Here is a 144,179-nt window from a genome sequence, read left to right as displayed (position 1 = left end):
AATTTGCAAAACCTGTCAATGTCTCCTCTGAGGTATCTCTGCCATCTCTATCCTCTTTTCTGTCCCTCTCTTCTATAGACTATGTCAACAGCCTCCTAAGTGCCCTTTAGGCTCTTCTGCACGCAAACAACTTTATGTGTTGCTGCCAGAAAAATCTGTTTAAAATACAGTTTTGTTCACGTTTATATGCATTTTCATACCTAACTGCATTTGCTTTGCCAATACTTTTCTTTTCTTATGGAAGAAATGCCTTTTGCTGTCACCATTTTCTTTTCCTCTCCTTGGTGACTCTATGTCTTGAAGTATTCGTATCTAACAGGGCTTTCACACTAGGATGAATTCCTTAAGTGAAAGGCCTGATGTGTTCCTCCTCAAATCCCCCACATACACCGCAGCACCTGACAGAAAGTAGATCATTGGCTTTGAATTAGGTTAGTATCATTCTTTTGTTTAAAAATCCACATACCCTATTTCGTATATGCTACAAACTCTTTCACCTGGTCCACAGGACCCCTAGATTTGGGATCTGGGAAAGGTGGGGAGGAGGATAGCAGGGAAAGAGGACCAGAGAAAAAGGAAATTGAAAGAAGTAGCAAATGGCAGGCTGGAAGCATTCTGAGACAGTTTTTGTCTTGATCCTTTGCCTACTGACTACTGCCTGACCCCTGGGGGCCCAGACATCCATATACCACAACCACCACTCTCTCCAGGAACATCCTAAGGCTCAGTGCCCCTGTTCTACCACGCCCGGGCCTGCCGCTCCCAGGGGATGCCCTGTGTTACTGGCAGCCACTTACAGACTGATGTGCTGTGCTCCTATCTCCAGGCAGGGAAACTGGAATAGCCAGCTAAGCCTAAGATGCACCTATTCTAAAATGGTAATGGTAATTCCAGACATATTAAGCAGAGAGTCAGACCTTTGGGGATGTCTCTCTTTGCCAAGTAATACGCAGGTACTATATTTAACAGTGGTTTTCAGGAGATGGCTGCCCTGAATTTGGTGTCTCACCCAGGCAGAATGAGCCAACAGGAATCTATATCATGTAACAGGGAAGTACCATGATGAAGGAGACCTAGGTGTCTTCATACAGGCTTTTCTCCTGCAGTTAATATATATACTGTCACCACCAAGGCCAGAAGTGAGCAAGGGAAAGGGGTAGCCCCCAAATGATGATAGGTTTTTCCTTGAAGACTAAGCTCTTCTATGCGTTATCTGTCTCCTTTCCTTCATGTGTGGATATCGTCCCCTCAGTTCTTTCCTCAGTGTAGAATACAAAGTGCTAAACTATTAAAAAAAAAAAAAAAGCTTTAGGTGTACTGATACTGGAACATGTAAACTTATAATGTTAGGTAATTACAAGTCCAGTCTCATTACTCACTTCACTTGGCACAGGTTAATGTCTAAATGAAGATTTTACAATAACCAGTTTTCATTTCTTCATTCTCTCTGATTTTTCTCCCAATTTTATTGCAAATTGTTTAAAATTAGTTAGTGCTACCTTTTCTTCGGTAAGAAAGTAAAGTCATTTTAATCTCTGTGTCATGCCCACCCTTTCCTTTGCTCTCCCGGGAAATGATCTCACCAACATCCCCACTAGGTCAAAGGCATCTGGCACATAGGCTCACAACTTTCCTCCCCTCCACCTCCGATTTTCTCTGTCACGACCTTCTCTTCCTTTCTCTCATGGAGTAGGATAAAAACAACAATAACAGCACCACAACAAAACTCTCTGTGGATATCATGGCTACCCACACTCTGCCCAACACCTGCCCCATCAATGGTAACATTTCCCCTTATAACTCCAATTGCTCCTGCCCCCCCCAATTCTTTTCTCTTCTACAAACATGGTAAAATCTCCCCCCTTCCTAAAACATCTGTTTGCTTCACGTCTTCCCCTTCACTTTCTGAATAGAGATTCCTCACATTTGTTATCTTCAATTATTCTCACCTTCATTCCTCTTGTGCCCGTGAAATGTGGGTTCTTCCCATGAATCTATGGCAACAGTCCTTGTTGGCCTAATCACTGCTGACTCACAGCTGCTTTCGGTGCTTTCCCTCTGTAACAATTGGCGCAGTTGATCATCCTGCACTGCCCTGGTGTGTTGCGCTTCTGCCCTGGGTGACAGGCTTTCTTCATCTCTGTGGCGAGAACTTCCTCAGGTTTCCCGAACACTTTCCAGAATAAATTTTCTTTTTTCTTTTCTACAAATTTATTCTCTTCCTTATCTACCTCTTAATTACTTCTTAAAATTACTTGCATCATCCATGAATATGGCTCCTTTCATATATTTCCACAACTCCACTAAAATTTATTTCCTACAGGAAAAATCCCCTAATATATATTTTTTTAACTCTCCTTGGTAAAGATGCCCACATACCCACATAACAAATGTCTTTTAATATTTTGGTCCCAGTCAGGTGCAATTTTCTTAAAGTGTACATATTTGGGGAATAGTTTCAGTGTGTTTATTTTGGGTTTTGTTTTCTGATCATGGTTATCTCTCTGATCATGATAGAGCTATTAGGAAAAGCTGTTTGAGCTCAGGGTACTTGGAATTCATAGTTAGCCCCGGAAAACCACTGTTTCCAAATTACTGTGCTGTACATCATGAGGATACCCTTGAGTTCTTTCACTATCTTGGATCATCCTCTTCCTTCTTGCATGTTTTTGATAGGTAGCATGAGAGAGTTATGACTACACTGAAAGTGAAGTGAGAGCCTAGGTGGTACATATGTGTGTTTTTACCTTCCATCTCTGTACATATACATATACCATATCTATAGGAAGTCCCCGGAAGATTTTTTAGAAAGGAAGGGCCATGCTTTTTATCCAGCGTTCCTCAGCTTGTCATATTGAGAACACTTAGGTAGATGCCTGCCTACTTTGGGTCAGGCCAATTGGTGCGAACTACCCCATACCCATCTACATGTTGTTTCCACTTTTTTTTTTCCCTTGAGAAATGACTATTCTTACAGATGTTGGCTTTCAGAGAAAGGGTATGACAGCCTTCCTCTTCAATCTATTCTTATAAAACTTTTGGGCTTGCCTGATAGACTGTTTCACATATCCTTTAAATTTCCTCTCAGCCCTGGGGACAGAAGCAGCTCCCTTCATCTTCCACAAGAATAGGGTTGAAGAAATATCAGAGAGCAAGTTAGTCTCCCAGAAGGGCCATGAGAACTGTGTTTATGGATGGCCATAGATTCAAGTTTCTGTAATGTGGGCTTTCCCCAAGGTAATAACTGCTAATAGCATGTATTTCCTAGGGAAACTGAGTTAGGTTCCTTCTGGAGACAATTCCTGAGAGAAAAGAGATAGCCAACGCAGAGACTGTGTCCTACCTTGCTTACCTTACTATGGTATATTCTCTGCTTTGCAGTGTGTGACAAAAACAGGCGCTCCACAAATATTTGTAGAATTCTAGTGCATTGAAATGTTGGCAAGAAAACTGACAGCATTGGTAGTGCTACCAGATTTGGGGGATGTGGGCAAATTCTTTATTTTCTTATACCATTTTCTGAAGAAAGTGTCAGATATTCCTAGGATTTTTATTTAGGAAGATTTTTTTTCCCCCTGGGGTGTTGTCAAGGTAGTTAGGAATTTGGTTCAAGCTGATCTCTACTAAAAAATTCAGAGGTCGGAATGAGAAATCTCATTGCAGGACATTTTAGGCTTAGGTACTTCCACAAAGAAATCAATCCTTGTCCTGGAGCCTCTGAACCTAGCGGAGGTGATGCTGGGTGCAAGAGACTAGATTCGACAGACAAGTAGGCAATTCAACTGCGACCATCGCACTGTTCCTTCTCGGATTTAATCATAAATTTACCTTGTTTGAATATAGTTTTACCAATTATGAAATATGACCAGTTTGGATAATTACACGAAATGTCCAATAGAAATATCTTAGTACTGGTATAAATATTACTGACATCAAATAGTTATAAATCAGTGTTATAGTAATGTTTATTGTACCTCAACAATTTTTTAAAAACCCAAAACATTTCATTTTAATCAAGAAGAAAACAAGGTATGTCACAGATGAAAATGACATACATATTTTTGTGCGTATTATTTAAAGAAAGGAGAAACATCTGAAATGTGTTTGCTAACTACAGTACAATACAAATTAGCCTGCAGGCACCGTGTGTGCTGTACCCTGTCTGCTCGCCAGCCCCGCTTAGTCTCAACGTATTAATGAGCAAGTGCAAGTATTTGAACAATCAGCATTTCCGCATTTGCATGCAAACTCTCATGCTGTGTAATTATACACAGAGCTGGCACTCAAATTAATTAAAGCTGATTTTTCTGTGACTGCAAACTGGTCATATTCTCAGCTTTGCCCTCCTATGAAGTCATCACTCTACATTCAACATGACACTCTGTCCCAGGCATTCTTAGTAATGCTAAATGTGCAACAATTGTGAATCCGGCAGCATTTTAGAGAGCAGCTGACAATGGCTGGGTGTTCTTATGCTTTTTCTCTCCTATTTTCCCCTTTTCTGGTATAAAGATAAAGAACAGCTTTTGAACACTTGCTTTGTAATTATCTCAAATAATAGCACAAACAAATTACACGTATTGTTTCCGTGGGTTCCCTCCCCTCTTTTTGACTCCACCCACTTGATTAGAGCTTACAAACAGTTCATCAAACTTAAAAAATTTGTTTATTCAGTGCCAACAAACAATTAGTTTTGATGGTTTTAGTCTTAATTTTGAAAAGGCTTTAACAAATGGTGTTTTATTTTAAGAGATAAGGATCTCATAATTCAAGATCAGGGAGATTAGGAGAGAAAGAAGCAGCAATGACTGCTAGATTTGATTAAGACTTTTTGAATCCTCACCAAACAGAATGGAATTGAAACAGAGACTATTATTTGCCAAAGAGATCCATAAACGTTAACTTCTAGGATAGAAGGCTTTCCTCAACTCTTGCACAAGAAAGCCGTCTCCTTTGGTTTCTTATTCCTCTGAAGGAACTGCTTTTGTGACAATTCTTTTGAAAAGAAATCCTCAGAGCAATTAAGGTATCATTACGATTCTCTTTTCATAAATTTAAATCTCTCTATATAGGTGGCTACTAAAACTTCATCGTGTAGGGCCTCGGGAGATGAGTGAGCTGCCTCGACACATTCCTCTGAAATCACTCCTTATCCCTCCAGCACGGCTCACCATCTTGCTCGTTTCTCTGCATCCCATTAGCCAGAAACTGTACAGACAGCTATTGCAGGAGCTAGATGTCTCTTTTTAGAGTAGACACCAGACAGTTCTATCCCTCAAGTTCAAGATCCTGAAATACACTGCCAAGATTGCCCTAGTAATCTACATTTGAAAGGGAAGATGAGTAGGAAAAGTCTTCATAATCTGTCTTTAATGATCAAACAAACATAATATAATTGCCCTTACCTTATCAGTTGTGATGCTGGGTCCACACAGAACATCAGTTATCAAGCTCCCTTCAAATTCCAATTGCCAGACAAGTAAGAAAGGAGGATTGAGCCTTTCCCAGAGGCTCCTGAGGAGATCACAGTCACAACACTATTATGATCCCAAGACTGCCCTTCTGTCTTGTCATGAATTTCCTAAGCAGACAGGTGTCATATTGGCATGAATTTCGTTGCCAAGTACATTTTAAAAGGTAGGCGTGGCTGTGATCATGTAGCCAGTTCCACCTGTCTCTAAACCCTCATAACCTCCATTACTTTCAATATTTTGCTACCCAGTGACTTCATGAGTTACCCACGCACCGGCCCGACTGACTGAGGTGTGGGAACAGTATCGAGTTAAGCAGCACCGTCATTGTAGTACACAATGCTCATTGCTACTGGCAAATACCTATTTGCTGAATCAGGATTGGGCTGCAGTGAGCAAGACTGGGCAGTTCTACTGCTTTCTGTTTGTTTCCTTTTTAGAACCTATTCTAATTAACCATTTAGCAAAAATAGATTCTTTTTGATGCTCATTCCTTAAAAATATAGCGTTCTTTAAGCATAGAGAATTACTGTATCTTAATTTTTTTCTAAAGCAAGTGTTTGCAAAACAAAAAGCAAAGAAAAAATGAAATCAGAGTTCCCCAAACAATTAAAATGAACACCACTGCATATGTTATACATTTTGTCCTTAAGTTTCCTGAGAGCAAATCAAATACATCTTTTAGCTATGATTCTTTTACTTCTAAGGAGAAACAGACAGTAGGAGAAGTGTTCTATAAACTTCTTAAGCAAAAGGAATCTTTTTTGCTCCCTAAGGAGTAGTAGACAGTTGACACTCAGTAATTTTTTTTTAATTGTTGATTGTGATATTTAAAAAAAAAAAGTTGGTTGGCTACATATTTCTTTATGGCATATGTGTAAATGGAATTCAGGTATTGAAGAAGCAAGACAAGATTTTAGAAACATGCCAGAAGTATATGTATTATTTGCCATGTAAGTATAACACGATCAGAACAAAGTCTACAAAATATGGGGCTCAATAGATGTAAAGGGTGTGCATCTGACTTTTAATTTCAACCCACTTTGTCAATGTACTGTACTCTAGAGGTGGAATTTTAATTTTCTTAGACCCCTGGATTCCTTAGTGACATTTAAATCCAGCAAACTGTGCTTTTTTTAGATTGATTTAATCTCAAATATCAAAGTTTCATCTAATATCCCACTCAAGCAAGAATTTCCTATATAATATTGCCTTGCTTCAACTTGCCAGCCATCTAGCAGAAAATTGACATGTAATTATTTTCAATAAGTATTTGCTAAGTAAATGTTTAGAGATATATTTATATACTTCTAAATGTATATATGTGGAAATTATACATGATATAAATCAACTAACCTGAATACTCTTGAAAGCTCCCTTTGTGTTTAGGATTTATACATGGTATGCACATAAATGGGAACAGTAATCATTTGCTAAATAAATTAAAATTAAATAACTTTTAAAAGAATATATTACTACCTCTAGGACAATCTATTCTCCTGTTAAATTGAGATATTCTTTATTTTTGACCACTACCTTCCTGAATTGTCTATTCTTTGGTATGAGTTTTTTTCTGAAGCTTCTGAGGATAAATTTGATCCCTGTTCCACATGAAAGTTATTCAACTATTTGAAAAATGGCTATCATTTTTCTCTATGTCTACTCTTTTTTCAGACTGAACATTCCTTTAATCATTATAATATGATATGGCTTTTAGGGCCTATCTCCATATTGGATAGATTCCAGTTTGTCCATGTCTTTCTGAAATGTAGCAGTCAGAACTGAATGCATTATTTGAAATGTGGTCTAATTATGCAAAATACATGGGTACTGATGCCTGCCTTGTTCTGGACTCCATTTCTAATAATTTAGAATTTTATGGAGGCAGGAAATGCACTCTGAGAAGGGGTTGGCATCATTATCATACTCTTAGTTCTTTACCTTTTACAAAACTAAAATGTGTAAATCTTTTTCATACAAATTTCTTACAACTTGTTTAATCAAATCTCTTACCACTTGTCTTTCCTGCAAGTGGTGTTTTGAATGGAAACAGTGGACTTTATATCCATCCATTCTAGATTTCATCTTTGGTACTGTCCCATTGTTCTAATCTGTAACATTTTTTAATCCTGATTTTGCTATCTAATGTCTTGGTTACCATATTTCATTTTGTGTCATTCTTTTTTTTTTTTTTTTTTTGTGAGACAGAGTCTCTCTTTGTTGCCCGGGCTAGAGTGAGTGCCGTGGCGTCAGCCTAGCTCACAGCAACCTCAAACTCCTGGACTTAAGTGATCCTACTGCCTCAGCCTCCTGAGTAGCTGGGACTACAGGCATGTGCCACCATGCCCGGCTAATTTTTTCCATATATATTTTAGTTGGCCAGATAATTTCTTTCTATTTTTAGTAGAGACGGGGTCTTGGTCTTGCTCAGGCTGGTCTCAAACTCCTGACCTTGAGCGATCCACCTGCCTCGGCCTCCCAGAGTGCTTAGGATTACAGGCGTGAGCCACCGCACCTGGCCAAATTTTGTGTCATTCTTTGAAAGACATCTGAGTGGGCTCCTATGAGTGAGTCACTATGTCAGGTACTGAGGACACCAAGAACACATGGTCCCTTTCCTGAAAGAGTGCATAGCATAGTGAGGAGCCTGCCAGTGTACCTGTTGTGCCCTCCATGTTTTCTTTCAAATCACTGGCAAAAAAGTACTATTGCATATCTCAAAGACCTCTTTTAGATTGACAACAATCAGCCGTAGGTAATGAGAATAAAACACAGAACCTATCATTTTTATTGAGCATTTATTTAATAATGGGTAAAAAGCAATTATGTACATTATGTCATTTAATAAGTATCCTTATGACATAGATAGTTTTAATCCCTCATTACAGCTGAGGGAATTAAGGTTCAGGAAGTTTATGTAGCTTTTACAAATTTACATGGCTGATAGAGATAAATTGCAGGGCCTCAATTTGAATCCCTAAGGCTCTTTGACTCCAAAGTTCATTCTTAATCACTTTTAAAGAGGTAATTCTGCCATTTTGGAAACTTCCTAACCATACTATAAACTAGCTTTAACTTATCTTCTAGGAACATTTGGGAATTTTGATTAAAAGACTTGCCAAAATCTAGTTATATTCTCTTTTGAAGAGTGAAAGTAAATTACTTTACATGGGGATGCTTTGCTCTTAGTGAACCTATATAATTCTTAATAGTCACTGCCATCTTTTCAAAAGGCTCACTTTTACATTAATAATTCGGCCTAAATTTTGCTAGGGACTGATGTCAAACTCATTGCTTAAAAGTTCTCAGAATCTACTTTTCATTTCTAGTAAAATCAGGTTAGTATCAATTCATCTCTAGTCTTCTTGCCTCTGCCCCATTCTTCATGACACTTCAAAACTAATTGGTAGAAGTTCCATGAGCACATCTGAAGTTCTCTCTTGAAGACACTAGAACTTATTTATATAGCTATCTGTTTCACCTTGTTGGGTTCACTTCCTGTAATGGGAGTTATCAAAAGCAAAGTGAAGATTGAATTGTTCTGCACAAAGCCTTACATATACAACACACTCTAAAAATATCTGTTGGGAAAAAAATATATACATAGTGGAGAGGGAAAAAAAAAAAAACCCTCAATGCTGCTTCATAAAAAACCAACAACAAAAAAGATAACTATTTTTGTCTTCTTGGGAGTAGCTTATACCATACATGAATGGTTCTTTTGTTGAGGAAAACAACTAGATAAATCCGGAGGAGACACTCAAATTGAGAAAGTCAAGGTCCTTCTGGCATGGCCTGATGAGCAGTACTGGATAAAGAGGGGGCTACATTTCTCTATAATAAATTACATACAATTTGTCAGTCTGGGAAAGAAGACCTGGAAATGGGAAGAATGGAAGACATATGAAAAGTGTGGTGGTGTGAGATGTCCAAGAACATGGCAGAGAGCCCAGAAAACAACAGAGGACTATAGCCAGGGAGAAATCCTCAAGCAGCTCACACTCAAATCTCAAAACATAGCTGCCTCAGCCCTGTGATTACCCATGGGGAGACACAGAATTAGTAAGATAAGGCAAGGTCCCTTCCTTCAAGATGGAAATATAGTGAATGATCCCAATTTTGTAAAATGAAAAATATCTTTAGAAGAGAAAATAGCTTCTATTTGGTAATTTTTATTATTCCAGTTTGAATGGGTATTAGAAAATAATAAAGTCCTTATCATCATATAATATTCTACTGATATGACTTTTCCCTAATTTTACTTTTATTATACTATATTTTTAAGAGCCATATTAATTCTTTTATAGAATAGTGTATCTTTTTATTACATAGAAAGGTTTAAGATTATTTCTGGTAGGTAAGCACAGAATGAAAGGATGGTATATTAGCAAGAGCCTGTCAAGTACCCAGATGTGAAAGATTTTTTTTTTTTTTTGGTGAAAAATTTTTAAAAAGGTTATTTTGGCCCATCTAGAAGGAACTAATTCATCAGTTTCATGTGAATTTTATGGGAATAATCAAAGGATTAGTAGGAAATAAAGGCTTTTTGAGACAAATTTTTCAAGAAGAATATTGTATATACACACATTTGTACTATTTTCAATATTCCCAAAATGTTCTTAATAAAAGGAATATGTTTAACAATCAAAAGAACCAATTCTGATGGAGGGCATAAAATAACGCATATATTATTAAGAGATGTATGTATGTACGTCTGTATATATGTGTGTGTATTTAAGATACACAATTTAAGAAAATTTAAGATTCACAATTTTAATCAATGTTTGAAAGTAAAATTTATAGCTGAGAATGGTTCTCATTGGTAATATGCAGTACTGGAAGCCTCAGCACAGTAGTATTATGCTAATTCATTACGGCTAGAAGATGAACCTCACTGAAAAATTCAAGAAACTGAATACTGAACAGTTAGTTGCAGAAGGGCAATTATGGGACCTGGTCTGGTTTCATTATCTAAGATGAGTGAGAATAAAATGCAAAACTGAAACATAAATGATGCAAAGCATATTAGGTTTGAGATTTCTTTTTTGTTTTAATTATCTGAGTTTTTATTAATAAGTGCTTTGAAATGTATGATCCTTTTTTGATGCCAACTATTTCAAAGAAAAATAGTATATGGGCTTATACTACATTATATTATAATAATGCTAATTGCTAACTTTTTAATTCTATGTGCCAGGTATTGTGCTAACCATTTACATACATTATCTTATTTATTACTAACCACAACCCTAGAAAGTAGATAATTTTATCATCTACTTTTAATAGAGGAGGAAATTGAGGCACAAAGAAGTTAAGAAACTTTTCCAAGATCACACTGCTATTAAATAATTGAGCCAGAATTGAAATTCAGGTAGAATCTGTAGACTGTGTATCTCTGTTCCTTTATTTTTCGTCTACATAGTGGGTGCTTTTTTATGCACCCACTATGTCCTCAAGCGTTTTTCTTATGATCTCTATACCCTTATGAAGGAGATATCTATTTTCCAAATTTATTTTGTAATGCTAAATAGTCCTTAATGTCCTATCCAGAGTGAGTACAAAATATACTTATATCCATTAGGACTCAGCTCAAGGGTCAACTTACGGAACTTTCATTGATTTCACTGGGCAGAACTGACTGCTGTCTCCTTTGTATCCCCAGTACCCTGGACACATGTCCACAGATATCCCCATAATATCCATTGCACCTATTTATTTGCTTATCTACTTACCTCCAGGGCCTAGCTTGGTGTCTGGAACACAGTAAATGTTAAAAAATGTTTGCGGGATGAATCAATAACTGGGGCCACTCCTTATCTTTTCTGCATCATTTTTCTACATATAATTTTCCCTACCAGGGACCAAATTGTCTCCTTCTGGGGTAGGCTGCCTTCTCTAGAGTTTGAATTAATGTTTTTCCAATTTACTAAACTAAAGTGTTAAAGAAACACGAGTTTCTCTGCTCAAAGAAGGAACATTTCTGATAAATAGATGATTTAAAAATGCTGAATCCACAAGCCCACAAGCCATGTGTTAGACTACCTCAAAGAGACATTGCCCAAACTTCGTCCACATTGCCTGTGATAGATGTGGTTCAATGCCATTCTTCCCCAAATCTTTATTATTAAATAATCTGACCCATAATTTAAACAGATAGGAAGCCATAATGGGTCACCCCAATATAGACCTGGGGAGAAAAGTAAGTCAAGTATAGACTAATGTATTAGCATAATACTATTTCCTTTCTTCATTCACTCATCTGACATTTATTGAACCAATGGTGAGATTGAATAAATGATGGCATGGGGAGAGGTAGGAATCTGTAGACGGGCTCTCAGATGGCTGCAGAGAGTAGGGTACCTTTGAGTGGAGCACTAGGACTAAGGTTGAGTCAGGAGAGGGGAGAGAGGCAGGCAGACAGTATGAAAAGCATGAGGAACAGCACCAAACGTATGCAGACGTGGGCTCCTGGACAACTATGACAAGCTCACTGGAGCAGAAGGGTCTTGGAGGAGAGGAAAGAAGGATGCGCTAGCCACATACTGTCTAATGTGAACATTTTAGGGTGAAAGAATGCAGCCAGTAGACCTGCACTCTAGGCCTATCTCTGCCATGAACTCAGGGCATGACCTTATGAAAATCCTTTTACACCAGGGGTTCAAAAGTGAAATGCCTTAAAAGACCAAGCAAGTGAAGATTAATGAGTGAGGAGCCTGGGCATAAGGCAATAGGAAGGAGTGGTACTGTGTTGCCCTGCGGGGTATGGGCCCAGTGTTGTCCAGTGGTACCAGAACTTTCAACTTTCTAGGTAAGTCAGATATCCAGGTTTTTATGTGACATCTACAATTTTTTAAATATTGACATCTAATTTAATGTTTTATTAAATATTCTACCGGAGAAAAAAATGCCATCTGTTCTACACCTGATTTAACTTTCTATTTTATAAAATGACTTGATAATACTTGCTCAATCTTCCTCAAAGATGATTAGAAAGATCAACTCATCTTGTAGGTAAATACTTAGAAAATAACAATGTGCTACAGCAATTGAAGTATCATCATTATTATTATTAATGTCACCAATCTCATTTTTCCAACAAGACTATTTATGTCTTGCTCGCTCTTCCTTGCCTTTATTTTTGTCAAACAGGAATTCAAAAAAGAGCACAGCATACGATGGCTGGATATCAAAGGAAATGGTCCAGCACTGCTGGGTGAAGATTGGTTGACACCTCTGTTATCCCACATAATTCAATCTACTTGAGTAATTGGATCTTCCGTTGGCAGTAGGAGAGGTATAAACACTTTCAAAATACAGTATGTAATTTGGTTTTTTACATATATATGTAGGCTGAGGCAAAATGGCTTTCATATATATACATACAATGAAATGGCATTATGTGTATATATATGAAAGCCATTTTGCCTCAGCCTACGTAACTCTTAATAATCCAAAGTCCTAAAAAGAAAATTAAGAGTAGACATTACCCAAGCATATTGGTATGTGCAGTCAAAATACTCTTTATTCTTACTATTTCTTTTCTACAAAGTAGAGATTCTCATGTACTTACAGAGTTCTTGTCTAATGCTTTGTTTATCTTTACCGAATTAATAGACTAAAAAAACCCAAGCAGAGCTGATACCAATGAATACTAAAGATGGGTGCTAGAACTAAAGACAACAATTAGATATTGGCAGGGCTCCGCAATCGAAGTTGCAGAATCTCTTTCTATCACTTTAAGCCTTCAGATGGGATTTATCTCACTGATGATTTTAGTGTGGTCCTGCTAAATAGTGACCTCTCAAGTTTTCTGCACATGTGCTTGCACTGGTTGACAGGACTGTACAATTTTCATGGAATGCATTCAGATTCTCTGTGGCATGTGTACTCTTTTAAGAAACCAAAAATCTCATAAGAATCTCATAAATTTCACCCTGCTGCTGATTGGAACTTCTTCAGAAGCAGTACCAGAACAACCAGGTCTTCTTTAAGTGCTTCTGTAAAGGCTTTATTTTAGCAGCTGTGGTTCAGGCTTCCACTGCAGGCAGCCCAATAAGGTTTAGATTAAAAACGGGAAATAAACCTCTTGAAGTAGTATTCTGAATGTACCTACCAGCAAGAGTGAAATGAATCACATGTTTCCTGTCGGTGACATTTTACTCTATGACTTTAGGAATCTCAGCAGGGACAGTGTAGGTTTACCTAGAAAGAAGAGTAGGAAAAATTTACAAAGAAATGAATAACCTAGAAAAGAGGAAAGCATGTTGCCAATTCTGTGATTTTTTTTTTAACTAGGAATATTAAAAAACTGAGCTCTCTGTTTAAATAGCCAAAACAACTTTTTTACATTCTAGAAATAGGGCTGCAACTCCATTTCATCTTCCCCAAAATAGTCCTGCATTTCATGATCAATAGAAGTTGGACACTGAATTTTACATTCTGAGCGAGGCTAAAAACAATATTGGAAAGATCAAATCGATTGATCTGCTATTGACAGTGTGGGTTACAGTGAGAAAGAATTAGAAGTGCTCCATTCCTGCTTTGTGTAAAATTATTTCCCTTTCTCTTTGTCTTCCTATTCCTGCAAGTAAATTGGGGTCAAAGGAATATTTGGGACTGAGTGAGAAAAGCCTCCGATGGTGGGGATTGGAAGAAATAGTAACAAAGTCTGAGTTCCAGGCTAAGAAGAGATAGATCTCATCCAAAGATTGGGTCTTATCAGGAAAAAGGAAAAGGGCATTTGTGAAAAGCCCAGTAGGACTATTCTCAAGAGAGTTGCGAAATCACAATCTGATGAAGCTTCAGGGAATCTGCAAGATGAAATCAGTCAAAAATGCTTATTTAGCCTCAGTCTCAAATACACTGGTTCCTCTTGTCTTTTGATGACCTTTCCCTGCATTCCACTCAGAGGAGCCACTTTTAGAGTTCCATTCTGTCACTCCCCCCGGCCCCCACTACAGCCACGTCTGCAGGTGGGTGGAATGGGACGACAGAACAAACAGGTTTGGGTGTGGTGTGGTTCTTGTCACATTGCCAAAGGGTCACAGTCATTTTTTTTAATCTTTTTATTTACATCTCAAAATGGGAATGTGCAATATGTTTTGAAAATCTGGGACCTCAACGTCTTCCCTCTTTACAAACAGATCAATTGGTTGAATTTATTTTCCTAGTTGAATGTCTTTGGGACAGGCTTGCGTACTTCTTAAGGAAGTATATAAGACTGTGTCATATATTTCTGCAATCAAAAAGTACTTCAATTATAACAAGTGCTTAACAAATCTAGTTTTACTAAAGGAACAAATCTTTAGAAAATCTAATATTCTCTTAGGTGCTCTTTTAGCATGGTTGCAGATCAGAGATAGGAAAAGATTCATGATATCCTAGGGAAAGAATCTAGGCAGATTTAAAGTGCAAACTTTCCTAAGTCACTATAAGAGGAAGGCTGATAAGTACTGTATTTTAGTTATAATCATTAGCCAAAGTAAACTACTGTATCTTCATTACATTAAAGGTAGTATTTGAAAACATTCTGTATAAGGCAATAGTTTTTAACATTTTGTGGTTTACAAATCCTTCTGGAAATCCAAGGAAAGCCATAGACTCTCTTCTGAGAAAAATGCACATTCATGTCTCTTCAGAAAAAAAAAAAAAAGAAAGAAAGAAAGAAAGAAAACCTTTTCCACGAACACTCTGAAGCACATTCATGGACAAACCTTTATACCAGGTTAAGAACTTTCATAAAGGCAAAAACTCTGAATGGTGACCTTCGAGGTCCAGAAGAGGGCTTTTAAGAAAAGGTTTATTTTAAGGTTCAGAACAATAGACTTCTATATAGCATAATCACAAATTCCATCCATTCCAAGAGACTGAATTGAAAGAAACAAATATGCACATGGAGCTGCCCCCTCTCTGAGGAGGTAATGGAATTTTCATGCACACCCCACAGGGTAGAAGAATTCAAAGGCATTTGTTTAAGCCAGATGACATGCAGCAGCACTACGGCCATACCACACGGTCCTCACATCCAAAGAGACACACACAGTAGGTTCGCTGCAGTGAAACACACTAAACATAGCCAAGCTATGGGGTTTGTGCCCTTGAAGCTTAATGCAAAGCTTAAGGTACTTCCCAAACAAAAAAAGAGAAATTACTGTCTTTAATTACCCTCATGATTCTTTTAAAAGTTTTTTTCGTCTGACCTAAAATTTAAGCAGATTACCAGCCATTCCCTGAGATTCAAAGGCCAGGGAAGAACTTGCAAGAGAAAACAATCTGCATCTCAGTTGTCCTTCCTGACCTCTCACCTCCTCTCTTCCCAGGAACAGCTTCCTTCCCCTAATAGCTTCCTTCTTGCAACGGCAGGAAAAAAAAAAAATACACTGAACTTTTTAACTGAGCCAACTGCAAATTGCCAAACTAGAAACGAGAAGGTTGCTTTTTAAAATGCTTTGGTAGCCAAACAGATGTATTTCTAAATTTTACTTCATTCACTGGCTTCTCCTCCACTATATTTAGGAATCATTGCTCATTTTCTTATCATTTTCCATTTCATTGCTTTTGTTTCACATTCGAGTAACTGTAGGTCAAATGTACTCCAGACTATTCTGTTAAAGACATGTTAAAATCAAATAGAAACTGTATGATTAACGATATGAATCATCTGTTTTTTAAAAAAACAAGAAAGTAAACAAGTGCCTGGCAAAGCCCCACCTGCTCTGCTGTTGTGGTGCTCTGCATATCGTGAGGAAAACAATTCCCCCTTCTCAAGGCTGAACTAAAATTAGGCTCCACCTGCAAGATGTTAATGAAAACTTACACAGCTGCATTCCAGAAACAAGTTACCCAGATTGCTTTTGGAAAGCTCTGTGTAAAAGCAAACTTGTTAGCTCTTTGCCTAATTCCCAAAAATGTAGTATTAATTTTAATGGCAATTATTAGCACAATAACCAACTGATAAGTAGTCTCAAAATAGATCCAATACTATCAAATTGGAAATATACTGTGATTTTATCCACATATACTGCTGAATTTAACCCTCTACTCACAAATGCCTTCTTCCTGTCTCTTTTTTGGTGCTTGCTTTCAAACAGAAGACAAGAGAACATGTGAAGTCTCTGGAATGGGTCCCGAATAGTTCCAGTTCACATGGGGGCTCCCCTTATCCACATGCTGCTTAATGGAAGAAAAATGGGAAGCACATGCTTCCTTTGCCCTCCATCCCATTTGCAGATTCTCAAGCTTTCTTTGGTAGAGAAGACTCAAATAGAAACCCAATCACATCAGACTCACTTCCACCTTTTCCTCGCAGAGGCAGCTTGTGAATTCTCGCTAGAGAAGGCAGTCTCCTCCATTCATTTCCAGGTCGAGTCTTCCCAGCTCCATTCTACAGGCCAAAGGGCTCATTCTTGATCCCTGTTATTAATCCTTTTCCAGATCATACTATGGTGCTTATCCTCTGAGGGAAGATGTAATGTAGTTTAATTATTTACTAAACTATGTGTGTCGAAAAATTCAAGAAACTGCCATTAGGGTTGAAGAATCTCTGCCTTTTAAAAACCTCAGCGCGGAAAAAAGAAATTCCTCTTAATCATATCCTTTACTTGCAATTTCTTTAGTCTTAATCAACGAAACAGGAAATGCCTGCAGTTGTCCTGATTTGATCTGTGTTCCCAATGTTGCATGTGTCATTGTACAGACTCTTAATATTTTCACACTTGCCCCTTTTTAAAGGCACTGATACAATTTTTTTTAATTGTAAAAAAAAAAGTCAAATAGGCTCAATTAGATCTTGAGCGGCACATTCAGTTTCTGTTAGAGATTAAATAATGGAGAAAATAGCGATGCTAACACGTAGAAGGCAGTCTTTCATTACCCTATCTATCTGATTTCATTAGCCTAATTCACATTTATTAATTATTGGTCTGATGAGATCATCAATGTAAGTATGCCAGCCTCATGATGGTTGCATTTGGGAAATATTCAGTCTTTTTCAAGACTTCTGCATAGCCCTGAGATGATATTCCCATTTCATTTCCATTTCAGGATACCGCCCTACTCAGTAAATGTATCTGAGCCACCTATGAAACCAACATTGCCAGGGTAAACATTTTGTTTACTACCCAGTCCTGCTTTACAACTGTCAAAAAGAAATGTAAAAAGAGATTTAAGTTTTCATTCCTAGATAGTGAACTCCTGTGTGTTTCTACAATGCAGGTCATTACAGACCCGGCTGCCCCCTGAGATCGAGCAATTCTCATGCACGTTGTAACAAAGGGCTGCGGATCTGGCAGTGTGGGAGTGGACTGGGCCACTTAGATAAGTTTCATTCACTGTAGGAGCTCAAGGGAACCGTGCATCAAGGCAGCTGCACTGCCTCGGTTCATGGTGTAACTTTACACTATTTTCCCTTTAAGTCGCTACTAATCCCTTGGGTTTACATGTTTTTGGGGGCTGCATCAGAGAAAAGCAGTGTGAAATTGCCTGAAAGCCTCCTTATAAATAAGACTTACGATATAGACCAGCTCAGCTGATGAAAAGACTGACAGAAATGCTCTTGAGAGTCCCAAGAACCATTTTACAAGGCTCCCACTGTGATTTTTTTTTAGTCTCCATCTAATGATTGCTTAAAAGATTACTAACTAGATTAAAATCTCACAGGCCCCCGATTCAGTTGTAAACAGATCCTTAGCATGATATAGTTCCTGTCTACATATTTATTAACAAATAACGCTTGTTTAAACTCCATCTTCTCTGTCTAGAAAATCTCTTATTCCTTTTGACACACAGAAGGAGAAAGCAAGAAACCTGGGATATCAAAGGTTGGAACACTAGACTAAGATTTCAGGGTCCCCTGGATTTGCTTCCTAAACTATGTACGAGGCATCGGTGTGGGCCATGTACTCCGTTCATCACCTTTAATTCTCAGATCAACCTTTGAGGCGTTACCGTTCCATTTCAAAGATTAGGAAACGGAGGCCAGTAAATGGCAGAACTACTCATTTAGCATGGGAGTGTCTTACTTTAAAAGAATCACGCTTTTTCTCTTACTGCCAACCAGGGAGGCTGGAGGACATGTCCTCATTAGCCAAGAGGACAGGGAGACAAAAGAAAAACACTCTTCCCCTTTTATTCCCTTGAGTTCTTCATTATCACCAGTGGATCTCTCATTTCAACTCCTAAGATTGTGGAAATTAGCCTGACCTCCTACCCTATTCCTTTTATGAAAACACTAACTCCTTTTACACCTCCCATTTCCTTACACTCCATCCTGTCCACCCAGGCCACCCCCCCTTTTAGTTTTCCTACTCTCTAAATCCTCCTACAAACAGCCATTTGGAAACAATTTTGAGGTCCACCTACTTTCCTGTGCATCTGTCTTTTGCAATTTAGAGGAGGGACTGTGTGTTTTCTACTTGTCATGTTTATGTCTCAGATTCTGTGGGTACCTAATAAATGCTGAATAATAGCAGCTTTATGACAGTGCAGAACCAGAAACACAGGTTCTTATATTTAGTATTTCATCACCAACAAGGAATATTTATCCACTGTCAGCACTATGCTAGGCACTAACTGAAGTTAATTACTAAAGCCTGGCTCTTACCTTTGCGCACTAAGATATTTTAGTTTTCTTTCTTACTTTCTTGACAAAAGAAAAAAAAAAATGGGACCACCACTGAACCTTCTCATTAAATTCACGACATCCTAAAGATAGAGGCCAGTACTGTTTAATTGAAGGGGAAACCAAGCTACCAAGTGTGCTGAATGAGAACTCTTTGAGAATGAATGACAAAGCCATTTACAAAAGTCAGCTTGCTGTTGTACACATCCCTGGCTTTCCTTTGTGCTAGCATGCGAAGGGGAAGAATGGATTATCTAAAATTTGTATTTTCTAGGAATAACACAAATACTCTGTGTTCATGATGTGCCTAAACAAGCAGAGTAAATTGAGACTGTTAAACTTGAAAATCTAATCCAAAGACACATTTGTTTGTAATATCAATATAATTGACTCAAAAAAGTTGTTGTTTTGTAGACTTCTCTAAATAATTATCTCAATTCTGGCTTTTTTTGTTTGCTTGTGTAGACAGAGGCTACAAATATACTATAAAAATAAAAGTCCACTTGCAAATTTGGAATATATTAATTCATGAACTGACTCATATCATCAATTTTTTTATTGTTCTAAATTGTTAATTCGGTAAATATTTATCAAATACTACCACAGTTTTGGCTCTATCCTATGCACTGGAGCTCTCAATTCAGTGTAGGGATAGACATGTAAACAAGTAATTAAAGAAATATGGTGTGGTATAATTGATATAATTATAAGTCCCACAGGAATGATAAATTCTTTCTATGTGCTCTGAGAAGGCTACATATGGGAGGTGACATTTCAACTGTGTCTTAGAGATGAATAGTTGTTCGCTGTCAGAGGGTGGGAAATACATCATAGGCAAAGGGAACAGCAAGTTCAAAGATAGAAGTTCAGGGAAAAGAATAGTATGTGTTGTACTTGTCACATAGAGTGTACGATAAGTGGCAGAAGATGACGTCAAACTCCCTAATGATGAAGCCTCTCGAGTATCACTTTAGGGATATTAAATTCTGTTTTATGGGCATCAGGAAGTCATCAAAAGTTTTAAACAGAAGGATAATGTGATTATATTTATTCTCTAGAAAGAGAATTCAGCATAAAGAACGGGTCCGCAGTAGTTGAGTCTGTAGGCAAGGATGAATTGCATGGCCATTATTTTAGTCAAGGCCTGAGGTAATGAGGGGCTCAAATTAGGAAGTGCAAAGGAAGATGGAAAAAAGAAGATACAATTTAAAGGTATTTAGGAGGTAGAAATGACAGGACTTGATAGCCAATAGGATGTGTTGGAGAGAGAGGTCAACTTGAACAGTTTTATAGATGGTGGTGCTCTTAAGAGGAAATGATACTAACATTTTCTTGCACCCCAAATATTTTAAGAACTTTATTGAATTATTTCTTTATGTTAATTTATTCAGATCTCACAATAACAATATGACATAAATAATAGGTAGTTTTATTCCTATTTTATGTGAAGTTCAGAAAAGTTAAGACAGTTGCCGGGTCTCACAATTAGAACACAAGGAGCCAGGATTTGAAACTGAGTGTTCTGTTTAAAAAGCCAATGTGTTCTCTACAAATTTCCACAACCTTCAGATAGCATTAATGAAATCCCTCTCTTAAAACCTAGTTATGGATTTTTAATCAAGGTAAATCATAAACTTGATTAGTGAATGTTAAGACAAATTTAAAACTTTCATTTTGACTGAAATAATTTTCTTAAAACTGTTTTATAAGTTCTGATTAAATGCCTGGACAAATTTGTTTTCTGCTAAAAAAAAAAAAATAGCAAAAACAAAAACCAGAAAATGAATTTAAACTTCTGGTAACTTGTTTGTAATAAAACAGAGTGACATCTCTTTGCTAAGGAAAAATCTACCATGAAGGAGTCTGTTAGAAGCCTCATACATGAGTAAAATAATAGAAGTTTTCAAATAGCAAATCACTTGGGTTTCAGCCCATTGGGAGATTTGACTTTCAATTTTTCAATACTACTGATTCAAAATACTTAGGAAGATATATTATCAAATAAAAATATTACTGAAGTTAGGTGAGCAAATTTTCTTTTCTCTTAACCAGCTCAGTAGGCTTTTATTACATAATAGGTTTCTAGATGGAAAAAAGAGTTGTGCTTTTTTTTTGTGTTGAAGCCACTTAATTTTCCTCAATTATCTCTACTTCTCAGTTATTTCATTTCTGTGTGGTGGAGGCTTTATTTTCCAGTATCTTCTTTTGCCTTTGTAGTGATTTGGGAAGGTATTAGTTTGCATGAGCTACTCAGCACCTGGCCTGAAATCTGTGAAAGAAAATAGGATGAAAAAAAGAAAATGACATGGCCTCCAGCACTTTCTTCTTTTTTTTTTTTATTTCATTTTATTTTTTTATTTTTCATATGAAACATTTTCCTGCAAGGATCTTCTATATACAGTAGAAGATGCTTTTGATATGTAGATCAAGCAAAATGGTAAATACATAGCCCTCTTTTTTCAAACATTCCCTTATTCTACAATGTGCCTGTGGTGCCAGTTTCTTTGATTTCCATGAGGCCTGCCCTTGGGTTTGTATTGTAACTTGTTATCTTACCATTGTCCCTTACCACAAAAATTCCTTTTAAGAAACTACATTCAGAATTTAATCCACCAAGCTCCTCATTCTCCTCCTTCCTTCTGGAAGATTTAGTGACTAAGTCTTTGCTTTGATTTTCTCTCAGACTTTGAGGGTTCTCAGTTTCTTTCCTAATTGCCGCAATCTAGTGTCCCCTTTTGCCTGGGAGTAAACAAAAACAGAAATAATTGGTAAAGAGACACAGGGGCTCACCGGCTCACGTGCCTGACTAGCTGATGGATTGATTGCAAGGGCTGGCTCTCAGGAAAGAGGATGGGCTCTCTGCCAGGCATAGTGGTAAGTGTTCTACACGCATTCTAGTCCTCAAACCAAGCTCTGAGGCAGGCCATGTTATTATTTCCATAGTGTCGACAGAAAGGACATTCAACTACTAAGTCATAGAACTGGTCTGTGGACGTGAGTTGTTCTGACTGCAGTGCCTGAATTTAGATGACTAATTTATATTTTCTCATCTGAAAACACTTTAATGCCACTGTAAAACAGCTCCCTGGATTGGAAATCATCATTATGTCATTTCTTGAGTTCGAATACTCCAGAGAATATATTTCCTCTGATGCCTTTGGACTTGTAAACTATCTTCTAAAAATAGGGAAAATGGAAAAGTTGCCAAAGTCACCATTAAAAGAACAAGAAAGGCAGAAAAGAAAATATGTAAACTTGTATATTTTATTGCAAAAATTGAAAGCTAAAACTTGAATGAGGATGAGCATTGTTTAATATTGGCTCTGATTCTCTACTGACCTGTCTTATTTAGTTTTCCATAATGGTGAGCTGGGTACAGAAATAATCTTTATGTGTATTCTTCATTATATGTTAGTTTGGCTGATACACTGTTTTTCAAAATAAAAATACTATTTTGAATACAAATGGAGATATACTGACATACTAGCAATATGAATCCTGTGAATTAGACATTAAGTATACATAATTTTCAAGGCAAGAAAAGTAAGTCTTACTTGAAATTTTACAAATAAGAAAAACACCATTAAAATTTTTTAAATTTCTGTATTAAAGATTCATTAGACACAAAACATTTTAAAATGTGATTTTATCTTATCCAACTTTGTTTCAAATGTTAAATTTTGAAATATTGCCAGAACTCTAATAATTTATAAAAATTATTGACATAGGTCATTTCTTAAAAGGTCAATATAATGATTTGATGATCTTAATGAATAAAGTAGATCACCCCACAATGCATTCATTGTGGATACAGTCATCATAGGCATTGACATTATAAAGAGCCAATTCAAACATTATAAACACTATACCCCTACTACTAGAAAGCACTGGTTAATCTCTTGTAGGAAAATAAAAATTAAAAAATAAAAGACACAATTTCTGTCCCTCAGGAGCTCACCTAGTAGCACACGTGATTACTCTGCAAAGATTATGTACTGAACATATTATTAGATACACATAAATTCTACTGTCAGAATATAGAAGAATGAGAGAGTGATTCTGACTAGAGGAATACAGCCTCCCTGGAAAAGAGGGGATTTTAGTGGGCCTTGAAAAATGAATAGGATTTTGAGAGGTATGACTGAAGACAAATATTGGTTACTTTAAGATCAAATACTCTGGGAGGCCAAGGTGGGAGGATCGCTTGAGGTCAGAGTTCAAGACCAGCCTGAGCAAGAGCGAAACCCTGTTTCTACAAAAAATAGAAAAATCAGCCGAGTGTGGTGGCACACACCTGTAGTCCCAGCTACTCGGGAGGCTGAGGCAGGAGGATCTCCTGAGCCCAGGAGTTTGAGGAGTTTGAAGTTACAGTGAGCTATGATGACACCACTGCATTCTAGCCCAGGCAACAGAGCAAGATTCCGTCTCAAAAAAAAAAAAAAAAATCAAATAGAATTACTGTGCTTAAATATGTTTTTTGTCTCATGGAAAAGCAAAACAGATACATTTCATGAAAAAAGTAGGTATGTGGGGCTTGAAATGAATTTTTAAGTGATGGATATTCTTTGTTTAAATGCCAGAAATAAGATATTTTTTTCTTTCTCATTATGTGAAATAAATAAGGCTGAAAGCTAGAAAATTATAAAAGTCACTTGATTAAATGAGGCAAGCAAATGCTTTCTAAAGGTCTCAACCCAGTGTACTCTCTCCCTGAGGCCAGTTGGAACTAGTACACAGCCACAGTTGCTCCATCATATGGGTGGCCAGTCAATGTGGTGCCAGCAATAAAATGTGTAATCAACTCTCACATGTTTTTAGACATTCCCAAATCACTTTGATCGTGGCTAACAAGAAAACTACCATATCAGTTATAATCTATAAACTCTCAGAGGGAAGTTTAGTCCAATACTCAGTACAATATTTCACATTTTATTTTAGAAATGTAGAATAACACAATCTAGAAATATATGTATCCTTAAAACATTAGGCAATTTTCCATTATGTAATCTTGGTTCAATGCCAACATTTTTTAATTGTCATTTCCCACAAGTCCATGTTGCTTTTGAAAACACATATACTTTATTTTTCTAAATTTTATTTTATGTTTTAGAGACAGGGTTTTGCTATGTTGCCCAGGCTGGAGTACAGTGGCTATTCATAGGCACGATCATGGTACACTATAGTCTTGAGCTCCTGGAGTCAAGCAACCCTCCCTCCTCAGCCTGCTCAGTAGCTGGGACTACAGGCATATGCCACCGTGGCTGGCTAAAAACACATATACTTTAGATTACATTGCATCTAGGTTAAATGAAAAGCAATAACTTTTATGGCAGCTTTCAAAACTGCTTTTAGCAGGGCAACCTGTGGCATCATTGTCCTTCTTCATGTAATTGAATATTGCTCAATACAAGGAAAAATACTTATTATGGCAGAGAAGATACCAGAGCAAAATTTCTCTAAGACAAGTGCTCTTTTAGTTAGTAAAGATGTTCTTAAATAGGTATCAGTTCCAAACCACAGGATACAGTTAACATGACTAGTTAGAAAGGTACCGGCAGCAGCATCCATCCAAGAAAGTAACATATAAGAGCTTGTTGAAAGCAGAAAATGATTTAGAGAGGGAAATTTCAGAGATGACAGCTTTTTAAATCTAATCAAAACCTCTTTTCTACATCGGGAGACATTTAGTCTTCCATTGGCTCTAATATGTATCTTAGAAATCTGCAGAGTTTTAGAAGGCTACAGAAGGCTGCTAAAGCAACACTTGAGAGCCCAATTCAAAGATAAGACATTGTGACATCACTAATAATGGATTCATATGGAGGAAGGATAGCTATGAAAAGCTGTTGTCTGGGACATCATCTGAGACAAGAGTCTTAAATAATGATAAGTCTAAAAGCTATGTCTTTTTAGCTCATGCTGCCCTGTGATATTTTTATACACACTATTAAAATTTTCCATTCCAAAGCAACAGCCTATACATACACACAAACATACCCACACACAATTGAAACCATCAGTGTTCACATAGGCCTTACTAGTCAAAGTATGGTCTACAGACCGGCCTCACTTGAGGGCTTGCTAGAAATTCAGAATCTCAAGCCCCACTCCAGATCTACAGACTCAGAATCTGTATTTTAACAAAATCCCTGGATGATTCTTGTGCACATTAAATTTGAGAAGCACTGACTTAAAAACAAGCTTTAAAAAATACACACCTCTCTCATCCTTAAAATCTATGCATCTTTGATTTAAAACCATTACTAATTTCTTCATTATCTAAGGAAGTACTGTTTAGTGAGTGGTTAAGAGCAAGTATTTTCAGAAATTCCCTGTCCAGGTGGCCTGGAGCCCACTTCCAGGGCCAGCGTGGTGGGCCTCTTCCCTGGGTCAGTTCTCCTGAATGGTGTGGCTGTCTGGGGTGGAGAACAGCAGAGAGGATGGAGATTAGACCCATACTTGGGAGGCCTCTTCTCCTACAAAATGGAGCAGAGGGTGGGAAGAATTAAGGCTGGTCCTAAGTTGGGGCCTCCATTCGTACTGGGTATGGCTTATTAAAAATCAGGTCAGTGGGGTGCCGTGGCTCATGCCTGTAATCCCAGCACTTTAAGAGGCTGAGACTGGAGGATTGCTTGAGCCCAGGAGTTCAGGACCCCAGGAATTTGCGGTTACACTGAATGAGCTATGATTGGGCTGCTTCACTCCAGCCTGGGTAACACAGTAAGACCCTGTCTCAAAATAAAAAATAAGAAAAGGAAAGGAAAGAAAATCAATCCGTGACTATAATGCTGATAATTTTATGAAATAGTCTCATTTGAAAACAAAAACAAAAAAAACCTTTGTAATTCCTTCCACCTCTCCTACTGCCCCTGGTTGGCAGGATAAAGGTTACTGGTCCAGATGCCATGCCCTTCCTTTCACCTGTTTTCTCTGCCTTCAGCCACACTACTGCTAGTGCGGCACCACTGAGAGTTCTGTTTCCGTAGAGACTCACATCTACGCTCAGGCTTCCAGGATCCACGCCAGAGGACAATGACACAGAGGGCAGGGGACTTTCCTAGATACACAAGCATAGCTCCGACTGTCATCAGTGGGAGTCCTACAATGAGATTGAGAGCAGAGTACAGTCTAGAATTGAAAATTTGTCCTCAAGGTAAGTCAGCGTAAGTGGCCTGGTTACAGAAGAGTCACACTCCACGATGAAACAGCAAATGCATTGAGCATTTAGAGAAAAATTTCTCTACGTTCTGGAAGGAGAAGCAGGTAAAAATAAGTTGAACTATAAACAGCCATCAAAGGAATTTTTTAAAATCCTTTAAAAGAAATTATATAGTAAGCTACCCATTTATTAGGTGGTATTTTAAATTAGCTACTCACCTGGTTAGAAGATTCTGGAAATAAACAAAAAGTCTCTGAATACCACACCCCTTCTTTACATGCTGTTTTCTTTATCTGGCCCCTTAATTCCATCTTTCCTGCAGGTCTCGGTTTAAATGGGAAGGCTTCCTAGATTGGCTTTGTTTAGATGTTGTCTTTTAAATCCTCTTAGAGCATCCTGCATTTCTTCTGCATAGCACCCATCAAATCCAATTAAATATTTGGGTAATCATGTGTTTTATGTTTTTCTCTCCAGGCAGATTATAAGCTTCATGAGGGCAAGGGCCATGCCTTTAATTATGTGACTGAAACACAACAAGTACTTAATAAATGCCTGGTCAGTGGATACACATTTAGTAGCCTGAACATATACTCCAAAAGTCTTTTTTTTTTTTTTTTTTTTTTTAGAAATGGGGTCTTGCTACACTGCCCAGACTGGAGTGCAGTGACTATTAATAGATGTGCTATGATTGCCTCGAACTCCTGTGCTCAAGCCATGCTTCTGTGTCAGCCTCCCCAGTACCTGGGACTATAGGCAAGTGCCACCATGACAGGCTAAATGTCCTATAATAAAAGCACATTCACCTAAATTTACAGGAACTTACTGGATCCTAATCCAGATCTGTTTACTCTTTAGATGTAATTCAGGTGGATTTGTTTTTCTGTTTTCCCAAACTCCAACAGACAAGTAGTAAACCAGAAAGAGAAGGCAGGAAGGAGAAGAAAGTAGGGATAAAAATGGCCAACTTGATTGACATTTTCACAGAGCGAGAAGACAGAACACCACAGATAAAAGAACTAGAAGAACATAACAATGTGCAGATGTTATCAGGAGCAAGATACTGTGGAAGGTGTACTTTATAAAATTGGGGAATCCCACAGTTAATGTTGATCATTGTAAATCTCAGTTAAGACATACAAGTAAAATTATATTCTACATACACTGCTTAAAAAGTGCATATTTTGGAAAGTTATTTTAGAAACAATAGTGAGCTTGTAGCATAATGACCACAACTGTCTCTCTTGTAAAGCATTTTAAGTTTGTAAAGCACTTTTCTATACTTCATCTCATTTGATTTTCATAATATACAGAAGGGGGCAAGCTACAGTTACCAGGAAAATTTGCTTATGTGGAACACCTTATTCCACAGTGAAGCTAGTAATTAGGTACTACTGCAGTTTCTCACTGAATATTATTAAAAATATTTATATTTAATTTTTTAAGATAATTTTTGAAAGAGATTTGATTATGATTTCAAAAAGTTTAAAAATCCAACACTTTTTTCCAATAATGATTTACTGAGAATCAGACATTATATTTAAATTAAGTTACCTAAATCTTCCAACAGAGGTGCATAAATAACCTAGAATATGTCTTATAAATATGCAGTAGATGTAAATTTTATTTACAATATTTTAAAAGATGTGTCCTGGACATTAATTTATAATTTTAACTTAATTATGTCTCTGTATTTTGACAGTGCTCTTTATAGAATGCTGAATTTTACAAAAACCATACACTTATATACACCCTAAAAGTCATGCTTAAAGTATACTAGAAATACAAAAATATATTTTAAATGTTCAAATGTTGTTAGTATCCAGAATTGGACTTAATTTTTTTTCACCGAAATAACTAATGGCAACCAGGTAAAAAGTACAAAGCATGTCAGAGGTGATAAGGAGAACTTGTTGACAGACAGAAGACAGTCCCAGTTATTTAGTCAATAGCAGCTGTTCTGTAGCACTATAAAACTGTCTTTATATAAAATGCTCATTTTGTGGTTTCTTCCATAAGAGATCAAAAATTAAATACATGCAGGAACATAATTAGAGGATTAATGGTCAAACCCAATGAACAAAGGGAGATATTTCCAGAAAAAAAAATGTTATAAGCATTTTTTTAATGACTGTGCTTTAAAAACAAACTTGAATTATAACAATTGTTCTTTTCTTGTGTGGGAAAGGTCACACTAAATAATTCCTCTCTGATTTTATCCACCCAGCAATATCCACCCAACCAAGGACAGGTTTTGCCTCTTTGATTTGTCAGTGCAGTGATTATAGCACACCCTTTCTTTTGTTATAGTTATAAACTCGTCTTGAGCTCAACAGGTAATCAAAGGCAAAACATCCAATCACTTCTTTATAATACGATAAAGAACCAAGTAGGCAATTTTGCATTTTGATTTCAGTGTGTGTGCCATTAAATATAATAGATGTGGCCACTTTCTAGCTCTTTGACTTTGGTTTTCAGACTTCTCTTTCCAGATCTCACCTACTCAGTATTTTCTTTTGTTTTCAAGGATACAATGTATACCTTCTAAAAGCAAACACTCACTTTCTGCCATAATTAGAGGAGCATTGTTCAAATCCAATCCCTAGTATTAGATCTTGTTTAATAAGTTATGGTAGGGTGGTTGACCATAAGGCCAATGGTTAGCCATAGCCCTTGTGGGTTAGTTTGAGCCAAGAATAAGATTTCAGGCTTCTGAAATTCATCATGGTAAAGCTTTCCAGGAGCTTCCAAACATTCTCATGGTAACGAATAGTGAACTGTTCAACTCCAACCTAGTTGTCATATGTTTTATTCATGAGCCATCATAGGAGCCGCCAAACAGATTATCATGTTTACATCAGGTCTCCTTGGAGAGAGAAATTCTTTAATACTTGAACTAGCAGGGTCAGTCAGTACAGAGATGCCTGCAGGTGACCAAATAATAAATAAATAAATAAGAGGAGAAGAAATGAAATCAAACATCGAGAGTTTAATGATGTTCTTCAGCAGTTGCCAATCAATATGTTTTGTCTCTTGCTGAAAAGGTTATATTCAGGTTTCATCCTTTTAGAGACATCCTCCTTTTATTTATTTTCAACAGAAGCGAGGCAATGTAGAGGGGCATGGAAAAGTGCAGAGTCCACAGAAGCTATTTCATTGGAGTTGACAAATCTTTACAAATGTCTGTTTATGGTATTGCATCTTTGTAGCAATTTGGTCTCTTTCAGTAATCTAAGGCCACATGGAGTTGTTCTATTGTTTCTGCTGGAAATAAATGCACTTTAACAGATGTTGTGACATGCAGTAGCATTTCCTTTCCTTGAGAGTCTATTTAAAAATTGATTTAAAAGGACACATTACATTTTGGCAGGTCAGGAACTTTACTAGATTGTGCTTGCTTATTTATTTGTTTGTTTAGGAAGGATTTTCCACAACCTTGCCTTAGTTAGCGCAGCCATTCAGCTTTAGGGAGGAAACTTTATTTTCTGACTGGAAAGAAACACACGACTTTAAATAGGTGAGATCATTCACAGGAACTCTTTTCTTTTCAGTTCAGCTGACTTTGTTATTATGTGTCATAGGGAGAGTTACATGGAACCACCCAGAGTATCAGAGGGTATCCTGGAGGTTATTGACATAAAGCCTGTTCTCCTCAGGTTCGTAAAGGAATTAGTCACAGTCATGGCATCCTAGAATTGGAAGGTACCTGAGTATCTCCATGTGGAGGACTATCTGCATTGTTGTTAATATGGGAGGCTTCTCAATAGAGTCGCTCATTCAGAGATTTATGATTTATAACATCTAGAGGTTCTCAAACAGAGATAAGGTGGCATTTACCCAACATGCTTCACGACAGGAATACCAACCTCCATTTCCTAGACTAAGAGTCATGGTGGTGAGAGACCCAATGTCAACTCAGTCATTCATTCCAATGACAAACATATAATTGTATCATAAATGACATTTTAAGATTGGAGTTGAGATTAGTAATGCCTCCGTGAGAATTTATTGCCTACATTGCTATTAATACGTAAAGAAATGAAGTGCGTCTCAGCTTAGATATTAGTTTATTTAAAGAGAATGGCCAAAAAGGAACACCTTTTCTTGTATACACAGCAACCATATAAGATATCAATTTTTAAAGAAACATTCTACTTATAATAGGACACTTCCTCTGTGATTTCTGGGTACTTATCCTCTTCATACAATGTATCTTTGCATGTCTTCTACCTGGAATAGTTTTCACAAACTATGTTTACTTGGCAAAATCTACTAATTCTTAAAGAATCAGTTTATCCATCCATCTTCGAAAATTTTTTTGACAATCCCATGCAGAGTTCATTATGAATCTCTATCTTCTCTGTGCCATCACTGAGGCTTGATCAACACTTTCCGATTGTCTGAGCCACATAGTATTTATTTTAATTATTTCTTTACATTCCTTCCCTCTCTAACTATGATAGCCTTGTGGGGAGGAACAATGTAGGATTCATTTTTTATTCTATACTCAGGATTAAGTGTGGTAGTTACCATAGTATAGTAAATAAATATGTATAAAATAAATGAATGTGGCCTAAACACCACAAATATTAAATCAGTTTCAGTCTAAAGTTCTACCCATATGTATACATATACACAATCAATAAAGAAGATGAATTTAAGGAAAGACATAATAATATTTACAGACACCCTAGGGCTATAGAGGGACCCAAAGAAGGAAATAATAATGCAATACTTTCACATACTAAATTAAAAGAAGTTTCTGAAATCATCTCAATTATCTGTGCCCTCAGATAGCTTTTCAGATTTTGGAGACTCAGTGTATGTTCTTTCTGAATCACTCTCTGGTAAGCAAGCCAATCACTGAGAAATTTCTTGAATCTATGCCTGGGCAGGGAAACTCTTGAGAATTGAAAGAATTTGATTCACAAAAAGGTTTAGTACCATTCATGGAATGCATATTCTAATCACAACATGCTGGTTTAAAAAAAAAATGCCACTGATTATTTCAGAAGGAAGCACATCAACACTATTATAGTGAAACTAAATTAGAATTATGGGTTTCTGTACTTGGGCTTTTTAAAATTGCTTTTCTGAGTGTGGTGCACATATACATGCAGATCATAACATATCCTTGAATTAGGAGAATGTGGAAAATATTTTTATTATAAATCTGGGATGTAGTTTATCTTACTATGTCATACATTTTTGAAATCTGAGATATATGTAAAGACACAGAAAGTAGTAATCTTTTCATTTGTTCATTTGATAAATATTGCTTTGAGAATTAGTTATAAGGCTTTGTGTGGGGCATTGAGGAAAATACAAAGATTTTCCAGATATGGACAATTTAGAAATACACATTTAAAAAAAAGATTGTAAAGATACACTATTTCCTTTTGAGAGCTGAGATATTTTATAACCTGCAGTAATACTGAAGGGCAGTGAGACAGTGTACCAATAATCCTTCTAGCTTTGTAAATATATGATAACCTAAAGCAAAAATGAACATCCTCCCTTCCCCCTCAAGAATCTGAACCATACTAAATAGCCTTTATTCACTATGTTTATTTACCATACTTGGAAAAAAATCTACAAATCCTGTATGGGAAGTACCATGAGAATAAGGAGCTAATTCTTAAAGGGCATATTATCTTCCATTACCCTCCTTCTAAATGTGACCTTAATGGTCAGTATGGCCAGCAAATGCCTGGAACCTACAAATGGGCGCCTTGATAGCAAGACCAAATGGTCACAGTGGTTGCCACCTGCTTATGCCTTCTTGCAATCAATCAATCAGGCCTAACTGAACAAAAGGGCCAAATTACAGTGATTGGTTAAGAAGAATTGGACCAATGTACCATCACCAAATGACATGGAAGTAATTCTGCCACTGTAGGGGCCAAGGGACAACTTCCTCTTTGCCCTCTGAAGGTTCACTGAAAATCAACTGACAAAAGGCAGATTAATAAGAGAAAAGGCATACAAAATTTATTAACAAGCACACATGCACACAGGAGTCATACAAAATACGAATTCAATGAAGAGCCAGATGATGCTTAGATACTCTCTTCATAGAGGACTGATGCATGGACCCTGAGGAGGGACGCTGAGAAGTGGAGCTGCAAGGAACAAAGGTGATCTTACTATGCAGATAAAGTCCCCCAGGTGACTTGGAGCTGCCCTCTTCATCAGAATAAAAGATGAAAACTCTGTCTGGGTAGGGTAGCATTTCTAGTCCCTTCTCTTCCTGGTGGTTGATCTTTCCTGGTTATCTATTTATTTGAGACTGGGTCTCACTATGTTGCCCAGGCTGAAATGTAATGGCTATTCACAGGTGACATCATAGTGCGCTACAGTCTCAAATTCCTGGGCTCAAGCCATCCTCCAGCCTCAGCCAGCCATGGCTCCAAGCCCTTTCCTGGTTATCTGATGAGATCACCAGCCAGCCAGTTTAAGATAATTGCATTTCTTTTGAAAAGAAGATTTTTTGGCCAGATAAGGAAATTCCAGAAAGAAGTCCCTCCCCATGATTGGGTGGGGAGGGGGGGACAAGGTAAGCTTAGAGGGACCTTGATTCTGAGGCAGCTTCTAAGGCCTCTCAGCACAAAGCTTCAGTCTTCCTGAGCTTCAATGCCACCATTGCTTGAAACCATTTTTAAGCAGACTGTATTCCTGAGCAATTTTCTCTCCTGTACTCTATCATAATTAAGTAATACTTATCTGGTAAGTATTTAAAATTATATATGGACTATGAGAAGATACCAAGTAAGGATGAGGGTATGACAATAGGAAGGATAATTCAGTTGTTTTCAATACATTTGACCAGAATATGGTGAATACATAGAGGACCATATAATTTATTGTCAAAACTTGGTGCTTTTCAAGTGAAAGGAGGTGCTATAATTAATGCCAGACAATTGGTATGAACTGCAACTATCCGAGGCAAAGGGGAATGCATTGTGTAATCAACCTATGAAAAATTACCCATATCTAGACAGTTTTAAATGAGTTAAGAGTACAGATCATGGATGTTAGTTGTTGTATATAGGCTGTGTAGGGTAAAACGTTTAAAAATTTTAACCACATAGTTGATTACCCAGCCTTTGAAAATCATGTCCTTGATCCCAAACAACTGGTTCCGTTGTATCTTCCGTGATTTAAATGACATGTGTTTAGACACTTTTCCAAGGAATAGTTAGAGATCCTCACCTTTATTTTTCTAAAAGCGTTTATCATCTGAAACTGTTACAATAATACAATTTCCTGGGCAACCAAAAACTTGTAATGATTAATAAGCAAGATGCATAGGGCTTGAATCAAGGAACCTGAGATATTGTATTGGCTCCAGTGCTGCTACCAAGATGGACTTCCTTTCACTCTGCTTTAATTTTTTTCATTGCCACAAAGCGACAGTATCACTTGTTAATTTCTTAGGGGCACAATAAGGATAGATAAAAGAATATTTATGGAAATACTTTAAACACCTAGGATGTTTAAGTTTGAATATTTTATTTTCTGAAGCTTTGTGGCATAAAGAAGGCCAAGAAGGAAGTGTAAAGAGTCTTAGAAAGCATAGAATTAAACATAGTGGTTAAAGTAATGCAAAGAGACATATGTAAATAAAGTAGAAGGAAAATTGATCTTTCCAACTAGAAAACTTTCAGCCCTTGACGATTTGCTAACACTTTCAGAAAGCCTTCCCAAATTCCCATAACTTCACCCTGAATTCTCCTCTAATACTTAAATGTTACTGCTTGTTTATCTGTGTTCCCCACTAGACTCTATGCCTTGCAAGAACTGTGTTTTATCAGTTGTTAAAATTGCACAGTGCCTTACCCAAAGTACATACTTAAAAAATACTTTGGATCAAATTTATTAAAGTTGGTCATAAACTTAGAGAAATAGAGTAAGACATTTCTATTTGAATATTAACACTCTCTATGTGGTCTTTGCAGGATTATGTTTCCTTTTCAAAGATCCCTTTTCCACTAAAACCTGGAAAAGGAAGCTTGTAAGAACTACTAAAGGTTCTATAAATTTTCACCAGAGGATGCCTCTCTACTGTGACACAGGAAGAACTGGTTTGGAAATTGAATGTCGATGTGGTTCTGTGCAAATCATCTATTTACTTTTGGAGGTGGTAGGTCAGTTGGTGAAAGGACAGCACTAATAAGGGTACGGTTGCAGGTTTTATTAGCTTTACACAGAGAAAAACTGCCCCAGAGTCACAGACTGTACCTCCAACCTCAGTGAGTTGTCTTGGGTCACAAAGAGAGTGCAGATTACTCAGTACAACCTATTAACAGTTTGGAAAACAAGCAGTTGATGGCAGATCTAATATACAAAAGACAACACATTATTACTTTTTAGAGTGCTAAAACAAATTGAGCCCATCAAACAACTGTAAACTTAAGAAGTGTACTTTTGTCATCTGTCCCCTTAGACCTTTGGGTCTATTTTCCACAGCTTTAAATGGGCGTACTTAAAGACAGAAACTTTAAATCCTAATTCTTAGAATACATCCAGTTCATTACCGGAACCTCTTCCTGAAAGGAAGAAAATATAGCCATGCGATATTGATAATAGATTGTCAAAACAGCAAAAATCAATCTGAAAATCATTGGTAGTGATCATGTTAGGCATTTGGGGTGGGAGATAGATTCAGAAAATATTTGTGTATTGAAATAATGGTTTTCTTTGCAAAAATGTGCTTTGGCACACACAAACAACATTTCATTATATGTAAAGCTCTGTTTTTCCAATAAACATTGATTCATAGCTCACTACTTAATGCCAAATAAAGAAGGTAATTTAGAAATATTTTTGATGCTTTCTATTATCTTAAATTCAGTTATAGAGGATATGATTAGAATGTGTAAAACAGTGGGATGCACTAAAAGAAAATGTGATAAGGAAGGTAATTGTGACATGTTAGCCATGGACAAGTCATTAAGCCATCATGAAATGATACTTATTAAGTGCCCTTGCATGGTATGAGAATGCTCTAGTGTCACAGATGTTGCACATCCTGTGGTCAATACGTTTTTTAAATGGATGTGTTCCTTGGGAAGGCTGATAAAAGCAACCAACTATTTTGACTGGGTTCTCAGATAAGCACAGAACCCGAATCTTAGAAAGGGAAATCTAGACAGGAAAGAAACCTTACACTAAACTTTCTTGCAGAATAGTTCCCTTCTGGATCCATTCTTTCGTTTCCATTGGCATGCTGTTTTTGGGACAGATACAACAAATATCCATGAGTACTTTCTCAAAAATATGACTAGAGGGCATTCAATAAAGACAGTTGCATAGCAATAGCAAGAATTAAAAACAATGTTTATGTACACCAATAAATAGTAAGATATGACTAAACACCAATGAATGGTCTGCATAATATGTGGTGAAATCACATGGCGATGAACCTGTCAACGACATTCCTCCAGGTGCAGCCAGGCCTTTCCACTTGCCATTCTCTCTATTTTTATGCTTTATAAGCAACTTACCTGTTTTTATAACAGTAAAATAAGAAGAAATGTTATATATTAAAGTTCTATGATAGAAAATGATGTGTGGTAATAAGATTATAGAAAATGCAATAGTTATAATAGCTTTAATTTTTAAAAAAATTTTGAAAGTCTTAAATTTGATTTTTGAGCTTTCCTATTGTTTCTGGCTATACTCATAAAACAGCTTTGTCCATTTTCCAAGAACGTACAGAAACAGAAAAATCACATCAGAGTGTCTTAAGAATGCATGCAAGATATTAATGGATGGTTTCCGTAGGTAATGCTTCCCAAAACCACACGCAGGTACACATACCCATCTCACAATGGACTCCGCTCCGCCTGGCAGAAGGGAGAGTTGGGAGCTTAGGGGCTCAGTGGGAAGGAGCCAAAGTGCTACTTCTCTTAGGATATTTTAACTATGAGGGAATTCCTTTAGAAGAACAGATCCACCAGACCTCATTATTACATCCAGTGTGTCTTAGTCCATTCAGGCTGCTATAACAAATTACTTTAGACTGAGTAATTTATGAACAGAAATTTATTTCTCACAGCTCTATAATAGAATCTGGGAAGTCCAAGATCAAGGTGCCAGCAGGTTTGGTTAGTGGTCACATTCTGTTTCATAGATGGCACTATGTGTCCTCACGTGGTTGAAGGGGTGAACAAACTCCCTCAGATCTCTCTTATAAGGTACTAACACCATTCATGAGGGTGCCCCTTTATGGCTTAATCACCTCCCCAAAAGCCCCACCTCTTAATATGATCACATCAGAGATTAGGTTTCACCAAGGCGCATGCTATAAAATACAACTTGTTGTATCGCTGGTTCATATTGGAGCTTTGAATTGCCATCTTTCCCTGATAGAAATTGCATGGCTTTCTGAATATTTTTAAAAGCATGTAGGCCATGTGCCAATATGTCTCAGAATGCTGCTTTTTAATACCTGTTGCTAAAGAGAATTCAGAGGTTAAGATACCTCGAGTTTTCTTGGGAAAACATCGTGGTAGATAGTTGAGAGAAAGTAACATTAGCTAACTTCAGTTGAAAGTCAGATATCTGGCAGACAGCATCAATCCTAGGAATGGTGTTTAGAGAGGTGGCTGTGCCCGTTATAAAGGTGATATTCAAGAAGATTAGATAACTTGCCAGATCACAGAACTAGTTAGAGGTAAATAGAGATTTGAATCTTGGTCCATCCAAATTCAGAATCTGAGCCAGACGAATCTAGGTTTGAATTCTCTTTCTGTCACTCAACTAGCCTTATGAACTTGAACAGATTTCTTAATTTCAAGAGGTAGGCCTCCATTTTTATATCTTTTATTTTATTTTATTTTTTTATTTTTTTGAGACAGAGTCTTGCTCTGTTGCCCTGGCTAGAGTGCTGTGGCGTCAGCGTAGCTCACAGCAACCTCAGACTCCTGGGCTTAAGCAATCCCCCTGCCTCGGCCTCCCAGAGTGCTAGGATTACAGGCATGAGCCACCACGCCCGGCCTCCATTTTTATATCTTTAAAGTGGAGGGAATGCCTACCTCACAGGATTGTTGAAAGGTTAAATATTTGAGACAGGATGTACTAAAGTGCTGAGCACAAAGTATCCTCCTTTTGTGGACCTTCCAGGAATAAGCAGCAACTTTGTCAAGGCCCTGAGCTAACTATTGCTGGAGACATCCTATCTATAAGACTCTCGCCTCCCACAAAGTGTGGGAGATCCAGTGGAAGAGAAGAGACAATAACATATTATGAGAATGTGTTTAGACATTTAGTGCAAGATCTAAAAGAGATAAAAAAGGGATACTCTGTTTGAAGGGGTGTGGGTGTGTGTAAGGTGGACACAGGTCCACCCACTAAGCCTTTCCCAGATGTCTCTGGCAGTCCTGAAGCACCACCTTTAAACCCCGGGGCCCCGAAAACAGTCATTAGGCAAGATGATCTCTGGGAGACTTTCAAACATAATGTCCTGGTTTCTACTTGTGGATGCACAGATATCTGCAATAAAAGCCACACACATGATAAGAACTGTAAAACATATGTCCGTTCAGGCAGAGGAAGATCACAGTTGCTTGTTTCAAGGAAGAGGGAAGAAGGTCATGGATGTTTTCACAAAGTAGATGGCCTTTCACAGGAACGGATAGAATTTCCAGAGTCTGAGATCACCACCGAGGAGGAAGGAGAGGAATGGAATGCATTTGATATGGAAATGTTTTAGGAAGAAAGGTAAAACATGAAAAAGAAAGAAAGGAAAAAAATAAGCATGAAGCACCTTGGAGAACTGTGATTAACCTGCTTTAACTAGAACTTTGAGGATACTTGTGTAGAAAGTTAAGAAGGATGAGTCTGGAAACCAGAACCACTGAAGGGCTGTTTTAAGAGCATGGGCTTTGCATTTGGACATGTGTGGGTTTGAATTCCTGTTCTGACACTCAACTAGTTTTGTGAACAGGGACGATTGACTTACCCTTTCTGAGCTTCAGTGTCCTTTTCTGGAAAATGGGGAAATTAATAGTAATGTTAAAAATAAGAAACAAGCAGAGTAACACTTATTGAGCAATTTTGCAGATAAGAAGACTGAGGCAAGAAAGGTTAACAGACCTGTCCAACAAGTCACTTGTCACACAATTGATAAGACAAGGATTGGAATCTGGGCATTCTGGTTCCAGAACCCCTCTCATAATGAAGTTCAGCCATCTACCTCATAGACTACAGTAAGAATTAAATGATATAACACCTGTAATATGCCTAGCCTAGTGTCAGGCACAGAGTTAGGACTTAATTGAATAAATATTAAACCGGAAAAGGAGGAAGATGATGGAAAAAAGGAAGATTTGGATGGCAAAGCCTAAAGGTTCTCAGATACCATATTTAGGAATAGTTTTGACAATTTTTAGCTGGCAGGTCATAATTATATGTGGGGTTGCAACAGGCTTATGATGTGATCAGAACTGTAATTTAGAAAGATTCATCTTTTAGGATGTCTGGGCTTAAAAAGAGAAAGAATAAGTGGATACCAACTAGACCTTCATTGTAACAGTCATAAAATGGGAATGGGAAAGGGTGGTAGCAGTGGAAGGGCTGAAACACGATGTAGAAGCTCTTGCAAAGACTGACATGGAAAGCGAAACAAACAAGATGACTCAAGGTTTCGGGGCTGGGTGACTGGGAGAACACTGCTGATGTCATTACTGGAAACACAGAAATCAAGGAGAGAAGCAAAACTTTGAAGGAAAAAATTGACGATTGCATTTTTTTACAGGTTGAGTTTGAGATGATGACAAATCATGTAGGTGGAGATTTTCAGCCGGCAATCAACTTCCCAGGAACTATGCTCTGTGTATAACAAATACAGACACAGCAACAGTATCTAAACTTTTTTTTGAGAACATCCTTATCGATTAAATATTGTAAGCATACACACATTTACAAACTGCACATACTTCTGTATGTTATAAAAGATACATATAGAAAATAATAACTAGAAATAGAAATTTTTTTTCTATGTTCCAATGCATGATTTTGACTATCCTCTGGTAGGCGTCTACCCCATTGCTTACTGCTGCTATATCTTAGATTCCTTTTCTGTGTTGGGAAGCAACCTAAATGCATTGCACTGAACAAAATGATCTTCTATTGCTTCTTGTCTTGTGAATGAAATTCTCCCCTTTTCAGGGTCTCTTGACAGTGTACACAGGATAAAAAGGACTAAAGACTTCATTGTCCTACAAAACTCTCACTTGTATGCACAAAGGTTTCTGTATAAAAATGTTCAAAGTACCATTGTTCATAAAGGTGAAAATGACCTAAAGGTCCGTCAGAAGGGGAAAGATATACAGATTGTGGTATGGCATAAAGAATGAAGGTAAACTTAAATGTCCTGAGTAAGAGGGGAGGAATCTCCAGGACATATTAAAAAAAAAAAAAAAATTGCAAGAGAGACAAAGTCTTGATTCATCATTCACAGAAAACCCTACTACCTATGAAGTATTTTGAATATATACATAAAAACATATATTTGACATTGAATCTGAATAAGCCTCTAGATTAACTATCAGTTTATAGGAGTTACACAGACCGGAGAAGTATGTTAGATGACACCAAGGGAAAGCAGTCAATAAAATCTAGACTATGGGATCTGTCCAGGACAAATGATCAAATGATTAAATTTAATTAACAAATTGCAAACAAAAAATGAGAAAGAGCTGGAAGGGGATTATGATTTAAAGAGACTTAAATGTTCAAAACTGAAAAAAATAACTATATTATCCAAGGGTGTTCAATAAGTGATGAGTCACTCCCTTACTCTGGGGAGCGGGAGAGGGATATGACTGGGCTAGGACATCTGGAGACTTATAGGGGGCACTGTGGTGTCAAGAGTATATCATCCTAAAATTCGTTAAGTTGCATATTTGTGTCATATAGTTTTCTTCATTTGTGATATATTAACAATACACAGTTGACATTTTTTAAAAAAGAAAAGAAAGTTGTTACATTAGTCTATTTATGAAACAAAATAAAAGCAATAAAATTATATGCTTTGTGTCTAAAAAATAAAAGGTCTGGAATCATCAACAGATATGTAATGACATGACATTAGCTATATATGAAATGGAGGCACAAATGGGTTTTTATTTTTATTCAATATTCGTCTGTGTTGTTTATTCTTTTTACAGTAATGTGTTCCTGTATTATTTGTGCAAATAAATATAACACTAAAGGTGAAAAAATAGAAACATAGTATATATAGGGTAATTTGGTAGAATGAAAGTTCTAGGTCTATGTTAGAGTGAAAATCCCACTTAGTAACAAAGCTGAGAATGGACTTACGTGTATAAGGATATTGTGTTCAGAGATACAGGTTTATATATTTTCAATTAGGAAACCATAGAAATACAGTTTATTTGGAGAACAATTGAAATGAGTTACCTTTTAAGTCAGTTTTCTCTGAGCTTGCTAAATATTCTTGCTGATTTTCTATTGGATTACCAAACAGCAAAGATAATTTTTTATTATTTGATATCTCTGAGTCTTGGGGCTCTAAGATAGTATAATAAAATGGGCGTTAGCCAGGTACAGGAAAGTTATTAGCTACTGAAATGAAAATCTCCTGGTTAAAGATAGGAGTATTCTGTTATTTGAACTGATACCAAAATATAATAAACCGATGCCAAAGCATAATGAACTTCCAGTTCTGAAGGGTGATTGAGCTCAAGAGTAGTGGAACCCTATAATTACTGGGAAAAAAAAAGTATTGTTTTGGCATTCTTTATTCTCCACATTTGTTTCACTTTTTTTTTTTTCTCCCCAGAATGACATCTTTTTCTGGTTGCTTTGTGTAAGTTTGCAGAAAATCTTGCTTACTGAAACACCATTATAAGCAAGTGCCATTGTTTTATCAAGATTATCAACCAGTGAAGTATTTGATCTGTGAGTAAGAATTTGTTAATCTGCTAGCAAAGCTCTGTCCCAATCCACTTTTCAACATATTCTTGGTTTGATATTTAGATGCTAATAGAGATGATTGGAATCATGCACTTTGATTTTCTTCCCCCAACTCTTAGTAGAAAACTCTAAACTGAAATGAAGAAAGAAAAAACCAGTATGCATCGTTCCTTTTTCTACGACCAACAATTTCCAAGCTATTTTGCAAATATAGGACAGCTGCTTTATTGAGCTAAAAAAACACTACAAAATGTAATGATAGCACTTTGGACTCTATTCTGATCTCCCTTAAACTCCACACAGCTTGGATTTTTCTGTAATTTTAATGAAAATGTGGCATGGCACATCTCTCTCATTTAAATTATGCACTGTCAGTATTTTCCTTCTTTGCAACTGAAGCACTTCTTGGGAAACATGCCAGGTACAAGAGGGAGGGCGAAAACTGAAAATAGAGAATGGAGGTGGGGGCAGGGAACGAAACTGGACTAAACAAATCCCCACAAGGTCATTTTTAAAGACTTGCAAATCCCTAGGAAACGGGGCACAGAAGTTCAAGGAGGAATAAGGTAGCGTTAGCAAGCCTACATGGTGCTAAACACAGGTCAAAACTGGGCTCTAAGTAAAATCTTAAAAACTCTATTGATTTGTTAGAATCTAACACAAGATTTCATTCATTTTAATATGATGTCTGAATGCATCTTATTACTACTTAGCTACTTAGGGCTTGATCATCATGTGTAAAACTCAGTAGTGTTTCTTCATACCAGTTATAATTTCTCAATTAACAAAGCCTTCTTCCTTTACCTCCCATGTTCCTCCTTTGTTTTCCAAGCAAAAATCAATCATTCATTTATTTAACAAATATTTGTTGAGAGCCTGAGTGAAGAACAACACAGAGGGTCCCAGCTTACTAGCATCAGTAACAAGTCCATCTTTTGTAGAATTCGCATATACACAGAAATAAAATTCCCTTTGGGAGAGGTGATTTTTTTTTTTTTTTTTTTTTAAGGAATAGGCACCTTATTTTTATCAGTGAGAAAAATCCATACAAATTTGGTATAGTTTTATAAATCACCTTTACAATTAACTGTCACCTCAGCCTACCACGATAGTATTGTTATCTCCCTATCATACGGGTGAGGAAGGAGTTTTAGAAAGATTAAGACAATTAGTGGTCATCGCTTAGTGGCAGAGCTACAACTCAGATTTGGGCGTCTGACTGGGAATCAGTGTTTTTGCCTATTATGGTGCGGTGGTGGAGAATGTGGGCTCTGGAATTAGAATGACTGGGGTTTGGCTGAAAGCTGTGCTCCTTATCATGACCTCAGGCAAATACTTAACCCTTCTAAGGCTGCTTTCTCTCAAATGGGAATCGTGATAAACCTTACTTCAGGGGGTTGTGGGAAGGAGTAACTAAGACTTGTGTTTAGCACAAAGTCCAGACCCTGAAAGGGTTAACTGTTAGCTTTCTCATAGAACTCTTTAAAAACAAGAAGAAAATCCAGTTGGGTGGAATAGAAGAAACAAGATGTTCCAGGAGAATGGAAATGGAAATTAACCATTTAGTGCAGCCTGGTCAGGACAAGTGTTGGGAGAGCCCGAGAAATCTAGGGCCTCAGCTCAAAAATAACTTTTCCACATATTAAGAGATTTCCTTTGGGATAAGTTAACAGATCTTTTAAAATGTAAATCCTTGGGGGTAGGATAGTGATTCACCCTGTTGTAAATTCTTTTAATCAGATATTTTACTTGAGATCTCATGACTGAAAGAAACAGGAAAGGGCTTTCGGTGTGCTTTGGGAGAAGGTAGATTTGGAGGAGACAGAATTAGGTGGAAGATAAGATGTCTTAGGTGTTTTGGTGAGGAGAGGTCAGGCATTCTAAAAGAAGGAAGAAGAGTCTGGAAAATATGGGAGAGCTCCAAAATAAACTTCCTTCATTTTGGAATTAGTTTGGGATTGTTAACTGCCTGGTGTCAATAAAAATCTCCTGGCTTGCCTTTGGCACTGCTGGCATGGTGCCAGTGCCTGAGCTGGGATACTTGGTCTGGGCAAACCCTGTAATACTGCACAGCACTCTCTGGATCCAAGTGTCGGAGGGATTGTGCAAGCAGACACTTGTTCCGTCCAGCCAGCTGAGTCAAAATCCCTGGAAGTGCAGACCTTATATTCTCCCTGAAACCTGCTTGCATTCATATTTAAATTACACCTTTAAATGTCTTTTCTGAACTATTTCAAAATAGGAAGCTGAGAAATACCTCTTCTCCACTCTTACTAAATGGATCGGTTAGAATGAAACCTGAGGCTTATACAAATGTCACTAAGTAACATGTGTCCTAAGAGCTGTGCACAGCCCCCAGCTAACCCATCCTTTAAGCTGGATCAGAAATTCGATTCTCTTTGGAGCCCCTGAACTCTTCTGTCTTCTCTGCCTGGCTAGTGCATTCAGTTCTCATGGCATTACATTTTAACTGTAATTAACCACGGCATCTGGGCATGATCTTGTGCCCGATGTTCTAGTAAAAGAAAGACGTGTCTTTTCTTTGTTTTGCTACAGTAAACAGAAAGGATTTATAAAGCATTAGGCTCCAACATGTCAATGCACTCAGCGGTGAGGAACCGCAGCCCAGAACCGGGTGGGTGGCAGAAGTCAGAGCGCTGGAGCAGAGACCTCTGAGCCTGGAGTTGTGAGTTTGAATACCAGCTGTGTCCTCTGTCTGGACTTCAGTTTTCAAATCTATAAAACGAGGGAGTCAGATTCATTGCTCTGTGTTTCTAATCCTCTCAGTTGCCATGATGCAGTCATCGCTGATATGAAGGTGATTCTTAGTTCAGCTCTAAATTAGCTGCTGTAGCCCCTTGGTTCTGATCTCATTGCTGGCTCTAGGATATAACAAGCATTTTTAATGAAATCCCTCTCTTTTAGCTTTTATGTAAAAGCAGAAATTGCAAAATGCTAGCTTATCAACTCCTCCTATCATCCCCCACATTTGGCCACCCAGTGACCCACATCTAAATAGGTGGAGGTTGCATGAAAAGGAAAAAGGCAGAAAGGTAAGTCAGAGCTGAACTGTAGATCAATGGCTGCAATTTTATCCCAAAGCAGGGCTGTGCTTCTGGAGGGACTAAGATTTATTGGTTTCAACACATAAAGATGTAAAATGTGCTGTTATCGCATCTCCCCAGAATGTGTACTGGCACCAGCCTGGGGAAACTGCATGGAATAGCAACTTCTGTGTTGTTCAGTCAGTCCTACCATCCATTTTGTAAGTGAAAATTCCAGTGCATTACTCACTGGTAGATGCTGTTTTGTTGCGAACTTTGAATTATTATGCATTGTGACTAATACAGGTTGAATATCTCTTATCCAAAGTGCTTGGGACCAGAAGTGTTTCGTATTTTGTACTTTTTAGAATTTTGAAATATTTGTATGTGCACAATGAGATATCTTAGGGGTGGAACCCAAGTTTAAACGTGAAATTCATTTATATTTTATACGCATTTTATATACATAGCATGAAAGCGATTTAATTTTTCTCTTGGGGACGCTGAATAGACTGTGTGTTGTACCCCTGCAGTTTGACTGTGATCTGTCACACGAGGTCAAGTGTGGAATTTTCCACTTGTGGCATCATGTCAGTGCTCAAAAAGTTTCGGATTTTGGAGCATTTCAGAGTTCAGATATTTAGATTAAGGACGCTCAACCTGTATTAATTATTATGGCTTATATACATGCATATTTAAATGAAATGAAATCTCATGACATTCAAAATTCTGTATTCAAATACAATGTAAACTTTCCTTTTTGCACTCATTTAAGATACAGTTAAGTACCTGTATGCATGGTATAGTGTAAAATGATGAAGGCAGATTATGTCCTGGGAAGAATCTAGATTTTAGATTCAGAGAAATTTTGTATGAATTTTTTTGCCAGTGCTAAGTTTACCTTGAGCACGATACTCAATTTCTTTGAGCTACTACTTTCTCTTGGGAACAACAATATTTATTCTTATAAGATATTCGTGAGCAGAAATCTGAAGTATTCGGCACATAGGTGTGCAAAAATATTCTTTTATTAGTTGATTTACTTAATAATTAAAGTGCCCATTTAAAAGTTGATAAAAGTACATTCTTATATGGCAAAGCATTTTAATTTTAATTCTTACCACCCTGCAAGGCTGGTAAAGACATTTTAGTGTCATTTAAGTATTAGGAAAATGGAGGCCCAGAGAGGTTGGAGTGACACAGCCTGCAGCACACATTTCTTCAGACTGAATCCTGGGCTCAAAGACCTTCCTCAGAGGCAACATATTTGCCACTCAAAAAAATCGGAAGAGCTCTATTAATCCAAGAAAGGACCTGCTGAATAGTTGAAATGTCTGACGCTTCGCATAAGCTTGGAGCAAGACATTTCTGATCTGTAAATATACAACCACACCTCCATGGGGTTCCTGTTAATATAAATGGATTTGATGCAGAATTCTAATATCTCATCTTCCCTCAACAGTCATACCACATTACCTTTCAGAACAGAGATTAGCACATTAGCTACTTGAAGAATCTTCTGATATTGAGATGATCTGAGTAGCAATCAGCATAAACAAGTGTTTTCTAGCCAGAACATCATGATTTTCCACACATCAAGTCATTCCTAGTGGATCATGACCAGGGCTTTTAATACATAGTGTGATTTCTGGAGCTGAGAAAACCTTCTCGTCTAAGAAATAATTCTCCTCTCATATGATCCTTTAAATTGCTGGTACAATCTTTTATTCTGCGATTAGAATTAAGACTTGAAATTCAAATATTCATAAGAATAGTAACTAATTGATTTAAATTTGCATTAAGGCAAGTGATACCAGATTCTTTACAGAGAAAACACGGAAGCTATAGGGAAGGACACTAAAAACAAACAAACAAAAACAATCCCAGAAAGGTCAGCAGACCCCCATAGGCCAAAGTTGGCAGGGATAGAGACCACAAACTGTGCTAAGTAAGACATAAAAGAATGAGTGAAAACAAGGAGCAGAATCACATTTGCTAAAGTTTTTGATAGCATCAAGTATTAACTAGAGTATGGGGAGTCTTTCATACTTTGCTGATGGGAAGAATGAATTGGTATAATGACTTTGGAGGAGAAATTGGCAGTATATTCAAATTAAATTTCATCTCAATATCCAGTGAAAGGAATATCATACCTATGACCAAAGAAACACATGCTAGGATGTCCAATTCATCAGTATTTATTAGAGAGAAAAAAAATATAGAAAAGAAACAGCCTAAACGTCCAGCAAAGGAAGAGTGATTCCATAGGATAGAGTACATTCATATCATGACATACTAGGGTAACAGTTGTACAGAATAAGGACAATCAATATGTCCTAACATGGAAACATAGTTAATACCTATTGTGAAGTAAATAAACAAACAAACCTCTCTTCTTTAAACCCTACTGTGTATTTATATATGTTCATATATTTATGGCAATGCATAGATAAATTCTAGAAGGCATGCTCAGAATGGATAATAATTATGTCCACTATCTCTGGGATTGGAGGTAGTAATTGAAGAAGAATTTTGAACTGTAACGTTAGAATTTTTCATTGGCATGTACTCATGTATTTAAAAGAGAGAACATGCATCATACACGTATTAATACCTAATTGCTAAGAGTTCTGAAAATCAAAAGTGAATCATTGAATATGAGAGCTATAAAGGGCCTAAATGGTTTTTGTTTTTCAGTGGACTTTATTTTTTGGAGCAAGTTTAGATTCACAGCAAAAGTTAATGGAAGTTGCAGAGATTTCCAAAATACCCCCTCTCTGCCAAACAGACCCACACATGCATAGCTTCCTTTGTTTTCAACATCCTGCACCAGTGTGGTACATTTGTTACAACTGATGAACCTGCCTCGATGCATCATTGTCACCAGAGTCCATAGTTTACATTAGGGTTCACTCTTGGTATTGTACGTTCTATGGGTTTGGACAAATATATAATAATGACATACGACCTGGAACATCTTTTTTCATATGCTTACTTGTCATCTGTATATCTTCTTTGGTGAAGAGGCTGTTAAAGTCTTTGGTCCATTTTTTAATTGAGTTGTTTGTGTTTTTATTGTTCAGTTTAAAGTGTTCTTTGTATATTTTGGGTAACACTTGTTTATTTGATATGGCTTTTGTAAATATTTTCTCCCAGTCTGTGACTTGTCTTTTCATTGTCTTGCCAGTGTCTTTTAAAGAGCAGAAATTTTTAATCTTAATCATGTCCATTTTATCAATTCTTTCTTTGATGGATACCTTTGATGTTGCATCTAGAAAGTAATCACCAAACCCAATGTCATCAAATGTCCTCCTGTGTTATCTTCCCGGAGTTTTATAGTATCATGTTTTATGTTTAGGTCTGTGACCAATTTTGAGTTAATTTTTGTGTCGTGAGTTCTGTGCCTAGATTCATGTTTTTGTATGTAGATGTTAGTTGCTCCAGCACCATTGGTTGAAAAGACTATCTTTTCTCCAATGCATCACCTTTGCTCCCTTGTCAAAGATCAGATGATTATATTTACGTGGGTCTATTTCTGGGCTATATTCTGGCCCATTGATCTGTTTGTCTAGAACTGACATCTTGACAATACTAAATCTTCCTATCCATGACCATAGAATCTCTCTCCATTTATTTAGTTCTTTGATTTCATTCATCAGAGTTTTATTGTTTTCCTCATATAGATCACGTACATATTCTGTTAGATTTATACTTAAGTATTTAATTTTTGAGGGTGCTGATACAAATGGTGTTGAGTTTTTAATTTCAAATTCCACTTGTTCATTGCTGTTATATAGAAAAGTGATTGACTTTTGTGCCTTAACCTTATGTCCTGCAAACCTGCTATATAATTGCCTATTAGTTCCAGTAAGTTTGTTGTCTGCCTAGACTATCGTGTCATCTATAAACAAAGACAGTTTTATTTCTTCCTTCCCAATCTGTATATTTTTTATTTCCTTTTCTTACCTTATTGGACTAGCTAAACTTTCAGTATGATATTGAAAAGCAGTGGAGAGAGGAGACACACTTGCCTTATTCCTGATCTTAGTGGGAAAGCTTTGAGTTTCTCACCATGAGGTATGATGTTAGCTGCAGGGTTTGTGTGGGTTTTTTGGGGTAGATATTCTTTATCAAGTTAAAGAAGTTCTCCCGTATTCCTAGTTTACTGAGAATTTTTGTCATGAATGAGTGTTGGATTTTTGTCAAATGCTTTTTATGTATCTGTTGATATGATCATGTGATTTTTCTTCTTTAGCCTGTTGATGTGATAGATCACATTAATTGATTTTCAAATGTTGAATGAGCCTTACCTGCCTAGAATAAATCCTGCTTGGTCCCGGTATATAATTCGTTTTATATATTGTTGGATTTGGTTTGCTGAAAAATTTTGCATCTATGTTCATGTGAGATATTAGAGATATTATTCTTTAGTTTTCTTTTCTTTTCTTTTCTTTTTTTTTTTTTTTTGAGACAGAGTGTCGCTTTGTTGCCCTGGCTAGAGTGAGTGCCGTGGCGTCAGCCTAGCTCACAGCAACCTCAAACTCCTGGACTTAAGCAATCCTACTGCCTCAGCCTCCCGAGTAGCTAGGACTACAGGCATGCACCACCATGCTCGGCTAATTTTTTCTATATATATTTTAGTTGGCCAGATAATTTCTTTCTATTTTTAGTAGAGACGGGGTCTTGCTCTTGCTCAGGCTGGTCTCAAACTCCTGACCTTGAGTGATCCACCCGCCTCGGCCTCCCAAAGTGCTAGGATTACAGGCGTGAGCCACCGCGCCCGGCCTAGTTTTCTTTTCTTTCTTTCTTCTTTTTTTTTTTTTTGAGACAGAATCTTACTTAGTTGCCCTGGGTAGAGTGCAGTGGGTCATCATAGCTCACTGCAACCTCAAACTCTTGGGCTCAAGTGATCCTCCTGGCTCAGCCTCCTGAGTAGCTGGGACTACAGGCATGTGCACAACACTGGGCTAACTTTTCTATTTTTAGTAGAGACAAGGCTGCGCTCTTGCTTAGGCTGGTCTTGAACTCCTGAGCTCAAGCGATCCTCCTACCTTGGCCTCCCAAAGTGCTAGGATTACACTTGTGAGCCACCATTCCCAGCCAGTTTTCTTTTCTTATAATATCATTCCTTAAGTGTTTAGGAGAACTCACCAGTGAACCTACCTGAGCCTGGTGCTTTCTGTTTTGGAATGTTATTAATTATTGATTCATTTTCTTTAACAGATGTAGGCCTATTTTGATTTCTATTTCATTTTGTCTGAGTTTTGGCAGACACAAATTGTGTCTTGGAAGGAATTGGCCCATTTCATCTAAGGTTTCAAATTTGTGAGCATGCACTTGCTCATAGTACTCCTATGTTATCCTTTTAATGTCCATGAGATTTGTAGCGATGTCTCATCTTTTATTTCTGGTATTAGTAATTTGTGTCCTCTTTCTTAATTTCTCTAGTTAGTCTGGCTAGAGGCTTATTAATTTTATTGATATTTTCAAAGAACCAGATTTTGGGTTTTTTTTTATTTTCTCTATTGATTCCCTATTTTTAATTTCATTGATTTGTGTTCTAATTTTTATTATTTTAGTTCTTCTGCTTACTTTGGATTTAATTTGCACTTCTTTTTCTAGTTTCCTAAGGTAGAAGCTTAGGTGATTGATTTTAGATCTTTCTTCTTTTCTAACACATGCATTCCATGGTATAAATTTCCCTTAAGCATTGCTTTGTTGCATCCCACAAATTTTGATATGTTGTGTTTTCATTTTCATTTTGTTCAAAGTATTTTAAAATACCTCTTGAGATTTCTTCTTGGACCTGTGTATTAATTAGAAGTATGTTTGTTTAATCCCCAAGTATTTTGGCATTTTCTAGATCTCTTTCTTTTATTGACTTCTAGTTTAATTCCATTGTGGTCTGAGAGAAGACATTTTATGATTTCTATTCTTATCAACTTCTTAAGGTCTATTTTATGGCCCCAAATGTCTATCTTGGTGAATGTTTCATGTGAGTTTGAGCAGAATGTGTATTCTGCCATTTTTGGATGAAGTAGTCTATAGATGTCAGTTATGTTCAGTGGATTGATATCACTATTCAGTACCATCCTGAAAATCCCTACTGGTTTTCTGCCTACTGGATCTGTCCATTTCAGATACGGAGTTGTTGAAGTCTCCAATTACAATAGTGGATTTATCTATTTCTCCTAGCAGTTCTATCAGTTTTTGCCTCAGGTATTTTTTTTTTTTTTTTTTAACAATCTCAATTGGCTTTATTTGTGATTCTAGAATTGGGCAACACTTCATTCCATAAAATAGAATAAGTGTTCCAATAAGCTGAGCAGAAGAGGTTGCCTTTACAACAGGCCTGGAGAAAGCATAAGCAAAGAACAAAGAATATATTATTAGTCCTTTCCTAGTTACTTATCTTGTAAGGCGGAGACAAGGGAGGCAGAACAATAGAAAATAAGTGAATAGTTAGCATAAAGTTACCTCAGGCTACCTTTTTTGGTGTAAAGCTTAAGCAGAGGGAACTTTATTATCATGCCAATTGAAGATGTAAACTGGCCTGTTTGGGAAATTGGCTGTCTCTTTCTGCTGATTTCTTGGAAGGTCAGATAACAATTTACTTTGGGTTTCCTGCCAAGAAACTTTAGCATGGTGACTCTGTTTTGATGTTCAGTCTGGTTTATGGGGGCCTAGTGCAGGAGCTGAGTCCAAAACAATGACACCTTATAATTTTTATTTAACAATTCCCCCTTTTGTTCAGAGTTTCACCTAAGTGAGAGTGTGACCAAACCCTAGGGCACTAGTGCTACTCTCAGTTACCACCATTCTGGGTTTGCAGCCTCAGCGTGCCAGTCATAGGTTATGGTGTCCTCCTCATTGTCATGTGCTTCTTTGGGTTTTGTTGAGTTTTGTTGTCCAACTGGAGAGAGACCATTTGATGTTTGACAGATGGCAGTTTGGAAACATTTAAAACTGAGAGGATACAGAGCACTGGAAAAACTGCTAATATGACTATCAGTAGAATAATACCAAGACTTTGGATTATACTCCTTAGCCAAGGCCCCCATGAACTGAACCAACTAAAATCGAATAGTCAGACAAGGAGTCTAATCATTTTAACCAGGTAGTCTGCTCCACAATACTCAGTGTATTTATTTATGGGAAACAAGAAGTGTCATCAACTGCACAAATTCCTCCCTGTTTAGTTAGTAGGTAATTTAGCATCCCATGACTGGGTTAAATTAAAGCAGGGAGTATGAGTTACCTGCAGAAGCTACTGATTATGAAATTTTTACTACAGCATTATGCTGCCAAATGAAAGAGGTTGCATCACACATTGTAACACTCTGTTGGTAGGTACATACACATTAAGGATTGTTATGTCTTCTTGGAGTATTGACCTCTTTATCACTATGAAATGCGCCTGTATTTCTGATAACTTTCTTTGATCTGAAGTCTGCTCTGTCTGAAATTAATACAGTTACTCCTGCTTTTCTTTGATTAGTGTTAGCATGATATATTTTTCTCCATCTATTTACTTCTAATTATATATATATATATATATATGTATGTCTTTATATTTAAAGTGAGTTCCTTGTAGATAACGTATAGTTGGGTCTTGTTTCTTGATCCATTCTTACAATCTCTGTCTTAATTGCTACATTTAGACCATTGGTGTTCAAAGCGATTATTGATAAAGTTGGATTAATATCTATCATATTTGTTCTGTTTTCTATTTGCTGCCCTTGTTCTTTATCCCTGTTTTTGTGTTCCTTTTTTTTTCTGCCTTTTGTGGCTTTCATTGAATATTTTTTTTTTTTTTTTTTTTTTTTGAGACAGAGTCTCACTCTGTTGCCCAGGCTAGAGTGCCATGGCGTCAGCCTAGCTCACAGCAACCTCAACCTCCTGAGCTCAAGGGATCCTCCTGTCTCAGCCTCCCAAGTAGCTGGGACTACAGGCATGCACCACCATGCCCGGCTAATTTTTTCTATATATATTTTTAGCTGTCCATATAATTTCTTTCTATTTTTAGTAGAGATGGGGTCTCACTCTTGCTCAGGCTGGTCTCGAACTCCTGAGCTCAAACGATCCGCCCACCTCGGCCTCCCAGAGTGCTAGGATTACAGGCGTGAGCCACCGCGCCCGGCCTGAATATTTTTTATAATTTTATTTTTTCTCCTTTATAAGCATAGCAGTTATAATTCTTTTTTAAATTGTTTTTTTAGTGATTGCCCTAGAGTTTGCAATATGTATCTACAACTAATTCAAATCCACTTTCAGATAACATTATGCCATTTTGTGGGTACTGCGAGTTCCTTATAATACTAAAATAATTTTAATTCCTCCCTCCCATATCTTTTATCATTGCTGTTATTCATTTTACTTATACAACCATAAATAGGCATGCATATGAATACATAATCATATACATTGTTGCTATTATTATTTTGAACAAATTCTTGTCTGTTAGATCAATTAAGAATTAGAAAAATAAAAGTTTTTATTTTACCTTCACTTATTCCTTCTGTGATGCTTTTCCTTTCTTTAGGTCGATCTGAGATTCTGACCTTTATCATTTTCCTTTTCTCCAAAGACTTTGAACATTTCTTGCAAGGCAGGTTTACTGGCAGCAAATTCTCTCTATTTTTGTTTGTCTGAAAAAGCCTTTATTTCTCCCTCACTTTTTTTTTTTTTTAATTTTTAAAAAAGAATTCCCTTGCAGTGATATTCATTTCTTTCTATTTTTAGTAGAGATGGGGTCTCGCTCTTGCTCAGGCTGGTCTCGAACTCCTGACCTCTAGTGATCCTCCCGCCTCGGCCTCCCAGAGTGCTAGGATTACAGGAGTGAGCCACCACGCCCGGGCTCTCCTTCACTTTTGAAGGATAATTCTGCAGGGTACAGAATTCTAGGTTGGTGGCATATTTTTCTCACAACACTTTTTTTTTTTTAAATTTTTTTTATTTCAGGAAATTATGAGGGTACAACCATTTTGGTTACATGTTATGACTTTGCCATATCCCAGCCATAATTTGAGACGTGCCCTTTCCTCCCCTACAACACTCACTGCTCCATTAGTTGTCTCACAACACTTTACAGGGTGGGTTTACTCCATACTCTTCTTGTTTTCATGGTTTCTGAGAGGAAGTTGGATGTAATTCTTATTTTTCCTCCTCTATAGGTAAGGTGTTTTTCCCCGTGCCTTTTCTTCAGGATTGTTTCTTTCTCTTTAATTTTCTTAGTTTGAAAATGATATGCCTAGATGTAGTTTTTTTGTTGTTGTTTTTGTTTCTTGCATTTATTCTGCTTGGTGTTCTTTGAGCTTTCTAGGTCTTTGAATTTGGGAAAATTCTGAGTCCTTATTATTTCAAATATTTCTTCTGTGTGTTTCTTCTTTCTTCTCCTTCTGGAATTCCCATTATGCATATGTTGCACTTTTTATAGTTGTCCTACAGTTTTGGATATTCTTTTTTGCTCTTTACTTTTCAGTTTTGGTGGTTTCTGTTGAGCTCTCTTTAAGCTCAGAGATTCTTTCCTCAGTTATGTTCAGTCTACCAATAAATCCATTAAAGGCATTCTTTATTTCTGTTACAGTGTTTCTGATGTTTTGCATGTCTTTTTGGTTCTTCCTTAGAACTTCCACCTCTCTGCTTACATTGACCATCTGCTCTTGCATGTGGCCTGCTTTATCCATTAAAGCCCTTAGCATCTTAGTCATAGTCGTCTTAAATTCCTGGTCCAATAACTCCAACATTCCTGATGTATCTGAGTCTGGTTCTAATGCTTGCTCTGTCTCTTCAAAGTCTTGTGATGTTTTTCTTGATGGACAGACATCATGCGCTGGGTAAAAAGTAAGTAAACCTTTAGTAGTGTGTGGTAAGTTGTGGAGGGGGATGGAAAGCTTTCTCTAGTCCTGTGATTACATCTCCGTCTTTTAATGGGCTTGCACCCCTGGACTGTGAACTTCACATGTGCTTCTCAGTATTTTTTTTAATCCCTCCTTTTGGTGAAACAGGATGGGGGCTGGAGTTTGATATTTCCCTTCCAGGTCACTTAGGCTCTGATAATATCCCAGCGGAGTATGCTCTGGTTAAGTAGTTTCTCCTCAGGGGAAGTCTTGTTAAAAACAGAATGTTCTGGCATATTTCAAAATGGTTCTTTTCCCCGCATACTCTGCCAGAAGTTGGAGAGAACTGTGAGAACCTGGTCAAGCTCGTGGAGGTAAAACTCACACAACTGTTGGGGTTTCTGATTACTGGGTCCCCCTGGAGTTTTATCCTCAGGCTTGCTCACACTGAGCCTCCAGCAATTCATCAAGGATAGTTTAGGTTTCCCTACTTTGGCACTGGTTCCTATTGAAGTTTGTGCTTGGGGGTTTTTGCTACAGCAAACCATGATTCTTTGCACTTACTTGTTGGTATCCCCAGTTTTGGAGGCAGTGGTTTGCCCCGTGACTTCACCTCTGAAGGATCTAAAAGGTGACTTGTTGATTTTTGTTTGTTCACCTTTTTGCTTATTAGAATGGAATGGTGACTTCTAACTTCTTACATGCCAGACTAGAAACTGGAAGTCCCAAAAGGTTTTAAACAGAAGCCAGCCCTCTCCTCTTAAGCATAACGATTTTCTCAAGGCTACATTGTTTATCAGGGCTTCAAATGGACCAGCATCCTTGATGTCCTGACTAGGCTCTAGTGCTCTTTTCACAATGTCAAGCTCACTCTCAGAACGACAGAGCATCTTGCGTAAAATTCCTTACTGTGCATATATAAGGCGTTACTACTCTTATAGAGGTGGGATGAAGGGTTAGGGCAAGGACAACTTTTTGAAACGGTAACTTCAAGGGCAAAAACACTGCCTTTACCTAGTTTACAACTTATTTGGGGGCTGATTAGAAGGGTCTATTTTAAATTTTCAACCAGAAGAGTAGGAACTACTTAAGGAGTGTGGGAGAGCAAGGCAGAGGAGGATGGCTCTCAGATGTGCTCTTTGTAGCTTTTATTTGCTTTTTTCTTTAGATAGAGTCTCGCTCTGTTGCCCAGGCCAGAGTGCAGCGGTGTCATCATAGCTTACTACAACCTCAAACTCCTGGAGTCAAATGATCCTCCAGCTTCAGCCTCCCAAATAGCTGGGGCTATAGGCATGTGCCACCACGCTCGGCTGATTTTTTTATTTTTTGTAGAGTCAGGATCTTGTTATGATGCTCAGGCTGATCTCGAACTTCATGCCTCAAGCGATCCTCCCACCTCAGCCTCCCAAAGTGCTAGGATTATAGGCATGTTCCTGGCCACTTTACATTTGAATAATATCAGCTGAAGCTATGATAGCAACAAAATGAAAATAGCTTTCCAAAGATAATTTATTAAATTTTGTTTAAGTAATCAAATCAAGTAATGTTGTTGAAACTGCATTCCAGATATTCCTCCTTATTAGGAGGTCTGGATGGTATCCCAGTTTGCCCATAAAAGTTGTATGAGAAATCTGAATGTAGTATGGGGAGAATAATACCTTCTTCCCACTGTTGCTGATGCATATAAATATGATACAATGTTTGTCAGTCACTTCAAATTGACAAAAATGCACAATAAATTTGTGTTGAATTGAACTCTATTATACCTTTCATCAGTACTCTTATTTTAGACGTTTTGCAAATTAAAAACAAAGAGGAAGATGAGATACAGAGGGGATAACAGAGAAGATGTAGCATACTTTGGAGAACTGAGATAAAGAATCATATAATTTTGGAACTTGTAGAAATTTAGATACATTTTTAGTGATTTCAACAACCTCATTTTACAAATAAGGAAATTGAGAGGCTGAGAGGTTAAATGACTTGCCTAAAGACACTCAGTGGGAGAGAGCCAGGTCTCCAGAATGTCACTCAGTTGCTTTATTTTTCAGAAGGCTCAGAGATGATTTCTTTTGAAAGCAAGAATGTAGCTATTCTATCTGCTTCCCTAAAGGCTGCCAGGAATCAATCAACTGTGAGTGAGGGATTGTACTGTTTACCCCAACAATGTGCTATCAACTCTTCAACCATTTGTTAGGTCATCAAATTGACCTACTGTCCTTACTACTGGTGGAGGCTGGGCATATACCTACCTGAAGGTCTCCTATTAGATAGGGAGTGATGTAAAAATATGAGTGAAAGCGGAAAAGTCTAAGACTTGGAAATAGGACCTCGGGCTGGCTAAGTGGTGTCACTTAACTTATCGTACCATCATAACACTATTCTTTATCTTTAAAAAAGATTATTTTCCAATTAGTTTTTCTCATAGGGTTGCGATATGTTTAGTGTTGAAATTATACAGCCTTGTATTTTAGCTGTCTATCTGGTAAAAGTAAAAAAATAAAATAAAATAGAGCATGTAAAGATTTAAAAATTAATTAGACTTTTAAAACTTTGAATTATATGTATGTATATATACACACACACAATTGTCGCTCAAGGATGGGGATACGTTCTAAGAAATGTGTCATTAGGTGAATTTGTCATTGTGCAAACGTCATAGAGTGTACTTACACAAACCTAGATGGTATAGCCATCTACACGCCTAGGCTATATAGCCTATTGCTCCATTTGTAGGCTACAAACCTTTACAGCATGTTATTGTGTGAATGCCGCAGAGAATTGTAACACACTAGTATTTGTGTATCTAAATCTATCTAAACATAGAAAAGGTAATGCTTTGTGCCATGATGTTACGATGGCTATGATGTCACTAGGGGTTATAAATTTTTGAGCTCCATTATAATCTTATGGGACCACCACGGTATATATATTCTATCATTGATGAATACATCATTGACCCAAACATTGTTATATAGCTCATGACTATATATGAGATTCAAAATTCAAATTCAACACAGACATTCAACCTAGTTGTATGTTGAATTTTATGTTAATAAGTTCATAATTACTGGAGAAATGTGTGTGATTGCTCTCTTAAATACTACCATAGAAAAATTTTTCAATTTACAATGTATTGAATTATATATGGACTGATTATAAAGAGTGCATTTAAACTAAAATGTTCTGTTTTCTTCAAAATTCCATACAATTTAAAAATAATTATTTCTAAGAATATAAAATAAATCAATATTTTGCAAACAATAAGTCCCAAATATCAGCTGAAATAATCAATAATTTTAAAAATTCAATCTTTGTTCCCCACCCTCTTTTCTATGTTCTCTCTTTTTGGGGAGCACGTCTGGAAATCCTGTACTTTAGCTTCAGCTGAAGCCCCTTTTGAACATTTCAGCTTTTTTTGCTAAGTAGAAAAAAGGGCCCTTGGACCCAGATCAGCATGGTTTCAAATCCTTTTTCTACTTCTTACTAGCTATGGAAACTGCATCAAGTTATTTTACTTATCAATATTCTCCTCAGAAATTGAAGGTTGTCATTCCTACCTTGCAGGTTTTTTTGAAGTCTAAAGAAAATCTACGTATACAAACCCCTATCAAAAGCACACAGCGTGATATCTGAGCTGAAAATGTGCTCAGGATTTGGAATACCATCCTCTTCCTTTTGGGTCAGTGCAGTGTCTCCCAACGTGTTGATTAAAAAACAAAACAAATCAAACAAAAAAACTGAAAAGGATCACAGGGTCAAATAAATTTGGGTGGAAACTACATACACAGTCTTTCTCTTTGGTATAAGAAAATGCACATTAGCATATTTAAGGTTCTGAGAAAGTTTAATCTGCTGTTTTCCAGTCTTATTTGAGCATAGATTTTCCTTAATCTCTGGAGAACATAAATTAATGGTTTTGGGGAACTCAGGTTGGGGAAAACTGGGCCAGAAAATAGGGAGGTATGGGTAATGGCTTTAAAGCTCCTGAGAGAACAGGGGAAAAACTTAGGAAAAAAATAGGGACAGCTTGTGTAGCCTTCCATTCCCATTAGAGTTTCCTCCCCTTTTCCAATTAGAGTATGGGTCCCTCAGAGGAAGGCTTTTAGACTTTCCCATCAAAGTACCCCTAAAGCAAGGGACAGAGAACACTTATTTTATCATGAAAGCCCAGGAGAATCTCCTGTGCTACTCCATAAGATATCTGTTTGTTTAAATATAAAAATAAAATTTTAATTATGAAAAAGTAAATGATTTGAGAATTTCCTACAAGCACACACATACACACACATACACATATATACACATATACACAACACATTTAGTCCAGATAGTGTTTTAGGGTCTGAGCAAGGAGGCAGAGAGAGTTTGCACCAAATTCTTACAATATTGTGTCCCTTGACTATGTTTAGGGGTGTGTTGAGTGTGAGGAGGGAAGAAGTGAGACAGGCAATAACCTCATAAAATGATAAATAAGGCCGGGTGCGGTGGCTCACACCTGTAATTCTAACACCCTGTGAGGCCTAGATAAAAGGATCGCTAGAGGTCAGGAGTTTGAGACCAGCCTGAGCAAGAGCAAGACCCCATCTCTACAAAAAATAGAAAAATTAGCCAGATGTGGTGGCACGCACCTGTAGTTGCAGCTACTTGGGAGGCAGAAGCAGGAGGATCACTTGAGCCCAGAATTTTGTGTAGTGAGCTATGATGATGCCACTGCCTTCATGCCTGGGCAAAAAAGTAAGACCCTGTCTCAAAAAAAGAGACAGAGGGAAATGATAAGCAAGATAACTTTTAGCACCAATTGATGCTATGAGGAAGATGCAACAGGGATAGAATGACTGATGGAAGCTACTTGAACCAAAGGGTCAGGGAGGTTCTTTAAAGATGAAACATTCAGGTTGAAGCCCACTGAAGTGGTGTGAATATTTGTGTCTCCTCAAAATCGACAAGTTGAAATCCTATTCCCCAAGGTGATAGTATTAGGAGGTGGGCCTTTTGGGGAGGTGCTTAGGTCATGGTGGCCCTCATTAATGGATTAGTGCCCTTATGAAAGGGGCTCCAGAGAGAGATATCTCGCCCCTTCTGTGAGGAGACAGCTAGAAGGTGCGATCTATGAACTAGGAAAAGGGCCCTTACAAGACATGAAATCTGCTGGCACCTTGGTCTTGGACTTCCCAACCTCCAGAACTATGAGAAATAAATTTCTGTTGTTTATAAACTTACCATTTATGGTATTTTGTTATTGCAGCCCAAACAGACTAAGATACTCACTGGTAAGAAAAATTGCATGTAAAGATTTGAGAGGAGAGCTTTCTAAGTTGAAGGCAGAGGACCTGCAAAAGCCTAAGGATGAGAAGGATGGTATATGTTTTCCAAAGGATTTCCCATGACAGACCCTGGGATAAGGACTAGAGTACAGGTAGTTTGTTTGGGAAGTCACCCCAGGAAGCACCAGAGAGGAAATGAGAAGGTGTACAGGAAGAGAGAAAAGCCAATAAAGGGTGTTAAAAGTGAGTTACCACTATGGATAATGGGGACTCATTTCCCTTGGGGTGGGTCCCTTTGAGGAACCATTTGAAACATATCTCAGGATCAACCTGTCAGAGACTTGAGAGGCCATGTATCTGCCTTCTCTCCTATCCCACTGGTTGAGTATAATTCTTGAGTGGTAACCTCTATACTTCCAGGTACTAAAGATAGGAAACTGTCAGGGCATTGAAAACTTTTCAACTGCAGACAGGATAAGGGGAGAACATCCACAGTGTCTGTCTTCCACAGACTGTAACTCAAAACTAACATGGTTGGAACATAGTGGGGGAAACATGGATGGAGATGAGTTCAGAGAGGTATGCAGAAGCCAGATGATTTGTAGCTTTGCCTATTTTAAGTCCATTTGCAATGAGTAGCAATTAGAGAGTTTAAGTGGGGAAATGATCTGATATGATTAAGCTTTAGGAAGATCAGTGTAGGTTTTTGTGTGGAAGACAACCTATAGAGAGGCAAAATGAGAAGTGACAAGACAGATTAGGAAACTATTGTAGTAATCTGGGCAAGAAATCATAGACAGTTCGGTTCAGTGGTCAATTATTAGTCCTCATCTTATTGAACCTATAAAAGGTATTTGGCACAAGTGATCACTTAACTGCTTTTGAAACACTTTCCTGTCTTGGTTTCCAGAATAGCATTTTCTCTTAATTCTCCTACAATCTCTCAGGGACTCTTAGCCAGTCTCCTTTCTTGGAGAGCTCCAGGACTCAGTCCCAGGACGTCTTCTCTGTCTTTATACACTCCCTAGGGGATTTCATATAGTCTTATGGCTTTAAATACCAGTTGCATCCACAAGTCCTTTGCATGATATCTCTAGCCCAGAACTCTCGCTTGAACTTGGGAGTCATTTCTGTTACTGCCAACTTCATTACAATTTGGGTGTCTGATTGACCTTTCAAACCCAGAATGTTAAAACTTGAACTCTTGATTTCCCTCACCCTTACAAATGGTGGTAGGGTAGAGGGTGTAGCAGTAGAGGTGGTGAAAGTGGTTGACTGATGAAACATTTCAGAGGTAGAGCCAATAAGACTTAACAGTGGACTAGACATGAGGATGAGAGAGGAATCTAAGATGGCAACTGAGTTTTGACCTGAAAAGCTGGCTAGATGGAGGAAGAGGAGTAGATTTGGCAGAGAAAATCGATGGTTCTCTTTTGACCATATTAAGTTTGAGATACCTGTTTGGCATCCAGATGGGATATGTGAGGTATCTGAGTGCTCTGTTTAAAGGACAAATTCCCTCACCCATATCTATATTTTAAAAACCAAATGAGAATTTACAAAGGTGTGGCCCCTACAAAAGCTCTGTTTCTCTGTTTATTGGGACTACAGAGTTGAAGTTGTCTAATCATTAAATGTGCAAAAAAAGTTGAGGACGACATGGACCGATAAACTTTCTCTGTGGTATATCCTAAAGGTTAGCAACTGAAAGGCTCAGCAAACATTGTCACATAGATTCTGGCATAAAAAAATCTATCAGAGCCAAGTCCTTTCAAAAGCCCTCTGAAGGCCTCTGTCTCACTTAGAATAAAAGTCTCTACTATGACTAATCTGGCCCCCCTTCCTGCTTCCCACCTCCTGACACAGCTCCTTGCTCACTGGCCCTGCCCACCGTGGGCGGCCTCCTTACTCTACCTTAGACACTCCATGCTGCCCACTCAGGGCTTTGCTCTTGTTTCTCCCTCAGCCTTGGATTTTCTTCCTCCCAGATAGATGTGTGGCTTTTCGCATAGCCTCACTTTAGTCTTGCTTAAATGTTCCTACACAGGATGCCCTCCTTAGACCATCCTATGTGAAATATCAGGTTTTGTCTTTTTTATCTTTTTACTCTACTTACTTTTCTTCATAATTTTGATCAGTATTTGAGCTCAGTTTGTATATTTGTTTGCTTATTATTTGTATCTCTTATTAGCATATAATTATCAATAGGCAAAGAGCTTTACTAGGTCTATTTTTTGTTTCATGCTGTATCCCCAGTTTCTAGAACATTGCCTGACACATAAGAGGTACTTGGTAAGGATTTAATTGAATAAATGAATGAATGGTTCTTATAGAATATATGTCATCAAGAATTTCTTATGTGGCTACGGAGTGCCATGCAGTAAGGAAACATGCCATGATAGGAAATCTCAGAGCCAACAATAGAGCCTAGAGTTAAAGATCTAGGAAAGCAGCTTCTATAATTAGCATCAAGGAAATCTTCCAAAATTTAGCAGAATCCCACCAACATACAAGGGAAGAGCTTCCGTGTGTGATTCGGTGAAGGTCCAGGCAGGTGGAAGTTAGAATGGCAATAATAATATTGTGTAGACTTCTGAGACTAGATCTCAGGCAAAACAGAAAAATCAAGGACCTAATTATCAGAACTGAGGTATTTGCTAAACCAATGTCTCTCAAACTTTGTTGTACATTAACCAACTAGGGAGCTTTTAAAACCCTCGGTAATCCAGTTGTACCCCATACCAGTGAAGTCAGAATATCTGGCAATGGGACCTAGGTACCAGTGAATGAGTCCAAGGTGCAGACAAATTTGAGAATCAGTGCACTAGACATTACTGTTTAACGTGTGATCTCCAGACTGGCAGCTCTGGAAATGCAGAATTTCAGGCTCCATGCCTACCTACTGAATCAGAATCTGCATTCTAATACATTCAGGTGATTTATATGCACATTAGAATTTGAGAAGCAATGATATAGAACACAAGGTCAGAGCTAGGCTGGAGATAAGGTCACATCCTCCATTCCATGAGTTGAATTAGAGGGCCATAAATCCACTATACTTTCTGAGTTAGGTCAGGATTAGATCCAGAGCCTGGAGGTGGGGCTAGGAGGGCTGTACAAATGAATAACAAGTGACCTTACCTCTGGGTGGAGGGAGGACAGTTAATAGACTAGAGAACCAGGCAGGGTTTAAATTCAGTGTGTGGCTACAGTAGGAGAAAGGATTGGAAAAATAGGTTGCTTCCAGACTGTAAATGAGCCACAGATAGTGAGGGTGTTTGTTGGAGCAGGTGAGTGACATGATTAAAACTGTATTTTGGGGCTCATATTGGCAAGGTAGAAATTCTTGATGCACTCTTGAAAAAAAAAAAAACAATAATGTGAGGGTAATGGAAGAATGAGAATAAGTGAGTTTTTTCCCCAGTGTTCTTCAGTATTAATGTATGTCCACAAGTCTCATAAAATTAGGTTGTGTAGCTTATTATTTTAATCACCCAAATATTTAAAACATCATCTAAAATTAGGAAAACATGTAGAAGCCAGCAGTAGATTAGAAATTGTCTTGCTTGGTTAGCTTTGTTAAGATTCTGCTAAATTCTCTTCTTCAGAAATACAACTTTTTATTTCCATACCAATAGCATAGTTGACATGGTTTTTTGCCACTTCATATAATTATTCTTTTTTTTTTTTTTTTTTTTACAGACTTTTAAAATAGCAATTTTTATTTTTTTTTTTTTTTTTTTTTTTTTTTACTTTTTTTTTTTTTATTTAATTTTACAGAATCAAAGAGTCTAACAGTATATCTTGTTAGATACAGTATGTCCTCATAATGTATACATTATTTCTTGTACAATGATATGAAATAATATGGGAAATATTCATGATAAATTATTAAGTGAACAGTGCAAGTTAAAAACAATAGTTTCATATTTTTTTCCCCACCCCCCCTTTCCCGAGTCTGCACCTTCAAGTGTTACCACTCCCCAAACGGTGCGCAATGCACTCATTGTGTAGGCATACCCCCATCCCCTCCCCCACCCCCCACCTCAGTCTGATGTCCAATTGGTGTTGTTTCCAGATTTGTATTTAGGTGATGATCAAGGAAACCAATTTTCTGGTGAGTACATGTGATGCTTGTTTTTCCATTCTTGGGATACTTCACTTAATATAATGGGTTCCAACTCTCTCCAGGAGAACCATAGAGATGTTGTATCTTCATCATTCCTTATAGCTGAGTAGTATTCCATGGTATACATATACCACAGTTTACTAATCCAATCATGTATTGATGGGCATTTGGGTTGTTTCCACATCTTTGCTATTGTGAATTGTGCTGCTATAAACATTTGGGTACACGTGCCTTTGTTACAGAATGACCTTTTTTCCTTTGGGTATATGCCCAGTAATGGGATTGCTGGGTCAAATGGCAGGTCTACTTGAATCTGTTTAAGATACCTCCATAATGCTTTCCACAGAGGTTGCACTAGTTTGCAGTCCCACCAGCAGTGTATTAGTGTTCCTGTCTCTCCACACCCACGCCAACATGTGTTGTTTTGGGTTTTTTTGATAAAGGCCATTCTCACTGGGGTTAAGTGATATCTCATTGTGGTTTTGATTTGCATTTCCCTGATGATTAGAGATGTTGAACACTTTTTCATATGTTTGTTAGCCATTTTTATATCTTCTTTTGAAAAATTTCTATTCATGTCCTTTGCCCACTTTTTGATAGGGTTGCTTGATTTTTTCTTGCTGATTTTCCTGAGTTCTAAATAGATTCTTGTTATCAGTCCTTTATCTGATGTGTAGTATGCAAAAATTTTTTCCCATTCTGTAGGTGGTCTGTTTATTCTCTGGACTGTTTCTTTGGCTGTGCAGAAGCTTTTTAATTTAATCATGTCCCATTCATTTATTTTTGTTGCTGCTGTGATTGCCTTGGGGGTCTTCTTCATAAATTCTTTGCCTAGGCCAATGTCTGTAAGAGTCTTTCCTACGTTTTCTTCTAGAATTCTGATTGTATCACGCCTAAGGTTTAAGTCTGTTATCCACCGTGATTTGATTTTTGTGAGAGGTGAAAGCTGTGGGTCCTGTTTCAGTCTTCTACAAGTGGCTAACCAATTCTCCCAGCACCATTTGTTGAATAGGGATTCTTGTCCCCAGAGTATGTTCTTTCCCGCTTTGTCGAAAATTAGGTGACTATATGAGGATGGTTCTATATTTGGATTTTCTGTTGTGTTCCACTGGTCTGTGTCCCTGCACTTGTGCCAATACCAGGCTGTTTTAAGAACCACGGCCTTGTAGTATAGTTTGAGGTCTGGCAAATTAATACCTCCCATTTTGTTTTTGTTGCTTAAAATTGCTTTTGCTATACGGGGTCTTCTTTGATTCCATACAAAGTGTATAATTATTTTCTCTATGTCTGTAAAGAATGATGTTGGTAATTTAATAGGGATTGCATTGAATCTGTAGATCACTTTGGGTAGTATAGACATTTTAACAATGTTGATTCTTCCGATCCACGAGCATGGTATATTTTTCCATCTATTTACAAGTTCTGCTATTTCTTTTCTCAGTGTTTCATAGTTTTCCTTATAGAGGTCCTTTACCTCTTTAGTTAGATATATACCTAGATATTTTATTTTCTTTGTTGCTATTTTGAAGGGTATTGAGTCTTTAATTTGGTTTTCCGATTGACTGTTATTGGCATATATAAATGCCTCTGATTTGTGTATATTAATTTTGTAGCCTGAGACTTTGCTGTATTCGTTAATCAATTCCAGGAGTCTCTTGGTTGAATCCTGGGGGTTTTCCAGATATAACATCATATCATCAGCAAAAAGTGAGAGTTTGATCTCTTCCTTCCCTATTTGGACTCCCTTGATTCTGCTCTCTTGCCTGATAGCTCTCGCAAGGACTTCCAATACTATGTTGAAAAGTAATGGAGACAATGGGCAGCCCTGTCTGGTTCCAGTTCTAAGTGGGAGTGCTTTCAGTTTTTCCCCATTCAGTATGATGTTGGCTGTGGGTTTGTCATATATGGCTTGTATCATTTTTAGGTAGGTTCCATCAATGCCTATTTTGTTAAGCGTTTTTATCATAAAAGGGTGTTGAATTTTGTCAAATGCTTTTTCTGCATCTAATGAGAGTATCATATGGTTTTTGTTTTTGCTTCTATTTATGTGGTGAATTACATTTATAGATTTACGTATGTTGAACCACCCCTGCATCTCGGGGATGAAGCCCACTTGGTCGTGGTGGATTACTTTTTTGATAAGTACTTGGATTCGATTTGCTAGTATTTTATTGAAAATTTTTGCATCTATATTCATGAGAGAAATTGGTCTGTAGTTCTCTATTTTTGTTGTGTCCTTTCCAGGTTTTGGTATTAATGTTATATTGGCTTGGTAGAACGTGTTAGGGAGAACTCCATCCTTCTCAATATTGGAGAATAGTTTATGTAGGATGGGCACCAGTTCTTCTTTGTATGTATGGTAAAATTCAGGTGTGAACCCATCTGGACCAGGGCTTTTCTTTTTGGGAAGGTTTTTTATTGCTGTTTCGATTTCAGTTCTTGATATTGGTCTGTTCAGGTACTCTATTTCTTCCTGGTTGAGCCTGGGAAGACTATGTGTTTCTAAAAATTTGTCCATTTCCTCCACGTTCTCCAGTTTGTGTGCATAAAGATTTTTGTAGAATTCATAGATGATATCTTGTATCTCTGTGGCATCGGTTGTGATTTCTCCTTTCTTGTTCCTAATGGAGGTTATTAGAGATTTTACTTTTGTGCTCTTGGTTAGTCTAGCCAGAGGTGTGTCTATTTTGTTTATCTTTTCAAAGAACCAACTTTTTGTTTTATTAATTTCCCTTATAGTTTCTTTGTTGTCCTTTTCATTTAGTTCTGATTTGATCTTAGTAATTTCTCGCCTTCTGCTGGGTTTGGGATCGTTCTGTTCTTCTTTCTCCAGTTCTTTGAGTCTATTCGTTAGGTTGTCTATTTGCATGTTTTCTGTCTTTTTGATATAGGCATTTATGGATATGAATTTTCCTCTCAGGACTGCTTTAGCTGCATCCCATAGATTTTGATAAGTTGTATCTCCATTGTCATTTAATTCAAAGAAATTTTTGATTTCCATCTTGATTTCTTCTTTTATAGAATAATTATTCAGGAGAAGGTTATTTAGCTTCCATGACTTTGAGTAAGAGTGAGGGTTTCTGTTTGTGATCATTGTTACTTTTATTCCGCTGTGATCTGAGAAGATGCATGGTATAATTTCTATTTTTTTGAATTTTTGAAGACATGATTTATGTCCTAGGACATGGTCAATCTTAGAGAATGTCCCGTGAGCTGATGAGAAGAATGTATATTCTGTGGACTTTGGGTAGAATGTCCTATAGATGTCAGCCATGCCCATTTGTTCTAGCATTCTATTGAGGTCCATTATGTCTTTGTTTATTTTCTGTTTAGAGGATCTGTCCTGTACTGTCAGTGGGGTGTTAAAGTCTCCAGTTATTACAGTATTGTTATCTATCATTTGGTTGAGATCTAGTAGGGTTTGCTTTATGAATCTAGGTGCACCTAGGTTGGGTGCATATATATTGAGTACAGTCATGGCTTCTTGATGAATTGTGCCTTTAATCAGTATGTAGTAGCCATCTTTGTCTTTTATTATTTTTGTTGGTTTGAAAGCTAAGTTATTGGAAATTAAGATTGCCACACCAGCTTTCTTTTGGTTACCATTTGCTTGAAATATCGATTTCCATCCTTTTATTTTCAGTCTAAATGCATCTTTGCAGGTTAGGTGAGTTTCTTGAAGACAGCAGATACTTGGATTGTATTTTTTTATCCATTGGGCCAGTCTATGTCTCTTGAGCGGGGAGTTCAAGCCATTCACATTTATTGAGAAAACTGATAGGTGAGACAGTTTTTTGTTCAGCTTGTTGGGTAGAACTTCATTGAGATGTTTTCTCTCCTGGGCCATTGTGGTATCTGGAATTTCATCTTTAGCTCTTGAGTAATTTTACATTCGTGGATCTTTCTTGTGCTGATCCGTGTATAATTCTCTTTTGAGTACTTCTTGGAGGGCTGGTCTTGTCTTGGTGAATTCCCTCAACCTTTGTTTATCTGAGAATGTCTTGATTTCTCCTTCGTATAGAAAACTTAGCTTAGCTGGGTACAAGATTCTAGGCTGGGCATTATTCTGTTTCAGAAGCGTGAAAATGGGGCCCCAACCTCTTCTTGCTTGTAAGGTTTCAGCTGAGAAATCTGGCGTAATTCTGATGGGTTTTCCTTTATAAGTTACTTGTTTCTTTCTCCTTACAGCTCGGAGAAGGGACTCTTTAGTGGATATTTTGGTCAGCCTGATGACTACGTGGCGTGGTGTTTTCCTATTTGCTATGAATCTCCCAGGGGTCCTTTGAGCTTCTTGAATCTGTATGTCTAGAGTATTGGCAAGGCCTGGAAAATTTTCCTCGATTATGTCTTCAAATAGCTTGTCCAACCCTTGCTTGTTATCTTCTTCACCCTCAGGAATGCCAATAACTCTCAAGTTAGGTTTCTTCACATAATCCCACATTTCTTGAAGACTCAGATCATTTCTCTTACTTTTTCGATCTATCTCTGTGACTGACTTATTTTGTTGGAAGGAGTTATCTTCAATTTCTGAGATTCTTTCCTCTGTTTGATCTACCCTGCTCTTGAGACTTTCCACAGTGTTTTGTAGCTCTCTGAGTGAATTCTTCACTTCTAGGAGTTCAGTTTGGTTTTTCTTCAATATTTCAATTTCTTTAGTGAATTTTTCCTCCAAATCCTGTATTTTTTTTGTGTTTTCCTTGTGTTGTTTATCCATTGATTCTTGTATATTATTCAGCTTGTTTATAATCCATAATTGGAATTCTTCCTGTGACATGTTGGTGTTTTGAGTCTGGTTTGTGTCAGATGGTTGGGAGCTGGTATTTCTCTTTGGGGATGAGCTTTCCATTTGATTCTTTTTGCTCTCCGTGTTTTTTCGCTGGGCCCTTCCCATCTAGATTTGTCGTTGGATCTTTACTTATAGGTTTAGTCTGGTTAACAGGACTCTTTGTGCTCTATTCTTAGGCTGTGAAACAGTCTAGGTATGTTGCTTCTTTTGGCAAGAGGGGGAGACTGTTGTGTATTGTTCAGAGATTTTTCTGTTTCCGTTGGGGGACTGCTTCCGATGGGTCCAATCCTAGAGGATTGGAGTGATCCAGGACCGCTTTGGTGAGTTAGGACACTGTGTTGTGGTCTTTCAGAAGGCAGGCAGGGTCCACACTAATAGTAGACCGAAATTCTCTTTGTTTGTTTGTTTCCCTTTGGTTCTTCCTCTATAGGGGAGGTTTCTGACTCTATCTGCCGGCAAGATACTAGCTATGGGGAGAGGACGGTGACTTTGCTTGCTCAGCGCCCCAGTTGCTGTAGCTCCCACGGGCAAAAGTCTGTCTTGGCCCAATGTCCCCAGGGATCAGGTTCCACACTCTCGCTTCTGGAGAAGTATTCAGTGTTTACACTTGGGCAGGGATCCTATATAAGGTCCGTGGACCAGGGGAGAGGGCCGTCCAGGGAGCCTCTTGGTACCCTATTGCTCCGCAGTGACTTGGCTGTGGGCCCTAGAGTGGCAATTGCGTGCCCGCAGATCTCCGGCCCTGGGGGTGACTACTCAGGATCCGGTATGTACCAGAGCCAGGGACCTGGCCCGTTCCGAAGCTCACCGTGGGTCCCCAGTTAGAAGGCGAAAAGAGAGGAGAAAGAGAAGAGAAAAAAAAAAAAAAAAGAAAGAAAAAAGAAAAGGAAAGAAAGAAAAGAAAGAGGAGAAAACGAAAGAGAAAAGAAAAAAAAGAAGAAAAAGAAAGAAAGAAAAAGAAAAAAGAAAAAGAAAAAAAAGAAAAAAAAAAAAAAAAAAAAAAGAAAAGAAACGCAAAAAGCCAAACCAAAAAACACCAAAAAACGCCAATAAAAATGAACAAAAACAAACTACATAGCACTTCACCACACCGCAAGGCAGAAAGATACACAAATCTGAAGTATATAATTCAGCAACTCAATGTTTTTTTGTTTGTTTGTTTGTTTTACGCCTTAGCACAGCTCTGCCCCTTCACTTCCGCTCGGCTGGGTCCGGAGCGGCCATTAGATGTTTTTGTTTTTACGCCTTAGCACAGCTCCGCCCCTTCACACCCGCCCGGCTGGGTCCTGGGAGGTTTCGCAGTGGATTTCAAGATGGCGTCTGCGCGCCCGCACAGCTCCGAGGGTGGTGGGGATCCAATTTCCGCGCTCAAAAAGGCGCGGCAGCCAGAGGCCCAGAGGGCAAAGGTGCCCGCTGAGGCTGTCCGCCGCCGGAAAAAAAAAGAAAAAGAAAAGAAAAGGAAAGAAAAAAAAAGAAAAAACCCAAAAAAACCAAAAACAAACACAAACACAAACAAACAAAACCCAGAAGAAATTTACCAAGAATAAAATATACAGTTCGGCGAGCCTATTCTTCTCGTTCGTGTTTTTTTTTTTTTTTTTTTTGCCTTAGCGCAGCTCTGCCCCTTCACCCCGAGCGCGGCCCCGGCATATCCTGCACTCCTGGCGTTGGTTCAGAGACCAGCGGAGGGCGCCGGGCAGAGAGAGCCGCTCGGCATTTTATGGCTCCCGAGCGGTTTCGCCCTCGCTTTCAAGATGGCGCCTGCAGAGCTCCGGGGCTGGAGGAGACCGGCTCCTCGGCAGGCAGAGACCACCACTGCCCGGGGGCTGGCGAGCAAGGACACGCACCGGGGGGTCACCGGCTGGAGAACCGCCGAAAAAGGCAGCACGGGCAGAAAGAGCCGCTGGGCACTTTTTGGCTCCCGAGCGGTTTTGCCTTCGCTTTCAAGATGGCGCCTGCCGAGCTCCGGGGCTGGAGGGGACCGGCTCCCCGGCAGGCAGAGACCGCCACTGCCCAGGGGCTGGCCAGCAAGGACGCGCACTGGGGGTGACTGGCTGGAGAACTGCCGAAAAAGGCAGCACGGGCAGAAAGAGCCGCTGGGCACTTTTTGGCTCCCGAGCCGTTTCGCTCTCGCTTTCAAGATGGCGCCTGCCGAGCTCCGGGGCTGGAGGGGACCGGCTCCCCGGCAGGCAGAGACCGCCACTGCCCAGGGGCTGGCCAGCAAGGACACGCACCGGGGGTGACCAGCTGGAGAACTGCCGAAAAAGGCAGCACGGGGTACGACGCTATTTGCTGTCCGGGAGTCTTTTGTGTTTTTCTGCCCTGGGGCAGATCCGTCCCTCCTCGCCAAGCGCTGTCTCAGCTGAGATCCCCCAGGTTCTAAGGTAATTTCTCAAAAAAAGCCTCCTGTCTCCAATGCGCCACGTATCCCTCAGTGATTCTGCGCTGGCCTGGGTCAGGGCTCTGTTCAATTGGGAGCGGAGGGCTAGCCGCTTTCCCGAGAGGCTGCACCCGCCCCGGCTGGGGGCGGGTGTATCCGACCCGCGCTCCGCTGGCTAGTGTCTGTCCCGCGTTCCCAATTTTCGTTCACCTCAGACCTCACTCGCTCTGTTTGTCCCACGCTGATTCTCCGTGGATTCACACCGCTGTTCCTGTGTGGGAGCGGTCTTCTAGCGTTGTGGCAGGTCCGGATCGATGCCTTCCTTCCCGGGAGCGCAGATTCAGGCCGTCACCACCACTCCGCCATCTTTCTATCGATCTAATTATTCTTATAATTGCAAACTTTAAAGTGGCGACACATTTTACATATTTTTGAAAAGTGTTGGTATATTCAAAAATTCCTTTAGGCTGCTAATCAAGCCCAATATATACCTTCACATGTGCCATGCCTCATTTTAAATGCATGTGCTGGTTTCGTTGCGAAGAGTTAAAAAGTCTAGGAAAACTGAGACGTGAAAGAAACTTGAAGGTCACATAAGGAATCCAAATTGCAATGGAAATGGCCTCTTTTCCTAATACGAAAGTATTCTATCATATGTATTTTACCTTTTTTAAAAAATTGCAATTGGGCCTTGATCTAGTAAATTATATTCTCTATGATGCTGGGTCAGGCTCCAGGGCTTAACACGTTCCCGGCATGGAGTAGGCAGTCAATAAGTATTCGTTGAGTAAATGTATGAAAAATTATCAGCTGGGAGGAGTCTGGCTTGTCACTGCCCACTCCTCTGGATGGCGATTGCCCTTGGCTGATGGGAGCTGCCTTTCCTGGAGAAGGCTGGGAGGCTAGAGTTCGGAAACCATAGCTTTTCCTTGCTTTCTTTCCACTGACTTACTCTCCTTCTGTCCCTCACAGCTGTCTCCTGCAGACACTCTCTTAATATGTCACTTGCACAAAAATCCCTATCTCAGACTCTGCTTCTAGAAAATTTGACCAAAGATATTATATATGTATGTATGATTATCTATTATATATGTGAATGTGTATACATGTGCATGTGTGTGTATATGTTATGTATGGATATGCACAGAGTTTTGCAAAATTTTTATCCTGTCCTAGTTAAGAAGTACATTTACATTATGATCCAGTGTAAAGGATTAATCATAAAGTGTACTATATATACCTACATATATATATATTCATTCATTCTCCATTTAACAACAAGTATTTATCTATTGCCCCTATGTTCTGAGCACAATTCTTTTTTATTTCATGGGGAAACAGTAGTGAATACAGAATTTACATTCATAGTACAAACTTAACTTTACCAAGTGTTATGTGGGCTGATACATTCTATTTTATTCTAATCTGTTCTTTTTTAAAAAATATTGTATTCCTTTTTTCATAAAATGTTCATGACCCACTTAACTGATTAAATAATGTGCTTCAGAGTTGTAACCATTAGTTTGAAAATATTGCCTTAGATAGTGTCAGATCTGATTTTATAAGGTATAAGAATGTTTTTGTTAATGACTTGAGGCATTCAATATGACATAATATTTAATACTAAGGAAAAATATATCTAATTGGCACATGCATGGTATTATTATTTTCCTCCTTGATGGCTTATATGGTTCAACCTTTATTTTTATTACTATTTCTTTTCAAAACACCCTTTTCATCTTCTTCAACTAGAAGTCAATAAATGAAGCTTTTGCCCTATGTCTAAACTGTCAAGGTCTCTAAGAGAAATGTGCTTTAAAGAAATAGGAGTTAATGGTCACTGTTGCACTATAAATTCTATTGGCAGATACTCTACTAGCTGGTAGATATAAGGATGACTTTCTCCTTGAAAACTCTAATGAGACTTGGGAATAATATACAATCTGTGATTCAGGTACTAGTCTCTAAATGTAAGAGCTTTTAAATAATCTTAAAACCCTATCTAAAATAAATCACATTATTTCCTATTATTTCTTAGAGAAGTAAAGAAAACTAACACAGTTCATATGTATTTGTGAAGTAAAATAGCTTTAGTTTGTTTACCTAAAGAATTCATTCTCTTATTTGAGAAGAGGTTGTGACATATGTATGCCATTTGATTAATTTAGAAGTGAGAAAGTACTGTATTCCCTAAATATTCTGCTTGGAGAGGGGTTAAAAAGGCCAAGGCTGAAGCAGTTGTGAACGGTGGAAAACAGGCATTCTCTTAAGCATCATTTGGGTTTAAACAGTAATTCTACTAATACTGATACTAATAGTACTGAGGAAATAGGTGTCATAGGGCTTGCTTATGAGTCTGTTTCCTTATTTATAAAATGGGATAAAAATCTCAACTTGTTCACAAGTTGTGAGAAAAAATATGATAATATATTGAATGATGGGCTCATTGTCACTCAGTAAATGATTATTTAAATTAATTAAGATTTATCAAGAGGAGACATTTAGTTAGCCTGGTGAGAGAAGTCACAGAACCATAAGAAAACGCAAGACGCTATCAACTCTGATTGCATAAGATAACCAGTGGTACTTACTTACGGCATCCAAAGATAGCTCTGGGAGGCCACATGTAGAGCCCAAAGATGACATCCTCACTCTGAACATCTGTGAAACTCCACTTTGGGAGTTGCTTTCAGAATAAATCTTCTTGCTTACATTTTGTGATTGACGTTATTTAATATCAGTATTATTTACCGGGCTAGATATCTACCTTTCTCATCAGGCTTAGATCTCAATGACTTTGAGTAGCTTTAAAAGTCCAATTCAATCTTAAAAGATAAAGATTTTTTAAAAATGTGATGTAGGACCAGGACCTGAAGGTGACATTGAAAAAGGAGCCCCCAAAATGCTGTGATTCACTGCAACTAATGTAATTGTTAGACTTGACTTGTCAAGAAGCCAGGAAGATACAAACCACACATCAGCTGGCCAAGGATGGTGCCCAGTTGCTAAGGATGTAACCACAGCAGCGGGCCAGGGCCAGGCCGTGCAAACTTGTACTGAGCTGAAGTCAAGGATATCCAAACCTGGGAGCTTGTGACAACCTAGAGCTTCAGGGGGTCTCTCAAATCTCCATGCTCTGAATCTGCTTTAGCTGAGATGTGGCAGGATTTGTAGTTCTAATCCAGTTCAGCTCTCTGTCTTACTGTTTTAAATTTGCCCTCACTTCTCTGTTTGCTTCTACTCACAGTGAGACAATTCCTGATGACCACGGAAAAAGTTATTTAATCTTTCTGAGCTTCGGCTTCTTCATAGGGAAATGGAGGTAATAATAGTACATTCCAGTAGGGTTCTTGTGAGATTACATAAAATAATGAAAATAAAGTGATTAATGGAGCAGCTGGCACATAGTAAACTCTCAATAAAGGATAGCTATTATTATTATTATTATTACTCACAGCATCTGAAAATAGCCCAACCTACCTCAGTGCCCAGCCCAATGCCAAGGAAGCCCAGGTCAATTAGAGGCCTGTTTCTCTCGGATTTACCCAAGAGGTAATGCTAAACAACTACTCTGGGGTAGGGAACATTTTACAAAATGTCTGCAGTTCAGATTATGGGAAAAGAGAATAGCATTAAGGGCACCAAGCTGGTTGGATAAATGGGATATATACATTGAAGTATGTGGCTTTTTTTTTTAATGATCATGTGCCTTTATACTCACATTTGGTATGGAAATATGGTTTCAGTTTTCATGACTTCTGAACCCATTATCCATTTCTATAATAATAATAATAGTAATAATAATAATAGCTAACATTTACTGAAAATTACTAAGGGCACTACAAAAACCCTTTGAAGTGGGATGCATAACTGGCCTGGCATCACTGTGATGAATAAAGTATTGAAGCAAAAAGAGCAGATCTATCCCCTCCCTTTATTTTAAACTCTGCTCTCCCCACCTACCCACCCACCCACGCCCTTCACCATTCTGGAATTCACAAGTACGTAAAGCATCATTAAACTATAAGTGCCAATATTCTCCTACTGGTAAAGTATAGGTAAAAATGCTTTTATTCACACATCAGCAAATATTTATAAAATGCCTGCTCTGAGGCACTGGTCAAAGGACTGAAGCAGAACATTCCTTCATGGACCATCTAGTCCAGAGGTCTCAGAGTGTCTTACAGATCCACTCCCCTGGATAGTTTACTCTGTTATAGTGAAAAATCTTTTCAACTAAACTTCCCATGTGTCAGTTTTTACTTTTTTTTTTTAATTAAGACAGGGTCTCGCTCTGTTGCCCAGGCTAGAGTGCAGTGGTGTAATCATATCTCACTGCAGCCTCCAACTCCTGGGCTCAAGTGATCCTCCTGCCTAGGCCTCCTGAGAAGCTAAGACTACCGGTGCATGCCACTGCACCTGGCTAATTTTCTACTTATTGTCGAAATGAGGTCTCATGGCTGCCCAGGCTGGTCTTGAACTCCTGGCCTCAAGTGATCCTCCCGCCTTGGCCTCCCAAAGTGCAAGGATTACAGGCGTGAGCCACTGCACCTAGCCAGTGTTTACATGCTTTAACTGATGATAACACTGGTTCTATTTTATAGCTTATATGAAAGTGTAGCAATTCATTATAGCAATAGTTCATTGATTGGTAGCAACACTACTAGCTTAGTATTTGGTGTCGTTTTTTGGTCTTTGGTATTTATTAATACCAGTCAATGTGTGGCAAAGGGTAGAGTAATCCTAGGGAACTACCACTAGAAACCCAACTAGAAAGCAACCCATCACAGATGGGGCTTTGTGAAAGTATGTTTGAGCTCCTGTCTTTAGAGTACCAGGTTCCTGTAGTCTAATACAATTTCTAATCATTCAGGAGGTGTGTCACTTGGGATTGTTATTGTGTCATGGTGGAAAAATATAACTGAGATTGCTGCAGGCTAGTCACTCTTCAAAGGCAAATGAAAGAATGAAATTTCCTTTCTGACAGCTTTTTAAAATAAAGAACTTTTAACTATATGTAGTCCACAATTCAGCTTGTGCAAGGTGTGCCATAATTTTTAAGTGCGATTTGTTCTAAAGATGTTTACTGCCAATAAGAAGTTTTGGTTGTGTTTTAGTGCAGACTGTTTGATGTTGGTGGTTTTTGTTTTTCAACTTTCTAGGCAAGGGTGCCACAAAGAATGTAAGTGTAACATCAAGACAAGGTAAAATTTTAATACTTTGTTGAAGCACATTGGGAATGTCTCTTCTGAAGGGGTAAGACAGCTTAAGAATTGGCTTTTTCTAAAGAACAAAATGAGGCTCAACTCTCATGACATAGATTTGGCAGCTCTGCAGCTTCTTTCCCTAAGTAAAACACCACTGATGACTGCTCCAGTCCTTAAAGACTGGAGGAAACTGACAGCTTTACAGAAATGATAGAGTATCTGACATAACTTTTCTTTATTCATTAACCCTAAGAAGGAAAACATATGAGGAGGAAAAATATCTATTTTCTTGATCATCCAATGTACAATTTTGTAACCAAAATCTATTTTTACAAATAGAGGCAAGGAAATTTAGAGGAGAGAGAGGGGGAGGGAGCGAGGAAGGAAGAGCTGGAGGAGGGGGAAAGGGAGGGAGAGTGAGAGAAGATGATGTGTCTCCCACCAGTATTTCTGTGCTCTTTATATTGTCATTAGTTTTCCTCCTGATAAGCATTCTGCCTCAATTCAGGCAATATATTACACTGAAGAATCTTTTTCATTTAACTCTCCAGTGTCTCGGTTTCTTTATCCTTTAAATGATGATAATGCTCGTTCTGTTTCATAGTGAAAGTGTTAGGATTAATAGTATATTACAGATAAAAATGTTTTCAACTCCCTCGGAAAGACACAATACAAAGTATTCCTATTGTTGTCATTATCACCAAAGATACTCTGTATTTTGCTGTTATTGCTTCTTAGCTTCCCAGCGTCTAGCCAAAGTATGAGCTTAATGATGGATGTAAAATAATAGAGTTGCAAAAGAACTCAAAGATTGTCTAATTCAGTCTTTTCTTTTATACAGAATTGGCTAGTGGGGCTTAGAGGTGTTGCCATACTTCCCTGGTCAGTTTCCTAAACAGTGAGTGAATTTCAAGACTGTACAGTCAGTTCTTCTCTATATATGTTTATTTTCCTCGTGGCTTGGATGGTTTAAAACTTGAACTACAATTTCTATTCCAAAGTATCTAAAATTGGCATCTCAATCTCTGACTGGTGTGTTCTCCAATCTCATACTTCTGTTTGTTTTCACAACTTTAACAATTAGATAACCGTATTAGTTTTGTAGAGCTGCCATAATAAATACCACAAACTGGGTGGCTTAAAACAACAGAGTTTATTCTCTCACAGTTCTGCATGCTAGAGGCCTGAAATCAAGGCATCGGTGTCCCTTTGAAGTGCCTGTGAAAGAATTCTTCCTTGCCTCTTCTTAGCTTCTGGTTGTTTCGGGCAATCTTGGTATTCCTGGGCTTCCAGGTGCATCACTCCCATCTCTGCCTCCAGCATCACATGGCCTTCTTCCCTGTGTGTGTCTCTGTGTCTCCAAATCTCCCTATCTTTAGAAAGGCACCAGTCACTGGATTCAGGGCCCTCCCTAATCCAGTATGACCTCATTTTAACTTGATTACATCTGCAAAGACCCTATTTCCAAATATAACCACATTCATAGGGATCTGTGGTTAGAACTTCAATACATCTTTGTGAGGGGCACAATTCAACCCATAGCAATAACTTACTCATATTAAAATCAGCATGGTCAAAGCCAACTTCATCGCAGTCTTTTAAAATTGCCTACATTTCTGTCAGTAGTATCCCTAATCTTGAAGTCTTCCAATTTAGAAAACAGAGACAATTTTTACATCTTCTACAACACTTGTGCTCTGTGTTCGATTTGTCATGAAATCCTCTTGCTTGTTCTTTGAAATATCCATTGACTTCTTTTGCCTTCCATTGCTACTGTATCTGCCCTCGTTCAGGCCTTCAATTGCAAATTGTGGTTGGTGATTCCAGTGTCTCCTTTATTTAGTCCCTTCCTACTCAACATACGGTCCAAGTGCCAGGAACATATCAGCATCGACTGTAAGCTTGGAGAAATAAAGAATTTTGGCCCCAACCCCACCTGATTCTGATTCTGAATCAGAATTTTCATTTTACTGAGATCACCAGGTGATGCTCATTACACTTTGGAAACCTTGATATGGTTCAATATAAACTTGATGACCACTTAATATTTCCCAAATGCCTATCAGGTGGGAAATTTTCATAGTCCCTTCAAACTCTGGCATTATCCAGATTCATTAAATGAATTAAATCATATATATTAAATGAGTTAAATCAGATATGTAAAATGAAATATCACATCAGAAGAATAATAAAACTAACAATGATGTTGTCAAAGATCATTAAATAACCTGAAAAAACATGCATGATATATTAATTCAAAAATGTAGGTTCTAAGGGGCACGTGGTGCCATATTTTCAGTGTATATGTATATAGGAGCCCAGAGCAATAGGGGACCATATTGACAGTGGACATTTCTCATGCTGTTGTTTTAGATGATTCCTTTCCTGTTATGATTTACTTCCCACAATGAACACATTTAGTTCTATATTAATGAAAAAAAGAGTTATCATTAAAAAATATCCTAGCTTCTAACCTATCTATTCAAATTTTTGTCCCTTTACTTTTTAAGATACATTGACAGTATTGAGAATGGGATGGGACTTCAAATGGTAAAGAGGAAGTGACCTGTGATAGAACCACTCATTCTTGCAAGTCACCAAGGGAAAAATGTAAATGCATGATAAACTACAACTAGGAGCAGAGGGGGAAGTTGGGGAGTCAAGCTGTGTCTTTGATCCAGATACCTGCATGACTTTGCTCCTCCATTTGTTTAGGCTAAAGTCAGATTACTGATTTTCTGTGGCTGAATAAGAAATTACCCCAGATTTAGAGGTCTAAAATATAGAGTCATCTGTTATCTCACAGTTTTGTGGACTAAAAGTCCAGGTACAGTTTAAAGAGGTTCTCTCCTCAGGGTTTCACAAGCAGTAATCTGGGTTTCACCTGGGCTGCATTCTCATGTGGAGACGCAACTAAGGAAGAATCAACTCCCAAGGTCAGTTAGGTTGTGGAAAAATCCATTTCCTTGCAGCTGTATGGCTGAGAGCCCTGGTTTCCTACTAGCTACCAGCTGAAGGGTGCCCTCCAGCCTTGGACCCCACCTGTATTCCTTGACACATGGCTCTCTTTATAGGGAGTTCACAACATGGCTGTTTGCCTCTTCAAAGATAACAGGAAAATCTCTCTTTCCAGTCTGATAAGACAGACTCTTAGATGGGAATGGCATCCCATCACTTTTGCTGTTTTCTGTTGGCTAGAAGCAAGTCAGAGTCCTGCCTAATCTCAAGGGCAGAGACAGGTCAGAACACCGGGGTGTAGCGACCATGGTTGCCATTGTGGGATTCTGTCTACCACACTGAGCAGTCTCCAGAAACAGGGAAAGAACAGGAAGGACAGACCACCCCCAAACCTATTCCACTCTCTCCTCAGGTCTTCTCGGATAGGGGCTGCTCTTCGAGATGGCTAAAGGGAGGAAAGCTCTTTGGTGTCTAGAAATCAGAAATACTCACGGAAGACACAGCCACATTTACAGCAAAATCAGCATGGTAGAGGAAAAAAAAAACACAACACTCCTGCCCTACTCCTTTGAAGATTTTGATGTAGAAATCTGGAGCCCAACCTTGGCACTTCCATTGTTTCAAAGAGCTATTGTTGATTCTGATGAGCTGCTCAGCACTTCCTAACTCCTGGAGGCCTTTCCCTTTCTAGTCACATACAAGCCCTGCCTCCGTGTTCATATGAAATCTTTTCTGACTTTCAAGTGAATACTAATTTCTCTCTACCCCGAACTTATATATTTGAATATCTATGTATAAATACTGCCACACAGATTAGTAAGTTTTGGAGTTCTCTTTCATATCTTTTGGATTTTTCTCCTCAACTAACCCATTTCTTCTGCAAGGGCAGAGTTCTTCTCTCATATCAATATAAAGCAGATGGTTGAGTATATCACAGGTATATAATTTAGTTTCATTAATTGGTTAAATTTAGAAAATATAGACAGAGAACAGGTACAGTACTTCATTTTCATTGTGGTACTTAACTTGGATTCAGAAAACTATTGTTTTAGGTGAGAATATACTAGGGAGACAATATGTTATGGTGCACAGTTCCTGAACTTTAGATATTCATGTACAAACTACTTCATTTTTTGCCATATTTGTGTATTATGTGTACTTTCACTTCCATATTATTTTTCTTTAGTAAGCCAAGATCAGGGATTTGAACCAAGAGAGTCTGACTCCAGAGTTTGTTCCCTTAATTACTTCATATGCTGCTTCCCTGGTTTAACCTGGTATTTTAAGTATTAGATGCAAAACAAAATGCCACACACACACACACACACACACCCCATCTCATCTAGCAGCAGACCTAATTTATAGAAATAATTCAATACAATTTCATAATCTTTCTAGAAGACATATTGGTATATTTTATTTCATCCTTTCATAGGGATGACAAAATGGTGTTATCTTAATCTTCAAACCTCACACTAGATAAGTCCGAGGGCTTCTCATTGAGGCAACTAAGAAAACCTCAGAAGACTTTCCAGTGGGGTTAGGGAGCAGAAGTGCATCTGATTTGAGGAATTGTACATTGATCCCTGACACAACAAAGGTGGCTTAAATTGACCTTCTTGAAAGTTTGCAGGTCGTGAAGACCAATTAGTTGCTACTGTGTCAATAAGTGCAAATTGCTATAGGTTGTTGGTGAATGGGGAAATCTCCACTGGGTCAGTGCCCAGGGCAATGAGGTACTAAAGCCCTGCAGGGGGTTGGAAGGCAGATACCTTAAAAAAAAGCCACAACTGTGCTGGGCTGTGGCGCTCCACCCATAAACTGGTGATGTGCTTCAGCTACTTCCTCAGCCTCTGCCTGGAAAATCAAGGTGCCTGTCTCAGCCTCTCCATCACTGTGTGGTCCAGATTAATTTCATTTTAGGAATTGTATTCTCTTTACACATGGTACAGCAATTGAGATGAAACAGCATTGCTTATTTTGTGGAACTTTTGATTATCAGTAAAACATCAAGATATGACTAATTAATGATCATCCTCCCAAACAGTCTTCATTTTAAAAGGTTTCATTTTAGATTTAACAGAAAAGAAAACAGATAAATAATCTCTGAATGGAAATGTAGAAACCAAATAAATACTCAACCTTTTTAAAAATAAAACAATTCAGAACTCAACCTAGACATCCATTGTGTTACAGTACAGTTAAAAAAAACCCACTCCAAATTAATGATGCATATACTGTCACAATAAACAGAGTTAACTGAGATAATTAAAAGTATTTTTATTCAGTTAATAAGATAAAGTGTCACAGTTGAGAATGATTACTGTGAACTTCTGCAAATAGTGTAGAGCAGAACACCTTGTCTCTGTAAAAACATAACTATATCCAACAATTGCAACATGTTTTATTCATATGGTGTTTATGTCTGGATATGTCCAAGCTATTTGCTATGTGAACAGTCACACTTGATAGATCCAGGAGGGAATTTCTTGGTACAATGAACAAAAAGAGCTATTTTGTTCTTGTGCTCCAACCTCAGACCAAGGGGGAAAAAAAAAACTTGTCATAAAAATATGGTCACCTTTCTGCCTTTAAAACTGTGCTGGTGCCTGGGGAAGGATTCTCAGAATGTAAAAAATTTGGTGACATTACATGGGAAACTTGCTGTTCTTCCCCTGTAATAGTCAATCTTGTTGAGACAGTAGCCTCTGAGTGGACTGAGAGCAGTGTATCATGAGGAATGCCAAGGGATTCAGGTGCAACAGACCCTCAAAAGTATTACATGCTGACCAAGAACTGATTTTTCTACTGAAACTTTAACTATTTAGCTTTGTTTCTGGATTCTTTGATACAGCTAAATGTCTATGTAAAGTGCTATAATCCAAACTACCTATGATGAAACATACATCACTTAATAAACCTATTTAATGATGTTTTACTTTCCCTGCCTTCCCCAGGCTGCAAAGACAAAGATATACTCTTTATAATTGGAAAGGAAAAAAGCAACATAACCTTTAACAATAAAGCTTTTCGTTATGTAGCTGTAAAAATTCAGCAATTGAAAATAAAAGAGGGTTATAACCAAGTGGAAGGTCTACAGCCAACTAAGGTTATGCCCCGGGGTGTTGCTCCTTCCACATTTCAAGGGTAACATTAGGTCACCATCAGAAATAAGAGTGGGTGGAATTTTTTTGTTGTTCATTTTAGTTCCAGTGACCCCGGCAAAGGGCTACTTACTGAAGTGTGTTTGTTTATGGAGGTAATTCCACAGGGAATATTTTAGATTATGCTATAGGAATGGTGCTTGCAATGGGAAAACGCATTTAAAAAAACATTGACAAAACATCGAGCTCGGCTACCTTTCTGGTACAACTAAGAAGTCAAATTTGTTCTTGAAAAGGAAAACGTTTTTTGTTTGGATTATGTGTCCCATATCAACATCCATATCATGTAAATTCATGGTTGTTCACATTCAAGATGGAGAGCAAATACTCAAAAGCAAAACAGGAAATGAAAAACTAAGACTATTACCAAAAGCCATGAAAGAAAGCTGTTTTGCCGGCAATTTGGGAAATTTGAAATAGATAATCCAAGAGGAGGATGCACGTAAGTGGTGTTGCCTGCCATCTTTCCAAGAGTCACATAGACTGACGTTCAATGTTTTGGCACATATAGACTGGTATTCAGTGAACTTGCCCATGGAAGTGAGTGCCTGACCTCTTTGAAAACTAGAATTAGATACTAATGGGTAGGCAGTCTCAAAGTGAAAGGGCTTACAGTGCTGAACACTTGGAATTAGTAGCTTTATCAAATAGAGCACTTGAGGCAAATTGGCCTTAAGGAGTGAACAACTAGAAAAGTACAATTTTTCTAAAAACTCTTCTACCTTCATTGAGCTGTGAATGCACAGTACCTGAAAAAAGAAATTGAACCCCAATAATGAACCAGTGGCCAGAAATAGCCTGACTTTGAAATATTGCAAATAATGTAGACGAACTCAGATTATTAGACCTGCCTTGTGTTAAGGCAACCTGGGCAGCTCCTGGGTCCTCTGCTTGATGCCTGTTGGAGCTGAGAGGGGTAAGCATAGAACTGTGGGCACCCTTGCTGAACACTGTTAAAATTCAGTTTCAAAAGCTTCTGTAAGGGAGCCTGTGAGAGTTATCAACAGTGAGCCTTCCTTTTATGTTTGGTAATTTTGCAGTCCCCACACTTGTTGAGATGCCTGCCTCCAAACACTTCTTGGGATGGCTCTGGAGGCGAATGTGGTAGCAGTGAATAAGGCTGACTCTGTTTCAGACCTTGACACTGAGTGGAAGTGGGGAAGGGTGAAGTTTGAGAATGCAGTGGGCTAAAGCATGGGTATGGTGGAGCGATTGATTGGTCTATGCTATCCGAAACTGTCTGTTTGGACACTCCCAACCTAACCAGGTGAAGGCATGTCTGTAATAGAACCACTCTCTGAGATGCCATTTTAGATATGGGAAAAAAATTAAAACATAAGCTCTGGATTACTTCCCTCTAACTATTCTTCACAACTAGAGTTTAGTTTCCTAAAGATAGTGATCAACTATTCTTCATTTTTCACTTTTGATTTTTAATTTTTTTGTGGTCCCTATAACAGTGTCTAAAAGTTAGATGGGCCTCAAAAAGTGTTTGTTGAAGGGGTGCATGGAAAGGCCAAATCTAGGAACCATGATAACAATGGCCTGCAGAATTCTGTATTTGTATTCACTGCTTTTTTATTTACTGATACCTGTTTTTAGAGTTGCCTTCCGCAGTGGTGACATGTCATTCCAGTATGCACATGAGCCCTGGCTTTTACTTCCTACAGAACTGGAATGAATCTAGAACTGGAGGTGAAACTGAGAGATGGAGAGGCAGGGGTGACTGGAATAATTAAGAAAAATGTCTGTGATTACTAATGTATTTCCAGATTTAGATGAAATAAAGTCTCTGAACCATGGGGGAGACACCTGGTTTCTATGCAATGAAGAAGAGAAGACTTTGATGCCATTCAATTTGGTTTCAGAAGCCTCTCCCTCCAACACACACACACACACACACACACACACACACTCCCTAGTAAACTATGGAATGAAGAGATTGATTAGTTTATTATCCATTAAAATATCTGATTGAAGAACATGGTGAACAAGAACAGTAGCATTGGTTTACACGTGCCTCCTCAAGTAGCATCTTTTTTGGACCCCATATATGTATCCTAACGGATTAAATCAGAGGAGTAAGGCTCATAGGACCAAGCTAGAGGGTCCAGGTCCTGCTTAAAGAGAAAGCATTTTTTTGGCCTATTTACCTTGTTCGCAGATATGGACTAGAGTGTACTAAGGAAGTTTCAAGGAGTTTAGAGGTATTATGCCAATAACAATCAGCATATTGAACTAAGTGGAAGTGTTCAGGGAGGGAAGTGCCAGAGGCAGTGATGGGTCTGGTTTTATTTAGCGCATTTAATAATGATCTGGAAGAGGGGGAAAACACATTAAAATCACAGATTATACTAAATTGACAGGTGGTGTAAACACAAATGAGGGCAAACAAAAGGATATAAAGAATTTGGAGCAGAAATGAGATTCCGTCAGGAAAAAAATACGCTCTCACATCTGTGCAAAGTATCTTAAATCAGCAATGGAAATTATTTTAAAAGTCATTTAGCTCAGAAAATGTTCATAGGCATTGCTCACATTTATAAGTTCTAACCCCTCCCCACTCCTAGCTATTTTTACTCTGTCGGATCACACTGTTTATCACTATCATTTGAAAACACAATCTGATCAAGTCACTTCTCTGTCTTTTAAAGGTTTTGAGTTTCCTTCAGGATCTAGTCCAAGCTCCTTAGCCCTGTAGGAGACCCCTTCTTCCCGGTGTTTGTTCGTCTTCCCAGCCTTTCCCAGGTCTGTCTGCTCTGCCCTCCTCACTGCTTCCAGGCTAAATTATTTGTGGTTCCCTGATTGCATCCCACCTTATTACTAACTGCACCATCTGCTCAGAGCACCATTCCTTTCTCTTTTCTGGGTTATCTCCATGTGACCTTCAAGATTTAGTTCTGGCCTCACCTCCTTCACAGGCGTTCATGCATGGAAACATCCCCACCCCTGAGTTTGTTTTGGTGCCTTCCTTGGCACTGCCATCACACCCACTGGCCACTTCTAACATAACAAGCTGACAATGATAATGGCTATATTTATTGAGCACTTAATTATGTTCCAGGCTCTGTGCTACCTATTTTACATGCATTATCTTTGTAATCATCACAACAACCTTAGGAGGCAAGCATAATGATCTAAGTCCTACAGATAAGGTAATTTCATGTTAGGTTAAGTAACTTGCCCAACATTGAGCAGCTGCTAAGTGGAAGAGCTGGGATTCAAAGTGCTTCCAGAGTCCATACCCCTAAAATTACACTATTATAAACATTTGTTTTCTTGTCTGTCTCCCCTACTTGTATAATCTTCTTGAGGACAAGCCCGTGTCATGATCATCTAGCATCTATATTACCCTTCATAGTACACACAGCTTAATAATAATAACAAAGATAATATATAATGAGTGCTAATTATGTGTTTTTATTAATAGTCATCTGGACAGGTGCGAGGTGATATCTCATTGTGGTTTTGATTTGCATTTCTCTGATGAATAGTAACACTGAGCATTTTTTCATATGCCTGTTGGCCATTTGTATGTCTTTTTTTGGAGAAATGTCTGTTCTAGTCCTTAGCTCATTTCTTAATTGGGTTAATTAGTTATTTTTGTTTTGGGTTTTTGTTTTTTTCTTACTATTGAGTTGTCCTCACTCTTTTTGACATATCACTTTGCATTTTCACTTGACAGAAAAATGGGCGTAATATAGCTATAGGCTTTCACAACGAACAATCGCCAATGAACCCCAACTTAAATACATGGGAGAGATACCAGAAAAGGTCTGGATACTTTAAAAAATATATAAATAAATACATAAGTAAATACATGGGAGAGACCAAGTACTATGTGCATAATGTAGGCTCAATGTTTAATTTTTGTTAGGCCCGTTGATCTGCTCTCCCTGGAGCCATTCAGATTCATTTTAAGCTTTAGTCTCATGAGTACTTGCTTATTTTTTTGGTACATGTTATTTTTAGTACCTCTTACTTTTGTCGGCATCTCTTCTCTTGGCTTTTACTATTGTTACCTGTCAAGGTTTTCTTATTTAGAAGGATCAGCAGGATTCAGGCTCTGGGTGGTGCCCCTGAGATACAATGAAAGGCACGTGGGTCTAGACTGGAAAGAACGCTTTCGATCCAGGTGTGCTGCTGGGTCTTCACTTTCCTTCTCTGCATTTCCATTTCTCACCTACAACATGGCTTCTCAGATGTTAGACTGTGGGCCAGTTACAGCAGCACCAGAGGAGGGGACTGGAAAAATACCAATTCCTGGATCCCCGTCACAGGGATTCTGATCCTGCAGATGTAGGGCAAGGCCTAGGATACAGTGTTTTATTAAAGCTCCCCAGGTGGCTTTGCTGCAGTGAATGTTCACACGCCACTGGACTAAATGATTTGTAGCTAAGAGATAATGTGATTTGTTATCCAGGCTCACTTCTTGAAGGCTCAGGAAAATATATTTTTGTTAAAATTGGTCATTTATACATGCTAAAGCCTATAAGATGAGAGCTTTGCATGTAGTAGTCTTAGTGAACGTGTTTCCTATTTATCACATTTACAAATGAGGCCTGTGTCGTTAGGAATACTTTTTATAGTAATAAAAGAAATACCTAACATCATAAAGCAGCAGTTTTACCCAATTTAAAAACTTTGCACATATATTACTTTGTTTGGTGTTCACTTCATAGATTATTTCCCTTTTACAAATGAGAGAACTGAGACTTCCAGACGTGTCCAAAATCATCGTGTGAATCAGGAGCACAGCCGGGATGTGATCATGTGTCTTCCGAGCCTGAGGCCAGGATGTGTTCCACTCCTCAACAACTGCCATGTGGGCTTCCAGTCTTTAGGTAAAGAAGAACTACATTTTCTTTTCACAAGAAAGCTTTTTAGAGTCTTTAGATAAGAAGGATAGGATTTTTGATTGCCAAACTGCTGAAAGGCATGACTAGCATAACGCTGCTGATGCCTTTACTATGCTCTAGCAATTTCTACAAACTCCGAAAAAATTTGCTAGGCTTGGTGGAAGAAACTGGCTTGAGAACCACTGGTTTAGAGTTTGTGGCCTTCCAGGCAGATCCTAAACTATATGTTGAGGATCTCATTCTATGTTATTATTCCCCTCTCTACCTACTCTCTCCAAAAGCATGTAATGCCATGTACTAAGATGGGGGGATTGAGGGAGAAACACGCTTTTGGAGAGAGTAGGTAGAGAGGGGGACTAGTTTCTAGTTATAGAAACCCAAAACTAAGATTTTGATTCCTTTACCTTTGTTCTGCCTTGTAATTTCTTTTCATCACTAAGTTTTATTGGCTGCACATCTGAACACATCCCCAGTTTTTCCATTTCTTTCCACCTCTGCTAACACCAACTTAAATTAGATGGCCATAATCTCTTTTATGAACTGCAATAGCTTCCTAAGTGGTCTCACAGATTCCTCTCTTGCCCCCTGCCATCCATTCTCCTCACTCAGCAGAGACCTCTTTTAAAATGTAAATCTGATCTCACTCCCCTACTCAAAACTCTGCAATGAATTCCCATTTCATTTGGAATAAAATCCAATCTTCATAACTGGGCCTTCACGATTGAGTTTCTCTGAGCACCCCCCGACCCCATCTCCTCCCCTCCTGATGGTGTCAGTTCCTTGAACATATGGAGCTCACTTTCCCATTGGAACCTTGGCACCTCCTTTTATCTCTGCCTGGAATGCACTTCACCAAAATGTTCTTAAGTCTAGCTGCTCTCTTCACGCAGATATTAGCATGAATATATTTAGATATCCCCGTCCTTCCCCTAAAGACCTTCTCAGATAAACTCCAAGCCACTAACCTGTTTTGTTTCCTTTATAGGACTTAGGGAGGCCACACTGTAATTTACATGAAACGTATCAGAATAGATCTTATGATCTAAGGATGGGTTAGTTGAAGGTACACCCGGGGTGCAGCTAGCATTCTAATTAGGAATTCACTCCCTCAGAGGTGGGTGGGAAGCTGTTAGCTGACACTGAAAGGCCACACTCCAGAGGAGGCTACTACAAGCATGCACTTCAGCTGTCTTTATCTCTGATAAAGATGTTTCACTAATTAGCACAGTGAATGTCAGAAGTGGATTTTTATTGGTGAAATTAGGACCTTGTTAATTAGCATGATGAATGCTAGAAATGGACTCTCATTGGAAAATTCAAGGTGGATGTGTCAAAAATATTTTGGTTACATCCCCCAACCTGGTATGAACAAGATATAGAAAACTGGCAAACCCTTTATTCTCAGGACTGGAACACAAAGCTTGATCTCTGAATCTCCCATGTCCAGACATGGGTTTAGAACACTATGAATGGCCTGACCCTGACCGTGAGGGGGCAGAACCCTGCCTCTGGAATACTGTCACATCAGTCTTCGTGAACCTTTCACATAAGATTGTGACAGGAGTACTCAAAAGGACAGAGAGGTGGTACTCCATCAAGGCAGACCAGGTTTTATTAACTGTCTTGTGCCTGTTGACTAATAAATTTTATTTAATAAAGTCCTCAGGAGTGGTAGAATTTGTTGTGAGTCTTGCTTTCATTTATAACCTAAAAGCAAGGTTGTAGGAGGAGGAGCTCACCCTCCTCCATCTCAAAACTTGTGGTGGTAACTATTATATACCAAAAAGAACCTAAGAGTTATTTGTATCAAATAGCATAGGTTTAATTTATAAGAATTAGTGGATAAAATTCACTTGTATGTGTATTTGTTTCTTCTCTGTCCTGTCTTCCCTCCCTCCAGGGCAAACCTCTCAAGAGAGCAGAGGTCTTAGGTGATCTCTTTCCAGAATCTTAACCACAGCCCAGGACCTAGCAAGCGCTATTCCAGGCATGCAATAGTGACATTAAATTTCTGAAATGAGAATAAAAGGAAGGAGAGAAGGAAAGGCAAAGAGAATAGAACAGAGAAACTGGGGTAAGGAATATTGGGGAGAAGAAATGAGGAACAGGTGCCTAGAGCATAAGTCAGCAAACAAGAGTTCTTAGTCTTTTTTTTTTTTTTTTTTGAGTTAGAGTCTCACTCTGTTGCCTGGGCTAGAGTGCCGTGGCCTCAGACTAGCTCACAGCAACCTCAAACTCCTGGGCTCAAGTGATTCTCCTGCCTCAGCCTCCCGAGGAGCTACAAGTGCCCACCACCATGCCCAGCTAATTTATTTTTTCTATTTTTAGTTGCTCAGCTAATTTTTTCTATTTTTAGTAGAGACAGGGTATCGCTGTGGCTCAAGCTGGTCTCAAACTCCTGACCTGAAGGGATCCTCCCGCCTTGGCCTCCCAGAGTGCTAGGATTACAGCATGAGCCACTACACCTGGCCAAAGAGTTCTTAGTCTCAAGCAGGCAGTGGACAAAAGTAGCGGAGTCGTGCATTCCAAAGTGTGTTTCTTGGAACACTGGCCCTGAGAGATGCTCTGAGGAAAAACATATTTAGTGGTTAAATGAGATGAGTGAACGTTGCATAAACTGCTCTCTCTTAAATATCCGCAACGCACATGAGCGTATTAAAGGCTCTGAGAGGCATTTTAAGGAACACACACACACACACACACACACACACATGCACGTACACATAATAAGCCTAGTTAACTTAGTTTTACCCTGTATTTCCCAAACTTATTTGAGCAGGATGCTCTTTTTCCCTGGGACATTTATTAATAAACTCTAAAGACTCCAGCAAAGCATAACAGATGTGGATAGGACACTGGCCAAAAAAAAAAAAAAAAAAAAAAGAAAGATACCGGTGCTTTCATTACCCTGTGAAGCTGGTTCTGAAGCAAGAGTGTAACCTGCCCTTCCTGTGTGCCTCATGCACGGAGAGCATCTGCAACCGGGTTCTGAAGCAGTCAGGGCAACAGCTCTCAGACTGTGTCTACCTTCCGACCCACCCTTCACCCAGAGAAAGGGAGACGGACTCAACAGCTGAACCTTCCTGAAGCAGAAATCCTGAGAGATAACTAGGAGCAATCATGCACTGAAAATCAGATATGAACGTGCTACCCAGTGTAGCAGAAAAAATGAACCCACGAGAGTTGCCAGTACAGTGAAACCCACTTACTACATCCTTTTAAAGATCAGCCTAATGCTCACACATGCACACTGCTTTCTTTCCTTGGCCCTCAGAGAAATATTATGAAGGTGTTTCACTTTAGTAAGGTTCATGAGTTTATGGCCTTGAGAATGCCCTTGAGAATAAACTCTAGGGACTCAGAGGGAGAGAAAAAAAGCTACTTTTGATGGATTTGTCTCCATCTCCTTTCCGTAGTACTGCAACTAAAACATCGGAATTAGTGAAATTTTCTAAACTCAGTAAGTGCCAAAAGGAGATGACTGTTTTCTTTCTCTTATTATCTTTAGTTAAGTAAAAATTAAATTGTGTCAGGAAGGCAAATACATTTTGGGAGAGACTCCTATAATATAAATACTCCAAAGTGCATACAGTTACATTGCTAAATTTTTGAACACAAGGGATAGGTGAAGGTATGCAAAAGTAAAAAAGAAAACCATGACAAAGCAAAGATGCCGTTTCTAACTTCCTGAATGTCCTATGCTCCGTTCTTTCCATTTGGAACTCTTTGGTCTCATCTTTGCCTCACTAATTGTCATCCATCTTTACATCCAAAGTTTAGATGACGTTTACTTTGGCAAGCCTTTCCCCAGTCACCTGCCTTGTCTAGGTTAGAAAAACCTGGTTGCATACCCCCACTGTAATGTATCTTATCGCATGTGGTTGTGTATTTAATTGCTGGTTTACCACTAGACTATAAGCTCTTTGATGGCAGAGACTGCGTGTCTGTCATTCAGTGGTGTCCTCAGAGCCGAATGCATTGGTTGGCAGGAAATAGATGCTTAATAAATTGGTTGGTTAATATAGTTTTGGTTTAACTCAGAGTGTGACCTACATTTTGATACTCAGTGTTGCATTTGGGAAAACTTACATCAGCACAATTATTAATTCTATGTTCATACATATACTAAGCACATCAGCACAATTATTAATTCTATGTTCATATATATACATAGTCACTCAGAGAAAGATATACTTCAGGGATCGGCTCCAGGGTAATTTAACCAGGACTCAAAGAAAAGTTTAGTTTAAGAATTATAGAAATTAGAAAATAAAGAGTTAAGAGATGAAGTTGGTGAAGTCATCTTGAGTTCTGCAAGTTCATAACAATGATTCACTTCATGAAAGCATTGTTTTTGGTTATAAAGTCAAAGTTAGATGACCAAGAGGCATTTCATTGTTTAAAATGCTTGATTCGTCAAAATGTACAACGGTTTGCTTTGCGGTTTTCTAGTCACATGATTGCAGAGGTCAAGCACTTTTGTGAAAGCCACAGATGAATAAGCAAAAAAAAAAAAGAAAAAAGAAAAAAGAAAGAGCTAGGTTATAAACACACACAAAAGTTGCTTCTCTTGAGAAATTTATTTGCATGTGTGTTTGCATGGTTATATTTGGGTGTAAGTTTGTGAGAGACAAGGATGAAAAGAAAGAGAAAAAAGAAAGAAAGAAATGAAAGAAAAATAAAGAACAACAAAATAAAGAGACAGGGAGAGAAGAAATTGAGTTCACTGCCAAATTCTTGGGTACCTGGTACAAATAAATTAACCAAACACAAACAAACAGCTATTTGATTAATATAAACTAAACTGGAGTGTATGTGTGTATGTGTGTGCTTGGGGTCATTTCTTGGTAGTCTATTATGCTCATTGGCCTATGTATAAGTTGTATCAGATGTCTATGATAAAATTCCTCACCATACAAATAAATACTAAAGCAATTTGCTGATGACCATCAAATGAAATAATTTAGACTATTTAGTATAATTTGTTGTTACGTGGCAAATGTGTCTTTAGAGTAGAATCAGGAGAATGGAGAAGAACACGGATTTTTGAAAGTCAAGTCTCAGAATGTTCAGTTTGAGTTCACTACAAACTATCTTCACTTTATTCTAAAAAAAGCTGCCTGAGCATTTGGAGAGGTACAAAGAAGGAACAGAAAGATAGAGGAGCTCACGACAAGCTATAAATCTTGATGCTTAAATTGAGTGGGGGTGAGTTGAACCAGTACAGTGTAGTACTTGTTAAAAAAACATGACAAATGGTGTTTCCATTTGCAAAAGTCATTTACAATTGGCCATTAATAAAGGGCTTGGGATAGGGATAGCCTCTTGTAGAAGTTTTAAAATTTCAGTCATCAAATTTAGCCTATTTCATTTAATTCCATTTAACAGCTTTGAGTTGATTTGATTCAAATATGTATAAGGTCTTAAATGGAAAAAACATTTTGGTAATTTGCATGGCTATTTTCAAGACTGCAAAATCTAATCGTTACAGACAATAGAACCAGGCTGTCGGCAATGGAAATAAGGCACAAAAATGACTGATGTAAATCAGTCCTTGATGAGTTAGGTTTCTCCCAAGATAATCCAAATCAGTGCAAGATCCTTGCTCACAAAGTTGATGCTCATGGAAGTAGCTGTTGGCATCACCAGAAAAACTGCAAGTCCTGCCTGGGGCCATGGCCTGTCTACTTGTTGCACACTGTCAATTCTGTCTTTCTGCCATGAGGAAATAAACCTTTTCATCTTAATGAAGAAGGGTCTCAACTTGTTTTATTATTGGGGGGCTTAGTTTAAATTCCTTTTCCTTTAAGTGTCTTTGAGATGACTGTTAGATTCCTTGCTCTCTTAGTATCCTGGAGATCCACTGAGAACTATCATTATTGTAATTGTGGGCCATAACTGTCTTGTTTTGGGGCCATCTGCTCTTTCTCTCTTGAATAATATAGTTTGTCACTGGGCACACATAAATCACAGACAGGATAGTTTTCTCTCTTCCTGACGTGACAAACACCAAGCACATTTAGAATTCAGCCTTGTAATTAAGCAGGGCCCAATCTCCACAGGCAGGGCTGATACAAAGGGATTTGCAGCCTGGGGGAAGGGCTCTTTTTGTTGACCTTGGATGGCAGGTATTATAGCATCTGAGGGAATTGCTGCTCCTATGCTGTCCTCATCTGTGACCCTAAATCATGTCCCTAGCTGATGTGGTTAGTTGGATACTGGACACTAAATTTGGAGAGAAAAGACCTGAGTCTCAATTTCGTCTGTAAAATTTCCTATCTTGGGGGAGGAAATGAGGTGATGATGTGTAAGTGCTTTGTTATCTAAGGCAGAACCAATTGGTGATAAAAAAGAATAAACATATTCTTTCTCAAAGTGTATGGATGTGCATGTGTGTGCATTTATACATCTGCCCTCTGTGTTGTAGTTTATAACAAGGGTACTTTTTATTGTTTCTCCTCTCCTTCCCTTATCCAAGAACCTGGAGCTCTCTAGTGCTAATCACACATGGCTCAGCTCAATCCTAATGTGCTGTGTTCTCTATGTGAAGATGTTGTTGCTGCAAGAAAAGAAAAGATTTGACCTGTCACCTGGACTCTCAAAGAGAGTCCCCTCGGCATGGTGAACAATGGTCTTGATTTGTCCATGACAGTCCCTATTTTAGCACTGAAAGTCTTGTATCCCAGGAAAGCCCTCAGTCCCAGACTCGAAAGCATCTCAATGCTTAGTACTTTATGAAATCTCAACAATGTAAGACAGTTGCTTGCAGTGGACACTGCTGTCTGTTTCTCTGGCAATCTAATTTGACCTTAACTATTTATTTGAGTGTATTGTGCTATACTCCAACCTGCAGGTTTGTGCTATGCTCTAAGCTGTGGGTTTTCAAGCTGTATCTCACTGAAGAACAGGAATCCACAGAGTGCCCCATATGGGGAAAGGAGGATGAAGAGCCCCAGCCCCACTCTCACTATTTTAACCAAAGGAGCTCATCCATGTTCTACTTAAGACATTGGATTCTATTTATAATTGACTAGGCAAAAGATGTTCCTTTGCTAAACAAAGTTCAAGGACCATAGCCCTAACCAAATTATTAACTTTATTTAGACTCTAATTAAATAAGCCAGACAATTCACAGAAAGAAGAGGACTAGGCCGGGCACAGTGGCTCATGCCTGTAATCCTAGCACTCTGGGAGGCCGAGGTGGGAGGATCACTTGAGGTCAGGAGTTCAAGATCAGCCTGAACAAGAGTGAGACCCCGTCTCTACTAAAAATAGAAAGAAATTATCTGGCCAACTAAAAATATATAGAAAAAATTAGCCAGGCATGGTGGCACATGCCTGTAGTCCCAGCTACTCGGGAGGCTGAGGCGAAGGATCACTTGAGCCCAGGAATTGAGGTTGCTGTGAGCTAGGCTGACCCCAGGGCACTCTAGCCCTGACAACCGAGCGAGACTCTGTGTCAAAAAAAGAAAGAAAAGAAACAAAGAAGAGGACCAGGACTCGCCTTGGGTAGAATAGCCTTTGCTTTTTTCCCTTCTTTTTTGGGGGTAAAAGATGATACACTAGTAGTCACATGTTGATAATTGTGAAATATTTTCCATAACTGTCCTCTCTCCCTGAACTTCTTTCTCAGTCTATCTGATGACACAAGTTGCCATGTGAGCATCACTCAGAAGGTTGGGGATTGACTAGTGTTGCAAGTTGAATGGATGACACTGAAATACAAGAAAAAAAATTCAAAGCTTGTAGTTTCAAAATTTGTCTTAGTATGTCAGAACTTTCTGGCATCCTGTGGGTCAGCCAGTGCATTGGCATATGGACTTGGTGTTATTATACGTTTATTTAGTCATGAGAGAGATTTATTGTGTAGATATGCATCTACATTTTCTGTAAAACAAGTAATTACGTGTTGCAATGCACATATCATCACACACACGCGCGCGCATACACACACACACACACACATCCCCTTTGGAAGAACCAAACCTTGAGCTAGATCCGTAAGAGAAGTATGATAAAGTTCTGAGATTAAAGAACAAATGACCAACTGAGGTTTCTTGGGCTTGGGTTACGACAGAAAAGCCAAATTTAGGTTAGATTTGGAGAGAGGGAACTAAGTATTTTAGGCCAAAGAAAAAAAATTTTAATGAAAATTCAGGGAAGTAGGAATAGCCATTGAAGACATGAGAGAGAGAGCGAGAGAACAAGAGAGAGGGAGAGAGAGATGTAGCTTTAAGTCGTTGATTCTCTTCCTATTCCCACTCATTCATTGACTTTCTGCCATCATGTGCCCTAGCCTTCCTCACTTTACTGCCAATGATGCCTGCACTCTCTTATTCTGCTGGTTTCTGCTTGTGTCGACCACATCATTTTATTTTAGTTTTATTTTTTTTAGAGATGGGGTCTTGCTCTGTCACCCAGGCTGGAGTGCAATGGCCTGATCATAGCTCACTGTGACCTCGAATTTTTGGGCTCAAGCAGTTCTCCTGCCTCAGCCTCCCAAGTAGCTGGGACTACAGATGCATACCACCATGCCTGGCTAATTTTTAAATTTTTTATAGAGACGGGGTATCACTATATTGTCCAGGCTGGTCTCAAACTCCTGGCCTCAAGCAATCCTCTCTCCTTGGCCTCCCACAGTGCTAGGATTACAGGTGTGAGCCACTGTGCCTGAGAGTCATTTCATTTTAATCTAACTGCTTCACATATTTTAAGTTAAAAAAATAGCAAAAACTATATATTGAGAGAGTTTGGCTTGAAACACAGGAAGAGTCAGGTCTTCATTATTGTTTACAGTTTCTAGATTGGAATTAAAATTCAGAATGGTGCCTGGCTGGTGCACTCAGGGTCTTCCACGCTCAGCCCTAGCACGTGGACACTCTCTTTTCCCATAGCATCATTTCTTGAACTGTTCTGTCTTCTCTTTTCTCTCATTCTGCCTTTTTTTCTCCATGTATATGTTTTTCTGGCTCTGATGTTCACGAAAACTGTTACAAGGCTCTTTCCTTCCTGATTGAAAACATAGGCGGGCCGGAGAGGAATGATTTCTGAAATAAGAGGAGAACACCACTGTCACATTTGTGGGATGATGAGAAAACATCTGAGGGACTGTGTGGAGGACATTATTAACTGGGAAGAAATTGGCCACACTCCCAGATGAATCTAGACTATTTCAGGGGTTTTCCTTGTGCTACATTCTGTTAGTTTTAAAATTTTCTTTTTTATCTTTTTTTTTTTTTTTTTTTTTCTGGCAAACCTGAAGAGTCATCCCGGGCAGCAATGAAATGGCTTTAGTCAGGTTATCCTTCCACAAGGACACGGGTAATGGGGATTGTATGTGCATGTGCTAATATGATTCTAAATGCTTTCAAACTTTTCTGTTTAATGCTCTCTGTGGCATGTAGTGCCTGGGGGACAGGCACCAAATTGATACGATCAGTGCCAAAGTGAACTGTCTCTTCTAGTCCCCAGGAGCCTCTGACTGAAGTGTCAAAATACAATTGTGCACCAGTGGTATTGCTGTGTTGAAGAAACACTTCAGCACACTATTGACATCACAAGCAAATTAAAAGACTCACCAAAGTTAATATTCTCACATTATAACAACATCTCCCATGAATTATTAAAGCCCACACAATTTATTACCCATGTTAGGGGAGAAAAAAAAAAAAAGCAAGTTGAATCATGAGCCATGCTCCTTAATGATTTATTTTTTTGGTCTTCAGTGTGTTGAGGTTTATAAATCATCCTGCTCAACTCTGCACCGCACCAAGGAAAAAGCAGTTGCTAGCCATGCCCTCCTCTCCCCGATGATCACCTATGCACAGGATGAAAGCACACTCATTACTTTGGCGTCTTTCAGCAGCCTCTCTGTTTCAGACTGGCTGTTCCTTTTCATTACTGTACTGCTTAAGCATGGCATTGAATGAATATGATTTAAGACTGTAGATGATAGATCTAAGCCTTTTCAGAAATAAATATTAACTTCATTATTTAGGCAGGGAGGCCAAACTGACTTTTTGTATTCTGTCTCAAGGCTTCTGAGTAAATCAGGATTTACTTAGAAATCTTGTGTTCTAAAGTCTGGTCTACCAGCCTCACCACTAGTCTGTCTTGATTAATTTATGTTTTTAAACAAATATATTTTATTCCACCCTGAGTGGCATGTTTTATCTCCAGTTCTACCATCGGGCTTGGGCAACTCATTTAAGTTCTGAGAAAAATGTTTCCTAATCTATTCAATGGACATGTTGTATTAAATAAGCTCTAAGTTTTCTTCCAGCTCTAAAATTCTGCTAGTCATAGTGCATAACTACAAATCAGGCAGCAGTCTGCCCTGCTGGTGCAGCTCCTCAGAGCCCTTTGAATATTCGCCTGGGGCATCTCTCTTCCTTTCCCCTAAGTTAGTTTTAAGAGGCCTGGCATCTACTCTGGGCCTGTCTGCCTCTTCTCGCCTGTGCTGGCCATAGAACAGGAGAAAGATTTCAAGAGGAAATGAGCTACACTTGAGAAGACTAAAAAGAGATGAATTAGAACCACTGAGATTCTTCTTAAAATGATGGGTGAATGTTGTACAAACTAAAAGTCCCTCTGGGGTTAGTTTACAATCCAAGGCCTTTGGTGACCATTTGGTCTGTCGGTCTTTGTTTGTTTGCACATGTACCCTTAATGAGGAGCCTCTAGTGTCAGGACATTCCTATTCCAGGTTGGATATCTCTAAGTACAAACACCGATTTGTGCTCCGGAACATCACTAGCATGTCCGATTTTAAAAAGTGTCACATCATATCACTGTCCTAAAGTTAGCAGAAAAATAAACACTTAAGTGCAAACTAAAAAGGCATGTAAATCCAAGTTGTTTTAATACAGTTCCTCTTGTAAGGGCAATTGGATACACATACTTCTTAGGAATTAAAATAATAGACATCAATAATGCATGGACTACACCTTTAATTGGCTTTGCAGAAGTAAACAAACAAGTTTTTATATGAAGTCTCAAAACTTGGGAAACATAGTTTGAACTTTTAAAATGTTATTTTAAATTACATTAGATAACCTTGCATCTGTATCCCTGTCTCTCTTGCCACCTGAATGGAATTTGGATTTTTCTTGCACTTAAAGATATAACTTTAGGGATATCACTTAAGCTTAATGAGCTTCAGTTTTCTGAAAAATGCAGACAGTAATCCTTGGCTGCTTCGTAGGGCTGATCTGTGGCTAAAAAGAGATCATGTACAGCCGCATACCAGTAGTCTCAGCTACTTGGAAGGCTGAGGCAGGAAGATTACTTGAGCCCAGGAGTTCAAGTTCAGTCTGGGAAACATAGTGAGACCCTGTCTCTAAAAAATAATAATAATAATAAAAGAGACCACCTATTTTTGAAAGTTCTTTTTTAAACAATAAAGCTATATGGAAAGATGAATTATTGTGTTGATTTTAGTTATTATGAATAATAACTAAACCCAGTGGAATTTCTCATTTTTAATCTAAGAAGAAAGGTGGAATTTCCACTCATCTATCATGAAAACCTTTCTCAGATAACATTTACACATTCCTTTCCCTGCTTGAGGAGACTGTTGAACGGGTGAGGTAAAGAAGGTACTCAGTTTTACCTTTTACCTCCCAGGAACTGCACCACATTACAGAAATCTTAGAGCACAGTAGCCAGGGCTGCTAGTGTTGTTTCTTTCCTGTGGGATTAAATTTAGCAAGTGTGTATTGGGCTCCAACTATGGGCCAGGCCCTTGTTCACACAGTCAGATGGATGGGTGTACTGGATAGAACTCTCTACATATAGAAAAATGATTTTCCTCTGTAGGTATCATTTTCCCAAAAATCTGAACGTGGGGGCGTGGTGAGGACAGACGGGACATACTTGGGAAAGTTAAGTTCAGGCATTGGTCGTCTAAGATCTTTGTACAATCAGACATTCAACTTATTGTAGAAGCCGTAGGATAATACCCTGTTGCAGAACAAAGGCTTCAGCAGCCTTTGCTAAAATGTAAGGTCCACTCTGCTGATTAGATAGAATCATTGAACCTTATGCTACCCTATATATACAATGGAATCCATAAGCACCCTCCCAAGAGGGGAGGCATTTAGATGAGATCTTTAAGACTTAGGTATTGTGTACCATGAATGAACATGAAAGGCTGGTTGCATAAATAGCCATTCATTCTGTCAACAACATTAATTGAAAACTCAGGGGTGCATAAAGCCCCATTCTGGTTTATTGAGTAAGCCACAAGAATACCTTCACATCTGTATGCAAATATTCCACAACTGTGAAACTGAGGAGTGAGTGCCACTGATGTGAAGAGACTGTTTAATGGTGACACATACACATCGGCTGTGACTTCTCCACATAATATTTGCCTGACCACTTGTGTGTCATAATATTCTACAATGCCCATGTCCTTTAAAGGTGTTATGGCACTTGTAAATACTAAAATCTGTCCCAGTGTCCTTGGCAAAATGCCTCCAATTGGACTGGAAACCTTGGCAGTGCATATTGGCAGAGTGTTAGTATGTTTGCTGTGTAAAGGTTCATGTATTGATATTTCTTTGCATTCTATAAAAGCTTCAGGTTTTGAATAATTTTATTATATGTACAGGGTGAATGGATATCAATTATAGTAAGACCTTTAGAGAAAATATTTTTTCATGCTTAGTGTATTCTATCTTCTCTACTTCCTCTCCTAACGCACACTTTGGAGAACAAAGAATGCCGTGTCTTTAAGTCTAACAAGGAATCTACCAAAATAGCCAAAGGCCTAGGTGCCTTCCTGGCCTTGCCAGTACTAGCTGTGTGACTTTGGATGGATAAACCACCAAACCTTGCTAAGCTCGCTTAACAGAGTCTGTCCTGTCCAGCTCATTTGCCTCTGCACTCCAAAGCTTACTGTGAATACCTGTGACTCTCAGGGTGAGGACTTTTTTCTGGCTCTGGGAATATGCTCAGTTTACAAATAATGCAAGCCAGAAGTGCCCTACAATTGTTATTTCTAGAAGTGGACTTCAACCAGAGATGGATGGGAAATTGGTAGACAAATGTTCCAGCTTCTTTGGCCCTTAATTGAGCTTACACTGAGTTGTGTTCTATACCGTCTTTGAAAGTTCTCGAGCAGGACTGGGCTCCAGTTGCCAAATTGGAAACTGCCTTGAAAATATACCTTTTATGGACTTTCTTCTCTTCCCTATTTTATTCCATACTCCCAGTCAGTGTTTCCTGGGATCAGCAGCCAAATAAACTACAGACAGTCCTCAATTTATGATGGTTTGACTTAAGATTTTTTGGCTTCATGATGGGTTTATCCGGGTATTACATGCATTTCAACTTATGGTATTTTCAACTCACAGTGGGTTTATCTAGACATGACCCCGTCTTAAGTCAAAGAACATCTGGACTTGCATTTGAATCCTTATCTTAGAGTAGGCTTCTGGGGAGCCCAATCAAGGTATTTAATTTTCTCATGTGTAAAATGAAAACAATACCTGTTCTACCTATCCACACAGTTATTGTGAGAATCAAACGAGATAATAAAAGTACACGTGCTTTGAAAATTGTGAAACATTAAATAAATTCACATATTTAATCATTATTATTGCTGCTGCTATTGTGTCTTGCAAACTAATTCATGCATGCAAAATATTTGCCAATATAATATTATACTTTGGTGGTGAGCTAAAGAGAAAAAATATTTGAAAGTAATAATGTGAGATAGAAAGTTATTGACAAAAGGTAAAGGAATCAGCACCACAGGATGAAGAGAACTTTTCAACTGCTACTGTAATACCACCCAACACCCACATAACCCTCTCCCCCAAATGACAGATGTCAAAGACAAAGGATTAGAAAAGAGACGACTGGCTTTTCCCTATTGTCACATACTTTTCTCAGGAAGAATATCTTTCCATCTTTTCTTTGTTTTGAAGGTGCCTTTTCATTATCTTATAAATTCACAGGGCAGGAACTGTGTTTAAGTCTTTATTTTGTAGAGTTCTTTTAAAATTTAATATGTTATTCAAATATTCACAAAGATAAGACAAAACTGTCTTACTAACCAAAGACAGACAGACAGGGGACAGACAGAAAGAAGAGTTTACGAAGCAGCAGTTGATAGCAGTGTCCACACACCCAAAAGCCAAGTCTCATATTAAGGCAGAAAACTAATGACTATTTAACCGTGTGTTTTGCTTTCCAAATAAAAGCAAATGAGTAGGAAATTTTTTTTAGGAAAAAAAAATTATGGCACCAGAGGTTTCTATTGTTTGAAACACTTTAACCACTTTGCTCAGAAACCAGATTAGGGAAAAAGTAAAATTTATGAATTTTAGAAATAAAATAGGGGAGAGGAGGATAAGTCTGTGCTACCAACTGAATGTGTCCCCTCAAAATCCATATGTTGAAATTCTAATTATCAATTTGATGGTATTAGGAGGTGGAGCCTTTGGTAGGTGATGAGGTCATGAAGGCAATGGGATTATTGCCCTTATAAACACCCCCAGGGAGCTCCCTCACCCCTTCACCATGTGAGGACACAGTGAGAAGACAGCTGGCTGTCTACGAACCAAAAAGCAAGCCCTCATCAGATGCTCAATCTGCCGTCACCGTGATCTTGGACTTCCCAGTTTCCAGAACTGTGAGATATAAATTTCTGTTGTTCATAAGCCACCCAGTCTTTAGCATTCTGTTACAGCAGCCTAAGTGGACTAAGACGCCCAGATAAAGAACTACATTTAATAGCCTAAAGAAATATAAAAGCAAATGCCAAAGCAATACATTCCTATCGCAGGTTTGCATAGTTATTTATGTCTTGCCAAACTAAATGAGTTTTATTAACTGAATGAAGAGCTGAACACTTCACTTCAGTTTTTGTCATGCCACGATTTTCTTAAATATTAATCAACTGTGACTACATTTGCCCCTGTAGTGAATATACCAGAGTGCACATTTAGTTTTAGCGTGTGGTGGACTGCCATGTTGAGATAATGATCTTTGGTAATTGTTAACAATTTGAGTGAAATTTAGCACATTCATAGAAGTTACAGGGATGCTATTGTACAGAATGAGGTCTTGTCATTAGAATCACCACTTAAATCCCACAAAAGTATTCTGGACATGTTAAAATAGGCACCTTGTCTACAATCTTGTGGCTCTCCTGTTTTTACTCCCATTTTTACTGTGAGGGTACAGTTAAGAATTATCCTCTAAAGTTGTTCCCACAAAGGTTTTTGCTTATCTTCATTTGAATATTGACTGCCTTTCTTTTGTGATCCTTGGTTCATAAAAAGTATTGCATTTCTCAATTTTAAACTGGATTCAGGAAGTCACTTTGTTTCCTGCTCCTGTAATACTTAGCTGATGCTGCTAGCATAGCACCTGTCACACTGTATTATAGATAGTTGCAGAAGTATCTGTCACCTCTATTAGACTAGGAGTTCCCTGAAGGCAGTAACCACCATTTCACTTTTGCATTCTTAGCACCTGTCAGTCCCTGACATTTAGTCAGTGCTCAATAAGTGTTTGGTGATTGAATCAAATAGACACAATGCAGTGTGTTTATATTAACACACTGGTTCACATAATACCAGTTGTTACTTATTATATTATACTTAAGTCCTTATAAAAGAACAAGTTTTTAAGCCAGAAAGGCGTAATCACATTTGGGTTGAAAATAATTTAGTTCCTCAATGTAATTGTGTTTCAAAAGCTATTTGTTGTTGAATGGCTTATTGATTTTTAAATATTTTCTTTCCAAAAAGCAGGATTTCAAAAGATTCTTGATTTTTTTAAAATAGATTTTTATATGCCAAGGAAGAGACCAATCTTTCACCTGATAAATATGAGAATTCCTACCACATTATGATTTGTTCAGTTCAAGCCACTGATTTTAAATAGAAAAAAGGAATTGAATAAATGTTTTAAAAAATCCCAACTGTTGAAAAGTTTTGTAATATAATCTAAAACAAATATACCGACTTAACTTTTCCTTATAATAAGGAAACTGGTAGTTTTAAAAACCATCTGCAGAATAAATATTTATGGAGCAGAATGACAACTTGACTTATCCAAAGCACTGGCATACATTTTCTTAGTTAATGTTTGATGAAGCATTTCCACTTACAGTTCTTCAGTGAACTAAAAGAAGAGTTTCATTAACTATTTTTGAGAGATAATGAGGCCATGATCCCTTTCCAGATGTTTCACTCATCAAATAATTGTGATCTTTCTTCCAAATCTCCACGGTTGCTTGATTCCTATTTTCTTGTTTATTGAGCAGTGATTTATAAAGATGAAGAGAAGTGGAAGTGCCAGACAGACGATAGGGATTAGATCTATTTCTTGTGGGTCTAACATACAAAATACTGTACTCCGAATTGCTATAAATTCAAAAGTGTATTTATAAATTTAAAAACTGGAAACTTACAATCTCCTGAAGCAGTATACATAATCTACAATAAACAATATTCTTTATGTGTTTCTATGTACATAGTTGTGTATCTATGTGTGGGAATATACGGAAGTATCTATTTTTGAACTTTCTGAAGGTTCTTGTTTATAGCCAGCCATGCCAACAAAATTCACAAAATTCAGGCATAATTTTACCTTACTAAAAATTAGAGACTCTTTAAGATTATTATGAAAGGATGTGGATGGAGATGCTCTTTCTTAAATGATTTTTGCTTAGAAGCATAAGTATACCTCCAACTCTTTGTCTACAGAAAGGATTCAAGAATATGGCTCTCTGTAGAATTTTCCTTGGGGTCCACGAAGACATGGATTTTTGCTTCAGAGTAGACTAAATATATTTTCTGATGTTCTAAAGTGCAGGACTAAGAGGAAATAGAGCCCATAACACAAATTAAGGTGCACTGAAAAAGCTACATTTAAATATTGCGGTAGATAAGTTAGTGATCACAATAAATGTAACACCAACAACAATAATCACTAACTGTACTATGTACTAAGTACTACTGTAAATACTCATGTATTAATTCATTTTCCCCCACAGTGACCTTGTGGGGTGGATACTAGTTTGAGTCCCATTTTACAGATGAGGAAACTGAGGAGGGACAGAAATTTAGGTAACTTGTTAAAGTTCACAAGCTAGTGAGGGATAGAGTGGGATAGAAACTGAAGCAGCTGGGCTCCAGGGTGATTTTGCTATTACACTGTTAAATATTTAATAGTGAGCACCAGATGACATGAAAACTTGGAGGTATTTGTTTTTCATCTTGATACTGCCCCTGTTTCCCATAACTGCTCCCTAAACTGTCATTCAGGTCTATCCACTTTGACTATGTTGCTTCTAGTTTTGACAAATGGGCTAAGAAAAGTGATAATCAACAACATTTAACCAAGTATATAACCAAAACTAACAGGAATTATTTTGTATCCTTTTTGGCATTGTTAATATTTTTTGTATTTGGACCATCCTATTTTCCATCCCTTAGGAATTAATGAAAATGCTTCCAGGCTATTAACAGAAGTTTAAACGGGGTAAAAGGGTTTCCCCAGGGGAGAAAGAGGGAAGGACCCATAGCCCAGATACTGTAAATGTTGGTAACTAACAGCTCACAATTGTTCCAACTTCTGAGAAGGGAAGCTGCCTTGCTTGAGACATTCTCCCACCCAGGCAGCCTAGCAGCCAACGATTTACTGATATAAGGAATATGAAAGCTTCCGCTTCCCCATGCCTCCTCCCAACCCCCAACCCACATACTGCAGGAATGAATTGAGCTCTGGTGCTCCAGATCTTCCTGTAGGACCTGTTCTTACAGTCTTCAGCTCAACATACATCCTTGCTTAGCTTTCTTCCCTTGCCCTCTCCTATCTTCTTCCCACCCCTTCTACTGAGAGCATGCTCTTAACAAATCACTTTTATAAAAGTTCTTTTCTTAAGTTCTGCCTTTAGGGAACCCAAGCCAAGTTGGATGGTACCAGAAGTGGTCCTAGGAAGCAGAGTCTAAGATGAGATTCCAGAGGGGGATGGCAAAAAGGTCCCTGTCGCTGATGGTAGGTGCAATATTGTTAGTCCCAGGCATTATACAGCAGTGTGATTGTTAAGATCAGCGAACTGTGGCCTGTGGGTCAAATCCAACTCACTTCTTTTTGTAAATAAAGTTTTATCGGGACACATTCATTTATGTATTTTCAGAATTGAGTATTTGAGACAGAGACCATATGGTTTGCAAAGCCTAAAATATTTACCATCTGGTCCTTCACAGAAAAAGTTTGCTGACCCTTGGCTAAAATTTTCACTGACAGTGGCAAACTGGGTTGAGATATAGGTAGAAGGGGGTGCAGTAGCAGATGCAAGGTCTCTGGCTTGGAGAGGTACAGTGAAATTGCAATGCTAAGGAATGCGGATTTAGATGATTGTTCCTAAGTATCATGGATGCATTGAAGAGACAAAATGACTGGCTTTATTACTCATCTATTACTGTGTGACAGATTATTACAAATTTAGCAACTTAAAACAATACACACTTATTATCTCCCTGTTTCTAGGGGTCCAGAGATGTCTTCCTGGGCCCTCTGCTCTAGGGTCTTTTACAGGGCTCCAATAAAAGTGTCATCCAGGGCTGGGTTCTCACCAGAAGGCTCAGCTGGGACAGTATCCACTTTGAAGCCCGTGTGGTTATTGATAGCATTCAGCTCCTTGTGAGCTGTTGGCTAAAGGCCATCCTCAGTTTCTTGCCACATGGGCCACTTTTTATAGCAGGTTTGTTACTCAAAGGCAACAAGGGAGGGATTCTGCCAGCAAGAAGGACGTGACAATTTTATGTAGCCTATTAATGGAAGTGACATCCCATCACTTTTTGCCATCCCATACTCAAGGGAGTGGATTACACGATGTCATGAACAGTAGGAGGCAAAGCTCATTGGGAGTCATCTCAGAGTCTGCCTGCCACACAGATTCAGTTCTATTATCTAAAATTTAAAGCAAACTGTGAGAGTCAAAAAGACTCATTAGCAGCATTTAGAGAGACACTCATCATATCTTATAGATAGAGGGCAGACAGATTAGAAGATCGGGTTCATGTCTAATTTGTAACAGTGGAAGAACTTTAAAGAAGGTTAAATTCTCAGTCTAGACAAATCTTCTTGCCAAATTCAAGGCTCTGAAAGAAAAGGAGTGGTATGCTGAGGTTTGAGGTAGGGATATTTGGGTAGACGAGAACCCTTAAATCTGCATATTCCCCGGAACACTTTTGGCTCACAGAAGTGGCTAATAAGCCCTTTTTTTCTTGTTGCAAGAGGAAGCCCCTTTCATGAAGATTATGCCAAAGTTTCAAATGAGGCAGGTGCCTTACAAGATAATTCTTGGGATCTGCCTGTACTTTCCCTCATGGAAATCACATTGATAATTGGGGCCATATGTCAGCATATCACAAGTAGGAAAGTAATGGCCTGCTAAGGGAGGAGATGAGTTACATGCTACAAGGAAGTTCAAGGACTTGGCTGCAGATATGCACCAAGAGTATGCCTGAGAGTGGAACCTGAGGGTCCTGGATCAAGGTGGGTAGAATATAAAGCTATGTGATGAACAGTTTTTCCATGTGGGGTTCTTCTGCTGTGACACAGAGTTTAATATCTTAGGAAAGTTCTGCATGAGAAGTCTAATATAAGACTGGGGTAGCTCTTGGTAGCTTGGAAAAAGTGATGGCCCACATGAAATGAAGTAGAGACCCCAGCATTGGACTAACAGATTGTGAAGGAAGGAATAAATGGATCAAAAACATGAGCATGCAAAAATGGGTCCATTATGTAAGACTGAAAAAATCCATATCTGACTGTGTTCCTTGGAGGGCTTGGAAGACATTCTGTTTATTAACATGATGAGGAATTTGCTAATGAAGGGGATTCCCACGTTGTGGAGAAGCAAAGTACTTCTTAAGTCAGGAATAGTAGGAGATGCGATTAAAAGACTGGAGTCTATTGTAGCAAGGGGATGGTAGGATTCCAGACTAACAGAGGCCTCAGAGAGACACTTAACTGGCAGAAGCAAGTAAGTGCAGTCACCAAAATGGGAAGCTGTGCTTGAATGGCTGCTATATGGGTGGAGGTGGGAACTGTTCCCAAATATCTATGGAAATGGCTACTGTGTGTCAGGGCAAGATAGATGGGTACAACAAGAGTATTGATTTGTATGTATAATCAAAAGAGATAAAAAGTAAATGAGCAAAAGACTGACGTCAGGTACCTCAATGGAAAGTCATAATCTCTTTGTCTATCTTTAGATGTGAGTCTGAAGAAACCATTGCCTGCAGGAGATGCTGGGACTCCATGAAATAGGAACTACCACATTATGGTAAGTGTGTGACTCATCAGTCCTTCCCCAAAAGGACCAAGAGCTATTTACTCAGGAAACTGTGCACTGAGAAAAGGAATACTCAGATCTTTCTAGAACTGTTAGATCCAAGGTATGATTTGATGATGATAGCACAGCATGATGGGCATGTAAGTATCTGGAAGTCAATGGAGTCCTGACCCAGATTTATCCCACAGTGGGTCTACTGGGCCCATGCACTCACCCAATGGTCATTTTTCTTGACCTTGAATGCATAATTTGAATGGGCCAATTAGCTGTTGATAGAATCCTCCTATTATTTTCTTGATTAGACACTGTATTATCAAAGTAGAAGTCTTTGAAACTGTCCCCTCTGGCCAAGTTAGTAAACCAAAACAAATTATCACAACCTGAGGGAAATTGCACAGATTAGTGCAATGATAAATAAATAAGTAAATAATTCTCTCAAAATAAATAAATACTCTCAAAGATTTAAAGACTGCAGGGATGAGAGTCCCCATCCTATTCCCATGTAACTAACTAGTCTAGACCATACACAGACGAGAAGGATCATGGTGGATAACAGTGGACTAGTGACAACTTAACCAAGTTGTAGTTCCAATTGCAGATGCTATACGGTATGTGATAGATTTACTAGGGCAAGTTAACTGCATACAAGATATGCAGTTATTGTTCTGGCAAATGTGTTCTTTTCATTACCTACCAGGAAGGAGGATTGGAAGCAGCTTGCATTCATGGATGAACAGGAGTCATGATCTGGTCCCAGTGCTATGGTAATTCTCCAGCTTAGTCCAAATATAGTCTGTAGGGATTGGAACCATCTGGATGTTCTGCAGAGCTTCACATTTCTGCACTATATGGATAACATCATGTTAATTGGACCAAGGCACTCACTTTATAGAAAAGGAGGTATAGCAATGGGCATGTGCCCAGGGGTTTCACTGGTCCCATCATACTCTGACCCAGTTAAGGCACCAACTTAGAGATGACATCCTGTGAGTATGGGTACCATCTTTCAGGGTATAGTGTACACATGAAACCAACAGATATTATGGGGTGCTCTGTCTTCAATAGTTAGAATATATGAGTCCAGGAATCAAGAGGTGGAAATAAAAAGGACTCCACTTACCATCACTCCCAGTGACCTATTCCTGCAACTTTAGGTTTTGTGAGTCTAGAAGTCCTATGTCCCAGAAAAGGGAAACTTTCATCAGGGGATGTAGCAAAAGTCTCAGTAAACTTAAAGATATGGCTATTGCCAGATTACTTTGAGCTCCTTGTGCCAATAGCCTAGTTGGTACAAAAAGTTACTATATTGGCAAGGTAGCTGACCTGATTAGCATAAGAGGCAGGGAGCAATGTGTTTGTTACTCAGGTGACCTGTGGGGCCATATCTTCCCATTCCTTATTTAACTGTCATGGGCAAGTACAGCAACCATAGCCTGAGTAAAGCATAGGAACCAGGTGCTCAGCTCCTAAGAGATGAGAATTTGGTCCTGCAAAAGTACCAGCCCATAGGAAGGGACATCTAGAAGAGGATGGAGGGAGTAAATGATGAGTGTGTTACGGCCTTGGAACAAATTGCAGCAGAGGAAGCTGTAGTTTCTCCTACTCACCCTTATCTTGTACGTGAGCCCAGAACATGTGACCACCCAGAACTCTGAAGCCGCTAAACCTGGATAGAGTAAACTGAATGTAAGAAGCAAGGGGGTCTGAGCAGTGCCAGGGGTGGACTGCAGTGGCTGCTGCTGGCGTCCTTCCCACGCCCCAGTGGCTGTGCGTGTTTGGCTGCTGACAGCTCATGGCCACTTCCTTCCCAGAGACTTGCCCTCAGCAGAACGGAGCCAACTCCCCTGAGAATTATCCTCCTTGGGGATAAGAGAAGCTGACCCCATGGTACAATTTGTGCTTCAGAGTTCCCCAAGGGAACACACTCAGCTAAAGCCTATTTTTAGCCATGACCACATCTTTCTTAGCTATCTTCCGCCTACCCTCTTCCCTTGCCCCCCCCTTCCTTAGAGCACTCTCTTAATAAATCATTTTCAAAAAATTTCAATCTCTAAGCACCATCTTCCACTATTAGCTTTACTGGAAAAATCTTTTTTTCTACCATATCACTCTGACCCAAACCTGACAGTATGCACATAAAGAAAGGTGGTATAAATTGAGGTTGCCAGTTTTGTTTTGTTTTTAATTTTACCTCCTAAAATCTGTCCTTAATTTATTATCATAGCAAAGGCTCTCACTCATTTTCAAATCTCAGCCTCACTATAACTGATGAAAATTATTCTATTCTTGTCACTTGCCAAGCCTTCCTCTATACTGATGCCAGCTATTTTTAAAAACACGATTCTTATCATGTTACTCCCCTGCTTAAACATTTTGGTGACTTTCCACTGCTTCCTGGATGAAGTCTCCACTCTAGCATAGCATACAAGGCTTTGTTTATTGGGCTGCAATTTGGAGCTGAATTATGATAGACTCTTCCTCCTACCATACAGCCTGTACACCATATGCTTCAGTCATACTCAACAACTCCTCATTCCCTGAATAAGACACGCTCTGGTTTGAATACATACTCTTTCTTCTGCCTGGGATGGCCCCTTCTTCCATTTCTGCCATTGAATACCCACGTGTATGTTAAGACACAGCTTATTTATTAACTTTTCTGTTAAACTTTATTCACCAATCCAACACCTCTTTCTGAACTCCAGGAAGAATTAAAATCTCCCTTCGCTGTGTTCCTATAACACTAAGGAAAATATGATGCCTGTCAGATTTTTTATTATTGTTTATTAACGTGTCTTTCTCTTCCACACAACTTTGAACTTTTCAAGAGCCATGTGATTTGGTTTTGTATCTCTAATACCTATCACGTGGTTCACCACAGTACTCTTAAAAAATGTATATGAATTGAATGAAGAACTTGTTTTGTTAGATGGCGTCACAGCCTGACAAGTTGGTTGGTTCTGTCCTACTTCCTGTCTTCAAGTCATTTCCTCTTGTTGGAGATTGTGAAACTCAAGAGTCTTTGGACAACCATCTGTCCACCTACATCTAATGACTGTCCACGCCTTCAGTCTATCATTGCAAATAACTTTACTTCCTATACATTTAGACACGTTCATGTTCCCCGTGATTTGGAACAAACAGGGACTAAGAAATAAGCTTTCAAGTGGCAATAACAGGCCTCATATTTAGTGAGGTGACGTAAATGCAAGCCTACATTTTATCTCTCCTTGAAGGTGGTAGGAAGTAAGCTGAAAGTGAGAGAAAATTGCTTTACAAGTAAGTAAATCCCCACCTACTTCGTAACTTCCTCTCTGCATTGTATTCTCTAAATGCCAGTTTAATTGGCCACTGTTTCTGACTCATAGAGACTTACATCTAAGTAGAAAGGGATGCTTTTTAAGTTTTCAGCTTTTTCTTAAAAATTTTATCTGTTTAAATTTTTGAGGGGCTGGATTGTGGATCTAGCCTTAGGAAGTTCACATAAACATACTTAAGACCCCCCCAATATATTATTAGAAATTGTATTAGTGATTCTGGATTAAACCAGAAGGTAAAAATGATAATAAAAGGCTCTACATTATAAGAAACCCACTGATTAATGTGGCATTAAAGCTGGTTATAAGACTCTGACCTGATAATATTCATTTTTTTCCTCTAGCCAAATTCTCAGCCTGGGCGCCTTCATCTCCCTCTAACTTCAAAGGAATCTCTGCGTGAAGAGGGAGGACTCACAATAGAAGAATTGGTCCGATTATCCCCCTCTGTTTGGAAATGGGTAAAGATTACAGATAAGTTTTCTTCTTTCTGGTGCGTTGGACTATATAATGTCAATTACCTCAAGCAAAACCCAGGCTAACACATAGATTTGGATTATTCCAAAATTGCTTAAAATTGGAAACAAGACATTAATAATAATCCATAGGAGTGTTACATAATGAAATACATGCTTATTTTCATTGGCTTTAGCTGATACAGTAAAAAAAAGTAAATTAGAGATTTAAATTTTATATTTATTATACCCTGACCTTTTTGCTCTTCTCTCACCACTTTGCACTATGAGTGAGGTAATTAAAAAGAGTCTCCTTATTTCCTGTTCTGGTACAGCACATTTTTGCCCCTTTAAATGTGTTTGTGTGTTTGTGAATGGGTGTGTGTGTGCATGTGCATTGATTCTTTTAACCAAAATTTGAAAATGAAGTTGTAGTGCCAAAGGCCAAAGGAATGAATTAGCCTGACCTGGTAATTAAAAGACCATATATGAAGTATTAACCAGGAACCACTGTTGGACTTTTCATTCTCAACCCAAAACGAAAAGGCAAGCACAATAATCCCACATCACCTCTGAAAATGATGTCAGGAAATGTTTTCTCAGAGTCAGCTACTGGTCAAGACTTACATTAAGTTAAACAAAATAATGAAGGATCAGGGATTCTCGAAGGGCCAAAAGTTCGAACAGGAGACCTTTAGCCCTTCTGCCTGCGATGCATAATGATACTCCCTGTTTGTTTGATATGTGCTTATCATCCCCTGAAAGAAAAAACATTTATAACTTCCAGATTAGGGACTAAGTCCTCTGTCTCCACCCTTCCTGTTTAGGATTATTTTCCACAGAAATAAATCAATACAGTTTGAACTACCAAAGGAATAAAACAACAACAATAACCAAAATCCCAAATGGACCAATCTAGCTAAAGCCATGTCATATTAAACTTTCAGAATATTTGGGATTGCCCATTCTACAAAAAGAATTATATATAACTATAAATGAATTTAATTAAGGTTGGTTTGCTGTTTAAAATATCTTTAATACAAGCTTCACATTTCTCTTATGAGAGTCTAGATAGACCATACAGTTTAGTATTCACCCATCAAAGCTTGAAGCAGTAACAAAAGCTGGAAGCTTGACTTCGAAAAACTCTTTAGCTTGAGCTATTTCTGTTCGCAAACATAGAAGATTGCAAGGAAGAAGCATGTAGGCACTTTTATCGCCACTAAAAGAGTTTGGAAATATATAAAATACAAAGGAATTCTTAAATTAGTTGAGTCATTTAGTAAGCCCCGAGCTTTAATGGTTTATCATTATTTTTCAGCCAGCTCTTAGGCTACATTTCCCAATGCTCCAAGAAAATAGAGCAAGAGACTTGAACACAAACCTTTCAACCAAGTAACTCTAGAGTTTATAAGGGCAACGAATGACAGTTCCTCAGGAAAGTCTTGGAAATTATCAAGGTTGTGCTTTTTATTCCTTCATGTTTAACCTGAAGCTAGAAACTAGCTCCCTTTCTTCCTGTCTTCAAAATTTCTATTACCAACTGTACTATGTTGAAGTTTATATGACAGGCCATTTCAACACTTTTGTTTAGTTAAATGGAAGTGCATCACTTTTAAAGAAAAGCCCTATTGCCAAAAAATATAAACAGCCCTAACTTTGATTAATATAAATATTTTAAAACCAGAACATTCTGTTACATCTTACAAAAACAATTCTGATGTAGCTGATGGGAAAGAAAAAGTGCTTTCATACATTAGACGAATCCAACAAAATACAGCTGCAGAACAAAATTTTAAGTAAATATGAATTGTTTGTCTTTTCAGAGGGCTATGGTATTTACACAAATGGAGTTATTTCAGAGCACTTTGTTTCATTAGTAAAAATGAAAGTTTTCAAAAAATAGTTTTATTTCTGAAGTATCCAATTTAAATTTCAAAGTCCCCTAATTAAAAAATACCATTAAAATTATTCCCCCTGCCCCGTTTAGGGTTATTTGCTAATAAGCCACTGGACAAGAGATGTGTGAAATGAATAGATGAAGAAAAAATGTTGACAGCGAAAGGGAGGTCTGCAGGGTGAAGTTAGTTTATTAGGCCCTGTTTGTCACGAATGGCCCTGCTGCACATAGAAAAGCAAATCCCTCTACCTTAGAAGATTAATTCTGAAGGAGGCACTCTTAGGTCAAAGTATACATAAGCGTGTGCCTAATCTCAGGGAAATCAGGCTATTTTCTCACAGCAATTAAGCAGAGGTCTGGGGTTTCACCCACAGTGTATTTAAACACAGGATACAATTAAACCCCAAAGTATTAATATCTTTGCTCTGCAAAATTGCCCAGGAAATAGATTTTGCCCTCTTTCAAATGAAAAGCAAGTCAAATTAAGAGAATAACTTGATTCTTAGCTAAGTTGCTTGAAATAAGAGTGTCGTATTTTCTCCTAATTGCAGATGTCTTATAGACATAAAGACAGTTCTTACTTTACAATAGGATAAAGGTTATAAGCGTTCTAGTTTCTTTAATCTACATAGCAAATCTTAGAGGTTTGCTTGAAAATGTATTGTTTTTGAACTGTAATTAAGTTTCTGACTCAGCATATGTTAAAAATCAACTCATAAAAATCTGAGAACTCACTATTTACCACCAACAAACTATTACAAGTAGAGTGCTTTGCAACCAATGTGAAGAGTAAAAAGGTAAATGTAAATTTTGAGCAATCAAGGGCTCAGACGGGATTGCTTTGTACAAAGGCTTTTTTTGAAGTTATTTTATTTATATAGTCATCTCAAGCAAAAAGCTAATCTAGAGAAAATTATCATCAGTTTAAAACACTGTTTCACAAAGAACAAAATAAAAGGCTAAATACAAAAACAAGACAACTTTTATTTATTGTGCTTTGGTTCCCTAAAGGCAACATTTTTTAATAGTACAAAAGTTATATTAAATAAACTACCACCTTTATTCAGATCTTGAAAAAATAATCCTTCTGGTACTAAAATATTTTTGCCATATTACGATTCTTGTTACTTCTCTTTCATCTACATACCAGATTAACATTCCATTTTATTGCCAAACCAAATTCTCTTTGGCTTTTTTAGAGGACAGTAGGGGAGGGAAGTTGCTCTTGGAATAGGAAAGGGTATAAATCAATAGTTTTTCGTTTATATAGCTGAATCAATAGTTTTTCCTTTTATATAGGAGTTTCTAGCATGACAGTTGTTGGTGTACAATACAACAGGATATCCAGTGAGAAATCCTATAACCCCTGACACATGGGAATGTTCTTATAAATTAATAAAACTGAAAGAATGAAGCAAAATAGAATGTATCAGGTGTGGAAGAGTGTGGGGTGTGCGTGTGTGTGTGTCTGTGTGTGTGCACATGTGCGCCAACAGATTTTCCCACCTAACACTCTATTGTTGCATTTAAGAGGAGCTGAGTCCTTAAGGGACGGCACTATAAATAGTTTAGGCATTTTTTTGATGTGCGTTGGGATGGATATGTGAGAAAGCATGCAATCTGAATTTAACGAAGGATGGTTTTAATAGGACCGATGACTTTAATAGTACTTCTTGCTGACATCACAGGCAAATTGGTCTATCCTGTAACCTTTAAAAGTGCCGCATATCCCAAAATGAGTTACTTATTAAACAAATGTTCCTTTTTTTTGAGTGCAACTGACCTTTAAATGATTATTTCTCAGCACTTACAGCAAAGAATCTCACCTCTCACCTTTATACTTCCGATGCGCTACAGTGAGCGAATCCCTAACCTTTTCACAGCACGTAAGGAACGTAAGGAACGTGTTACACAACATGGAATTACAATCCCTAATGAGCACTTTTTCTTTTAAGGGGAAGTCTTACTACTTTAGTAAATTATTATAACACACAAAAGCCATGCAAAAGTATAAAAATAAATTGATATTTTGATCAATCTGCAACCATTTTAGGAAATATAACTCCAAAGCACCAAAGAGTAGTTTACTGCTAATGACAGTTTGTACTGAACTTTTCTCTCCATAACATCTGAGGTATTCGTACGTGTGTTTGTGTGGGTGTAGGCATGGATGTGGGTGTGGGGGTGATTTAAATACTGTATTTTATTAGAAAAACATTGTCTTTAGGCTCAGGCGCATACACAATATCTGCTGGCAATTTGAGCTAAAGCTACACGCAACCAGCACAGTATCCCTTTCCACTAACTAGAAGAAAAAGCTTTTGAAACTCCAGAAGTGTTGATGAAATATGTATCTTATAATGTTAGAGATTTTAAGATTGTGTTTTCCTCAGAAACAGACACCTTTGTAAAGATGAAATGAGTATAATCAAGTCGTGGTTATCCTTAATTAAGTGGAAATGGTAATTGCAAACTTTATTCTTTAGGAATCAAGTCAAATCTAGCACATATTTAGAAGAGCTAATGCTTTCTGGGATCTCTTTACATTAGTAAAGATATCCACGTTACTTCAGGTCCCAGTGGTCTTTTCTTGAGGAGATAACCTAGTTTACACTCTAGTAGTGCTGCTGAATCTGATAAAGATTTCATTAGCCTAAATATTTTCCCTGTTAAAGAAAAGAGATATTCCAATCTTGAAAAATTCCAAGGAAAAGTTTTTTGATTTGAAGGATTCAAATGCTTCAATAAGCTAGTAGTCTACACTTTGTATGCATTTTACTGTAACTTTAATTGTAACATTACAAATACCTGCTGCTGCTCAAGAATCAACTTTTCTTCTTGCAAGGCTGCCTTATTTATAAAATACTGTTTTAGAAAGGTGTTGGAGTCATAAAATATTTAAATATCAACCCTCTACAGAATAAAAAGGCATTTTCACTTGTGTATTCTCTCTCTCTTCTTTTCCCAGATCTCTTACAAAGTGAACATATTGGAATAAATTACAGAGAAATCTGAGAATTTTTCCCTCGATAATGGAAAATAACTGTTTTGAAATTACTCACTGATGGTTTTCTTTTCGGCTCCGACTTGGTGATATTTTGTAAAGCATGAGGGGCAGCCACAAGCCTTCATCAGAGAAATCAAAATTAATGTCCTTTGGAAACATTGGGCTCTAAAAGAAAAAAAGAATATTAACAGAGACATGACCTATTTGGCTCCCTTTAGTCTAATTCACAAAAAGGCAGGTCAGTTATTTTATTGGCATGTAATCATAAAGAAAAATACACAGACTTAAGACTAAACCGACTCATTGTCAAGACTTCCAGGGTCTTATTCATTAATTATGGTGGCTGCTGACAAACAACAGAGGAAAATCAACAATGCCGGATAACATAATCATCAAGGGCTTCTATGTCTGTAAACTATTTAAATTCTTGACATTGAATATTTATCGTGAGTGATGCTCCTTTAACATATACCATATTGTAGTCAGCTCTCGGCACTGACTGCATTCAGAAACCCCAGAGGCTCCTGACCTTTTTGCATAGGCACGTTTCTCTTGGCTTTCTCAAGGCTCTCTCCCTCAGCATCGTGCCTGTTAGAAGGCTGGACACCCAGTGTCACCGGCAGTTTCTCCAGTGCCCACTCATTTTGCCATACCCCTGTCCTCTCTCAGCAGTAGTTCAGTTTCAATATCTGCCCTTTCACAGGCAGCCCCGGAGAAACAGTTGTGTTTATTTTGCACTTATCCACACAGTGTAAATCAGCATGGGCTTACCTTCTCTGGGTTAGCGGACCTACCTTGTCTGTGAGCACAGACAGCACTTTGGTCACAGATGTGACTGGTTAACTGTACAAGCAAGGAGGATAAATCCACATAACAATACTTCATTCACCAAGGAAATCTGCAGTGGATTACAGCTTCTCTATGGTTAAGTCTGGTCTTAATTTACTGCTTTTATTCAGTTTTCAACCACAAACGAGCCCCTTCTGAGGCATTCACTATGCAGAATTGACAACTCTTTTTATCTACTTGAAAAATATTTTTGGATAATAATTTATGGTTACAAAATATTTTAAGCAGTTTGAATAGTTATATTATATTCTTTCAATGTTTAACGATTCAGTATCCCTTGTAAAAATGGAATGCCAGGCAATCTGGTAATTTTACGTACAGTATTTATAACAACAGAGCAATTTGGCCATATAGAAACACATTAAAAAAAAAAACCTGCATATTTCATAGGAAGTCTTTTAAAGACTTTTTTTAAAGCTCTTAAATTGCATCTCAGGAGAAAATCAGAGTCGGGAACAGTGTCTAAAGGCCATGTATACGGGTGAAAAAATAATTTTGGCAAACACTGTATTTTATTTATGGGTTATCATATTTAAAATAGCATATTTTGAACACCCTTCAGAAAGAAAAAAAGCTGCAGATCTCTCTGAGGACACAAGGGAGAGTTCATATGCTGTTTATATTTTATACATGAAACCAAAATGTGTGGGTCGGTTTGTATTTTTTCACCATCAAACACATTCTCTTAATTTATATTCTGAATTAATGCTGTCCCTTTTAAAAAAAAATCCATTTGAAGGTGCTTATTATAATATTATTGAGCATGAAGTAGTTGCAAGGACTGATTGCCAGTAACTGAAACTTCTCTGGAAATCCCCAATAGGCTGAAAAATATCATATACCTATAAAAAGTGGCAAGTGTCAGCATCACAGTTTGTCATTTTAGAGGAATATCTCCCGGTATTGCCAACCAGTGACCCTGTAACTGGAAGTGGAACCCATGTAAATAAGATGAAATGTATTTTATAAATAGAGACAATGGGAGCAATGTGGTTGACGTTCTTTGAGATGATAGAGTTCCTTTCACATTGCTTTAGATTAATTTAAACCATGGGTGAACAAAGCTTTATAACTTTCCTCTTGGCAGAATTTGAGCACTTTCAGACTCATTGATACTAAGGGATTCTTCCCATTGCAGAATGAACTCCCCACAGATAAACAAAGGAAAACATTCAACTGAGGTGCTATTTGTGTTTTCCTCATTAGCAGCTACACTGTCTTGAGCAGGGAATGAGTGTGTGGGGAAAAGCATCCTTGGCATTAACAAGAAAAAAAGGACATTGCTTTTACAAGAAAGAACACTTTATAATTTTCTAAAACATCTTTCTTTAAGTGCCATATGTAAATCATATTTTAAAAAAAACAAATTATGCTTGTGCTTCGGGGGAAACTATATAAACGTGCAATAGAAAAATAATGAACTGTATCACTTTGGTTAGTTAAGCAATTATTGCTTCTTTATAGACTCAAATACTGTTTGATTTTCATCATAAAAACAGGTGGGGTCTATTGGTTTTTGTTGGCTTGAAATTTTGCGCAAAAGAATTTTTCATATTACCATTCTTATTTTATAATCTGGCATGAGCTGCCTTTGATCTGGTAACTAGATTTCATTACCTTAATAGATGTTCTAATGAAGATATAAAAGAAAAGGTTAGAAAGGAGATAAATTAGGCAACAGAATCATCAGATTCAAATGCCACTTAATATAATTCCTAAATCATTTATATTAAAATTGTTTCATTAACAATATTACAACTACCTTCTGCTATTTATTTCAAACATATTAATATTTAATTAAAAACAACTTCAGTAACACATGATAGAGGTTTGGAATTATGATAACAGCAATGAGCTAGCCTTGTCTGTCCAGGCAAAAAATAATTTCTAATCACTAGCCATGGGTCAATGAGCACAAGATTTCCCTAGGAATATTTAGTACATTCTCTGTGATCCACTTAGTATGCAAACCCATAATGTTCCTATACCGTTTACATTATACCCTGTGTACCCGGATACTAGTCTCATTTTTCCTACCTCTTCCTGCCAAGCATTGTATCTGAAGTAAGAGTGGGAGGGTCATTTAACAATGAATTTCCCCATTGTATAACCATTACAAAGCTATCCAGGCTAAATAACTTGTTGTTTTCTAAGTCACTGTGCAATTTCAAGGTTTTAATGGTCCTTAAAATATAATACCCTGTGTCATTTATTTCCTGAAGTGAAAGCTAGTGCCAGCCTTTGGAATTCATGTAAAACAAGTGGTTCAATATGGTTTGAAGAGAGAATGAAAACTTGATAAGCAATTAATCTACCTTAAATGCTTTCCTAATGGTTTGCACCTTTTCTTACTTTTTTTTTTTTTAGATCCAGATTTATTCAAAAGAAAATCAAATAAAACATACATCCAGATTTTTCTATAGCACATTTGTTAGCGTGAAACCCACACACAGTGAGGCAGGAAAGATTGAATATTTAAATAATTTAAAAATAAAGGTGTTTCTGGTTGAATAGTAGCAACTTGAAATTGTTTTCCTGGTACCTTGAAGGTATGGGAGAAGGGAAATATTTGAAACGGTAAAGTGGGTAAATGAAGGTAGAGAAGGGGCTACTTTCCTAGCAGGATAATCCTGGGAGTAACATTTGGTTTGGGAAAAAGTGTTGTCCTTGTCTGATTGCTGATTTGCAGAGGCTGGAGCTTAGGAGAGAGGCAAGCCAGAGGCATCATTGAGACTCCAAGGTTCAGGTATGCAACAGAGCTGAGTCTGGCAGGTGTGTCTTCTGGTCAGTGTATCACCAGGGAACTGAGTGAGTCCACAGAGAAGACTTAACAGTAAAGTCATATCGTCTGAGAGACACTGTACAGACAGAGGAGACCTTTGTCAGAAGACCAGGTGTAAAATATAGATATAAGACCCAAGAGTAGAAAGACCTAAGGAGTTCAAGAGTAGAAGGGAATGAAAGAAGGGACTGCATCTCAGTGGTTAGTGTGGCCAAGAGAACTGGAGCCCAGCACAAATTCATACAGGATATCAAGAGTCAAGTGCTACAGATGAAAAGATCAAAGCTTTTCCAACTCAACAGAGATATGTGTCTCTCGTTCAGCAGTGTGGTGCAGGGCACAGATGACAAATCCAAACAGAGAGAAATCAATGAAAATTTGAAGAGTTACAGCACAGAGTTAATAGGGACAGTAAGGGAGTCAGAGAGCTTGCTCTTGAGTAAATGCAGGGAGGATTCTTAGGAGCCTCTGCCAGCTCAGATAATTCAAGGGATGTTCTTGCAGGAAAATGATAACCACACCTGAAAGGAAAAGCATGGTATCCAAAAAGATGATGTCAGTGTCAAAAACTGGAACCAAGACTGAAATCATGCCTTTTTATTTCCTTAGTGAGGAAGTACTGGAGATTAAAGAAAAACTTATTGCATAAGTATGATAATTGCACATATTAATACATAGATATACATATATGCATATACCTAAATTAATTGCTTGGTAAACAAATATAGCCTTCACCCACATTTTTGAGTTAATAAAAGAGAACACTGGTGGCCAAAGTCCAAAGCTGCAGAACACTTACTCAGATGCCACGTAGGAACACCTGAAATGCTGTTGCTCCTGAACAGAACATTCCGTCACATTTTTGGCATCTAGCAAAGACCAGCCTTGATTGAATCTGCTGCACACCCAGTAACCCAGATAAATACTACATGCCTGTTTTCTGAATGGGGGTAGTCTCTTATCTGAGTATTGCCAAGTAACCCAATTTTTGAATAGCACAAATTTTAATTATATGTTTCATTTAACTGGCACCTGTCCTTGGAGGCTGTCATTAAAATCTAACAAGCTCTGATGTAGGAACTATTATTATTTATGTGTTACAGAGAGGCAAAAATAAACAGGGAAAGAAAATAGAAAGCAGAAAGAAAGAAAGGCTGAGAAGTTTAGAGGAGTGGTAGAAGTGGAAGACTAAAGAGTCTCCTGGTGAAAAGGAGCACTATAGTAATTACCTAGAAAACCGATAGAAAACAAAAATCCAGAAAATTGAATTTCTGGTGTTTGAGGTATGATTTTACTAAATACCCACCTCGTCCATCACTTTATGTTGTGAGTAGAGTACACCACTGTTTTCCTGGGTGAAATAAAATAACCTCCTAAATAAAATGCTTGACCCTGAGAATGAGACTGTTTATAAAATAAGTCCCACCAATTTCAAAATCCCACACCATTTAGTCTGTCGAAGAAGAAAAGTCTGAAGAGCGATGGGATTGAAATATAGAGGAAAGCAGATAGATAATGTGTTGATAATCACTGATACTGGGTAGTGGGCACATGGGGTTTCATTATACTATTCTGTTTACTTTAGTATAAATTTGGAATTTTCCATAATAAAAAATTAAAAGACATTCAATTTAAAGAAGCATTTAGATACTAGTGCAAATTTATTTGTGTAAATTAATTCATTTTATACTGCAAAATTTGGCCATAAACACAAGAGCAAAACATCTTATATTAATTATATTACTATACTTATATTAATGATCTCACTGTAACTATACCAACTTCTCCCCAAACTGGGAAACAAAAAAATCTGTATATATTGTTCTAGCCTCTGCATTTGCAGGCAGTCCTTTTATAACAGTCCTAGGTTTCCAGACTAAATGCCAAATATGCTTCCCGTTTAGATCAAATTCAGCTTTAACTAAAATAATTAGCCCTTGCTCCTAATTCTAATGGAAATGTAAGACTCTTAACTATTCAGTGATAGTAGCCCTATTAGATACTGCTGCTAACAGTGATTTATGTGAAATAATTAGCAGACTGTTTCTGCTGTAGATAACATGCAAAATTTGTCCTAAACCAAAGGCAAAACAATAATAAAAACTACTGCCTTTTAACCTTTCCATGAATTTAAATAAAAAATGTGTACTGGAACTACACATTAATAAGGTCTGTTAAGCTTAGAAGAATATTTTACATTCATCTGTACTTCATCAGACAAGTTCATGACCTCAGTGGAATTATTATAGCTCCTGCAGTTTTTAAATCGGCATGGAGGAAGATACGAAATATTATTTTATAATTAGAAAATTTTACTAGAATCGACAGAAACGAGAAAACACTCTGCAGTATTGAGTATATGTTCTGAAAGATATTGAAGGGATTGACTTTTAATCCTCTAGGTACCCTAAAAAGAAGCAACTGAAGAGAGCTAAGTATAATGCCATAGTTTTATGCTTAATGCAGGAAATTTCGGGGCTGGCGCTAGTCTCTATTCTGTAGCCGGAGGAATACAAAAGGGAGCTACAAGCCTTGTTTCACATTATTCCAAGTTAGTTGGTACTGATGAAAATATATAATGTTTCTCATTCATTTTTTTCCCTTCACTAAACGGTATCTATTTTGGAAGTGTCCTAATGTTCATTTTTATCCTGCCTTCCCCCAAATTTCCTGTTGAACGACATTGTGTGAAAGCCATTACTATTCAGGGTGTCACTGCTAGCAGAGGTCCCACTAAAAAACGGTGAAATAAGTCCAGTTGCATCTCCATCACGCAGCCTGAGAAAATTTTATCCACAGAGCTGATTCATGCTACTTCTTTGGATCTGCTACTGGCAGCACAATAAGGGATGAATGAAATAAGCACTCAGCAGCTGAATGCCCTTAAAGACCACTTGGGAACTTTATTTGGTGCCAAATAAAGTGACCTGCCAGTGTCAGCTGCGGGAAGCATATTGTACTGGGCTCTGCAGTCTGTCCCAGTTGCCTATTCATTTCTGAGGAAATTTTCAGGTATTGAATTTTAATCCATGATGCCCAATTATAATTTGGGACCCTTTTACATTAGAGGCTGTGCTTCACCCCATTTGGCAATTAAGTCAGAGCTGCCTAATACACAATTTTAATTTCCGGAAAGCAGGTGCTTCCTTTGGTCAGTCACCAATCTCTGATTTTCCTTCCTTTTGCGGCTTAAACCATTTTCATTTTCATAGCCCCCTACCCCCTTCTGTAAGTATTCACTGCATGTTGGATGGGTTTCCTACTTAAGCCCAGAGGGATTCCCATAGGCTTCTTTTAAAAGTGGCTATAACTATGTAAAAGATTCATTTTGTATGGGTCTGTTTGATATCCACTTTATAATAACTTACTATATTGCATTTTAAAGTAATCCGAATAAAAGCACGATTACAACGTTATCTAATATTCGCAATTAAGAAGCAGACTCCCCAGGAATAGTTATTGTCTGCATTAACTTTCTTTGTCTCCTGTTTTTACCAATTCAGTTAGAGACTTCTCTAATAGTTGAAAAACTATTGTTGTTTGAATCTTTAAGATTGTATGTCTTCTCCAAACAGCACTTAATTCTTCAAAGCAAGATTGGAGAGAGTACCTTATAATATGAGAAACTCAAGTATAAGGACTCAATAAATGAAGTGCCTGATTTGGAGGCAAATGTTGCATTACTCAAATCCCATCTGAAAAGAAGTTCTCCACACACATGCACTAAGACTGTGTGGTCTTATCTTCCAAAATTACTTTGTGCAAGATGGAATCAGTGTCATAGAGACAGGAGAGAGGAAATTGGGAAACCAGATGTGAATTTGTGCTGATGGGGACAGCTTCTTTATCCCTTCCATTGCTGTGAATGATTTGCCTACTTCACTATTTCCATTCCCACACATGAATTATAGAACACTATTGAAACAGTGTTGCTGTGATGACCATCAGTAGGGTTAAATTTAAACCTATGGTGGTCATAGACAGACCTAAGTCATAGGTAAGGCAGTGAATAAAAGGGGAAAGAAGCACAAAAATAAAGTAGGAAAGGGAAAAAAATGTTATGAAGAAATAAGGAGAGAAGAAAGTTAAAGGAAGGGGGAAAGAAAAGAAGGTACTTCAGTTGGGGACATCGGCTTAACCTGTGCACCTTTTGGCTGTCCTCTGCAAGCTGAGACTACAGATTCCTCTGCCACCCATCTGGGCTGTCCTGAATGGGTTCACATTATCAGCTGAGAATTAGCAAAACTTGATAGCCTTAACGGGACCACAGGCAAATACTTCTTTTAAAAAGAACAAATCAATTAAATTCTGGATTTGAAAGATAAAAAGTTTGAAGCTGGCCTGGGCAACATAGTGAGATCCAGCATCTAATTAAATATTTATACATTATTGCATAATAATTAAATTTTAAAAAGAAAGATAAAAAATTAGAGAGGCTTGCAAAAATACTCTGCCTAACAAAAGGATATATTTAATATTTCACTTAAGGAATTAGCTCTCTGAGAATATATTAAATATGATTTGATTAAAACATGTGAAATTGTATTTGGTAACATTTCTCAAACTATGTTCCAAGAAACATCTATGGCCTACTAGATATTAATAATGCTTTCTTTACAAAGAATACCCTCATCAAATACATTTCAAAACACTGCAAACCATACTTGCCCTGGGTGTGAGTCACAATGTTTATTATCATATTACAGGTGCTGAAAAGTCCTGCAGTGGGGGAAAAAAAAAAGACTTGTTTAATTTTGTTGAACCAGTATTTTATGAAATAATTTGGCTGTGAATTTTTTTCCCCTTAAAACACTATTAATAATTTGCATTTTCTGGAGCAGTTATAAAGCGGTGTATTCCAGTGATGGTATTTATGATTTTGTTGTTGTTTTTACTCTTATTTTGAAAAATAGAAATACATGAAATACACAGTAGGTGTTGTCTTTGGTACCTATAATATTACAGTTTAATGCATCTATTTAATGTAGAGTTAATTAAGGTGGATATGAGCTTTATATCTTATAATACTGTTCATTTTTACCATGTCTGTTCACTTTTCTGTATCTCCCATCAGCCTCTAAGCACTTTAAGGGAAAGGTCCATGTTTTGTTTTCCATTGTATCTCTGAGAACTTGCCTACTGCTTGGCACATTGTAGGCACTCAATAAATAAATAAATATTTATTTGAGTGAGGAATGAACACTGTAGCAGACATCTCTTAAGATATGGCTATAACCACATTAGAATGTGGGTTTAAAGAAATAATGCTTGGCTACAAAGTAAACATAACAGAGGTAAAAATGAGAATGACTAAATGGAACTGATCTTTAATAGTTTTGTCAGAGGCCAATAAATTCCTCACCAATTACTCTATTGTGTGATGCTTCATTGTTCCTGTTAGCTGGTCTATTTGAAGTCAATGTTCATTCTATTCTATAATTTTTCAATTTGTTTTTATGTCTTTAAATCTTCAATTATCTTCCAATAACCATTCCTTACCTGCTATTTATTTTTTGTTGGATGACTTCTTTTTGAGACAGAGTCTTGCTCTGTCACCTGGGCTAGAATGGAGTGTTGTCATCACAGCTCACTGCAACCTCAAACTCCTGGGCTCAAGCGATCCTCCTGCCTCAACCTCCCAGGTAGCTGGGACTATAGGCATGCACCACCACACCAGGCTAATTTTTCTATTTTTTATAGAGACAGGGTCTCAATCTTGCTCAGGCTGCTCTCAAACTCCTTGCCTCAAGCAATCCCCCCGTCTCAGCCTCCCAGAGTGCTAACATTACAGGTGTGAGCTACGGCCCGGCTGTTGGATGATGTCTTAAAAGCAAAACTGACAGTGAACTTCATACACCATAAAATGCCCTGGAAAGCTATTGAAGAGACAAGAAAAGGTAGTAAAGGCCAGGAAGTATAAAGCATGTAGTATAGAAAAGTTAAGAGGTAAGAGTTTTAATTCATTCAACAAGTCTTTTTTGAGTGCCTATTCTGTGCTGGGCACAGTATATAAAAGTCTAAAAACTTCAAGATCACCCAAAAATATGAAGTGTTCATATCCAGACAGAATTAAGAATAATCAAAATTTCATCCCCCCTAAATTCAGTGTATAGAATGACTTGATATTTTTAGATCAATGATTTGATGTGTAAATTTTTTGTCTTATTTATTATGCTCTGTTTGTATTTACAGAGGCTCAGCTTTTCTACCTTGACAATGCTGCCAACTTTCCAAAAATTTTACAATATTTTATGGGCCAGTACAAACAACTTAATATAATTGTGTCACTAAATTTAAAGTAATTTTAGTTACGGAAATCAAAGTAACTGTTCAAAAGCCCACCCAACGAATGCTTTTGACCAATGGCTGATAAATTACTAAATTTGTCCTACCATATGTTTTTGTAAATAAACTTTTATGGGAACACAGCCATGCCTATTCACTGAAGTATTGTCTCTGACTGCTTGGGCATTCCAGCAGCAGAAGTGGGTAGTTGCAACAGGGACTGTCCAGTGCAAAGCTGAAAGTATTTACTGTATGGACTTTTACAGAAGTAACGTGGCAACTCCTTGCTTACACAACCCATGGTCACTTGAGCTTGAACAAAATGGAAATTTGGTTGAGAACAAAATGATTGATAACTGAAAAAACATTCACGTTCTTCCTTTGAATATGCTTTTGTTCCTATATTTGAATATGAAGTAAATATTATTTCAGGAACTTTTATCTAATAAAATTAATATTCTCCATATTAAAGATCTAAATCAGTAGCAATTGGAATTGCATGTAACTTTTCAGTGCTGTGCCTTTATTATCTATAAACAGACATAAAAAGCTGGAATGTCTAACTTTTCTAATAATGTATTTTATACTGGGAACACAGAGTTTCTCTTGGAGAGTAGTATATTTTAGTGGATATCATAGCTAGATTCCAAGATGGTCCAAATGATCCCAATTTTCTGATACTCATTTCCTTGTATAGTCTCATCCCACATGGAATAGGGTGACTTGTGTAACCAACAGGATTTTGCAAAAATTTTGGAGTGTGACTTCTGAGGTAGGCCATAAAAGACAATGTGACTTCTGTCTTGCTTTGAAAGAATCAGCTACTAAATGTTGAGAGGACACTTAAGCAGCTCTTTGGAAAGTTCCATGGGGCAAGGAACTGAACTTTCTGCCACCAGCCAACGAGAAACCAAGGTACCCTGCTAGCACCCACATGAGCGAATCATCTTGGAAGCATACCTTCAAGCTCTGATCAAGACTTTAGATGACTGAAGCTCCTGCTGACATTTTTTTTTCCAAGACAGTGTCTTGCTAAGTTGCCCAGTCTGGACTTCAACTCCTGGGCTCAAGTAATCCTTTTGTCTCAGCCTTCCAAGTAGCTGGTGCTACAGATGCCTGCAACGTTGCCTGACTCCTCCTGCCAACATCTTGATGACAATCTCCTAAGAGACTTGGGGGCAGAACCACCCAGCTAAGCCACTCCTCAATTCCTGACTCATAGAACCTATGAGATAATAAATGTTTACTGTTTTAAGTCACTAATATTTAGAGTAATTTGTTATGCAGCAATAGATAACTAGCATGGTATATTATAAGAGTATAGGCTCTGATATTGTGTTTGAACCCTGGGTCTACCACTTGCTAGACCTGTGACCTTGGGCAGATTACTTTATTATGTTACTTGGTTGTCTCATCTGCAAAAGTGGGGATACAATTGTCCGTATCTCACAGGGCTGTTATGAAGAATTCAATGAGATAATGAATGAAAAGACCTCCTGGCATATAGTAATTGCTAAATAAACATTAACAATTATTTGCCTTTAATTATTGTTAGAACTGACTCCAAGTACCCATCTAAGAATTTGTTCAAACTTTTGATTTTTGTGTGTATTTGCGTGTATGTGTGTGTGGAAGGGGGTGGCAACTAAGTTAGTAATATATGGTAGAAATTAAAAGGACTTTTATCCTATATCCTAAAGTTTATACAATTTAGAAGACCTAAAGTGAATGTGGTAGCTCAGTGAAGCAATTATTAATAATTAAGAGGCTATTGTCAGGATATCTAAAAACAAGATATATATTATTACTACATAATACTACATATTAACAGTACAGGATACCCAAGAATATAGGTAAAAACTACATAGTCTAACCCCAGCCACAAATTTTAAAAAATGAAATGACAAATGTAATTTTTGTTCTAATTTACTAAAGCCTAAACCATACATATCAATTTTTGGTAAAAATAAAAGATAAATAGCAAAATAATATGATTCTTTGCAGACTGTTTGAGTTATCTAACCCTTCTTTAATCCAAGAGATTATTGAACAAAACCAACGTTCATTCAAAAACACTTACAAAATCTGTTGTGGATTACCAATATCATCGGTTAAACCTGTTTCAAATTTATTGCTTTCATTCAGGTTAAATAATAAAAGGGTCCACTTGTCCCACCACATGTATATACACGAATTTAGCTTTCATCATTCTCTACAAGTTTAATCCAGTGATTTATGTTTTTTAACGCATATTCAGAGAATCTGTTGAAGAAACTCATCCAGACAGACAGAAGAGCTAGATGGGATTATTAGGATGTGTGGAGGATTTAAAGCTGGTTGATTCAATTCGGAGTAAGTTAAAAAGAGAAAAAGAATGTAACACTGTAACCCTCCTTGAGGTTCTAATCGTTTTAATGACTTTAGCAAAAGAGAACAGGCTAAGGTCAAGAAAGTTCAGAGACAATGATCCTGTTTCTAGAAATACATTATGTGGAAGAAAAGCCATTGCTTCATTTTTTTTTTTTTTTTTTAACAGTGGAAAACAGCACTACATTTATCTTAGGGAAAAAATCTGCCTTCTATTTAAGTAATCATATTAATGGTTAAATTTGAGGTTCAGAATTCTAGATTTTCTTTGTAAAGCCATTGTATTTCACTTAGCATACAACCAGCAGCAAAAACTAGAAATTTGGCAAACTGAGTTTTTAAAAAAAATGTTTTAGGGAAATGTAATACATTACTTTGAGATCCTCAGATAGCAAGTTCTCAAACACAAAGAAATACTATGACTTATCTTGTTATTGATGACTTTGAGCATTCCAACACATTCAGTTTAAGTCTTGCAGGAATAAACTATGGGAATCATAGGAGGAAAAATCTCTTTTTCCCAACAGAGCGAAGCCCATTCCACTCTATCGGCTAGTTTGCTTCAGTAATATTCTAATCCTTACACACATTAAGTTCTCTTCCTTTCATAATATTGTTTGGTTTAGTGTAAAAAGTATTTTAACAAATATGCTTTTTTTCCCATTAACTTCATTCCAAACACAGAGGACAAATGGAGACTTGGTAAGTATATTTTAGTGCTCCATTGAACTCAGTATGTAATTCTAAATATTTCTACCTCTAATTTTGTTATAACTTTCATGGTTTAATAGAACACCGTAGGCCATGAACTGTTTTGTGTTCATGAACATTTAAAGAGGAAGAGAAATTCTAATTATCATAATTCTTTCTAATTAACATATTTTCCTGATTCTATCTGTGATATAGATCATACACAGGAATACACACATGGGAGGTAGAATTCAGTGCTGCCCAGCAGAACTTTCTGTGACGATAGAAATGTTCTATACCTGTGCTGTCCAATACCAGCCATATGTGGCTACTGAACACTTAAAATGTGATTAGTGCAACTGAGGTAATGAATTTTTAATTTTACTTATTTTAATTCATTTAAATTTCTTTTTTAAATTTAAATTTGAATTTTTCATTTAAATTTAAATAGCCACATGTTGCTAGTGGCTATCATATTGGACAGTGCAGGACTAGATAATTGATGATTAGGTTTTCAAAAAGAACAGCTGATTCTACAACAATTGATTATCTCAAATTCTAGCTCATTCTACTCTTCTCACTTTGTTGATGATCAATGTCTAGGTTATTTTAACATGCTATAGAGTTAAGTATACTAGGAAATGTCTACCCCTTGAAGTACTTTGCATATACAGATACTAAGAGATTTATTTATCTAGTTCACAAAAAGTTGAGCCTCTCAGATGAAATTTAACTAAACTTCAGTTGTTTCAAATTTATGATTTATTAATACAGCTGAATTTCTTTCTTGCCTTAACACCATGATTAGTTTGAAATTTCTTCAAACTGAAGTATCAAGAATTGTTTTCAGAATAAATAAAATGCTATCAGATCATAATTTCCTATTTGTATGAAAAAATAAAATATTTTAAGGATAACATTTAGCCTAATAAAGTCATCAGCTAAGCTCAAAGAAGTCACCCTTTCCTGGTCTCTCTTTCTTAGGCTGTCCTGTGGGAAGATTCATATTTGCCTTGAACAGAGAGAAGCTTTGTCCCCGACAAAATGTACCTGGAAATACCTAAAATGATACTATTTTAAATATTGTTTGTATGATTTCAGTTACAGATAAATTTGTGGTGAAGAGTTGCAAGTAAAAAAGGGAGGAAGTTAGAATATAATGCATGCAAAATTTTCAATAGACTTCTGAATTTTCCAAATTGGCTGGAGTTTGACTTATTATGTTAATATACATTTTATGCTTATTACTCAAGTCATGAAATTCTTAAGTTGTCATTTTATTCTTTTCTAGTCTCAACTGTAATTATTACAAAATTATGGAAAGGCCATTTGGATTCACCTTTCTGTTTGTTTGATTCTGGTTAGATGGGTAATGCCATTATTATCTGCCGGCAAGTTATTTAAAAACTATGTGATTGACCAAAACTCATCAGGAACAACCTAATGGCAACCAAAACATGTTTATGGGACCAGGAATATTTTCAGACTTCATAGAATACCCTGGAATTCCCTTCCTTCTGTAACTGTCTGTATGCAAAATCCCTTTTTGTTTGAATATACATATGTATGTGTATATATATAAAATGAAAACCACAGAGTATGCAGTCTTTCAGAGATCTAAATTCTATATTTTTCTTTCTCCATTTATAGTTCTCCACAGATTACTCTGCCCACATATCTCTATGCAGAGCTGCAATGTCTTAACTATCCCAGCCCCAAGTCTATTCTGCACAGCCTGTCAATCACATCACCTTCCAAGGTATTTCACTGCACACAAATCAAGTTTGAGTCAAGTCTACTTCTAATCAATAGATCCTTATAGATTGTTTTAGTGTACCTAAATCACTTCCCAGAAAATATCTTGCCATCTCATTTCTAATGGGAAAACATCAGATGAGATTTCAATCTGGGCCACTAAAGAAGAAAGGCTAATGTACTCTTCTGGTCCATCAGGGGCCTAAACTCTATGTAGTTCTTACACGATATGGGAAAATGTTTTCTCTCGAGTCAAAGACACACACACAACAGGAGCATTTTAACTGGGGGCAGTGCGGAATGAAGGAAAACGGCTGAAGGAAGTGCAGGCTGCCAGATGGTTTCAGCACTGCAGAAAGCTTGCACATTGCCTTGAAACCTCTGCAGTGTGGTCAAGGCAAGCAAATTCTAAAGACGTAAGTGCCTCTTTGAAACAAACTTCCCTGGACTACTTTTTTTTTCTCTTTAGTAATCAACAGCAAATGTGGCTACTAATGGTCCTTTAAATACTGTAACAACACAGTTCATTTATCAGCCATATTCCAAAGATATGTATTCCTCTAATAAGATATTAATAGTTAAATAGTATGCTAAGCAGCTGTTCTTAACAATCTATCCTGTTCTGTGGCTACAAGGAGTACTGACAAAATTTGTATTTATAATGTTGGACTTTTTATTAATAGCTAACAAAATACTGTCATATATATCATCTTATTTAATCTACCTGGTAGCACTGTGAGAGAGTTGGTATGCCTCTGAATCACAGTCAGGAAACTGAGGCTCTGATAGGTTAAGAGCCTCAGTTGCCTGTGTTCAAACAGTTGGCATCTCTGACATGTATCTTTAAATATGGTCAGAAGATTCCGGAACCCACCTTCTTTCTACTATATCACACAAAAAATGGTTATTAACATCTACCGATTTATTTTTCTGATAGTTGAAATGAAAATTTAGTTCTGAAAGAAATAAATTTGGTCTAGGTGACTGCTAGAAAGAATAACAGCATTTCTCAGGCCATGCTGGAGATCAGCATGTTGCATTCTAAGTAATGTTAAGCTCTGCCCAACTTAGAGTGGAGGCTACTGCAGGACATTCACTTCAGGAATTTTTCTAGGGACAGTCATATACACTAGAGTCAACTGCACCTTTACTCCTCTATATCCTCTGAGAACACCTTCTTGACTCTGGTGGGCAGCCTCTAAGATGGCTCCCAGTGATCTTCTTCTCTTGGTGTTCACATACAATTCCCTCCCATTGAGAATGGGCTGGACCTAGTGACTTGCTTCTTTCTAATAACTAGAATACGGCAAGAGACAGGAAGTCACTTCTGAGATTAGATTACAAAAAGACTCTGGCTCCTGTCTTGTCCACCCTCTCTTGCTTTCTTGCTCACTCATTCTAATGGAGCCAATTGCCACTCTTGGGGCAGGCCTATGGAGAGACCCACGTGGCAAGAACTGAGGAGGCTCCAGCCAATGACCAAGAACTGAGACCGTTGTTCTGACAACCCATGAGAAACCGAATCCTGTTAACACTATTTGAGTGAACTTGGGAGTAGATCCTCCTCCTGTCTAACCTTCAGATGACTGCAACTCTTGTGGTCATCTTCATGGCAGCCTTATCAGAGACCTGATTCAGAGGACCCAGTTAAGCTGTGCCCCATTCCTGACCCACGGAAACTGTGAGATAATATTGTTGTTGCCTTAAGCCATTAAGTGTTTTGGGCGGGGATAATTTGTTACACAGCAATGTATAACTAATACATTGACTTTAACAGAATTCCTTTTTCCTACCCTTTATGCACATAATACCTTTTCCACTATTCCCATTTAATTTTGGAAAAAGATTTGATGTCAGTGACTACGAAAACTACATAGTGACTAAAATCATCACTTTGGGACTAGAAACATCTGAGATGTGTCTGGGTTTGCCATTTTATTAGCTCTAAAACAATTAAAAAGTTACTTTTTTAATCTCTTTGATCCTCCATTTTCTCATCTGTAAAAAAATCTACCTATACAAACCTACCTTAGGTGTTTGCTTTTTTTAATGAGTTGATGAAAATAAAACAAAACGTTTAGCACTTAGTAGGCATTTAGAAAGTGATAGCTATTATAACACTGTGTATTTGGGATGAATATTCACATATAATACATGTTTGTACAGGGAGAGGAAATTTGGTATTTATATTTATATAAGATGTTAAACATCTCAGAGGCAGGATGGAGACTTGTTAGGAGAAATAGAGGAAATGTTAGGATGCAAGTTAGGAGACTTGAATATTATTTTCTCTTTAGGTCTTGCTTTCCTAACTGAAAAAAATAAAGGATGAACTTTTAGCTGTAAAATTCTGTTATATTTCTGTCTACCTTGTAATTCACCGTAGAATATATAAACAATGCCACCTACATCAAGCATGTCATATTAATAAGATGAATAAAATAAGTCAGTTTTATGTTTTCTATTCCTTGGGCTTCTCTTTTATCTCTTCTCTTTCTTCCTTTTTTACATAATACTTGCCAACAGGCCGGGCGCAGTGGCTCACGCCTGTAATCCTAGCACTCTGGGAGGCCGAGGCGGGTGGATCGCTCAAGGTCAGGAGTTCGAGACCAGCCTGAGCAATGAGCGAGACCTCGTCTCTACTAAAAATAGAAAGAAATTATCTGGCCAACTAAAATATATATAGAAAAAAAAATTAGCTGGGCATGGTGGTGCATGCCTGTAGTCCCAGCTACTCGGGAGGCTGAGGCAGTAGGATTGCTTAAGCCCAGGCGTTTGAGGTTGCTGTGAGCTAGGCTGACGCCACGGCACTCACTCTAGCCTGGGCAACAAAGCGACACTCTGTCTCAAAAAAAAAAAAAAAAATACTTGCCAACAAAGGAGGGTGGTAATTAACCCCAAATGATATTGTCCTATTCCCTAAGTAATCAAGGATCTCCCATTAAAAATGGAAATAATAGTGACCTGAAGGATATCAAGGAACAGCAATAAAAAACATCCTAAAATATTTTGTGAGACACAAAAATAATCCAAGTGCATGATAATAACTGTCTAAAAATAAAAGCCAAGTTACGATGATTTTCACTAGATGTTTCTCAAATCCTATGGGTGACACGAGCCCATTTCCCCTGTCATATTTCTGAAGAGATAATTACATGAAATACTCTAAACAGTCTAACATTCACAGGTCATATTGAGAAATGTTTATAGATATTGACAGCTAAATACAACGTATCACAGCACCAGGCACAATATGGCATTCACCTAGCAATAAGCTTTTGCAAATCAAAGTCAAAAAGTCAATCTTCGATTTAGCAGTAAAGGAATATAGAAATATGGTTGAATGGGCAAATGAATAAATGAATGAAGGAATGAAATGTTTTCCAAGATTACAGATTTGCATGAAATATAATAATAATATTAATGAACATATTAATTTTTCTCTAATAATATTTAAGGTTCTATACATCAACCCTTTGGATTTAGAAATTAAACAATAATAAAACTAAAACAAAAAAAGCAATTCTCTATTAAGCAGTAAATATGAAAAAAACATTTCCTAATAGTTACTGAATGTCAATATCAATTTAAAAAAAACTGAAACATTCACAAAATTTACAAAAAAAAAAATTAAATTTGCTGAAATCTCAAGTAATAGAAATACCTACTGGCAAATAGCTGCAAACAAACAAAAGCTCTATATAAATGATATTTCCCAACTTAGACTGTATAATTTAATATTTTGGGCTAACGGAAACAAAGAATTTATTTATATTTATTGGGCATAAGAAAAATTTAAGTGTACATATAGAGAAAAGTTTGCATTAGAAAAAAGTTAATTTTTCGATCTTTGTTACTTAATACATTAAACATATTAAACATACACAGTCTGGGTGTAATTGTTTCTTGGTCTTCCTATAAATGAAAATATGTGTGGGTGGTGTGGATTTATATACACATTTGTCATTTAATATATGGAACAAAATCACTGGAAATGTTAATTGAATTATCTTTCTTAGCTACCTAAGCACCTCAAAAAATTTTTAATTAATATGTATTTTAACTATGCACTTCCCTCCTTCAAGGGCCTCTTTTTGCACAATTTGGTTTTTCTTCTCTACTCATATAATTCCTATCTTCTATTTATTATTTAAAAAATTGTCCTTGTCTTTGCAACCAGAAATATGTATTAATGATTGTGAATGTTGATTTGGTGAGCTTCTTCAAGAAAGATTTGAATCGGGAGTGTTTTTATATAAATGATGCAAACTTTTGTATTTGTGGACTGCCCAAAAAAGCATGAAGTTTTGGCTGAGCATAACAAAATAAAACAAAGCAAAATCTTGCTCTTCTAAGCTTTGTCTGTTCTTTGCTCCTATTAAATCTAGGCCAGGATAGAGAGTGTCAATTGTTTCACAAAAATCCTATAACCAAAGGGATATCAGTGCAAAATGAAAATTTGTATTGGATTTAAACAGAAAGACTAAACAATTGCAAGAAAGAAAAGGACATAAAAAAAAAGAGAGAAATATTACAAATAATATTTATTGAGCACTTATTATGAGTCAGGCACTGTTCCAGGTCTGGGAGTTACATTATCAGTGAACCAAATCAACAAAAACCCTACCCTTTCGAGGCTTATATTCTAGTGGGGGAGGGCCACTTGGGTGAAGGGAGAGAGACGATAAATAATCAACATAATGAATATAGAGTGCATCATAAGGTGAAATCAGCCAAATATTAAAGACAAAGGAGAGCAGAGTAAGGGCATTTGAGAGCCCAAGTGGAGACAGGGTGAGGGGAGGGCAGGTGGTATCACTAAAGGGGCATCAGGAGGTCTTAGTGAGAACGTGACATGTGAGGAATGACTGAAGGAGGTAAGGAAATTGTCCCAACAAACGTCTGAAGAAAAAGCATTTGAGGCAGAGAGAACAGCTGCACTGAAATCCCTAAGGCAGGAGTGTGTCTGGTGCATTCAGGGAGTAGCAAGAAGGCCACCAGGGCTGGAGCAGAGGCCGCACAGGAGGTGAAGGGAAGGGAGGCAGGTCAGAGAAGAACACCTCTGCGGGATGGGGTGTGGGTGTGGGTCATTTAGGAACTTGTAGGCCATGGTGAAGACTTTAACTTTGACTCTGACTCCTGAATGACCAATTTTTTGTCCTCCTCCACCTCCTCCTCTTCCACATCGTTCTTTACCCTTGTCACCTTCATTGACAAGGCATTTATCTAACACTTATCTTGATTTGAACAATAAGTTTCTAAAGTTTTAGGAATGTATTTCCATAACTTTCTTGTTCTCATTAATTCTATTCAATCCAAAAATACGTGTTGAATTCCTAAAACATATGTGCCAAACTGTGTGTTTAGTTTCTATTTTAAAAATAGAGGCTGGAAATTTTGAACACTAACTGTAGAATATGATGCGCTAGACCACTATTGAGCAGGAGATAGCACTGAGTGTTTGTATGTATTAACTCAGTCCTCACAGCAACCCTGAAAAAGTGGATGCTATTATTCCTCCATTTTACAAATGGGAGAAAATGAAGCGCAGAAAGGTTAAATAAGTCATGCAAGACACTCAGGCAATAAGCCATAGGACTCAAACTTGAACTCAGGTATTTTTGACTGCAGTATCTGTGTTCTTGACTATTCTCAATACTGCCTTCTGTTGTCATAATCCTTTACAATACCCATGCTCTTTGAAATGCTTTGTTTATTCACTTGCTCATTCACCAAGCATGTATTAACATCGTACTGTCTTCTCAGCACTGTTAGGCATTGTGGGGCCAGGGTGGCTGCGAGCCTCTATGGTGCCGTTGTCTGAATTACAAAGAGGTATCTCTTCTTCAAGGCCCTTTACTTTCTTCTGTCAGAAAATTATCACAACATTCTCATCTTTTAAGAGCAAGACACTTAACTGCTATTGCTGGAAAATTGTCATCATAAATACACAAATTTATTTTTAAGTCCAAAGGTAGAATATATATGAAAGCCAAAATATTAAAGATGTTTATGATGCACATAATGCCCCTTAGATGTGGTGGGTGACCTTGTGAAGTGCATGACCTGAAGAACTATACATGACACCCCTGTACGAGACAAATAAAAGATAATCAAACATTACTCCCTAGAGATGAAAAATAAAACACCCATAGTAAGTTAGAAAACTCCTTTATTTTTCACAGGATGTTTTGGAGTTTTATTGATAGACTCTTTCGAAATCTTTCCATATAAACTTGGATAACTCAGCAATGTTGAAAATTATTATTTGAATAGTAATAAGACACTAAGGTTTTAGGAGTATACTCTAGCCATTATTTAGGGATTACTCCTTATTTTTTATCAATTCTATTTAGTTAAAAAATACATATTGAGGGATGGGCACGGTGGCTCATGCCTGTAATCCTAGCACTCTGGGAGGCCGAGGTGGGAGGATAGCTCAAGGTCAGGAGTTCGAGACCAGCCTGAGCAAGAGTGAGACCCCATCTCTACTAAAAATAGAAAGAAATTACTGGACAACTGAAAATATATAGAAAAAAAAAATTAGCCAGGCATGGTGGCGCATGCCTGTAGTCCCAGCTACTTGGGAGGCTGAGGCAGTAGGATTGCTTGAGCCCAGGAGTTTGAGGTTGCTGTGAGCTAGGCTGATGCCATGGCACTCTAGCCCCAGCAACAGAGCGAGACTCTGTCTCAAAAAAAAAAAAAAAAAAAGAAAAAGAAAAAATACATATTGAATTCTGAACAAGTACAAAACTGTGTGGTAGGAATATTAAAAAAATATGGAGCATAGAGTATTGGGCATAGACCATGTACTGTGATTTACTAGAGCATTGTGGAACTGTACAAGGTACCAAACTCTTTGTGCTATGTATACCTATTGCAATTGACATTAATCAGTTACCTACTTGGTGAGAGGTTTTTTCTCTCACCAAGATTCAAGTATACCTATACCATTAATTTTATATTATGTAATACTTATCCTCAAGAGACTTTAAAGTATGACTGTTTATTAATTGCATCTTTACAAATAAAAATTAGAAAGTTCAGAAAAGCCAATGGTGGGGCCAGATTCAAACTCAGGAATTCCGGACTCCAAAGCCCACTATGCCAAGCTGCCTCTAGCATATGGTGGGAGGATGACCAACTCCAACCCTCCCTCACAGATTGATAGAAAAATTGGAGATGAAGATTATGGAAGTTAGAGAAAGTACATACACAACCAGAATGACGAGCTAGCCAAGATCCTACCTGTACCAGATTTCAGCTTGCTCATACCTGACCCAGACCAGGCACAACTCCTTATTGTTTGGCAGCCAGTTAAAATGCCTGAACTCTGCACTGTAATTGTAAATGCATGACATAGTCCAAGAATGTGTTACAAGGTTTGTTGTATTGCTTTTCTTCTCCATCTGTACTTGCTTTTATTTATTTTTTTATTTTATTTTTTTTTTTTTTTGAGACAGAGTCTCACTCTGTTGCCCAGGCTAGAGTGAGTGCCGTGGCGTCAGCCTAGCTCACAGCAACCTCAAACTCCTGAGCTCAAGCGATCCTCCTGTCTCAGCCTCCCGAGTAGCTGGGACTACAGGCATGCACCACCATGCCCGGCTAATTTTTTCTATATATATTTTTAGCTGTCCATATAATTTCTTTCTATTTTTAGTAGAGGTGGGGTCTCGCTCTTGCTCAGGCTGGTCTCGAACTCCTGAGCTCAAACGATCCGCCCACCTCGGCCTCCCAGAGTGCTAGGATTACAGGCGTGAGCCACCGCGCCCGGCCTGTACTTGCTTTTAGACTTAGATACCGTGCCTTTGAAAGGGTAATTTGAATATGTCAGTGGGTATGAAATAAGAACAACAAACATGTATTGAAAGTTAATCAGGTACCAGGTAGTGTAATATTAAAAGCACATCATTGTATTAACTTATTTAAGAAGTGAAAATCAGGCTCTTTTTTGCCTCAAGAACAAATTTCAAGAGCTGAGGCAAAACTTTGAAAGCTGAAAGACTGGATGAAGGAATGAATATAAGGGAATCTTCGCACTTCACATCCCTCCACGTAGCAACACGGCCCTAAAGGCAATGTCAACAAGCCAGTGGGTGAGACATTTCAGCCACAGGAATAAGTGAAAACATGCTTATGAAAGGTGTTATAACTTCATATAATTTCTGTCCTCAATTGGCCATTTTTTTTTTTAGTTATTCATGTAGTCTATAAATGACTAATATGAGAAATAACTTTTTGGGGGTATTATCACAAAGAAACTATTACTTTCTTCTAGCTGATGAAAATAATTTTTTTCATTAATGTTCCTATGTTTGTTCTTAGCGCCTTTTCTTCTTCTCTCTAAAAACCTTTGTCTATGCTCGGTTCTCCACCCTCAAGAATATGAGCTAAATTTTATGCCTCTTTGAGATTTCTAGTGTTTACCTTCTACTTTGCTCATGGAAGACATCATTCATTTATTCATTGATGATTTTGGGGGACACCTACCATGTGCTGGGCACTAGGTTGTGTGAGGCGGTACAATAGCAAATAAGGTGCAGTCCTTACTAAAACTGTAACTTCTCTATAACTATTGCTATAGTGAAGCCAGACAATCAATAGCCTATTTCATTATAGAATAAATAAATGTAGGGCAAACCACGGTGCTTACCAGAAGAATAGAGGCACACTGTACTCAATCTAAGGTGATCAGGGAGGACTTTCCAGAGAAGGTGACAAATATTCTGAGATCATAAAGAGAGTAATAGTTAAGAAGGAAAAGGACAAGACAGGTGAGGGGAACTACAGGAGCCAAGGCCCTGAACCCAGGAGCAAGAGTTCAGTCTGTTCTGGGAACTTCAAATATTCCATTATGGTTGAAAGAATAGTGAGATCTTGACTGATGAGACCAGGGAGGCAAGTAGGAGACAACTCAGAAAATGGCACTCTGCCAATATTTGGGTTTGATGCTGATTAGGCCATTTGTAGGTGACATGATTACAGCTGGAATCCCTAAAGGTGCGGCTGAAAAGAAAGTGTGTACACAGACTGGTCATTATGACAAATACCAAGTACCTCTCACAGAAGACAAAACCAAATGGCATGGGGTGTTCTCATTATAAGTTAATCCTGGGAGCAGTGTAAAAGGGGTGAAGAATCTGGGTGTCATCTGTTTCTTAACCTGCCTGCTGTGCTTGTCAGGGTATTAGGAGGCAGGTGGAACGTGGTCAGTAGAAGAATATTTTTCATATTCTCCAAACTTGTTTGGATATCATCTATGTGACCTTTAGATAAACATAACCTGAATCTTATAAACTACCTACCCACAGATGAGGAAAATAGCTTTTCTTCTGTTTGCATTTTGCAAATTAAGCATCATCTGTAGGTATATATCCCATTGCAAACAGCTTTTGCCTCTCTCCAGCTTATCTGGCTTTAAAAGCGTTCCTCCAATATGAGTTAGGTACTGAACTTTGAGGAAGAGTCCACTGTAATAACAATAAAGTTTAATGATGCATAACTTTGAGAGACTGACAAATTCCCAGCCAAAGTATTGATTCTTACAGAATTTATGAAGCACATGCTGTATTCTGTGTCATTATGGTCCGTTTTTGGCTGAAAGAATCATGTAAAATAGATTTTTAAATGAGTAGTAATAGCCAGACATAAAGAAGGTATTGATGTGTGTCATGAAGGGTGAAATAGCATGCCAGATTAAGGCATATAACAAATCAAAAACAACAGTACCCTCTACTACTACAAATGTCAATTTGCTTTTAGTTTGAATCACCCCTTCTATTTACCACTTTACACATTTACAATTTGCTTTCTATAGACCTCTCCTGAAGAACATTAAAGATGTGATAATTTTTGGCATAGCTGCAAATATTGCTTTGGGATGTAATAAAAGTTCAAAAACTGGTTGCTTAAATTTGGCAAAGAAATTTGCTCTTAAATGTAAATAATGCCCTTTGTAAATAATGCTAAAAGCTTATAACCTAGTCTTTATTATGTACATATAATTGGCATAGGTAGTGGATCAAGATTTGATATTTAAATATTTTTGTCGATTCAACAATTTTTAAATCATACCAGAAAATTTTATGTGCATTTCAGAAGCACTAAAAATTTATTCTTCGTTTACAACTTCCAGCTAGGCTCTTTTCTGTCCCCAGATATTGCATGGACGTCATCAGTACATCTAACATATTTTGAAAAAGTATGGAATTTATTCCCCTGGTCTTCTGCTGCTTGTAAATGCCCTGTTTATCTTAATGCCCGGTATCAATTAGCTTCTCAAGACACAATTGAAATGCAAGTTTTTTTTTTTTCCCCCAGTCAATATTTTGTTTTCACACTCTGGGGGAAAGTAGCTTTCAAAAATAGTAATTTAAACTTTGATTTTATGCTCCACTTTGGAATACACGTTTATTAAATGTGTATCTCACAGACAAAGTAATCAATACAGATTGTGTAGTACATTACCAGGAAACCATGTATGAGATTATTAGAAAAATTAAATGCTTTTAGTTTTGCTTACTTGAGCAATATGTGAAAATTAACAGTTTAAATCCTTTCCTGCTTCTGACCAGGCTTAACCTTAGTCAGAATTCACGGTGTTGCTGCCGGTCTCTCTTTTTTTTTTTCTTTCTATTTTTAAGCAAAGCTGCACTTACTCAATCTGGTTAGCATTCACCCAGTAAACATCAAATTACCTGAAATCCTAATTTTAAAGACCAACATTTATAGAGAGAGAGATCCACACTGAGATGGGAGACAGGAGGGAAAAGGAAATTGATTGAGTGGCTGCGGCTTTCTCTGAAAAGTAGTGTTGTGTTTCCGTCACATTCCAGAAACCTTTTTAGAGCGAGAAAGAGAGGTCACTCAGGACTAACTGTGCTAGGGACCAATGGATCCCAGACGCAAATATATCTCCCACGCACCTAGAAACCCCACGAGAATCAGCTAAATCCTTCTTCGAACAGCTGCTTTTCAGCAATTCAGTTTATCAGCCTAATAAAAAAAGTAACTTGGCAGGAAGAAAAAGGCTGAGACTCTCAATAGACTCTTCTCGGGCCTTATAGAGCCTGAAGAACTCTTCAATGTCTTAGGCAACAGTGAACAGAAGAGTCTGAACCAGCACACTCATCTATACTACAAACAAGCTGCCGAGAGACCCAGAAAGAGGTCAGTTTTCACATAAACATTTTTCCCAGGCCAAATGCAGGCAAATTTGAATAAAATAGCCCAAGTCCTGGATGGAAGACTAGAACAAAAACTCAGGGAACAGAAAAGTGTATTTCTACCTCCATTATAATATCTCACAAGCAGTACCCATTAACACTCCACAGTTAACCTGGGGATGTTTCAATTCCTAGTATCTATTTTTCATAGGGTTTTCAAATGGATTTTTTAAAAGAACAACTTACAGTTTGACTGATTGATGTGCTAGAAGAACTAAAATTTTAAAAAGCTGTATATCCACATGTATATTTCAATGTAGCTACAGTCAAAGATATTTGAAACGCAGAGGCTGTTAATTCATACCTCCATCTTAATTTCCTTTTTCTTCAAATCAGATTCAGCATTCATTAGACACTATAGGCAGACTATACACATCTGATGTGTACATAAGTGCACATAATCGTAGCATTTGGTTGTGACAAACTAGTTTTACAAAAATGGAAGATTTAATAGATGAAATGAGGAAATATGTCAATGTAATAGCATATTAGATTTTGTAAATGAGCCATTCCTAAGGCAACATGAATTGCTTTGCTTTTATATTTCTACAATCGTTTGTTCATTTGACAACTAACACTCAGAATCCATCTTTGATCTTGGAGGACTCGTACAAATCAAAGTATAATAAATCCCTACACTTGGAGACTCAAAGTGACACTCAGACAAAAGATGTCATCTGACAGAGTCCTTGGTCTTTTGGATATGCACAGCTGCTGCAAGGCCTAGTGTCAGGGCTAGCCTTAAGCAGGCTTGAGAAGAGGGAAAACTTGTCTTTGGGCCTTTCAACATTACTCTGTGCCTCATTTTCCACCAAGCATCAGGGACCCCAAAATTCCAGTTATCACTTTTTGGGGATTGATTTTGTGCCACACATTTCCATATATTATTTCTGATCTTTACATCAACTTGCAAGATCAGTATTTTATTCCCACTGCACAAAAAATGAGGCTCAGTGAGTCTAAGGACATCTTCCAAGAGTCAGAGCTGGGTTTCCACCTTGGGTCTGACTTCAAAGCCCCTCTTTGAGCCCGTGACATCATTGTGTCTCAGCAAGAGGCCTGACGCTTCCCTGCGGAGTGCACATCCAAACTTGTTCTTCCTGTTTTGACTCCTTCCAGATTCTCTTCCTGGAGCTTTGGCCTGGGACACTAATCATCTGAATATAGGCAATATTGAATTTTTTTTGTTTTTTTTTGAGGGGCCGGGTAGACTGGAAAGCATACATGGTCCCACCTCTCCTATTAACTTTTATTACTAGAATTCTATTGCCTTTCGGACAGGGACATTTTGGAAATGATACCTTCACCCAGCGGAGTTGTAATAGGAAAGATCTCAAGCAGCACGGCATACTGTTGATCAGGCAGACGACATGACTGCCAACTTGGCATGCTGTTAAGATTAGCCATTTGTGTTGTGAAAACTCCTGTTAGCTTCTTAGAGCTACAAAGCATGTGATGAGAAATTTTCTTTATTTTGCTTTGTGAATATCTGCCATTTGATTTTCACTTTACAACATAAACTGACGTTTTTTGGGCTTATAACAGATTTTTTTCACTGTGAATAAGTTCCCCAAAGCACGCTTGGTCGGTAGAGCAGCCCAATGATCTGTTTAAAATCACTAGACATCAATTTTTATTAAAGATTCAGCTTTGAAATTTACTGTGTGACTTTGGGCAAGCCATTTAACCTCTCTAAACCTTCAAATATAAAATGGCCATTCTGAGGATCAAATGAGATACTATCTTTACAAGAGGGCTTTACAAATTGTTAAGAATTATACAAATGTAAGGGCATTTCTCTCCATCATTTTTAATCCTATTCATTTCTTCTTGAGAAGCAATACTGCAATATGAGGCATTGACTTATATCTTCCATCTGTGAAATTCTTTGACCCTACTCTGTAAAGGAAGAACTAATACTCTTTGGATTCTGCCTGTAATTTACCTTTGCTCTGCCAATAATCAATATGTCATGAGCTTCAAACATTTTCTTTTTGGATTTCCTAATCCTGATCAAATGGCAAGTCCTGAAGTTGTTAGGTAGCAAGGGTTCAAAGAAGCTTCTCTTTTTGGAATTTTTTCTCTCTTCTATCAGTTAGTAGTTTATCTTTTACAATCACTGATTACTCTCTAAGCTGTTTACTTGAGATAGAAGGCAGTGAGTGACAGAACCATGTGAGGAATGGTACAAGAAGATACCTCTCTAACTAATCCTTTCTTCCCATTTGTTTCTCACTTGGGTTAACAGGTACCTCTCAGGTCCAGTAATCTGATTCTTTCTCTAAAAAGTACCTTAGTGCCCCCTGCAGGTTATGTGAATTTCTCATCTCACGATCTTGTTTATACATTTTTTCCCCCCCTTAACCCTTTCCTGAAACCACCGGTGGCTAGGTTCTTCTC

The sequence above is a fragment of the Eulemur rufifrons genome, chromosome 8 (genome assembly GCF_041146395.1).
Source record: "Eulemur rufifrons isolate Redbay chromosome 8, OSU_ERuf_1, whole genome shotgun sequence".
Taxonomy (NCBI): Eukaryota; Metazoa; Chordata; class Mammalia; order Primates; family Lemuridae; genus Eulemur; species Eulemur rufifrons.
Note: the sequence above shows the minus strand (reverse complement) of the source record.